This window comes from Stegodyphus dumicola, chromosome 4 (assembly GCF_044657685.1).
Source record: "Stegodyphus dumicola isolate Sdum_Otavi_A_Nest chromosome 4, ASM4465768v1".
NCBI classification, from domain to species: Eukaryota; Metazoa; Arthropoda; class Arachnida; order Araneae; family Eresidae; genus Stegodyphus; species Stegodyphus dumicola.
Window position 1 is genome coordinate 188,571,752 of NC_140771.1, and position 144,179 is coordinate 188,715,930.

General features: G+C 34.5%; 1 protein-coding gene and 1 long non-coding RNA gene across 3 annotated transcripts; both read left to right on the forward strand.

Annotated features, from left to right (window-relative positions):
* The first annotated feature begins 12,849 nt into the window (after positions 1 to 12,849).
* Positions 12,850 to 13,788, forward strand: LOC118203810 (ATP-dependent DNA helicase PIF1-like). Its single transcript, XM_035376103.2, has one exon. The coding sequence runs from the start codon at positions 12,850 to 12,852 to the stop codon at positions 13,786 to 13,788; it is 939 nt and encodes a 312-aa protein (XP_035231994.2).
* A 33,203-nt stretch (positions 13,789 to 46,991) lies between these two features.
* Positions 46,992 to 105,813, forward strand: LOC146997774 (uncharacterized). Of its 2 annotated transcripts, none has more exons than XR_015040531.1 (3): positions 46,992 to 47,788; positions 87,410 to 87,596; positions 103,371 to 105,813. It is a non-coding gene; the product is annotated as an uncharacterized LOC146997774 (long non-coding RNA). The 2 variants fall into 2 exon arrangements; XR_015040532.1 differs by lacking the exon at positions 46,992 to 47,788 and adding an exon at positions 57,942 to 58,313.
* The last annotated feature ends 38,366 nt before the right edge of the window (positions 105,814 to 144,179 follow it).

Consider the following 144,179-nt stretch of genomic DNA (forward strand, 5'->3'; position numbering starts at 1 on the left):
GAATTAGAAAAATTTTAAAAAAATTATTTATAATTAATTAATCACGGTTTTTTTGACTCACTGATATTATTATTTGTTTTCAAATAACGTTCGATTGTAACAATTGATTTCTTTATTCTAGCGTTAGTTTGCTGTTTTGACGATACATTAAATCGATTAATTACAATTCATTTCTTTTTTGTAGCTTTAGTTTGCTGTTTTCATGACACATTAATTTCTTTTTTTTTTAAACTTTTTGTTTCTTAATTAATATTATCGTGGTTTTTTGACTCACTGATCGTGTTGCTATTATTTATTTTCAAATAACGTTCGATTATAACAATTGATTTCTTTACTGTAGCGTTTTCTTCAGTTTTTGTAATCATTCTTCTGTTGGTTGCTTAACTTTTGCTTTTCAGATTTTAGAAGAAATATGCCGCAGCCACCTCGAAAAAAGAAATGTTTGGAAAATAAAAATCGACAAGAGAGCGATACCCTCGCCAGTTCTTGAAAGAGACGCAGACGGGACAAGACGGATATCCACTGTATCGTCGTAGAAGCCCTGCAGATGGAGGTTTTACAGCAAGCATCAATCTACGAGGATCAGAAGTTTCGGTGGACAATGCCTGGATTGTTCCTTACTGTCCACTACTATCCAAAATTTTTAACGCACATATCAACGTTGAGTACTGCAATTCTGTCAAGTTCATAAAGTATGTATGCAAGTATGTCAATAAAGGATCCGACATGGCTGTATTTGATGTCACCAGTGGAGCCAATGAACTGAATGAAATTCATCAATATGAGATGGGAAGATACATTAGCAGCAATGAAGCAGTGTGGAGAATACTCAACTTTCCAATCCACGAACGTCATCCCACAGTCGTTCATCTAAGCGTCCACCTTGAAAATGGCCAGAGAGTGTACTTCACTGAAGAAAATGCTGCTGAACGGGTCCAGGCACCCCAGGAAACAACGCTCACATCTTTCTTCAAGCTGTGCACCCAAGATAACTTTGCTCGCAATTTACTTTACAACCAAATTCCAAAGTACTACACATGGAACAGCAGGAACAAGAGTTGGAACCGCCGTAAACAAGGACAAATTGTTCCAGAAGAAACAGGAATCCGGTCTACTGATGCTCTTGGCCGTGTCTACACCGTCCATCCCAACAACTCCGAATGCTTCCACCTTCGCCTATTACTACATGAAGTTAGAGGCCCAACATCATTCACGGATTTGAGAACCGTTCAAGGAAGAGTCTGCAACACTTTCAAAGAGGCCTGCCAACTTCAAGGACTTCTGGAGAATGACGAACACTGGAACACGGCGTTAGAAGAAGCAGCTGCATCTCGATCACCCAAGATGATGCGTAATCTGTTTGCTGTAATGCTTCAAACGTGCTCCATGTCGGGCCCTGAACAGTTATGGATGAACCACAGGGAGAACCTGTCTGAAGACATACTGCATCAAGCAAGGATCCAGCAGCAGAATATGGACCTGGACTACAATGACGACATCTTTAACAGAGCCCTAATCTACATTGAGAACAAGATAATATCTCTAGGAGGATTGAACCTGAAAAGCTTTGGACTTCCCCAACCTAACAGAAACAGCGATTCTGCCATTTCCAGTGAAGTAATTAGAGAACGAAAGTATAACATGGATGTGCTCGCAGCTTATATACAGGAGAATGAGCCTAAATTGGTCCAAGATCAAAAAGAAGCCTTTGACAAGATTACTAGAGCAGTTTTTGATAGGCAAAGGGGTATATTCTTTTTGGATGCTCCAGGCGGAACCGGGAAGACGTTTCTTATCAACCTTATTTTGGCAAAGGTGCGGCACAGAAATGAGATTGCCCTGGCTGTCGCTTCATCCGGCATTGCTGCTACACTCTTGACAGGTGGTAGGACTGCTCACTCGGCGTTCAAGTTACCCTTAAATCTGACAAGCACAGAGACTCCAATGTGTAACATCCCAAGGAATTCAGGAAAGGCAAAGGTTCTACAGGATTGCAAGCTCATCGTTTGGGACGAGTGTATCATGTCCCACAAAGCCGCATTCGAAGCATTAGATGTCACCATGAAAGACCTCAGACGGAACAATGACAGAATGGGAGGCGTCGTAATGGTTTTGGCAGGCGATTTTCGACAGACGCTACCAGTTATTCCGCGTGGAACGAGGGCAGATGAAATGCAGGCCTGCATAAAATCTTCTTACATCTGGAATGGCATTCAAACACTTGGATTATCGACTAACATGCGAGTTCATCTCAACGGTGATCCCTCTGCCCAGCAGTTTGCAGATAATCTACTGAAACTAGGAAATGGAGCCCTTACTTCAGAAAATGAAGATGGATATGTAGCGATGCAAGGCATTGGAAGGATTGTGACTACTGAAGAAGAACTGAAAGAGTCTGTGTTTCCGAATGTGATTCACCACTTCACTGATCACGCATGGCTGTGCGAAAGAGCAATTCTTGCCCCAACAAACGAAGCCGTCAGTGTTATCAACAAGGAACTTTTACAGAACTTACCCGGAACTCTTCATATTTACAAATCTATAGACACGACATGCAATATTGACGAGGCTGTCAACTATACGACAGAGTTTCTCAACAAATTAGAGCCACCTGGAGTACCCTCCCACATATTGGACTTGAAGGTTGGAGCACCGATAATTCTCCTCAGGAATCTGGATCCGCCTGCACTTTGCAATGGAACAAGACTTTCTATCAAGAAACTGATGCCAAATATTATAGAAGCCACCATCATGACCGGACATGCTGCAGGCGAAGATGTGTTTATTTCAAGAATTCCTATAATCCCTTCCGATCTCCAGTTTCAGTTTAAGCGTCTAAAATTCCCTGTTCGTTTGAGTTTCGCGATGAGCATTAATAAGGCACAAGGACAATCTCTCAAAGTTGTAGGGATCGACCTCCGTAAGCCGTGTTTCTCCCATGGTCAACTGTACGTGGGTTGTTCAAGAGTTGGTAATGCCGATAATCTACACATCTTAGCTCCGAATGGAAGAACATTAAATATAGTTTATCCCGAGGCTCTCTAACGAAAAGGACAATCTAACGAAAATTATTGCCACTCTCCACTCTCCCAAACTAACTCTGACTATCATGCTTTAAATAGTGATGTTATTGTTTAGTGCTCTCTTGAGAGCATGAGCAATAATCCGAATGGTGCTGCCGTACCAACAGACATTAATCGGTCAGGGGCCCTTGCGACCCCAGCCCGAGCTCCACAAACATACACAAACACTCTCCTCTTCTAATTCATTGTCATATAAATTTAACTTACACTTAAATTAAAAATTTAATTGGTTCTTAACTCCAAATTTCCTGTAAGCAGGATGTTTTATTTCATCCATGTTTTCGTTACTTTTTATTTTTTCTGTACTGTACTCTCTATCTTTCCCTTTCAACTCTTTCCTATCTTTGATTTTGAATTTTTTATGTTTACTTTTCTTTATACTTCAGACCAATGATTATAACCACATGACTACGGTTTCCTAGCATGTGCTAATATGAGGTCTGTTCTCATTTAAACTAATTTTTTAACAGATGGCTCATGGTTAGGATATATTGTTCCTTTTTATCGACGGGGAATGTTGTGTGTGTGGGGGGGGGAAGAGAGAGAGACAGTCTACATGTCCTACACTACTATTCCTGCGCTATTCACTTATCTGCATTTTCTAAATACACGGGCAACGCCGGGCGGGTACAGCTAGTAAATATTAAACTTAACAATCACGTTCACTCATTAATTCTTTGTTTTCGCGTATTGTCTAAGGTTACTTCTGATTTCAAACTTATAAATGCGTTACTTGTTATTTTACGCGTCACTATTGTTTACGCGACTTTTACAATGAGCTGATGTATAACTAATAATTCTATCCAAAAACAAAATGTGCAACGGGATGTTAACAACCTATGAAGTTTGCTCTCGTAGATGAACTATTTGTGTATTTAGCCCCCAGAAACTAGCTACAAAATTAGCTGGCTGAATACAAATACGGTAGGCTACCGATTAACCGGTAGGAGAGATTAACCGTAATTTTTTCTAAAAGCGACATTTCATTTGTTACTGAATGATGAGCCACCCAGTTAGGATGGTGGTTAGCGACGCTGATTGCTGTAACGAAGGACCAGGGTTTGAATCCCGGAGAAGGCATGGATGTTTTTACCGCATGGAGGAACTCATCGTACGGTATAGGGTCTGCGGGACATGGGGGTACTCAAAATATGGAACGAGTAAAAAGTCCTCTTAAGAGATTAGTGGTAGTAGAAAACCTTCGGACCCGTCTCCCCCCAGGTTGCACCCATTTAGAATTGGGGGCCGAACTAAGCAAAGTCATACTGTCACATGTAGGGTGCCCAAGGCTCTTGTCGATAGACGCAATAACATCGCTCCTTGCCACCAGGAATTCCGCGGGCTTGGTCTGTTATCGGACAAGTGGGTTACTCAAAACAACAACAATGATGAAAGCTATTTTAAAGCACAGAAACAACGAAATATATAAAAAGGAAACACAGCATTGTTATATTATAGAGGGTTAGCCTTCAGAGGGGGGAATTTTCTAAGGTGAAGTAGTCCTTATTTATATTACTCAAGAACAGAACCACGAGAAGACAAATGCCAAGTCTAATCCCCGTAATTTGAATCAGGATTGAACTACCGACATTAATCTAGTCGTTTCCTATAGGCATATAAAAGACTAAATGAACTCTACCCAAAACATTTCTAAGCGAATCATGTGGATTTGAAGTCTAAGATATGTTCCAAACAATTTTGTAGATATCGTTGATTAATGCCATTTTTAACATCGTTTTACAGTTTCTAATGTTACATATTCTTCCATTTTTACAGCGTATTCTTTTTGCTTTAAAGACTGGTTTAATTTGTGTAACAAAAGGGATTTCATTCCCAAGGTTAAGTTCCTGTTATTGACAGTTTATGCAGTTTTTTTGCTGCTGCATGACTAACCGAGGATTTCTTTCTCAGTATTTTCCATAGCTTATCGATTCTATCATATTTACTGTATCATTTGAACTCGCTAAATTATGTGTTACGGTACGATGAACGGTTAGTGGAAAATATCAACGATAAACACCTACAGAAAATAGAATTCTAAGTAATACCACACATTCAAGGCGACTCCTGTCTGTAAGAATGCAAAATGAAGACACCGGCTAGGGCAGTCATTTGAGACCGAAATTTGCTGTATTAGTGATAATCGAACAGCGATAAATGGAGTAACAAATACATACAAAAAGTGAATGCGGATACTCACTTTTTGTCTGTATTTGTTACTGCTTTATTCGCTTTCGAAAACTCACACGCAATTAATAATCCCACCATATTTCCGAGCTTGAGATTCATAATGTAGAATTTAAAAAAAATCATTTTCAAATAATAAAATATTTTCACAGTTAAGAAAAAATAAATTAATGTCCAGTGTAGGCACAGTTACATTAATATTTCATGAAATATCTAAGAAAAATGTTTTATATTTTCCCAACTGTATAAATCAGTTCTACCCGCTTATTAATAAATAAAATTATTTCCCGGAAATTAGCTATTCCCTTGATGTAATTTTCACCTTCGACGACTTCTGTATATCATCTAATCCACTAAACCGAATCACCATTTGGAATCGACAGCAAGAGGAGGAGAAATGAGTCTTCCAACACGGAAACGATTTTCCATCAAGGAAAAACCTTGTATAACGACTGGCACCTGCACTCCTGCGACCGAGATAACGATGGAGGAAGAAAACTTCTGCGTCTACTCAGTGACACAGAGGTTCCGACGAAAAAGAGGTCCTCGTTGCCGCCCTAAGTATAATTAGGGAGGCAACGATCGTGTCATATCCAACCATTAACGATCTAAGTCTTTGCTCTTCGCCCTCTCTACCTAATGGCAGCAGTGTCCTATCACCACTCCGGCGTCTGATAAAATGGGCTAGGACGTGATTTTACTCTACTTCCAGAGATTTTTTCTTGTTTTCAACTTAGGTTATGCATGGATGCACGTACTGGTCAGGAAAGACAGGATAAGTAAAAGTGATGTAAGTCCAATTGCCTGAGAATTAATATTTTTATAGAAGTGAGAGAATTCATTTCGTAGCAAAACAGACGATATTTAATTATATTAACTATTTTCCTGCCAATATTCTAAACTGGAAATATTTATGAAAAATTTTTCAAAATTAATCAGCTTCCTGATTTTATTTAAGATCCTTATTTATTTCAATTATTCTTTGAACAAACCTGTTTCTGAAATAATTTGGTGGTTCAGAAATAAAATATTTATTTCCTAAATTGATATTTTTTGCCATTTCTGATTCTTTACAAATTACATGAGAAAAAATCCGTAAATGTATTCCATACACACATCGTAACAAGGAAACCACAGATACATATCAAAATATATTAGTTTCCAAAATTATCTATTCTCACTTATAATATAAAAAACTCGAAATACACTAAAACGGCGGGAAAATCTTACCTACTGGAACGGCGGTAAGGGATCATTTTAACCCTTCGATGAAAGTACTGAAATAACAACGGTAAAAAAATTTTAAATACCATACATTGGCACAAATATGTACTCTATATGTATTTAATAATTTTTATTTAATATCACATGATAATTTATTGACTTTTTAAAATACTGTAAATGCATCGAGTACATGGCGATCAATTGGATCATACTACAATTACTCCAACAACTCATTAATTTGATATAAGAATTGATTCCAAATAAATGGTTTCATAAATCAAAACTAATGTTAACTAAAATAAAACACAATTTATATAATAATATTTTTATGTACTTACTCGGAGGATGAATCACTCTCTAAATCCAGATATGATAAATGTTCTCTGATGTTTCAGTTATATCATTATATGTGTTGCTTGCTGAATGGAGTATGCAAAGCATTTCGTTTCAATTCTATTTAATGTTTAAAATATTAGAGATTATACATATGTATTAAGAATTAATGCAGTTGATACAAAAATAATTTTCAACAATTTTCCAGTGCATTTTCCGCACACAACATTGGAACAAGATGCACAATATTCTTGAGATTTGTTTCCATTGCATCTCTCTACTTGACGCTTTTTTCTCTTTATATCCATTTTCGTTTCATGTGTTTTTTCTGAAGACTCAGGAAGGCTCTTTGGGAGTTTTGAAGCCATATGTACCACTCTTAACTCCTCTCCTAATTTCGGTAGAAAATCTCGCCTGTTCATGGTGTCCTGTTACATTTTTATAAACTATCCAGGCGTTCAAAGTTGCGTGATCTAAAATATTGAAAAATATATGTACAGGCCATCGTCTAGAAGCCGATTTAACTGAATGTTTTCGGCACATCTGATCATGAATATCCACACCATACTTTGTTGCGTTGCAAAATGCTATTGAATTGGGCAAATTCTTGAGACTGTCTTCAGTTTTTACAGTAAAACGTAATGAGCTCAGTAAAAAGACGCTTTTGTTTCTTTTGCCTTGATAGATGGTAAGTGTGATATGATCATATTCCACTATTGTCGATGAATAAAGATTACTACGCATATTTTTCAAAGATATAGGAATTTCTTTTCTGTTCTTTTTCCCTGTGACGACCATAGTTGTATTTTTTGATTTTAACATTTCTGCTAATTTAATACTAGTAAAATATTTATCCGTGTTAATATTCCTCCCTTCATTTAGACATTTTCAGACAAACGTAATTGAGGATTTGCTGTTTCATCTTTTCCTAGATAAGGAAATGCATTCAAGAGGTATTTAGTATCAACGTCGACAGATAACCAAAATTTTATTCCAAATTTGTCAGGTTTATTAGACATACATTGTGTAAATCTTCACCTAGCTTTAGATGGGAAAAATTGTTCATCGACTGTAATATTTTGCCCTGGCCGGTAGCACGTTTTGCAGTTTTCAATAAATTTGTTCCACATTTCTGATGCAAGAGCAAATTTATCAGTCTGTAATCGAGTAGATCTTGTGGAAACGATTTTTATGGTGATCATCGAACCTTAAAAATCTTTTTATTTCTTTGAATCTATCTCTTGATATAGTTTCTTTGCAAAATGGTATTCCCCGCGCTTCGGACGACAAGGAATATAAATCTAAGCTCTTTGCTTCTATTACTCCTATTACAATATAGCGACAAAGGCATCTAACTCAGCCAGAGATAACTTCCAGTCTTAATTTCCAAGTTGCCAATAAGCTTCGGAGTCAATAAATTTCTTTATATGCAGCAAGATATTATCATCAATAAAAAGCTTGAATGCACTAGACACTTTTCCTCAGAAACACGACTCTTTACAAAAGATGTTGGTCCTGCTGGTTTTTTTTAGAACATTATAAGCAGGAACACTGCCTCAGATTGAATTTTTAGAATTTATTTCATTCGATATAGTGTTATCAGGAGCTGTAGAAACAGTTTTGTAAATACCCTGATCCGTTTTTGCCCGTTTTTTTCTACTGAGGTCTTCTTCGTCTACTTCGCTGTCCTCGAATTCACTAATAGTTGTGTCTGGAATTCATCTTCAGTTTCTATAGAAAAATTATCAATTTTACCTCTGTCAGACTAATTTTCAGATAGCTTCTGCAACATTTTGTAAACATTTCTTCATCCGTAAGGCCTCTTTTCCACATATTAGACATATTTTGCAAAAGCTGAAAAAAGTAGAAAAATATCAGACTATCAGAAAACGATAGGAAATATATTTTAGCATATGATTCTCTTAGCGTAAAGGAAAGGTGATAATGACCTTGACGGCAGAATTCATATGTACTGAAATACTGATTTGGGATTACCAAGAAAATATCTGTCCTAATTGTTATCCCCTGCAATAAGTAAGCTCAACTAACAAACGGGAAATACATCTGTAAAAAAAAACTATTTCTAAAAAGAAATGTAAGCATGAAAAAATTTCCTTGCAGTATTTCCTTCAAATGAATAGATAATTGCAAACAAAGGAACAACAAATTATGTAGACAATACAAAGTACTGAGACCAACCAGGTTTTTATTCCTCTGGGAGATAGTATGAATGCAATCGAAAAATTCTTACCAGTGAATGTTTTTCATTGGTTATTTGACAATGCCTCGAGCAGAAGCAGGGATAAAATTAAAGGGCTCAAAATGACCCCCGTCCGCCGTTCTAGGAATGCAGGCCAATATTTCAAAAACTAACAAACCTAGAATGCTGAAAATTGTTTTACAAATATTTGTTATCTATTTAGGAAAAGTCAAAAATTTCCAAACGATTTCTTCCAATAAAACAAAAGTAATCAACGGTCAAAAGTGTTCAGAAGTCAAAATGACCGCCGTTCTAGTGTTAAAAGACCTGTTCAATGGAAAGACCCTTTAGGGGGAAAAATCCCCATAAATATGAAAGCGTACTAAAGCTGTTTTGTGAAGAAAGTAGAGTTGAAATAAAACGCCGTAGTAAAATGTTGATAAAAATGAATATTTGACAAACGTAAACTTTTAAAAGTAATTTAGAATATGATCTTTTTAACTGGTCCAGACATATTACAAATCTGTAGCATACTGTCAATGCGATATTACTTAAATTCACAAGGCGAATATTTAACCCTTCTCCGAATATATTATTTTTAAGCCACGGAAGTCTCTAAAAGAATTTTTGTCATGCATTACTCCTTCTAAAAGAATTTTTGATTTTTCTTTATATGATTAAAATTAGGAGAGCTGGCCTATTTATGAATTGAAAAATTTTTGGTTTTCAAGAAATTATAGTATAGATTTCTTTGTGGGAGACGGTAATTACCGACAATCTATGGAAATAATATATTCACACGCATTGTTAAAATTCAGCTTTACACAGAAATATAAGACTTTATTTTGATACCTGCGGGCACTTAACAAATGTTCACTTGAACACTTGGAAAATGTATGTTTTCAAATATTCCTTCTTTCCTGCACCGATGTTATGTCCATATTCACAACCGCAGGTGAGTATGTATCATATTTTTGACATTCTTTGGGTGTAAATGTATTTATGCTAGCAATTTAAGTTCGAGTTGCCTAAACATGTAAAATGAATATTGCATCTTTTACCATGAGACAAATGTGCATATGAAAGCAAAATTTAGATATTTTTTTAAAGCTTTTAACCCTACCTATATACGGATTCAATATTTACGCATATTTTTATATTTTTAATTTTTTAATGCATTGGGCTGCTTATATTTGAATGTTCTGTTTTGTTTTTTGGACTCTGTCTGCTCAAAATAATAGCATTTTTAAAAAATTTGTTTAGGTTTGTGATGCTAAAATTCTGCAATTTTTTTCAATCCTTTCTTCAGCCTGTAGGGTTTCAACTGATAAAGATATAGATTACTTTAACTGTTTTTCTGAGATTAATTTAAGTTTCAAACTTGAATTTATGTCTTTGTTGGTTCAGAAAAAATCCGATTTACTAACTTATTTCAGTGCTTCAAAACTGTGATGACGATGCAACGAAAGATGTAAATTTATTATTTCGTTTTTGTTTTTTGACATTTGTTGTCCCCTGTTTCTTGCAGTTTCACATTTTTTGTAACCTATTTCTTGCATTACATATCTATAATAATAAAAGCAAGTGTAAGTCTGTCTGTCTGTCTGTCTGTCTGTCTGACCGAGCTCTCCAGCCAAATCTATGGCACGCAGGGACCTGGAATTTTTTATACGGAAGCACAAAGGGGCTGGCCACCAGACCTCGAAGCCCGATTTTCGATTTTTGAATTAGAAAAATTTAAAAAAATTATTTATAATTAATTAATCACGGTTTTTTTGACTCACTGATATTATTATTTGTTTTCAAATAACGTTCGATTGTAACAATTGATTTCTTTATTCTAGCGTTAGTTTGCTGTTTTGACGATACATTAAATCGATTAATTACAATTCATTTCTTTTTTGTAGCTTTAGTTTGCTGTTTTCATGACACATTAATTTCTTTTTTTTTTAAACTTTTTGTTTCTTAATTAATATTATCGTGGTGGTTTGACTCACTGATCGTGTTGCTATTATTTATTTTCAAATAACGTTCGATTATAACAATTGATTTCTTTATTGTAGCGTTTTCTTCAGTTTTTGTAATCATTCTTCTGTTGGTTGCTTAACTTTTGCTTTTCAGATTTTAGAAGAAATATGCCGCAGCCACCTCGAAAAAAGAAATGTTTGGAAAATAAAAATCGACAAGAGAGCGATACCCTCGCCAGTTCTTGAAAGAGACGCAGACGGGACAAGACGGATATCCACTGTATCGTCGTAGAAGCCCTGCAGATGGAGGTTTTACAGCAAGCATCAATCTACGAGGATCAGAAGTTTCGGTGGACAATGCCTGGATTGTTCCTTACTGTCCACTACTATCCAAAATTTTTAACGCACATATCAACGTTGAGTACTGCAATTCTGTCAAGTCCATAAAGTATGTATGCAAGTATGTCAATAAAGGATCCGACATGGCTGTATTTGATGTCACCAGTGGAGCCAATGAACTGAATGAAATTCATCAATATGAGATGGGAAGATACATTAGCAGCAATGAAGCAGTGTGGAGAATACTCAACTTTCCAATCCACGAACGTCATCCCACAGTCGTTCATCTAAGCGTCCACCTTGAAAATGGCCAGAGAGTGTACTTCACTGAAGAAAATGCTGCTGAACGGGTCCAGACACCCCAGGAAACAACGCTCAAATCTTTCTTCAAGCTGTGCACCCAAGATAACTTTGCTCGCAATTTACTTTACAACCAAATTCCAAAGTACTACACATGGAACAGCAGGAACAAGAGTTGGAACCGCCGTAAACAAGGACAAATTGTTCCAGAAGAAACAGGAATCCGGTCTACTGATGCTCTTGGCCGTGTCTACACCGTCCATCCCAACAACTCCGAATGCTTCCACCTTCGCCTATTACTACATGAAGTTAGAGGCCCAACATGATTCACGGATTTGAGAACCGTTCAAGGAAGAGTCTGCAACACTTTCAAAGAGGCCTGCCAACTTCAAGGACTTCTGGAGAATGACGAACACTGGAACACGGCGTTAGAAGAAGCAGCTGCATCTCGATCACCCAAGATGATGCGTAATCTGTTTGCTGTAATGCTTCAAACGTGCTCCATGTCGGGCCCTGAACAGTTATGGATGAACCACAGGGAGAACCTGTCTGAAGACATACTGCATCAAGCAAGGATCCAGCAGAAGAATATGGACCTGGACTACAATGACATCTTTAACAGAGCCCTAATCTACATTGAGAACAAGATAATATCTCTAGGAGGATTGAACCTGAAAAGCTTTGGACTTCTCCAACCTAACAGAAACAGCGATTCTGCCATTTCCAGTGAAGTAATTAGAGAACGAAGTTATAACATGGATGTGCTCGCAGCTTATATACAGGAGAATGAGCCTAAATTGGTCCAAGATCAAAAAGAAGCCTTTGACAAGATTACTAGAGCAGTTTTTGATAGGCAAAGGGGTATATTCTTTTTGGATGCTCCAGGCGGAACCGGGAAGACGTTTCTTATCAACCTTATTTTGGCAAAGGTGCGGCACAGAAATGAGATTGCCCTGGCTGTCGCTTCATCCGGCATTCCTGCTACACTCTTGACAGGTGGTAGGACTGCTCACTCGGCGTTCAAGTTACCCTTAAATCTGACAAGCACAGAGACTCCAACGTGTAACATCCCAAGGAATTCAGGAAAGGCAAAGGTTCTACAGGATTGCAAGCTCATCGTTTGGGACGAGTGTACCATGTCCCACAAAGCCGCATTCGAAGCATTAGATGTCACCATGAAAGACCTCAGAACAATGACAGAATGGGAGGCGTCGTAATGGTTTTGGCAGGCGATTTTCGACAGACGCTACCAGTTATTCCGCGTGGAACGAGGGCAGATGAAATGCAGGCCTGCATAAAATCTTCTTACATCTGGAATGGCATTCAAACACTTGGATTATCGACTAACATGCGAGTTCATCTCAACGGTGATCCCTCTGCCCAGCAGTTTGCAGATAATCTACTGAAACTAGGAAATGGAGCCCTTACTTCAGAAAATGAAGATGGATATGTAGCGATGCAAGGCATTGGAAGGATTGTGACTACTGAAGAAGAACTGAAAGAGGCTGTGTTTCCGAATGTGATTCACCACTTCACTGATCACGCATGGCTGTGCGAAAGAGCAATTCTTGCCCCAATAAACGAAGCCGTCAGTGTTATCAACAAGGAACTTTTACAGAACTTACCCGGAACTCTTCATATTTACAAATCTATAGACACGACATGCAATATTGACGAGGCTGTCAACTATACGACAGAGTTTCTCAACAAATTAGAGCCACCTGGAGTACCCTCCCACATATTGGACTTGAAGGTTGGAGCACCGATAATTCTCCTCAGGAATCTGGATCCGCCTGCACTTTGCAATGGAACAAGACTTTCTATCAAGAAACTGATGCCAAATATTATAGAAGCCACCATCATGACCGGACATGCTGCAGACGAAGATGTGTTAATTTCAAGAATTCCTATAATCCCTTCCGATCTCCAGTTTCAGTTTAAGCGTCTACAATTCCCTGTTCGTTTGAGTTTCGCGATGAGCATTAATAAGGCACAAGGACAATCTCTCAAAGTTGTAGGGCTCGACCTCCGTAAGCCGTGTTTCTCCCATGGTCAACTGTACGTGGGTTGTTCAAGAGTTGGTAATGCCGATAATCTACACATCTTAGCTCCGAATGGAAGAACATTAAATATAGTTTATCCCGAGGCTCTCTAACGGAAAGGACAATCTAACGAAAAATTATTGCCACTCTCCACTCTCCCAAACTAACTCTGACTATCATGCTTTTAATTCATTGTCATCTAAATTTAACTTACACTTAAATTAAAAATTTAATTGGTTCTTAACTCCAAATTTCCTGTAAGCAGGATGTTTTATTTCATCCATGTTTTCGTTACTTTTTATTTTTTCTGTACTGTACTCTCTATCTTTCCCTTTCAACTCTTTCCTATCTTTGATTTTGAATTTTTTATGTTTACTTTTCTTTATACTTCAGACCAATGATTATAACCACATGACTACGGTTTCCTAGCATGTGCTAATATGAGGTCTGCTCTCATTTAAACTAATTTTTTAACAGATGGCTCATGGTTAGGATATATTGTTCCTTTTTATCGACGGGGAATGTTGTGTGTGGGGGGGGGAAGAGAGAGAGACAGTCTACATGTCCTACACTACTATTCCTGCGCTATTCACTTATCTGCATTTTCTAAATGCACGGGCAACGCCGGGCGGGTACAGCTAGTATACTATATTACTTCCTTTTTTCCACTCTTTCTGCAATTCAATGTACAAAAATTAAAATTCAGCTTTATTGATATATATTGCTCATATCTACCAAACATAATTAAATACTATTTGATAAATTTTTGGACAACTTTGAAAGGATTGATTAATTTAAAAAAATTATTAGGCTTTACGCTGAAATGTATTTTCCCCTTGTTATAAAAGAGTAAAATTTCAAAAAAAATTAATTAAATTTGAAAAAAAAATTATGCTTTTCTTTCTTTGACTAAAAATAAATCTAAATTTTATTTTAAATATTTAAAATTTTTCTTTTGGTTTCAAAATTACACTTACGTACAAAATTTTAGCCTTTGGAGCGATTAATTTCTTGCCAAGGTTTTTTTAGTTTCGTTAATGAAGCCAAAATGGCAAACCTGTACCTACCATTATGTAACACCTGTAAAATTTAAACTAGAGTGTAATGAGAGTGATAGAAGTTAATGATTACTTTTTCTCTGTTATAAATAGGTTTTTCAACTATATCTTGGATTCAATTCATTGGATTATCTGTTTAAATATAAACATTTTGATTTAAGAAATTATTCCCTGAAATATTTTGTTTTCCTCTTTCGATTTAAATACTTTAAAAAAAAAAAATTCTTTTTCAAGATTTTCTAAATTTTATCAGGTTTTACACTAAATAATTTTATTTATTTCCCTTTGTGTTTTACAAGAGTAAAAATTTTACTTTAATTTTATTTACTACTAGCTGTACCCGCCCGGCGTTCCCCGTGCATTTAGAAAATGCAGATAAGTGAATAGCGCAGGAATAGTAGTGTAGGACATGTAGACTGTCTCTCTCTCTTCCCCCCACACACACACAACATTCCCCGTCGATAAAAAGGAACAATATATCCTAACCATTAGCCATCTGTTAAAAAATTAGTTTAAATGAGAACAGACCTCACATTAGCACATGCTAGGAAACCGTAGTCATGTGGTTATAATCATTGGTCTGAAGTATAAAGAAAAGTAAACATAAAAAATTCAAAATCAAAGATAGGAAAGAGTTGAAAGGGAAAGATAGAGAGTACAGTACAGAAAAAATAAAAAGTAACGAAAACATGGATGAAATAAAACATCCTGCTTACAGGAAATTTGGAGTTAAGAACCAATTAAATTTTTAATTTAAGTGTAAGTTAAATTTAGATGACAATGAATTAGAAGAGGAGACTCTTTGTGTATGTTTGTGGAGCTCGTGCTGGGGTCGCAAGGGCCCCTGACCGATTAATGTCTGTTGGTACGGCAGCACCATTCGGATTATTGCTCAAGCTCTCAAGAGAGCACTAAACAATAACATCACTATTTAAAGCATGATAGTCAGAGTTAGTTTGGGAGAGTGGAGAGTGGCAATAATTTTTCGTTAGATTGTCCTTTTCGTTAGAGAGTCTCGGGATAAACTATATTTAATGTTCTTCCATTCGGAGCTAAGATGTGTAGATTATCAGCATTACCAACTCTTGAACAACCCACGTACAGTTGACCATGGGAGAAACACGGCTTACGGAGGTCGATCCCTACAACTTTGAGAGATTGTCCTTGTGCCTTATTAATGCTCATCGCGAAACTCAAACGAACAGGGAATTGTAGACGCTTAAACTGAAACTGGAGATCGGAAGGGATTATAGGAATTCTTGAAATAAACACATCTTCGTCTGCAGCATGTCCGGTCATGATGGTGGCTTCTATAATATTTGGCATCAGTTTCTTGATAGAAAGTCTTGTTCCATTGCAAAGTGCAGGCGGATCCAGATTCCTGAGGAGAATTATCGGTGCTCCAACCTTCAAGTCCAATATGTGGGAGGGTACTCCAGGTGGCTCTAATTTGTTGAGAAACTCTGTCGTATAGTTGACAGCCTCTTCAATATTGCATGTCGTGTCTATAGATTTGTAAATATGAAGAGTTCCGGGTAAGTTCTGTAAAAGTTCCTTGTTGATAACACTGACGGCTTCGTTTGTTGGGGCAAGAATTGCTCTTTCGCACAGCCATGCGTGATCAGTGAAGTGGTGAATCACATTCGGAAACACAGCTTCTTTCAGTTCTTCTTCAGTAGTCACAATCCTTCCAATGCCTTGCATCGCTACATATCCATCTTCATTTTCTGAAGTAAGGGCTCCATTTCCTAGTTTCAGTAGATTATCTGCAAACTGCTGGGCAGAGGGATCACCGTTGAGATGAACTCGCATGTTAGTCGATAATCCAAGTGTTTGAATGCCATTCCAGATGTAAGAAGATTTTATGCAGGCCTGCATTTCATCTGCCCTCGTTCCACGCGGAATAACTGGTAGCGTCTGTCGAAAATCGCCTGCCAAAACCATTACGACGCCTCCCATTCTGTCATTGTTCCGTCTGAGGTCTTTCATGGTGACATCTAATGCTTCGAATGCGGCTTTGTGGGACATGGTACACTCGTCCCAAACGATGAGCTTGCAATCCTGTAGAACCTTTGCCTTTCCTGAATTCCTTGGGATGTTACACGTTGGAGTCTCTGTGCTTGTCAGATTTAAGGGTAACTTGAACGCCGAGTGAGCAGTCCTACCACCTGTCAAGAGTGTAGCAGCAATGCCGGATGAAGCGACAGCCAGGGCAATCTCATTTCTGTGCCGCATTTTTGCCAAAATAAGGTTGATAAGAAACGTCTTCCCGGTTCCGCCTGGAGCATCCAAAAAGAATATACCCCTTTGCCTATCAAAAACTGCTCTAGTAATCTTGTCAAAGGCTTCTTTTTGATCTTGGACCAATTTAGGCTCATTCTCCTGTATATAAGCTGCGAGCACATCCATGTTATAACTTCGTTCTCTAATTACTTCACTGGAAATGGCAGAACCGCTGTTTCTGTTAGGTTGGGGAAGTCCAAAGCTTTTCAGGTTCAATCCTCCTAGAGATATTATCTTGTTCTCAATGTAGATTAGGGCTCTGTTAAAGATGTCGTCATTGTAGTCCAGGTCCATATTCTGCTGCTGGATCCTTGCTTGATGCAGTATGTCTTCAAACAGGTTCTCCCTGTGGTTCATCCATAACTGTTCAGGGCCCGACATGGAGCACGTTTGAAGCATTACAGCAAACAGATTACGCATCATCTTGGGTGATCGAGATGCAGCTGCTTCTTCTAACGCCGTGTTCCAGTGTTCGTCATTCTCCAGAAGTCCTTGAAGTTGGCAGGCCTCTTTGAAAGTGTTGCAGACTCTTCCTTGAACGGTTCTCAAATCCGTGAATGATGTTGGGCCTCTAACTTCATGTAGTAATAGGCGAAGGTGGAAGCATTCGGAGTTGTTGGGATGGACGGTGTAGACACGGCCAAGAGCATCAGTAGACCGGATTCCTGTTTCTTCTGGAACAATTTGTCCTTGTTTACGGCGGTTCCAACTCTTGTTCCTGCTGTTCCATGTGTAGTACTTTGGAATTTGGTTGTAAAGTAAATTGCGAGCAAAGTTATCTTGGGTGCACAGCTTGAAGAAAGATGTGAGCGTTGTTTCCTGGGGTGCCTGGACCCGTTCAGCAGCATTTTGTTCAGTGAAGTACACTCTCTGGCCATTTTCAAGGTGGACGCTTAGATGAACGACTGTGGGATGACGTTCGTGGATTGGAAAGTTGAGTATTCTCCACACTGCTTCATTGCTGCTAATATATCTTCCCATCTCATATTGATGAATTTCATTCAGTTCATTGGCTCCACTGGTGACATCAAATACAGCCATGTCGGATCCTTTATTGACATACTTGCATACATACTTTATGGACTTGACAGAATTGCAGTACTCAACGTTGATATGTGCGTTAAAAATTTTGGATAGTAGTGGACAGTAAGGAACAATCCAGGCATTGTCCACCGAAACTTCTGATCCTCGTAGATTGATGCTTGCTGTAAAACCTCCATCTGCAGGGCTTCTACGACGATACAGTGGATATCCGTCTTGTCCCGTCTGCGTCTCTTTCAAGAACTGGCGAGGGTATCGCTCTCTTGTCGATTTTTATTTTCCAAACATTTCTTTTTTCGAGGTGGCTGCGGCATATTTCTTCTAAAATCTGAAAAGCAAAAGTTAAGCAACCAACAGAAGAATGATTACAAAAACTGAAGAAAACGCTACAATAAAGAAATCAATTGTTATAATCGAACGTTATTTGAAAATAAATAATAGCAACACGATCAGTGAGTCAAAAAACCACGATAATATTAATTAAGAAACAAAAAGTTTAAAAAAAAAAGAAATTAATGTGTCATGAAAACAGCAAACTAAAGCTACAAAAAAGAAATGAATTGTAATTAATCGATTTAATGTATCGTCAAAACAGCAAACTAACGCTAGAATAAAGAAATCAATTGTTACAATCAAACGTTATTTGAAAACAAATAATAATATCAGTGAGTCAAAAAAACCGTGATTAATTAATTATAAATAATTTTTTTTAAATTTTTCTAATTCAAAAATCGAAAATCGGGCTTCGAGGTCTGGTGGCCAGCCCCTTTGTGCTTCCGTATAAAAAATTCCAGGTCCCTGCGTGTCATAGATTTGGCTGGAGAGCTCGGTCAGACAGACAGACAGACAGACAGACAGACTTACACTTGCTTTTATTATTATAGATGCTTTCTTTTTCTTTGACTAAAAAATAAAATTAAAAGTTTCCTTGAAATATTTTATCGTTTTCCTTTTGGTTTCAAAATTACATTTACGTACAAGATTTTAGCCTTTTTAGCGATTAATTTGTTTTAGTTTCATCAAAGAAACCAAGACGGCAAAAATGTACGTGTCATTCTGTATCGCCTATCAGATTTAAACTAGAAAGTGAAGGGAGTTCTTAATTTCATTTGTATGTTGAAAATAGGTTTTTCAACTTCATCTTAATTCATTGGATTTTCTGTTTAAAGATTCACATTTAAATTTAAAAAAAATTCTTTTAAAGGGATAGAATTCTCCTTATTTAAGATTTTATAATGTTTATAATTAGAAATCTTTTCTTTGATTTGGGGAAGGGCCATAATTTTCGAATGAAATATTGTAATTATAAATTAAATGCATTGAAATGGTTCATCGGCTAATTCTGGATACAGAAAAGCAAGGATTTTTGTAGAAGAGAGATTTCAATTAATTTCAAGGTTCCTCCCCCCTGATGAAGTGACTTTGAGATTGATTGAATTCCTCTTCTGTTCTTGTTTATTTTTCTTTTAATTTCTTATTTTTTAAGAAGGGTTTATCTTGTTTGAAATGTTTTAGTTTTAAAATTCTTAATGTTATTATTGCATTTCTATGATTTTTTTTTAAATTTACTAATTATGAATTTCAATTTCTGGTCTTTGTGAAATATTAGTTCTAAATTTCTTACTTTATGTATTTCAGCAGCTTAATGCTGAAGCTTATTTTTCAGCAGCTTATTTTTCTGCAGCTTAATGCGGAAAAATAACTATGCATGTTTGTGTTTTGTTTTCAGAAGAATTATTTTGTAATTATATATATATATATACGTAAAAGATAAATTATAATTTAAATCAGGAATAGAACCTTAATACTTAATTTGGTATTTCAGCACTCTATTCTATAAATAGTAATCGTTTTCCCTTACTGCGTCGTTTCGAGACTAATCCATGTCATATGACTCGTATATAACTCTGATGATGTAGATGAAAATGAAACTGAAACAGGCAATAATGATGTTAGAACGGTATTGATTATACAATCAAATGCATCGAGAAACAAAACTAATTCATTCTGAATTAAGATTTCATCCTGTACACAACTGCACTTGCTTTCACACTTTAGCCTAGCTGGACTGCTCCTTGCTGCTCCCTCCTTAGTTCAAAGCTATAAAAAATGTAAGCATTTTGAAATAGGCGCAAGTAGGCTGACAAGTTGCTCTAACATATTTACTATATTAAAAATGAAGATCAGATCTGACTTGGCCGCCAAGTGTTCTTTTCAATATGGTTTTACGTTCTACGTAATCAAAATTCTTGCTGTTCATCAGGATTCAACATTCTATATTCTTTGCTATCAAGGCTTCTACATCATTATTTGTATGTCTGCTTCATTACGATGTTCAAATTCTTTTTCAAGAACTCTCTATATTCTGAATGTTGATACTCCAAATTCAGCACATTTGTAGATAATACATCAATATTATTTCAAGAACTTAACAAATTTATCACTTAGAGACTTCCAAATTCTTCCTAAGTCCATTTCTGTATTCCCTTTCCAAATTATATAATATTTTAATATAAATTTCTAAATTAAATTTCTATGTATATATACATATATATATATATATAACATGTTTCAGGAAAATTATAGTATGCTTTCAAATATTTAAGCCGCTTTAGCTATGTCTTAAATTCGATACTATTTTCAGTATATGTATTTAATTATCTCCCCGTGCTCTCTGACATGTGTTGTAAAGGAAAACACCAAACACGTGCGTGTCTATGTACAAGTGTTCAACACTACCGCCTGCAATCAAAACACTAACGTGTTAAAATTCAACATAACAAGACCTCAGAACACACCTTATATTCATCTCTGAACCCTGAGGTACTATTCTGAAAAGTGGCTAACTCTGAAGTGTAGCGTCAGAGAGCCTAACTACATTCATTCAACGTTTAACATATATTCACAATAATTTGCTCTTTTTACAGTCATACGAATAAGTTAAAATTTTTGGCATTACTCTAATATTTTCACTTTTAACATATCACAGTATTTCTTAACTTTTAAGATAACAGTTCACATTGTACATAAGGACATATTTACATGCCGTTAATTTTACGCATTTTAAAACATGCATTAGTAGTACATTGTTTGTTAACTTCTATTCTTTTCCAAGCAAGTGCCAATTCTTCTACATTGAAATACTACATTTCAAAAGTCTTTCAGATTAAAACTTCTTTCTTGCCAGAATCTTTTAAATAAAAATTTTATACAATAATTTTTACAATTTTCTTAAGGTACCTTTCTCAAAGATTATCAGTGCTTTTACAATATTCAAGTATTAACACATTCCTATTATACAATAATTTTAGTTTTACTCGCGAGTAATTGAAAAGCATAATACCAAAATAGGTAACAACTCATTTCTCGCCTTTATGGCGATAAAGGTAGGCCTCACATGAGGTAAAACTTCTTCAATTCTGCAGTAAGAATGAAAAATTAACTTAAAAGTTTCAAAGTAACATAAAGTTTTACTTATCTTTGTGATATTCAGACATCCTTTTTTTCTGCCCGGTCCTGGAAAGTGGCGAAGACTACAGTCTGTTTGATCTTCCGTCTTGTGCGGGATCGCCTTTCGGTTCCTTCCTCCGTGTGCTTCCTTTTTCTTCCAGTTCGGTCACCCTTGAAGATTTTCTTTTTAGCATCTGCTTGTGGTCTCGGCCGTTTGATGGCAGCTGGTCTTGGCGGAACCGGGACAACTGTGTCTCGTTGTTGTCTGGATCTCGTTGCTGGCTGTTCAAACTTTTGTTGCTTCCTTGCATCTGCGGCTGGTTTTTCTTCGTCCATTCGTCGATTTGACTCGTCCGTCTCAATTCCTTTCTGAGATATTTTGTAACCTAAGTATTTTAATTCAGGGGCTGCAAATTTGCACTTTTCGACATTAACTTTTAGACCGGCCTCATTTAATAATGAAAACACCTGTCTTAAATCCTGTACATGTTGGTCCAGATTATCACTAGTAATAATGATATCGTCTAAATAGATAAATGTGGTCTTTCCAAGAACAGGCCTTAGCACAATGTCCATACATCGCTGAAATGTTGCCGGTGCCCCTGAAAGGCCAAACGGCATACGCAAGAATGCATAAGTGCCAGACTTATTAAGTTATAAAAGCAGTCTTAGGCACATCTTCTGGCTTAACACCTATTTGAAAATAACCAGTCGTTAAGTCTAACTTAGTCATATATTTCGTAGAAGTTATGTTCTTTAAAATTTCTTCAATAATAGGTAACGGATATACCGGATATTTAGTCATGGAGTTTAATTTACGATAGTCAATTGCAAAACGCCACCTTTTCGGATGTGTTACTGGATAGTCATTATTTTTCTTACATAACACAACCGGGCTAGCATAACTACTTGAGATGGGCGTTATGATCTTTTTACGTAACATATCTCGAATGTGCCACTCTATAATTTTTGCTTTCTTTTTATCCTACCGATACGGCTTGTGGCGAACTGCCAGTGAATCTCCTGTGTCGATACTATGGTTAGTAACTTGAGTAAATCCGGGAATATCACTAAATAACGAAGCAAATTCACTTACCACTTGTCGAATTTTTTGTTGCTCTCCCGTAGGCAGGTGGTTGAGATTTAACGTGGGTGGTTCTCTTTTTTCTTCTAGAACTGGTTTCATGGTCAGCTTAAGGGACGCTTCGTTAAAATCCAGCGTTGCTTCTGCCCTTGAAAGAAAATCTATCCCTAAAATAACATGTGCTTGTAGATTTTTTACGATAAAAAACATGATCTTTACTTGCTCGTCCTTAATGCGAATATAAAGTGGTAGTTTACCTATGCATTTGCATCTTTCTCCCTGCGCAGCTAACAGTGTCGTATTATCCGAATTATATATTCTGTATCTACGGAAGTACTTCCTAAAAAATCTTCTGCCAAACAGGAACACTGCGAGCCTGTATCCATGAGTGCGGTGGCTGGGATATTGTTTACCAAAACTTCAATCTTTGGAAGAATCAAATTTTTCACAATAACTGTATTTAACTTGAAGGAAGAGGGGTTTTCTTGGCCTTCGGATTTCCGCACCCTCCCGTCAGCAGAAATCCGTTTTAGTTTAAATCTTCTTTCTTCCTTTCCATGCCTTCCTTCTTTTTCCACTGGCATTCATACTTTTTTTCTGGCTTACTATTGAACTGTCGACGTTCGCCGGTTGTGTTTGGATACTCAGGTTTCCTTGCCCACTGATTCGACTTGCTTCCGTAGCCGTGTTCTTGCCTTTGATGTGGTCTTGGCGCACCAAATTGGCTCCGTTGCTCATACTGGCGTCTTCTTTCAATGTCCGCCGTTCTTCTACTTTCAAACTGAATTGCTAGCTCAAATAACTTTTCCAGTGTAGTCGGATTCCTTAATTCAATAAAGTCTTGTACTTGGGGAAGTAACCTAGCCAAAATTATTTGGATTAAAATAATCTTAAAATAAAGGTGGAAAGATTTTCGATTCGTTGCTGGTATATGCTGAAGAATTCCGCTTCTAATTTTGCACGATTTCTTAACACAGGCTTTTAGTAAGGCAGTCTTGAAATTTTCGTAAGTATAGGTGGGACTTCCCGCTTGACCCAAGAGTTTTCTGCCTATACATTTGAACCAGTTAAGCGCTTGGCCCCTCAAAGCGCTGGTAGCTAAGGTGACTTTCTGGAACTCATGGACTGGATACAGCATGAAGTGGTCATCCAATTTTTCCAAAAAACTTGTTACCGGTGAGTTTCCATTAAATGTTGCTTCTAGTTTCATCGATGCGCGCATGGTCTGGACGATGTACCCAAATCCTTCCAGGGCGGCAGCTGGCATTTCTGGATTCTAAGCCGCTTCTGCAGGTACCACAGGTTCTTCTTGAAACTCGGCCATGGTTATTCTTTTTCGTCGGGCGCCATTATCAAGACTTGTGTTCCTCTTGACTTGCTTGGGAAACATGAACTGTCCTGACTCGGAACAGGGAGCTTACTCAAGCTATGTTCAATAAATTGTGAAGTAGACAATACACACAGGAAGGGTATACGAAACCCTTTTTTTTTCTATCTTTACAGGTATTTCCGGAACTTCGGAATACAGAGACCAATCACTTGTGGTCTGAACGTAAGAATATAAAAACTCTAACTAAAACTAACTTTGAATTAATATACAAGTGCCTAGCATTAAGGCCTTTATTTAACAAAGGTCCGTATGTAGTACGCCGAGCTGCTAAAACTACGATACGTTTGAAATTATCAAGAGGACTAAACCTCTGGCCTTGAAGGCAACCAGCAACCGAGTAAAACTACTATGGCAAGTGGCTTGCTTCCAATAACTCCTTCCTCTCTCTTGCTTGGCAAAAAGCCACAACTTAAGTACTTGGCGTTAGCAAGACAAATTTGCATAAATAAGTTAAAGCTTTTAATTCTGGCCGGAAGTAAAAAATAATAAGTTATAGTAAAGATTTAAAATAAAATAAACGTTAGTAAAACTTAGGATCCTTACACCTGTATCACCGTAATACGTATTGTAATTGAATAAATGTAATTGACCACTGTGTTAGCTGTAACCATAAACTTCAACAGTAACCAGTTGAAAACTATTTAAGGCCCAAAAGAGAGCATCTGCTCTCAGTTGCTTAGTTATTGCTGTTGCAAATTATAGTTCCACGTGAAATGAGATAAATCCGAGTTAGTTTTTTCTTTAGACGTGCTTTGCGTTGCATTGTGTTTAACGTTCTTAGTAGTTTGAAGTGTTATTGCTGACTATATTGTGTGATACCGTGAACACTTGTACGAATATAGAGTTCTGAAACATTTCTTTGATAAAAATAAATTTTTATTCACCTATTAACGGACTCGTGCATTCAGATTATTATGAACCCGTAAGCTCGCAGCAATACTTAACATTATTTTACTTTTATATTTGCCACTTATGTTATATATAGGTAATATATTCCTTATATATAACATAAGGATACGTTATAATATAATGTATATATAAGGAATTAAATGGACTAAAATATAAGAGATTAAAGTATATACCTGTTTGAATAACTGTTTTGTTATGTCTATTGTATGTACCTGTTTGCTTACATGCACTAGCTATATTCTGAGAAATTTCTCTATTGTCATTTACAAAATCGTCTGAAATAATTTTACATACGAGCACTTTAGTCCATTTCATTTCCGATATTTTATAGAATATTTGCTTAACATGTCATAAAATTACTATAGCAATATTTGAAGGTAAAGTGTCTTTTCTTGACAGGAAAGTTGAATAAAATTAAGTTTGTTTATATTCGTAGGAGGATTACGTCATTCAAAATTACTATAGCAATATTTGAAGTTAAAGTGTCTTTTCGTGACAGGAAAGTTGAAAAGAATTGAAGTTTGTTTATATTCGTAGGAGGATTACGTCATTCAAAATTACTATAGCAATATTTGAAGTTATAGTGTCTTTTCGTGACAGGAAAGTTGAAAAGAATTGAAGTTTGTTTATATTCATAGGAGGATTACGTCATTTAAAATTCGATTTTTCTACGTACCATTTTTTTGTATCACAATGCCAGAAAGAAATATACGTACATTTATTCAGATTTTTCATTATTTAATTTCTTCAAATATAATGAGGAAATCTAGCATTTGGTGGCAACAGCTTGAAAAGTGAAACGGACATTTATAGTGAACCAATGCAAAATCGCAAGACTAAAACAATAGTCTTTCAGGGATAAAGCACCTTTGGACTAGAAATAACTCATATTATAATTTATAAAACAATTCTATTAATGAGTTACCTGCATATTGGTTGCAAACAAATTATCCAAGCAATTTAATCTGAAAAATACTTATATTTTAACATAAAATAAATGACATTCGAAAAAACGAATATAAACACACTGTAAATAGCAACAGAATAAACGCCATTAGATATGAAGAAACTGATTTAAAATTTAATAATATTAAAGAACAATATTTAAAGAAGAACTCGAACTATACCTTTGAGTTCACTCTGACGGAATGAAAGGAATGAAGCAGCGGTTCTCAACCTTTTAACTAACGCGTACCACCTAAACAAAAATTTGAAACCGTTAGTACCACAACTACAAAGTACTACTATCACCACCTCACTTGAACAAAGCTCAGATCACATAAATTTACGAGTGTTAGAGAAAAAACTCATTCAGGATGTTGGGGTTTTAATTTTTGAATGTAATAGTTAAAGATATTTAGCTTCTTTTGAGTACCACCTATTTTGCTCTTGCTTACCACCGCTTGAGAACCGCTGGAATGAAGGTTTTGGAGATTCATGTTATCTCCTGTATAAGTGTTTGAAACACCGCAGATTCCTCTCAGTATGAAATCGCCCAAACTGCATATAAAATTTCCCAAACACCTTCTTTTCACTTTATGACTCTTTTTCCATAAATAAACACAGGACTTGAAAATCATAATATACTTCTTATATGCTTTCTCAAATAATTTCAGCAAATGAATATTTAATAAGCTCTGAAATATAACAGTAAATCACAGTTTAATAGAATCTGAAAGGAAAAGAATTTGACATACTTTCCGCTAGGTAGTTTTGCTAAAATATATACAAAACGCAGTATTACAGGAAAAGCAGGTTCCTCTTTCAAATACTAAAAAGAAGCTGAATTTATTTGTGGCTATGAATCTCCAAAACTACGGTTAAGTTCTGAGATGATAACGAATCTCCTTTAAACGGCGTTTGGCGTGATAATTATGTTTCCGTCACCCTTATCTTTCTGACTGAAAAATTAATGGATATGATTGTATTAATACATCAACTCTGAACTCCATTGTGATAAAATCATTTGAAAAAAGATTATAAACATATTCATAATACGATATTCCCCTTTAATGGGAATAAATTCTAAATTTACTGAATCTGCGTTTCCTGTAGCGACTCTTCCGCATGCGCATATTTCGGATATTTTTGTTTAAATACCAGTTACATTGTATGTTCATTGAGTGATTAACTGTAAAATCCGAGATTAGATATATATTACTTAAAATATTGCAAAACAGTCGTAAATAATTGAAGTTACCTACCTGCTTTTTGCAATTCTAAAAAAATGTATAAAAAATACAATCATATTTGGTACGAAAATTGGAGAAAAATTTTATTTTGTAAGTGCATTTATAAACCACATATTAATATTTGTTACCACCATGCGCCATTCTAATTTTAAAACGATTTAAATTCATTTATATTTCATTAAAAATTAAATTACGATGTTTTTATTTCTACTTCTTTGAGTTTCTCAAATAATGTTCCGTTTCATATTTTAAGCTTATCTTTCTATTTTATGTCTCAGGAATTACAAAAATTAACACTTCACATAGAGTATATGAATGTACAAATTAGCACTTGCATAAGTTGTAAGATTTTCGTAAGTCGCTGAAACATTAAAAGTAAAATAAAATTAAACTGAAAACAAAGAAAAAACCCAAAAGTATTCATATTTTAATGTCGCTTCAGAGTACTTGTTAAGGTTTTTATGTTTTTGCTAAGCATCGTAGGTTATGTTTGGTCTTGGAACCACTTCCTGATAACACATTAATTTTCTCTTTTTAATGTTATTATAAGAGTAGTTCAAATGAAACTGGTTTTGCTGTAATAGTTCCGCAATTTGAAGACAGACATGACTGCACATGTCCCTATAGAGGACGCAGAGTTCTGGGAGTGTATGTGATATCGTCAGATCCCGCGAGATGCGGGTGTGATACCGTCGGAACACGTTAAAAGGCATCTTTCGCATCATGGATGCTTCTAAACGGTGCCAACGCGCGGAACCTCAATTTTTTACAGCGGAAAATGTGAGTGCCTCTGAAATCTATCTTCGAATACAAAATCTGTATGGCATGGAATGTATGAAACCCAGATCGGTATTCCGATGGTGTTGGGATTTTCGTAGTGGAAGAAGCAATACTGACGACAGGCCATGGCCTGGGGGAAGCGCATGTGGTGATCCCCCAGGAAGCAGTTGCAGATGTGGACAGTCTTGTGAAAATGAATCGGTGAATCACCACTCGAGGAATAGCGGAAGAAATGCCTATAAGTATAGGAAGTGTGCACAAAACACTGCGTGAAAGGTTGCGATACCGCAAGGTTTGTGCGCAATGGATGCCAAAATATTTGACAGAGGAGCAGAAGATCATCGCATGTCTGCTTCCATGCAACACCTTATAAGGTACCATGAAATGGAGAACCAACTCCTGTCAAGGATCATTACTGTGATGAAACATGATTCCATAGGTTTGATCCAGGGTCTCGTTGCCAGCTGGGACACTTGTTTCAATCGACAAGGTGAATTTGTCCAGCCATCTCTTATGTCTGTATTACTTCTTTCTTTTGTGTGCTAGTTCATATTAATATCATTACACCATTTCTCAAACGGACTGCAGTACCACCTTATATTAAAGCATCGCTTTCTTCGCACTTACGCTACACATTAGTCAACAGGAAAATCACAAAATTCTTAAAAGCAATGCAGACATTATTTAATTCTAACCAATTATTTTTAGCTCGACTCTTCTTTCGCTCCTGATTTCAGTTTCCTGCCGGAATGTAAATTTTAACGACGTAGTATGCAATATCTAAGTGTGTTCAGAAGCAGTATTTAAGCTGCATTTTAAGAGTTTGTCAGAAGTAGTAGCGGAGTTAGGTCCGAGTTTATGTTGTGAGTCTAAAATAGCTCTCTAGTTGGTGTTGAGCACTGTTCAGATTTTATTGATATTCTAGGCTCGGCTTTGCTGTCTGCAGCCGATTTAGCGGTTTAGATAACTAAGAAGCCAGGCGTGTAGCTATCCTAATTTATTGTCAGTTTACATTTTTATTTTCTGCTTAATTTATCTTAGCCATAAGTGGTGGTGAATTGTGAGCACCGAGTATGTGCATCTTATTACGTTAGTTTATATATATATATATATATATAAACCTTCTTCTTTGGTATCTGTTCTTCAAAGACATAGCAAGAATTCGCTACGCAGGCTTCTACGTAGGGTCTATTGTGAATGCTCCCAAGCGGACTTAGACTCTACAGTAACATAACAGCATATGTGTAGAATTTCCGATACAGTATTAATGTTCGTATAGACGTTTTTATTTAATGTTAAATGGAAAACATCTCAGTTTGTAGTAGTTGTTGTTGCAGTTGCTTAGTTTGTTGTTGTTTAGAAAACTACTGTTGTTGATTGTAGCGAATTCGCGGATTAGCGTTCTTTAGCTGTTTTGAATGACGTTCTATTGGACATTTGAGTAGTTAAAAGATAACTACTGTGAGATATTGTAATACTGCATGATAATTTGAGAAAATTTAAGCATTTTTATTGTGATAATAATAAATTTTTGTTCATTTTTCATCGGACTTGTGCATTCATTTCATAACGAACCCGTACGCACGCAACAATTTTTAACGAACAATTTTTAACTAAACGATGTGTTTTGCAGGTATATCTCCCACGTCCTCATTTGACTAGAAGCATATGAATGAATTTCATGGGAGCACTCTTCCTGACATTAGTCGAATACAAATACAATGAATATCCTTAAGTTGTTTCCAGCAGTAGCAATATATTACTTTAAAACAGCCTACTTTGTTGCTTAAAACTGAAAGACATTTCTTCCATTTTACATTTTGCGGAATAGACGCAGTTTGGCGCAGTGGAAATGAAAATGTTTTATTTCGAACAATCTTGCAACTTCTCTCCTTCAAATCGCTTAGCTTGTTAATTAAAAAATTCATTAATTATGTACGAAATATGAAATAATTAAAAATATAAACTCAAATTTCGGGCTTTGGGGTGCCCATGTTTGGGTGGAGGACTGCGTGTATTAAGAATTTGATAGCTCTAGGTGTCTTCGTTTTTCCATAATGCGAAGAACATACGTACATACATATAGATTCTTCGTTATTTTATATAATTGTCTTAAATAACACATGGAGATTTTAAATAGCACATTGTGAACAATAGTTTGGAAAATGATTTACACGTAAGTCACACGAACAAAAAATGACTTTCGATGTTAACAGAATCTCGTGTCAAAAGGAGTTTCAAAAATGCTTATACCTTACAAAGTATAATTATTTTTTATGTATGAATTTTTGGAAATATTTAATACGTTAAAATATATGTGGCAACGGCTAACACATATTCGATAAACGCCTTAATGTCTGGTTAAGTTAGTGTGATTGATTATAGATTTAAATGATGAGACTTTTGTTCGAAGAAAAATATAATTAACATTGCTTTTTTGTAATGTGTGTGAATTTGAAGCTGTTTGAGTTTGTTGCGCAAAGCATTTGAGTACTGCTAAAATAATATTGTTCATTTAAGTAAAGAATATTTTATTGCTGTGAATAGTTGATTATCGTCATCTGTTATGAATTTGTGTACATGAAAATTCTATGAAGGAAGACATTTTTATTACATTAATGAAATCATAACAGATAGAAACTATGAATGATATTAAAACACCTGGTACCAGTGTTTATGTTTCCTCTTTATTAGCAGATAAATGCGTAACAAACACGCGTTTAACTTCCTAATTTATTTTCTGTAAGGAGATTGGAAACGGTTATTGATTTACTATTTCCGGCGAATCTCTTCAGCATTATCTGTTTAATTAAATTCCCTTAGAAAACTAAGAACTCAAGGCAACATTTCTCTCAATTTTCATCATATATATATATATATATACTGTTATTAACACGGTTGCAATTATTAATATTGTTGAGGAATTGCCTTGCTTTAATCTTCAGTTTGCTTTTAACTTTAGATGCTTTATGTTTACTTTACCTCAATTCTGCGGCTATAGTGCAGGACGGGTATAAAAAAAATTGTTTTACATTTTTTGCCTCTTATTATGTTTCTTTGTATATATATGTGTGTGTGTGTGGGTGGCTACTCATCTAGACATACTTAATAATTAAAACATTATCTGCTAAAATTCTATAAATTTGCAATTAAGAAAAAGAAATAATTTGACGATACAGCGCTATTTTGGCGGTAACGTTCAAAATGCCGGTGTTGAAAATTCGGAAAGTCCTCAAGTTGTTGATACATTTAACGTGAACGCGAAATTTATGAATGTAAAGATAAAAATCGAACGAAACGCATTTTGACTTCCAATGAACAGTAACGTAATGCGAAATTTTGAATAAAATTGACTGAAATTAGATCCTTAAAAATGTAAGACAGAATACAATAAACCCTGATATCATTTTACTGTATAAAGATGTTTCGTAGTTTGTCATTTTAGAGAGTGATACAAATATTATCACGATATAAACAAAGTTTTGCAAGGCAAACGTTGTGCGAAGTTTATATTGACTTAAAAAGGTTATAGAAGGAATCGAATTCTTAACCTCTGTCAGGAGCAATACAAAGTTACGAGTTAGGCTCAACGCATCTAATAGATTCCTATATGGCATTAATTAATTTAAACTGAAAAGCACATTTAAGCATAAATTTCAGAACGAAATTTTACTCGAACTCAATGCATATGTTTTAGAAATAAAATATAAAATTAAATTAAATAAAAACACAATCTCATATAACTAAAGGTTTGTCACGATATATCCCAAAAGAATTTAACAAATTAAATGTAAAATAAAATACCTAATAAATAAGTTTCATTAATAAAATTGTGCATTCAGTTATCGCCCAGACAGTAGAGTAGTTAGGGCAGCCTATTGCGGAATCGAAATGCCCCGGTCCGAATCTAGAAGAAGGCATCGATATTTGTAAATGTGTAGTGTTCGTGCAGCATGGAGCGCTCTAAATATGCGGTGAGCCGAAAGACCTTTCGAGAGATTGTTGGTAAGGGAAGAGGGGCGCTTTCCATCAAAATTGGTTGCATAATTGAGCGAAGTCGTACTGTCAATTGCATGGTGCTTGAGGCGTTTGTAAACGACAGGCACAATCTTGCACTCCTTGCTACGATGAAATTCGTTGGCTTGTTCTGCTATTACTGAAGACAAGTAATATAAGTCACAACAATATACCTACAATTTATTTCTTCGGTGACTGAAAAGAAAGCATTAAAGGGAAAAACAAGCACACACACACATACACATATTTCATATTTAAGGCGTAGATGACGGAATCCGGTGCTTTAATTTCTGGCCTCCGAAGAAACTTTATTGCGTAGCTGGAAGGATGAATGCATAAACCAAAAACTTTCAGAAATGGCCGTTTCGGAACATAAATTTATTGCAGGATAATTCGCATCAGATTATCTCTCTGTAGATAAGATATTTTTCAGTCATAGTAGAATACAGTAATTTCTATGTACACTGGTTTTAAAGTTCGGCGTCATCTTCTACAAGTAAGCACGAGCATGGATGAGGAACGTCTTGCCAGGAGAAAGGTGTAAGCAGAAAGGACATCGCGATTCAGAGAAAGAAGGGAGGGAGTCAAAAAGTTTCAGTTCCGAGTTAAAAAGTTTTAATTTACAGTTATCTGATTGGACAAGAGATATTTGCATTAAGCGTTACGTAGAATCACATGATTAATTTGAATGACGCAGTTTAGACCTACAGAGCTATTTTTAAGACAAAGAGACGAAGTCCCCAAATTAATAAAATTAGAAATTTTCTTTCCTATTTTTAATCTTATATATATATATATATATATATATATATATGTGTGTGTGTGTGTGTGTGTGTGTGTGTATGTATGTGTGTATGTGTGTAAGAGTTAAATAACACCTGCACTTACCAAAAAATCACTACCAGTACTAAGATTATTCCCAATAAATTTAAAGCACTCCATAAAAGACTAAAAATACAACCCCAGAATTATTACAACAGGTTTGCCAATCTCTATGCTTTACCTAAATTTCATAAGTCTCCAATAAAATTCAGGTTTATAGCCAACAGTACCAAACGTTATCTCAAAGAAATAGATTATCTCTTTGCACAAAAACTTCGTATGATACGTGACCTAATTAATAACTATGATTTTGAGGGTCTGCATTGCAACTGGGTGATCTCTAGTAATGAACTAGTTCTTAAAACTATGAATTCTCTTAAAATAGACCATATCCAATACTACGACTTTGAAAACCTCTATACTTCTCTACCACTTGAAGAAATTTTTACAAGTTTACTAGCTCTACCAGATTTATTTCCGCAAATTACTACCATTCTCAGCAACGAAAAATGGCAACTGTTCCTCTCCAGCGTGCTCTTCAATAATTTTATTCAATTTGACAATAGCATCTATAAACAAGTACAGGGAATCCCAATGGGCGGTAATTTTTCAAGCTCTGTCTGTGAATTATTCCTTTTTACAAAAGAATTGACCTATGTCCGTTCACTCAGTACAGAAGAACGTATATTTTACCAACACATCTATAGATATATTGATGATGTCATTGCATTTAAAAACTACAACAAAATAGAAGTAGCTAATATCTACCCTGCATGCTTAAAACTAAATAAAACAAATACAGAACAGCATATGTAGTCTACCTTGATTTACATATTATAGATTACAATTTTATTAAAGTTTACGACAAAAGAAGAGAATTTAATTTTTCCACACTTAAATTAACTAACTGGAATTCAAATATTTCCAAAAGAGTCAATACTTAACACAATTTATTCACAGCTACTCAGAATAAAAAGAATTTGCAATACTGCGAAACACTTACAAGAAGAAATACTATACTTCGTAACTATTTTGAAAAGTAACTTAATTCCTCATAAAATAATTAAAAATACCCTAAAAAAGCTGGCATTTAAAAATTTTTTGAATTAGATAATGATATTTTGTGCCTAAAGCCCGAAGGACGGTTTAAGATGGATGACTGATTCAGAAAATCTAATGTAAAAATGTACAGATAATTCTTGTTTTTTCATTCTCTCTCCTCCAAAATTTTGGCACTTTACTTTTAAATACTATTGTGTAAATAGTTTTAAATTTCTATATTGGCCAATTTTACTGCTTTTATTCAACAAATCGGGCCTTTTCGTTTTTCATAGTAGCTTGATCGCCCGCTAGCTTGAAGAATTACGACTTTTTTAACAAATGACTGTTTTTTCCTTTTACTTTTGCTTTTGTGGCCAAGTTTTGTAGTTTTAGCTGAATTAGCCATTTTCACTTTTCGTCCCAATTTTTTCTTCCAACTACATGTCAGACGCCATTTTGAGATCTTTTCACGTTTTTCCGAGTTTTCCGACCCCCTTCGATAATTGGAGACGAGTTGCAGCTAACGGACAATCTTTTCGTATTGGCTGATGCCCACAAAACATCGCTCCCCCCTACATACGTCACACGATTGAAGTACACAGAAGGGAATTACAAGTACTTTTCAACATAGTTTTAAGAGGGAGAGCTCTGCATCGCCACAGGTCAGTTTTTTGTTTCTTTTGTTACATCTTTTTCTTGGTCTTAGCAAGACCAACTTTGTTAGGTTTTCATCTTAATTTTCTTTTATTTTAATTACAGATTTCTAAAATTTATAAAATTATAAATCTTTAAGCTTGCAGGCCCAGCCCGTATGTTTTTGTATATTTAGGACTAATAGCAGACCGCTATTTTTTTTTGTTTTTATTTTTATTTTTATTTTTTATTTTAGTCTAGATTTAAGATGTATCGGAATAGTTTTTACATATTTTAACACCTTAATGTGTCATTTTGTGCGGACGCGTCGGGAAATTGGAACAGAGAATTGAGATTATTAAAATTTTCAAAGACACTTTGTCTAAATTAAAAAATTTTGTAGTGAAAAAGTTTCAATTGTCTGTTTCGGCGAAACGCGTAATGGGGTTAGCTTGATTTGACGTTCAAACAAATAAAATTTCCCTTGAAAAGCCAGTTTGGAAGTCGAGTTAGGCTAATTTACCATTTTCCGCTTACTTTTTTATCTGATTTTGTTTTTTAATGTTTTACATGTTAAATGGTTTGATTTTCATATGTATTAATTTTTTTAAAACGTGTTGAACTTTTTGGAGCAACAGCTCCTGGTAACTTTTAGGCGAGCTTACTACAATTTCTAATTTACTTATTTTGCAGCATATTGCGCAAGATGTTTTGTAGACCAAATTGGTCATTCAGTATTGTAATTACTACCTTGCTTTATATATATATATATATGTATGTATGTATGTATGTATTTGAGAAAAATCGCAAGTTCGGAAGATCTTCGGTGTTAAACAAATATTCCATGTGTGCATTGGCATGAAAATTAAACAAAAACATTAAGGGAAACATTTACTGAAAAGCTCGCACATGCGTTATTCGCACAGACAACCAGAAAATTCGAGTGTAGCCAGGGAATATCGCAGCTACTGAAAAACAAAATTCAAATGCCTTTTATGCTCATTAGCAGACCTTATAATAGACATTTAAGCATTTCATATAAGAAATACCTTTAGATACAATGCCAGTAAATTTCATTCAAAACAGTGAACTGATTCCCGTTGTGGAAGCTCTTAATGCTATCTTCATTAAATTGAATAAGGTATTCAAAATATACAATAACCTATTTCACGATATACAATTAAGCAATCAACCATTTCTATATGTGTATATATATACATATATAAATGGAGCTTTAATTACTTTGAAACAGAATAATGGGTAACTAAGTTACAGCTGGAGCACTTCTAAGGGAAATAATGTCAGTTCTGTATAATTACTGAGCATGTTCCATAAATGAAGTGTTACAGCGATTTATTTCAAATGCCTTACCTATTATTATTACGATGATAATAATATTGATTCTGATTATTCTGTCATCCATTGCGGGAATATATCTTAAAGAATTGGAGCCGAAATCCCAATGTTGCTAAATTAGACATAAATTAAATGCGATTAAATCTACACAGATATATAATCCAAGAAATGTCGAACTTTAAATTCTAAAAGCATCCTCGTTCAGTATTTCGAAGATGATTATCATATATGTTTTAATGTCCGGATGCAAAATTTGCGCGATGCTTAGTATTATGCAAGAAAAAGAATAATTGAATTGCACAGAATAAACGAAATAAAATCTGAAACGTTATTAGATGCCTTATGAATTATACAGTACGATTACAAATTTTATGTACAAAAATAAATTTCAGACCAGCATTAATTATTAAAAATGTACTTGAAATGTATTTTCTTTCTTTTTTCCTTTCTTTACGTTCTTTCTTTATTATCCCAAAGGAGCAATTTTCCCAGAAGGACTATTAATTTCGTTTTGGCATTTTGTATTGATTCGCTATAAACAGCGAATCACTTTTTAAATTGTTGCCATAGATATTAGAACACTGTATTATATTTAAAGATACTAAATAATAAAGAATATACATAAATGTATGTATGCTTCTCGCATTGTGATAAAACAACGGTACCTAGAGCCATCAAATTCTGAATAACATATGTCTTTACCCGAATATGGATGTCTGGAAGCCCAAATTTATAATTTCGAATTTGTTTGATTACGTATTTCGTATTTTGTAAAGCATTTATGAGTTTTTGATTAAGAATGACTTCCAAGAGAGCAATGGTAACACTATGCGAAAAAAAAAAAAAAAAAAAAAAAAGAAAAGAAAAGAAAAGCGTGTTTATCTCCAACAAACGAGACTGTGTATCGGAAATACTAAAGATATGCTGTTTTAATATAATTTGCAATATTGCTGTTGAACTGAATTTTATCGTATAAGTGCAAACATGATATTTAATCAATAAAGGTAACACACAGAAACGTTAAAAAAACGGCAATGGCAACACTGTACAGAAGAAATATTTTGATCTCCAGCGTGTGAGACTCTGTATTGGAAGTTCTAAAGATATGCTCAATTTAAAATTATTCTGCGATATTGCCCTTAAACTGAATTTTATGGTTTAAGTGCGAAGAACATTTAATAAATAAATGTAACACACAAAGTGTAAAAGAAACGCCTCCTTGGACGTAGTTTAAAATCTGAAAACTTTCAGATTTTTTTTTTTTTAAATTTGTATTTATTTATTGTTTTGATATACTAGTAAACACTTTAATTTTTTATATATACCACTCAAATCTACTTTGATTTACTATTCAACAGTTATTATAGACTTGATATCATTCCTAATATGCAGTTTATTTGTGAACGTTGTGCAGTTTGTTCAAGACTAGAATGTTCACAAGTCCATCTATATTTAATTTTGATACCTAGCGTTCGGACTTGAGTGTATTATAGTATATAATCCCTATTTCTATAGTTTAATCGAATCTACTTGTGAAATTTCATAGCTAATTCTAGAAATTTCACATTTGATCATTTATTATATAATATTTAAATTATTAGAATACTTAACAATTTTATTTCTATAAGTATCTGCTACCCGTTCAGTCTTTCATTTCAAGAGAAAATATTTCCGCATGTTCAGTATTGCAGATATTAAATTTAAACGACAAATCGTATATAATTTAGCTTTACGAAATAATATTGGTAATCCTGCTATAAAATTAACCTCACTACTGTATGTCATTTAACGAACTAACTGTTTAAGGTCCTATCATTTTATGGCTGTTTGTTATGTGTAAATATAAGGAATCCGTGGTTCCTTGACCAATTAAGCTTGTTTGTTTATTTTCTTAGTCGAATACAATAAATGCGAGAGATCGCAGTGTCCGTTTGCTTAAAGGAAGGACGTTGTGGAAGACTTTCTGAGGATAATCACGTAACGTAAGGACAAACCACAAAACAATGACAGAAGTAGCCCGTCCATTGGAATCTGGGATCTGGTCGGAAAGGTGTTCAACTATCTTATCCACTGAAACAGGTTCTGTGAAAAGATAAGGATATAAGCAATATTACAATGCGTAAATTTTCGAAATAAAAGAAATTATTTTTTAGGTTTAAATTTCACAGTTTTCTATGAAACTATATAACACACTATATAATTTATGAAATTATAGTTTTATACAAAACCTGCCCTTAAGTGCTACAGATCATATAAATCGCAGGTATTTTATTTTATTTAAGTCAGAGGAGTGTACAGGCTAACCTATGTGGGAAATAACTTCACTATCCCACTGATCAACGACATCCGCTCTAAGATGATGTGTAGTGGTATAACATTACCTTGTATCAAAGGAATTTTCAGCCCATAACACTCTAGGAATGATGCAAGCAAAAGATGAAAATCTCAGTATTACAGCGGTTACCAGCGGCTAAAATTCCTTGGAAACTGTGGATGTCGGTACGACCACCACAGTCTTCAACTTCATCACACTGTCTTCTCAATTGCTCGTCTTATCGCTCGCTCTAAACCAGTTCCTATCGATCAGGATGAAAGGATTATTGCATGTTCCCTGTTCGAAATATCTAGAATCGTTAATCAAACTCAACCTTTGTCCATAAACAGCATTATATCTCATTGTTGAGAATCACGGTAGAAACCGTAGAAACACCGTAGAAAATACCGTCTTTGATAATTAGGCATCAGTGGTAAGAAGCTACCGTACGAATCTGTTAAGTGAAAAATCAATCTTTATGCACTTTTCTTGGTCCCAGTAAAACGTGATATCGCGTACTCAATATTGCACTGTATGCGTGTTGGGATTTCATGTCCTTCAAGCTCTCAAACTTTCACCATGTTTTCTTGTGGGCGACCACTTCTAAAGGTTTGGTCAGTTGTTCTTCATATGTGGTCAATCTCATGATATGATTCTGTATGAGACATCGAATTCCTCGATCACAGGTGCTACACTTCAGTCGTCTTTCAACCTTTTAATTATTTCACCTCGTGTAATATTGCCAACGGGACCCGTTGACAAAATACAGATATTGCGTATAGAACTTTCTGTTGAACGTATACTACTCTCTAAAACTTATGTGCACTGTTCAATAGCTGAAATGCTGAGCGTTCGCTGTCCTTGTGTCGCTGTTATATTGACTTATGTATTTCATCTCTAAGTTTTATACTTTGTGTAACTATTATGTGGGTTTTTTAGTGACTTACTTCTGAAATTTATATTTGCTAGCTTTTCATAAGTGCAAAAAGAGTTTCGGGACTTTAGTTATACCAAGAAGCCTATACTGTATTTAGTTGCTGTGCTTCAGAAACCTGTAACCACAGATCTTGATTTTTAAGAAAGTTGCAGATAACATAGCTCATGAAATTTTCCAAGTTGAACTACGATTTAAAATACACCCACAGGTACTTTTCTATTAATGAGACGCTACTTAGCACCATAAATAAACGTTATCTTGAAATAAACTATATAGCGGCATCCCTGACGATATGGAAAGCTTAATAATAATGAATTTATAATATCAGTAATTTGTCATATAATAATATATGTACGTTTAATCTGTGCAGTGACAAAGCTATGCGCAATGCCGAAATTTTGCGATTGTTATTTTGTAGGCGAAACGTATCTTATATATATATGGGAAGAACAACAGTTCTCTCCATATACATAGCGGCCTGTTTTCACTTAAAAACGTGCAATTCTTTACGTTTTTAAATTAAGAACTTTGGCGAATTGCACAAATTCAGCATAGCAAAAATGGTGGTGCCAATGATATAATTGTAGTGTTGTTACTGGGAGAACCTCCATGCTGTATCGTCCGCATAGAAAACAAGTAAATAAAAGGTGTTTATATAACGGCAAAATTTGGGAAACTATCGTTATGAAAAACAAAGAAATTCTGAGTTCCAGTTTAAAGTCCTAGAGGATTCATGTATTAATTGTTTGGGGAGCTGACTTCTCATTCCTTTGATTCACATTAAACTGCTGATCCTGAATATATCCTTGGTTTACTATTAAAGTTTTTCGGTTATACAGAAATGAACGAATTGGTGGATAAGCTCCTTATCGTCTGACCCGATCGAAGGCTTTCGCTGCATCTAGCATCAGGAGAGCTGCATTTATGATGAATTATCGCACCGGGAAATTCCGCATTACTTTCGTGGTCGATAATTTTTTTTTCTGAAACCCTAATTTTCGTCCACTAGCAGATGTAGATTTTCGGGCTGAGTCCAGTCAGTATAAAATAATATTCTCAATCAATTTATCCAATCCTCAGAGTAACCCCTCTGGCATCTGTACCACCTTTTAGAAGAAGGGAAATCCTAGCTATTTTCTACAGCTGTAAAAAATACTTGTTGACAATGCAGTTGTCTATATCAAGTCAAGGTCCTCGTAAATGAATTTTCAAAAACTTTCCAGAAAGTCGCCATCTTACGAAGAACCGGTAAAACAGCGCCAAATGCTTATAAAAATTGACGCAACGGCCTTCTAAGAGGGTTTATACATATAATTATGCTTTTGATTGAGTTATCCTCGTAGCATATCAGAATTAGCAAACTATACACCGTTATTTGTGAAATAAACCGTCACAAATACAGGGCGTGGTTCCAAATTCGATTAAACAAAAATATAGGCTAAAATTATGACATAAAATGCAAATAAATAAATAAAAATAATGCAATACTTTATAATAATTCACTAAAGAACAAAGTTAGAACACGTGTTTTAAGAAATTTACAATAACAGTATTTATATATTCAATTTGTATTTGGTTATTAATTTATGAAGCATAATATTTTTATGTAATGAGTTTTGCACCGCTAGATGAAGCTGAAATTGTTTGAGATTCAAGTTTCATTTGTCATATCATTTCTAATCTTCACAAAGTATTTACTTAATAAAATGATGTCTCATTTCAAACTGCAATAAAAGCTTTCATAGTGTTACAATGCCTCTTTCTAAAAGATAAATTTTATCTTGCGTTAACACTCATTAATCACGCGTGCTTGACCAATATTATTTTATAAAAATAGAAAATGTGAACTTAGAGAAGCTTGGAACACGAAGTATTTGCTTGTGGGATTCTTCCAGCATGTGTGTCAGTCATGTGACTTAAACGGTAAAGAAAAACGCAAGTTCCAAAACCTTTCATCGCTGTTCCTTTCCCATCCCCTTTTTGTTTCCGTTCACGAAGCTTTATATTTTTAAGTGCCATTTGCTGTCGTTTATAGATATATAATAGGAACTGGCCTTCATTGTGTGTTATAAGAAAGTATGAAGACTGAATGTTGGCTCTGAAAACGATCACAAAAACTTTATCTCTCCACCGGAAAAAAATTCCTTTGTGAAAACTTTTACATTAACTATTGTTACCGTCTGTTTGGTACTGCTTTCCGTCAAAACATAACGGAAAATAAGACATTTCTGATAATTCCTTGAGATTCCAATATAGGTAGTTAATTGGGGCCTCGATTCCGAATAATTGGGGCCTCAATTCCAAATAATTGATGCCTCGATTGTTAGAACAGACGTTCTCGTGGAGAACTAAGGGACACTAAATTGAAACTAAATTGAAATAGAAAGGGAATTGAAATAGAAAGGGAAACAGCGGAAAGGAAAACAACGGAACATTCTATAAGCCAGTTCGTTTAGAAGCCGAGATCAGAAAAATCAGCAAATTAACTTTGACTATACTAGGTTACTATTATATCGGATTCTATAGTATGCTAGTTTAGACTGCTATTATATAATATGTTACTTTAAAATAAGCATTTAAAGGTCATTCCGTTATCCAAAACCCAGACTCATAAAAATGGAGTTGTAAGAAAGCTAAGGAAAAAAGGCCGAGTCCTCCTAATCTGCTGAAGTCCGTTAATGCTATCTGTGCAATGATGAGGATAACATGTTGCAATCGGAGATGAACGGAGCAAGCTACGACGTAGAAGTGTCTAATTTAAAGTAATAGACTTTAGTTCTGGTATATGATATTAAAATATCAGGAATGTTTTCGTTACTGAGCAGCACAGGCTAAACATTCTACAGAAAAAGTTCTTAACCAACGTTACTTATTAAATTAAATTTGATTTCATATATCTGATAACACTGTTCTGATTTTCAAAGAAAGTAAAATCAAAAAAAGTGTCTACGTTTCTAACTCTGCCATTTTATTACGTTCTTTGTTTATTGAAATAACTGATGTTAGAGATAGTATATTTCTTATACTTAAAAATTTAACCAAAATGAGTTAGAGATGAAAGTTTTTCCCCCATGTTAGATTTTTACAATAGGCTCATAAATATTTCAAGAGAAAATTGTTTAGCGCATATTGATCTTCGTGGCAAAGACCTGAAACTGCCACGTATTAAATTCAAAACTTGAGAACAGAAAACAAATTACCAGTTGCTTTGGTTCTTCTGAATAATATAAAAGGATAATGTAACATATGTGATACTGAGAAATGGACGTTTTTGCAAGTAATCTTTTATTCATATATATATACAGTGAGTACTCACTGCACTCACTACTTATAGAGGTTATTCTGTCACTGTATAAAACACAAATTTTCTACTTATTTAAAGCTTCGATAAGTTTGTGAACATAGCGAAGATAATTAGCTAACGGTCATTTTTTTATTATTTCAGAGGTTCTGATTAATTTTGGCAATAAAGCTTGTGTGTAATATCTTTATTGGATGTGAGGGGTCAGAGCGATAGTTTTAGATCGCATTGACACTAGGTATAAGTAGGAAAATCGTAAAACTAATTTGTAGGGAATCAAATTATAGTCGACGACCAACCAGATGAGTGGTTTTTCTAAGATTGGTCCCTTGCGAGGTAATTACATCACCAAAATGCTGGTAATCTATCTGATTATTTTATTAGACTTATTTCAAAACTGATATCGATTTAAGTATAAATTCCTGAAATATTATGCAAAATTCATAATAGAAACTCCCGTAGATTTCAGTAATTGCTTGGTAAAAAGATGCTAGATTAAAATACATTAAATGCAGGCTTATTCGTTCATTCTACAACATTTGTTTTTAAATTTTGAAAGCTGGTAAAAAAGAAGATTAACATTCATATTATTTAAACGAACTTTTTTTTGCTACTTATTAGATAAAATAGTTAAAACACTGCAACGGAACTAATTTGCCTCTTTTATATTGAATGATGGAAATTTCACTTTTTCTTTTGTTCTCAAAACAAACAAAAACATGGAACAGAGATATTCTAAAAGTCTCTTGTGTAAAACTTATTAAATCGCTGCGCTTTGTGTTATTTTTCAGTTAAAATAGTATTTTTGTATTTAAATTTTAAACCCCGTAATCGTGTTAATGTCTAAGAAAGAACAGTTTTTAAAACAATCCATTCAAATTACAGTCTTTTGAAAATTAAATTAAGTGATAATTTAGTTTTTATTAAATAAATAGTATGCAAAATGTAAAAAATGCTCAGTATAAAACTAACAAATAAATGAAAACATGCTAGTGAATTAAACAAATGTAATAATGACACAAACTGTTAAAATTAAACTAGATAATATTTCAAAAATAGTAACAGCAAAACAATGAGATTATGTATACGCTTTCTACATTTGAATAAATATTATCTACATATGCTATTGAAAGAGAAACACAGATCAATTCTTTATAAAAAAATCTCCGTTTCTCATATATATTTAACGTGATTAAATCTGTTTAAAAACTGAAAGAATCTTTCTGGCATATTCTTCCTCAATGGATATATTTTGCAAGTTATATTACAATTCATAAAGCTTTATTTTATGCGATACTGCTTCACAACATTTGGAAGTTTTTATTTTAAAAAAATTCTGTTCAATTTTATTACATAATTTTTACGTTCGTTTTGTTCTATTTTATACATTTATTTAATCTAATTTAATTTTAATTAATTTTTATGGATATAACTATGCGTGCACGAAATTACTTATTTTGAAAGATAAAAATTTAATGGTACCCTACTGGCCATTAAAATGTCTACACCGTGAAAGCGGCATGCAACAAACGTCAGATTTTCATTAAAGGCACTGCAGGCTGAGAGGAACATTCCAACGCATGCGCACAAAACAGGTATAAGTAACGCTATCCATATTTATCTTGTTTACACGATTTTCCATGCTTTTCCGAGGATACAAATGTTCTCTACGCTGATGATACAGCGATAGCCACCAAGTCTCTAATCCCAGAGTATGCCTTTTCAAGAATTCAGGCCAAAATACCTGCTATTGAGGGGTGGTGCAGTCGCTGGAAAACGTCCATTCAGCCAGAAAAGTCCAAGATTCTACTCATTCGAAATCGCAGACAGAGGAAACGGGTCAGAACTGAGATTAAACTTTTTGACAAAATCATCCCTACAGTTGATAAAGCTAATTACCTGGGAGTTACCCTTAACAAGAACTACAATTGGAAGGATCATATGCTTAGAGTGAGCGGAAAAGCACACGGGATCATTTTCAGGCTTTTCCCTCTCCTAAGGAATGAAAACCTTACTCTCAGACTGAAAAAGAGGATTTATGAAAATGTAATACGACCCATTCTCACGTATGCTTCCCCAGCCTGGGCAAACTACAAAGCAAACGAAATTAGCAAACTCCAAGTGCTTCAAAATAAGGTGCTAAGAATCATCACAAAAGCTCCTTACTATGTTCGGAATAAGACCCTCCACTCCGACTTGAAAATAGATACTATTCAGGACTACCTCAGCAGAATAAACAACAACTTTTTTAATAATATTATCGGTGTGAATCCCGCTAATTTCACGGACATTCTTATCTACGAAATCCTGGCTGAAGACAAAAACCTCCGCCCATTCGCCGCCCATCTCTTGAGTTCAGAATTCTATGTTCCAGTTTTCTGGTTTAAGCAGCATCAATCGGGGTCAGTTTCTGGGAGGGTGACCTCCCACGTGACTGGCTCCGACGAATAAACAGTTAGTATTCGGGCTATCCTACACAGGTCATCCGAAGTTTCTTTCTCCGGCCCCTGCTTGGCGGATTCCATCCAAGATGTAGCAGTACAGGAGCAAAGTGCTTCTTTTTCTCTTTCTCTCTCTCCAGCACACTTCTACCTCCACGAGAGAAAATTTCTTTCAGGTTTCTACTCTGTCAGGCCCCACATGGGATCACATTAAGAACTGGCAAGAGCAGGATTTAATTTCCTGCTGAAAGCCAGCATAACCGCCAAGTTCCAAAGTTATCTTATCAAATTCTACTGTATCATAAGTGTAACACTAGTATTTTCTCCCATTTCATCTTCTAACTTTAAGTATTTATCATGGTAATTCACTTTAAGAACACTGATAATTTCCACATCGATTAATTAAATTAAGTAATTGCTCAAATTTCAACAAACATTAAAATGACGACTCTTGCTTGAGTATTAAGATAATTATTGAAGTAAAACAAATAAAACAAAATCACTCACGGGGTGAAGTCCAATCTGCAACACTCACTTTACTCGGGAATACCTTCGTATACTGATTTAATAAGGTGATTTGACAGCTCCACAGATCGTCTAGCGTCCAAAGTTTACTCGAGCACCACATTATTCCTGCTGTCCTTTATTCACAAAATCATCGTTAATGGAGGCAGACAGTTCTTGCGAATTTTAAAGATGACTTGGTTGCAACACAATTGAAGCTGTCCTTACAATAAATAAATTCCAGAGCATGGAATGATGAAAAAAATCGACGCAGCTGGCACAGGCAGAATAAACAGCAATGCACACCTTAGAAGGGTCCTACACGAGTCTCTTTCATTCTGGAAGCCCCGAAACTCACCATAAGCGTAGAGCACCTTTGGAACAAAATCTAATTAGGAAGTCAAAGCCGGTAAAAAACAGGAATACCGCATCAGGATGTCAGGATCACCAAGAGAATCTGCCGAACAATTCTTGGGATAAGAGAAATCGAAATTCTTCTGCTGAGCTCTATGCCTTATGCCAACGCAAATTCTCGCCAGCTAAAAGCCGAGAGAAAAATCATACCCTCTGCCGGCTGTTCACGCGGCTCGCGAGAAGCAAGACCCGAAGGGTCAAGCCCCCACTTTTTCTCCTCTTACTCTTCTTGCAAATCAGAATCAGAATGAACTCTAACCTGGTGCAAGCACCCAGGAAAACTCGGTTTCTCCGCCTCTGTGAGTTCATAGGCTTTCAAAAAAATCATAAAATTAAATCTTACCAATCCCGGAATTTTAAGTTATCTAAATTGAGAAAATGACACACCCATGACGAATCAAACACCAGAAAATCTGACAATGCAATCCGAAAAACATCTGCACTCACATAACGTGAGAAAAAAAAATAGACCCTCCAACTAACAAGCGAAACTAGCTTTTACGAGTATCCAATTATTTAACTTAGTACACCTCCCACTGTCTTGAAGTAAGAAAACTGCCAAAGCGACAGAAAAAACGATTTCCGTTTCACACGCATTAGCTAAAAGGCGACAATACATACCCTACTACCTTCATTGTTGGAAAGGCCATAAACCAGACGTGTGTCCTCACAACCGTCTTTCGCCTTTGTTACAATTCCCACTCAAGAATAATGAGTTAAATAAAACCTTAAGAGCTTAAGAATACTTTTTTCCCAGATTAAAATACGCATGAATACAAATAAAATATTAAAATAATAATAATTTAAAACACATATTAATAATTTAAATTCGCTACATAACATATTTGACGTACCTTCAATTTCTCGAAATTGCTGGAAAGTAAAACAGAGTTACATTTACATAGAGCCGAATACTCTTACAGTTGTTGTGTTGATAATTACAATGAATCATTATGTGTTTTGAATTATGTGTTATGAACGAAATCAAGTCAATTAATTTTCTTAGTTTTATTTAGTTCTGGATTATTAATTTAGTGTTTTATTAAGTCAATATTCGGTTTTGAAAAGGCTTTAATTTTGGGGGGAAAACAGATGCTTCCATGAATATTATTTATGTTTCCTTATTTAAATTTATCCAAGATTTCTGTTCATTGTGAAAAGGACTCCAGAAAAGAGACGAATTTTGCTAACTCATTTTTTTCTTCGTAGGGCCGTTTTGTCCTTTAGAACATTCGAGAACAAATTTCTTTTGTGTAATTGACCTTTAAGACAAGATCTACGTAACGGAAAAGAGGTTTCCACTTAACCTTGGAGCCGCAGCAAGCTTCGAGAGAGTGAAGGTTGTATTTTTTGAGCTCCGCCGATTCAGTCTATAACTACGGAAATAATTATCCTGCAGTCTTAAAAGTAGTTGATTTAGATAACAGAAGCAGCAAGGATTACGGTGATACAAGATTTTCGGCTGTATGACAAATAGGTATTTAATTACGGAATTTTTCAAGATTTTACTAATTGTGTTAGCATTACAGTGCCATTTTCACCGTCCTGACCAGCTTTGTGGACCGCTACAAAACAACTGCAAGTCGGATCAGCTCATTTTTAATACCATTGAATAGCCCAGGTTTTTCACTTTAATTTGGAATAAGTTTAACGTCATTTGGTTAAGTAGTAATTTAAATATGAATTAATTACTGTTTTCAAATAGTGTATTTGAAGCAGCTTCAACGCTAGCGACCGTTAGAATACCGTTGGGTGATTCACCACCCAAAGGAATTCGCATCCGGCTGAAAAAGGAGGTAGTGGCCTAATTACCACCATCTGCCTAATTAGACTCCTAATTACTGGATCAACTTACTTCCAACAGCAAACGTCCTTTCTACTAATAAGAAGTAAAAGTTCCAAATTTCATAAAATTCGACCAATTAGAACCAAAGTTAATAATTTGCGGCATTAATTATTGGACTTACAAAAATTCAAGAAGTTAGTATGAAAAACTGAAGAAGATAAGCGTCTAATATATACACAGAAGATAAGCGTCCAAGTGCAGTGTGAGTTGTGTTTGTGCAAGTGCTATTCTGGTTCATTAGTGCTAATTGGATTACTGTTCCTGCTTTACAGATGAAAAACAGAGAAGATAGCAGCCAAGGTAGGACAGCCTGACATTATGATTAATTTATTAATCGCAGATTAACCAACAGGTTGGCTTCAGCCAATACTTGACACTATTTACTACTCAAAATAGGTGTCTAGTATCCTCAGGTTCTACACCGGAAACTCGATTAATTATAAAAGTGTCTACGTAAATATGTGTTAATTAATGATGTATTGTTATTCACATGCTGATTAATAACCGCTAAATTTTTCATAACTTCGCACAAATTGTGCGATTTTAATAATTCTCAAATTGCCTAGAAGGCTCCTGTTACCCATCCCATTAACTTGACTGTGTATTTAAGTATAGTGCTTAAATTGGTAATTGCGTTAATTACCGGTATAGTCTTATTGCACTCTTGTATTTTATAATTTTATAGGCTTCTGTATAGACAGCGGCACTTTAATTGTACTCTAGGTTCCTAGCACCTTTGAACAATGCTAATTGCAATTAATCTAATTACCATATTTTAAGTCTTTAATTATTCATTTAATTAAGTTATTTATAATTTGTATACATTTCACTGTTAATTTGATTAATGTCCTTTATACAACTTAAAAGGCTTCTTCAAATGTTTATTAGTAAGTGTAAATTAGTGTGCAAAGTAGTGCTAGTAGTGACTGTGTTCAATTCAGTGATCAGCGAATTGTGCAAAATAGTGTAACGCGAACTTTCCATTTTTTATTGTAACGAATTTCTAGTACCACTGAATAGACTCTTTACAATAACTGCCATCACGGTGCTCCCTTCAAATCATGCCACGTCCTGCGGCCCTTACAACTGACGGAGAATCATCTGACACACAAAGTACCTTAGACGCTTCTAAGAAATTGGCTTCAGATCTGCCTTACGTAGAAAAGATTTCCATTTTTTACGAAGACATCCGACAGGTAACGACCACTAAAAGAAACGCCAAATTCCTCTTACCAACTGAACTCCGTGCTCGCCTCCTAGACTCTCTGGCCGCATTACAAACGCTGGCCATAAAAGGACCAGACTTTATACCAAAAACTGCCAAAGTCGATACCGGAGTCAATACCTCAACCGTGCTTTGTTGCGAATTAGCACATTCTCAGCAACATCCGACTTCGGAACAGCATTCTCAACAGGCCTCAACACCACCACCAACTTCCACCCGACCGACATTTGCTGAGATCGTCAGGAAAACAAAGACACAAAGCCTTTTCATACGGCCGAAACCCGACATTACAGAAGCGGAACTAAGAACGCAGCTCAACGCCAAAGTACCCCTCACGAAGATTCAGGTTGGAATAGACAAGATTATCAGAAGTAACAAAGGCGGCATTGAAGTAATCTGTAACACCAGCGACGATGCCACAGCTCTCGAGCAGCACATCAAGCAAAAAGAAATCCCGGTGGAAATCAGTAGACCTCAGAAGCGCAAGCCAAGATGTGCAATTCACGACCTGCCAGAGTCTACAAAACCCGAGGAAGTGCTTGAGGAAATCAGCGTTGCTACAAACATGCCCAATAACACCTTCAAGCCCCTCCACCGTCTCAGAGAACGACGTAAAGGAAAAGTCAAGTGGGTATTCGAATGTGTGCCCACAAGCTTTAGTGCCATCATGCAGCAAAGGAAAATCTTCTTGGGATGGCAGGCCCACAAAGTCACAGAGTACTCTGGCATCAAGAGATGCTACAGATGTCAGCAGTACGGGCATACGCAGGCAGACTGCAAAAGCCAAAAGCAATACTGTTCATTCTGCGCTGGAGAACATGGGGTTTGGGAATGCAATGCACATCAACCGCAGTGCATTAACTGCGGGGACGCAAACTCACGCTATGGATCAAGACATAATTTTACCCACCCAGCCTACCACCCCGACTGTCCGCAGTACCAGCGAAGAGTGCAGACCATCAAAGACAGTACAGAGTACTAGAAGCCTGCCAGCGCCTTTAATGCGCTCAACATCAACCTCACGTCCCGACGAAAGTTTCCAAAAAATAAATGCGGCTAATATAGCACAGAGCCCAATTGCATTCCTACAGATAAATTTACAGAGGGCACAAGCAGCGACAAATAGAGCAGTAGCATTTGCCATCGAGCACAGTATCGACTTCATTCTAGCACAAGAACCGTACACACGAAATGGCCAAGCAGTGGGATTCCCACTTAAATGGACGATATATCAGCAGCAAGAGAAGACGCAACCGCCCCGCGCTATCCTAGTATGTTGTCAACCTAACTGGACTCCTCTGATTATTGAGCAGCAAAGAGACTTAAGTGCAGTCCTTCTTCAAGCCAGCAACTTCTCACTTCTTCTCATTTCGCAATATGCTTCCCCAGCTGAGGATTTAGAAACCACGATTGAACTAGCACAGTCAGTTCTCCAACGAACCAAGCTGTCAAACGTCATCATAGCTGGAGATTACAACGCTCATCATACCAACTGGGGCTACAGCAGTACCGACACCAGAGGAAGACAACTTGAGGATTTCATATCAACACATAATCTCATTCTCCATAATTCCATAGATTCTCCACCAACCTTTGACAGAATTTTTGCTGTTGGCTGGCCGGATTTGACCCTCTCTACGGTGCCGATAGCACAGCATGTGCAGGACTGGAAGGTAGAAGAAGCTGATAGCTTATTAGACCACAAATTTATCACCTTCAAACTCAATAGCCTACCACAAATAGAAATTATTAAACGTTATAACATGCCATCAAATAAGAAGCGACAGTTCTCTCGGAAAATTGATCAAAGATTAAGCAATCTAACCCCAGTCCTAAAAAATGCCAATACACAAAGTGATATGGAATCGCTAACCGACGACATCATGAAAATTCTTCATGACACCTGCGAAGAGCTCTTACCAACAAGATCCAAAACGAAATTAAACGCCACTAACTGGTGGAACACAGAGCTCACCATCCAACGGAAAAAATGCCGTGCGCTCAGACGCAGATTAAAGCACGAACGGCGCAATGAAATCCAGAGCACTACCCTACCTATCTTTCAAAGAGAGCGAGCATTATATAAACGGCTAATAATCAAGGCCAAGATTCATTCCTGGCAAAAATTTTGTACTGAAACGGAAGGAATTTACGGGCTGCACCACAAAATAACCACTAACAAGCTCTTTAAACCCGTGCGTCTTCAATTCATACCATCAGAGCAATCACTAATTACGGAAGAATCCACCAAAAATACGCTAGAAAATATCCTGGACCATGTCTTTAGTCAAGATGACAATTCTGACGACTCGGAATATCATAAATCTCTATGCAGTAACAAATCTACTCCGTCTACTGCAGACGATCCAGACTTCACCTTGCAGGAAGTTTTACAAGTCCTGAAACTCCTTCCCAATAACAAGGCACCGGGACCAGACGGGATAAGCTATCAAATCATCAAAACAGCAATAAGAGCATCTTTGCCACTTTTTATAGCCTTCTTTAATAAGCTGCTACAAATAGGTACGTTCCCAAAAGCATTCAAGGTCGGCCAGGTCGTATTATTCCTAAAAAAGGATCGCGATCCTTCAGATCCATCCTCGTACCGACCGATCTGCTTACTTTCGGCTCTCGGAAAAGTATATGAGAAGCTTCTAATGAATCGCTTACGACACCACTTAGAAAGAGGCCAGTATCTACACCCCAAGCAATATGGATTTCGAACAGGGTCATCAACACTACATGCACTCCACGATATACATTCAGCTATACACGATAATCGCAACCACGGCTATCATACTGCTCTAATCAGTATAGACCTGAAAAGTGCATTTGATATGCTGTGGTGGCCCTCAATTTTAGAAGCACTCAGAACAGTTCAATGTCCACGCAATATTTTCCTTACTTTGCGACATTACCTAACGGACCGTTGCCTTCTAATAGTGCACGACAGTGGGATTATCAAGCGTACCCAAACCAGAGGATGTCCACAGGGGTCCTGTGCAGGCCCCCATTTGTGGAACGCAACCTTCAACTCAGTCCTAAAATTCACACTGCCAACGCATTCCTCCATATTCGCATATGCAGACGATGTTGCTCTACTTGTCCGAGGACGTACTAGAGCAGAATTGGAGGCCAACTCAAACGAAGTTTGCAATCTATTCTACCAGCAATGCAACAGACAAAAACTCCAAGTAGCAGAGCACAAATGTCAAATTCTACTAATCGCAAAGAAGGGAGGATCACTGACTAGAAGACCGACAATCCGCATCTACAATCGTCGAATTAAAATTGTCCGTGTCCTGAGATACCTCGGTCTATACATAGATGAAAAACTGACATGGATGCCCCACATACTTAATTTAAGGAAGCGTACAGCAATCATAGCACAGCATTTCAGAATGCAACGCGGATTTCATTGGGGGATTAATTCTCCCATACAAAAAGGCCCTTCCTACTCTCAATTACAAGAGCCTTCAGGACAACATCTACTGATGCACTAAACATCTTGGCAGGAGTGCTACCACTTCATCTACGCATAGAAGAAGAAGCGGTGACACAACAGGTTCATCATTTAAGACTTTCACTTACTTATGATTACGTTACCTTCTCTCAAGAACAGTTTGAGAATAAGACCTCACAACTTCATATACACCCAGCAATCAAGGGTATTGGAATTTACCTCACGAAGAACCCAGCATATGTGGCACCATCCGGCTACATCTCCATCTACACAGATGGTTCTCGTATTGACGAAAAGGTAGGCAGCGCCTTTGTCGTGCTCAGTGAACAACAACAACCCCTTCACCAATGGCAGATGCAGCTCAGCACTGAAAACAGCGTTTTCCAGAGTGAAGCACTCGCCATTCACGAGGCCATACGCTATCTAACGAATAATAAAATCTCCAAAGCCTTAATACATATAGATAGCCTGTCTTCTATGCAAGCAATTGCCAATTCAGAACATACCTCCCCGCAAATAGCAGGCATTCAAAAAAGTCTACGTGAAAATGCTCACAATCATTACGTCATAAAATGGATTAAAGCGCGCACAGGTATTTATGGCAATGAACTTGCAGACGGCCTGGCAAAAGACGCCGCCACTGGGAACAACATTACTACAGTACAGATCCCATGGCCTACCTCATATCTAAAAAAGACCTTACGGCAAATTGTTTGCAATAAATGGCAGCAGGAGTGGACGAACAGCTTAACCGGCAGAAGAACTTTTTACTTCAAGCCAAAAGTAGATTTACAAAGACTTATCGCCAGTCCCCTCTTGGTACGTTACATATCCGGTCATGGCCCCTTCCCACAGTACTATCATCGACACGCTATCACCAGCACTGACGAATGCATCTGTGGCGAAGAGGGCACAGCAGACCATTACATCACTGCATGTCCCCTTACAGAGGACCACCATATTGCCATTCCTATAACGGATAGGCAGGCCTTCTGCAGGTTCCTCGTTAAGCATAAACCAACAATACGCCAAATCACTGCCGTCATGTCAAAGCTAATGACACTTGGCACACAATTGCGTCAAACTGCTTAATGTAACTTATGGTGTCAAGCAGCATAGTAACTACTACATAGGAATCACAAATTTATGCATGTACTATGCCTATTTTTCACATCAGACTATTTATATACAGACTGCAACCCAATCTGCAGATTACCTTTCCTTGTGCAATTAGTAATGTTACAATATTTCAACATAGTGACCTTTTCTGCATGTATATTACATGCAAATTAATATAACCTGCATTATATAATAATGTGTGTAGTATGTGAAATGTAGGTTTGTAATATGCACTATGTAAAACTTGGCACAGAATTGTAAGAAACTGCTTAATGTATCCTTCAGTAATTGTAAACTGTACTATTTAATGTGTGTAATATGTACCATGTTAATATTGTAGTAATATGTACCATGCTAATATTATTATATTATGTACCATGCTAATATACTAAGTAATTGTAAACTGTAAATGCGTGTAATATGTACCATGCTAATATTCTAAGTAATTGTAATCTGTAAATGTGTGTAATATGTACCATGTCTCAGTAATTGTGTGTAATATGTACCATGCTAACACTCTCAGCACTTAAACTTAAGCACTATGCAATCTCTCACTAAATGTTTAATGTACTATGAAATGTGTGTTATATGTACCATGCAAGTATCAATTAATATTATTAACTATTAATGAACTTCTTAGTAAATATAATCAGTTTTATGTAATGTATGTACTATCTATCATGCAAGTCTGTAAATAATAATGAATGCATAATGTTAACCTAAGTACCTAATTAAGTATGATTACGTAAATATGAATTCAACGGATGCAACGTACCTTAAACATAAGTTATATTCAATTTCCAGGTAAACGCAATATATAGTATGTAATGTGTAAAATATATACCATGCAATATGAATGTTTATGTATCATACAAGCCTGGATTTGCAAGTCTGAACGTATTAAGTACTTTAAAGACAAGTATTCATCAATCACTCAATAAATGTAAACTGTACTATAATAAGCAAGTAATATGCACCATGCAAGTATTAATTAATATCATAAACTATTAATTAATTTCTTAGTAAATGTAATCAATATTATGTAATGTGTATACTATGTACCATGCAAGTCTGTAAACAATAATGAATGCATAATTATGTTTAATTAATAATAAAATATTGAACCTTGCGGATGCAACGTACCTTAAACATAAGTAAAAACAATTTCTGAGTAAATGCAATATGTAGTATGTAACGTGTGAGAATATGTACCGTGCAATATGAATGTATATGCATCAAGCAAGTTTGAATAGGGTACAGAACATATAATAGTCATGCAAGTCAGAATATGGTAATAGGTAAATGCAATTCTGCAAGTCTGAACATAACGAAATTAAGTACTATTAAGTTTCTCAGTAATTGTAATCTGTACTATTTAATGTGTGCAACAGGTACCATGTTAATATTATTGTAATATGTAACATGCTAATTTTCTCAGCAATTGTATTTTTTTTTAATTGTAAATTGTAAATGTGTGTAATATGTACCATGCAAATATACCATGTCTCAGTAATTGTGTGTAATATGTACCATGTCAATATTCACAGTACTATTTAATGTGTATAATACGTACCATTCTAATTAATTAGCATGCACTATTTAATGTGTGTAATATGTACCAATGTGTGTAATATGTACTATGCAAACTGTAAATAATAATTAATGCGTAAAGCCAACCTATGTGCTAACCTAAGAACCCAACTATACATACTTATAGTAAGAATTGAATCAAACAGGTGTAAAGTACCTTAAACATAAATATTAAGTACCCTAAACAAAAGTATTAATCAATCTGTCAGTAAATGTAAACTGCACTATGAAATGTGTATGATATGTATGATATGTACCATGCAAGTATTAATTAATATTATTAGTTAGTAATTAAATTCTTAGAAATGTAATTTGTATTATGTAATGCGTGAACTATGTACAATGCAAGTTTTCTCAGTAAATATAAGCTGTACTATGTAATGTATATAATATGCACCATGCAAACCTGTAAACAATAATGAATGCGTAGTGTTAAACTATGTGTTAACCTAAATACCTAAGATGTAAAGTACCTTTAACATAAGTATTAATCAATCTCTCTGTGTGTAATATGTACCATGCAAGTCTGTAAATAATAATGAATGCATAGAGTTAACCTAAGTATCTAATCATATATAATTAACGTAAATATTGAACCTTACGGATGCAAAGAACCTTAAACTTAAGTCATATTCAATTTCCCAGTAAATGTAATGTGTAATATGTACCATGCAATATGAATGTAAATGCACCATGCAAGTATGAATGAGCAAGTCCGAATATGGTACGGCATGTGTAATAGACGTGCAAGTCCGAGTATGGCAATATGTACCAGCAAGTCTGAATGGGTAGCGATAACCTAAGTACCTAATTATGTCATTCTAGATAAGGGCGGGCGTGGTGCTCATACCAATTAACCGTAACGGTAGAGGGATGGTGCCCACGTCCTCCGTCACTCACTCACTCCACTTAACCTTCGATTTAAGTCATCTTGGTTGGCGATCTGGGTGTCCTGTTTTTGGCTAAGTGGGAGTTGGTTTTGGTGTTCGTGTATTTAATTATGGCAAAGCACACTATGGCTATCTGCCTAAGGGGAGGGATGCCTTCGTGGAGGACTTTCTAAGGGAAATTGGCTCGTATGCACGTTACACATAGGCAAAACCACGAAAACACCCATGCAGCCAGCCCGTTCGCGGGATTTGAACCTCGGACCGAATTACCAGTGTTCAGCGACTTTACCGCTCGGCCGCTTGTGGGCCTTGTTAAGTGGGACAAAAGTGCACATGTCTGTATTTCGGTCCTTCAGGCTAAGAAACGGGAATTTAGTCCCAAAAGGGGAGGCGATAAAGGAAGCCATTATGGGAGCCCGTGTTTGTGTAGAAAAGCGAAGGAAATTGGACTTTGATACATTCTTACTTACTCTTACGACTTGCTGACACTTTTTGATTGACTTGTGTTAGAGACTGTACTTAGTGTTATTGTGAATAAAGAGATGTAATTCGTCTTCTAGCAGTGCTTCCGGCGGGAAGCGGCAATTATGCTCCCCGGCCGCGTGTTTCGCTAAATTGCGAGAGAATGAACTGCTGAGCGAGTTCTTACATATCTAAAAAGTCTTTTGGTCTTCAAGGTGAGGTGAGAAGTTGGTTCTTAATTTTGCACGTTGTCCCTTCGCGAGTGGCGAAAGCGGGGAGCTGCAATTATGCACTCTACCGTGTTTCCAACATAAAATACGTTACCATCAGAAATGATGAAGAATTCTAAACATACCCAAATCTGTAGACAACTCGTTCCTTTTTACTTCATAGTGTGTTGGCCTATCACAAAGGGTTTAAGCTATCTATCGGTATTAAGTGAGATATTAGGCTCCGTTCCTGTTACATCCGTGGGCAGACCCTGAGTTGTCGTCGGCTGATTCCGTTGATCGATGTCTGGATTTTTCCACTGAGGTTGGAATGGTCTGGTATCAGCATAAATCTCTACGAACCAAGGACAGTTTTCTACAGCTTCCTAGCCATGAGAAGGTAGCCGTCAGTTGCATCCTGATAAGGTAGCAGACTTTCAGTGCCTTTTTCTCTGTGAATTTGTGATTTTTTTAATCTCGTCTTGACTCAAGGATTGTGTAGTTCCCCGGATTGAATTACGATATGGAAAGCCACGTGCATCTTAACTAACCTAGTTACGAGTCTCCAGTGGGGTTCGAAGTAATGGAAAATTTTTCTAACAGCTAAGTCTTTCTTTTATTTTTGTGTATCTCTCTGAGTACAGGAAGGACAATAGATTTGATCGGTATATGGTTAATAAATAAAATTAGTATGAACAATGATTAGAAAAATTCTACACCGGGCAAACTTTAATTTTTATATCTTTGAAATTTTTGCCTACTTTCTTTATCCTTGTAAGCTAAGTAAATTTAGGCTGAAGTTACTCAGAATTAATAATGAAAATTTTTATGGAATAATTATCCGTTCTGAGGTCAAATTAATGTTTTATGCAAAGAGTTGATGTACCTTTTTTTCCTTCTTCAGTTATCTTAATAGTTTCTGTTGAATTTATGACATAATTGTAATTTGGTACCAAAAACCTTAAATTTGTTCATATAAAAATGTAACGGATTAATTCATACGAAATAGTAATATAAAAATATTTATAATAGGAGGAATTATAAACAGTAAATAAACAGTACTTAAAAACCTGAAATTTATACTATGCTTTTATTTTGTGTACTGCATTTATCCTTTATCAGATCCTTAACTAGCACGGTCCAGAGTTTTAAAATCACAACGTAATTTCTTTAACACTTACCATCACTAAGTAGTTTGGCTTGTTAGCAATAGTATGGTTACTCTTGTATTAACTGTTTGGTTAACCTTTAATTAGTTAAGTGAATTTTATTCACAATTTCACCTGTCTGTTTCTGTATCCGTATTTTCCTTTAGATACCGTAGCAGAAACAGAACACAGTTACATAAGAATCGGATCAAAATGCAGCCAGATGATCGCCAAGTTTGGCTACTTTTGAGGATATATCGCGGAATTTGGCGATAAAATTTATCGCCGGACCCATTGCCCGCTTAACGATGTTTTGAGAGTTTGGCGAGATAGCTAGTTACATCAATGTTAAATGGACTTTTCTCTTTAACCCTGTTTATTCGGCAACGCCTGGTACTCTTGAGGCCTTTCATGTCACGTTATAAAATAATGCTGTAATTTATATATAATTTCATGAAAATTCTCTGCATACATATATGTAAAACTCCTAACAGTATACATGGAAGCTTGCACAACTGGTTTCTTGTTTGAAAACCAGATTTGAGTTTTGGTTGTTTGCGTAAGGGTGGTATTGTGATTCATGCAAGGAGGAGAGACTCTCACCAGCACGTGTCGGAACTCAACAGCAGCAGAATCGGGAAATTTTGAGACTGCGGTTTATGTGACATGGCTGCTAATGTTTATCAGGATCCCATGACAGTCAGGCAAATATGGAATCGGTGAGTTAAACTAACTCATAACTTAGTTAGACTCAGGACTAACGTCCATTAGGACAGTCATATTGCCTCTGGAGTTTGTGTAAACTACAGCTCCGACACTAATCATATCGTTGTCCCATTAAACTTTATGTCTGTAATGATTTATATTCTCCTATTTGCTATCCTTCTTGGTATAGCAATTATAATGGTCAGAGTGTACTTTTGTTTAATGGGATGGTTGTTTTAACTGTGGACTAGAGCATCAAGTGTGGCAACCTATAGGTATACTTCAGATCATGAATAGTTATACAATAACGTCAATAAAAATTAAGAAAAAGAATAAACATTGACCACCAAATTAATTTTTATTTCTACTTTTTTATATTTTTAATATATTTTATTTAATTATTTTTATTATATTTTATTTAATTATTTTTATTATATTTTATTTAATTATTTTTATTTATACTTATTTATTAATTTTAATTACTCCAAAGGGGTTTTGTCCCTGAAGGACTACTGTTTTCGTTTTGCATTGAATCACTATAAATCTATAAATGTCCGTTTCCCTTTTCAAACTTTTGCCACCAAATGTTAGAGTCCTGTATTATATTTGAAGAAATTAAATAATGAAATATCTGCATAAATGCATGTATATTTCTCGCATTGTGATAAAACAACGGTACATAGAGCCATCGAAATTTGAAAGACTTAATCCTCCTACGAATATGGGCATGTGGAAGCCCAAACTTTAAATTTTGAAACTGTTTTATTATCGATTTCATATTTTGTAAAACTTTAACGAATTTTTGATTAGCAAACTCAAGGTTTTCAAAGCGAGGAATGACAACGTTGTATAGAAAAAGCATTTTTATCTCCAGCGAGTTAGACTCTGTATCGGAAATTCTAAAGGATATGCTCATTTTAAAACTATTTTGCGATATTGCTGTTGAACTGAATTTTATGGTTTAAGTGCGAAGAACGTGATATGTAATAAACAAATGTAACACACAAAATGTTAAAAAAACGCCCGTTTGGATTTAAAATCTGAAACCTTTGAGATTTTTGTATTTATTTTTAATTATAATTCTTATTAATTTAAGTAATTTTTTTATTTATGCCATTTTTTTGTTAATAGGCCCAGACATTTAGCAGCAAACACAAACTTTGGCACTAAGCCTAAGAAGATAGTGGTTCCCTAACATTGCATAGGAAAAGAATAATTATATAACATATAATAAATATTATACTTAACATTACATATAATAAATATTATATGATTATATATATATATATATTAATAATACGAGCTACACCTAGGCTGAGCGCGATACCAAATTTATGAAATTCTGTGATGTTTTTAAGCGAATGGTGTTCTTCCCATTTAAGCAGATTTGTTTTCCCTTGAAAAACATCAGGGAATTGCGCTGATTCGGCGCAGTGCTCAGTTTTCGGCATTCCGGATATTAAGCATAATATATAGTATTGTCATTGCACGGCTTATCATACGCGATGTAAAGGATCTGTCAAATAATGCGCTTTGTCGTTTATTTGGCAGCTGTCCGTTAACAGAAAAGTACCATTTTCATTATTTATTTATTTTTTGATGATGATTTTATGAAACAATTACTATATTGCCAAATGATGAACAGTCTCAATAAATCGTGTGGTGTGGTGTGGTGCGGTGTATCGAGAATAGAATATTGGAAAGCCCACTAGGGCTATCTGCCTCAGGGGAGGGATGCCTTCGTGGAGGACTTTCTAAGGGAAACTGGCTCGTATACAAGTTGCACATGGCGAAAACCACGAAAACGCCAATGCAGCCAGCCCGTTAGCGGAATTCGAACCTCGGACCGAACTACCAGTGTTCAGCGATTTTACCGTTCGGCCGCTGGTGAGTCCTCTCCATAAATGAGTTGAAGAATTTGATTTCGAAAGTTTTCGTGTTTCTTTCCTGATTCCGTTTATTATATTTCTGATATCAAAAGATATTTTTGGTTGAAGTTGTTTAACTGCAGGCTCTGTTGATTAAAATAAGTTTATTCGTTCCTTACATCTGAAATGTTTTCCTTCTCTTTTTTATATTGGTTTAGGATCAGATAAAATACACATTCTCTTCGGAATTGTTTGCTAGAATTGCTACACTTTGATCAAGTAAGTTTGTTCGACAATATTTACGTTTCACGTCAAATAGCAGCATGTATAGCAATATTTAATTGAAGATCAGTGCTCTCTAAACTGCAGTATATAATTTTTCTCAAATTTTCATTTAATCACGAATACTTCCTTTCACTTCACCTTTTTTCTTACATTAGTATGATTAAATTATTATTTAACTGTAAAAACCTATAATTATTTTCAAACGTTACATGCCAATTTTCCTTTGATTTGATAATAAGGTATTCTTAAGTTTTCGCGCTGGAGTTCTTAAACGAACATGAAATTTTTAAAAGTAATTCACCATATTATAATTTCAATGACATTGTGTCCAATTCAAGAAGACTAAATTATAATCAACGAATGCATCGCGAAAAATACTCCTACAGATAAGAGCACTCAAATTCTTTCCACACACACGATTTCCAAGTGTTGGATTTAAAATTCAAGAATACGAATTTAAAATAGTCAACATTTCTCACCAAATCTTCAAAAAATTAAGTTGCTAAAGGTTGGCTTGGATAGTTCGATGTGGACTGATATCCCAGGGAAGGGGGTCAGATACATAGGATTTTCCATGTGTTTTCCTTGTGTTAAGTAGACGCGAAGTAGTTTCCTTTCGAAACTTCTTCACAAAGGCCTCTTCCTCGTTAAGCATTGCGTGTGTTACCATAATACTTATACAGGGCGCTTTTCAAATTCGGCCCACAAATTCAGAGAGGTGATAGTAGGCACCAAGAGGATGGATAATTGCCACAGAAACTTGGATTCACAAACTATGCTTAGTGGAAGAAAATCGCATAATTATTTATGAAGCGTGTCACACCGAATGTAACAAAACGGACCAACAATAAGTATAAAACGATTTATTTGATGTAAAGTAGGATTACACTGTATCACAGTTCAAAGTCAAAAATGAGACGATGAGACAGTTTCATAGAAATTGTTTGCAGTTGCGGCTTCATTGCACAGCCAATACCTACGGACGAAGGATTGCCGAAACCATTCAAACATACTCGGTATCCTGGCGATGTCTGCTGAGGCGAATACGTTACGTGCTGTCATATCCTCCAGTGTGCACAGATGCGTCTGATATACTACTAAATGCATGTGGCCCCACAAGGAGAAATCCAATGGATTGAGGTTCGGGTTGGGTAGAGGCTAAGCAACAGGTTTTCTGAGTCCAGCACACATATCAGGATATGTAGCATCGAGGTGTTTATGCACCGCAATCGCAAAATATGCTGATGCACTAACGCCTTCTCTCTTTAAGCAGGCTTCATCTGAGTATAGAGCAGGACGGGAAACTGAGAATCATTCTGTGTAGCACCAAGCATTCAGCATACAATCTCTACTTGAATTGAGTAGTCTATATCGCCTAGGAGTTGGATATTCTGCAGAATAGAAGTGGTGTATGTTGGATATTCTGCAGATATAGAAGGCCTGCATAATTTTTACACGCAGAAACTTCCACTCCATTTTACGACAAATACCAAGTTTAACAGCAACCGATCGTGTACTGGTCAACGGGAAACGGCAAACCATTCAAGCACCCGGTCTTCTGTTTCAAGGTTGCGCACATTGCGTTCTTGCTCCTCATTACGACTAATTATATGGAAAGATTGTGTCTCCCACTTCCGTCGATTCATGTCCGTGAACGTAGTGTGGTGCGGACAACGCCTACTCGAATATTCCTCCTGGCGCATCCTATGTGCTAGGCGTCCATTGTCACATGCTCGGTTGTAAATTAGATGCACATACGGATATTTATCGTTGGTGTTATCTGACATGCTGTTTCCGAATGAAATTTTAACACCCACGAATTCTGCAATGCCCACTAATGAATACTTTCTTGCTGTTTTTATTTTCCTCATACGCACTGGGAAGAAAAAAAGATTGCATCAAAAAGAAAAAAGAAAGAGAAAAGGGATATGAAAGATTTCTTTTTCACGACTAATCCTGGCATTTGTATGGCGCTCTCTTCGTGAGGCTCAGTGTCTTCTCGAAGTCTATTTTTTGCGATTTTGAGGCGCTTAGTTTGCGACCCTATGTTATATGACAATTTTTTATCCTCTTAATATCAACTTCCGCAAAGACACTATACATTTACGTTATCCCATCATTGTTTAGGATTCGATTCGAGGCAAACGGTAACGCAACCAAAAAAACTAACCACCATATCGAACAGGGCAGCTAAAAGTAAGAGTTTTCTTCTCACTCTGATGTTGTCTACAACTTGCTTGAGATTTCGCATTGGGTGGTCAGAAAAGTGGATTTAAGCCTTCCGAGGCCTTTACTTTCTCAGAAGTTTACTTCCAGTTACAAATATTTAAATACTTGTTATATATTATTTGTAATTAAATAAAATGCAAAGATTAAGAATCATGAGATAAAAATTCATCGACAAATTTAATTTCAAAATTTAGTATTTCATTTAGCAATTTCAGAATTATATGGCCAAATTTATCACTGTTCTTGAAAGGTCTATTAAAAATTCTAAAGGATAATCCGAAGATGATTTTTCTCGAGTTAATCTCCTTCAGTAAGTTTCCTGAGTGATATGTTCACGAGGAAATTTTTTTCATTTATAAACATCTCACATTTGGTAATAAGGCATTTTCATGAATGAAATTTTAAGTTTTATCATGCTAAAAATATATTAACAATAATTTAGTATTTTAATAATATATTAACAGTAATTTAGAAATATTAGTAAAATATATTCCTATGTTGTTTGGAAAAAAAATAGTCTTTAAACTAATCATTAGTTGGCTATGTGCTTGTAGAGACATTATGTTATTTCGAAGTAGGCGAAATGAAAAATCAGCAATGCCCTCGCCGATGCTCGAACCACGGACCTCTCGAATACACGCCGAGGGTGCTGATCACTACACCACGAAGGCATGCTAAGAAGGCAGGAGAAATATCTTATATGATAATTACTTGAAACCTTCCACTGTTTTCTGGAAAGTGAGCTCTATAAAATTCTAATAAAACTGCCTTTTTTGAGGGAGTGGGAAAAGAAATGCATTGATTAAAACTTATCACCATACCAATGCCCGTTGCTTTATCTATTCATTTTTTTCCTTAATTGTTATTTTATTTTTTAGTTACCTAGGTTTCTCTTTTCAACCCATGAATACTCTATCAAAACTGGGGCAGAACTGGGCAGAGTCATTGTCATCTGTTATGAGCCCAGATGCTAACTTGCTATCTTTGCTACGATAAAATTCGTAATCTTCATACGATGTTACCATAAGTCAACTGAGACAAGTCACAATAACAAGATAGTTTTACCAACGTATAATGGGAAAGCGTATCATTTACTTTTACAAGCTTTCATTTAAGTAGCCCCCCTAAGTCTAATAAGCTGTGCTTTCCTTTAACTAAATCAAGAAGTATTCCTTTGTAAACTGTAAGTTAGAAATTCTCATAGGTGTTTGAGCTAACTCCAAATTAATGCTGCTATCCTTTCTAGATTTGGAACTATTCAGTGATTTTATATAGAACATAGATTTACCATAGCTTTAGTTTCATACATTTTAAGTCAGGAGTCCTCCCCCCCCCCCACAGTATACATTTCAAGTGCTAGGATCAAGGTTTATTTTGAGTTTCAAAATTTCACACGAGGATTTACTTATTACTTAATCTTTCATTTCTTAACTTTTATTTAAAAGAAAATCTTTCTAGTTTTGCAAGTTTAATTTTAAGTTGATCCCTCTGTATACAACATCGAAGGCTTTGTCTTTTATTTGGCTCAGAAATTTCTCTGTCGTCTTAATTTTTGCAACCACCGAACGTAAGCAAACGCTTACAGTTATAAAAGTGAATTAAAGAAGAAAAATACATATATTTTTGTCTTTTTAAAATTAAAAATTAAGTTCATGAAAGTTATCAAAATATTTAATTTTTAAATTTGCTAACTTTTTTTTTGATAATTTAGGGGTCTCTCACCTCTTTCCTCTACCACAAAACCACTCAAGACATTTGGCTAGACTTTCTGTATTTTCCACCATGCTGCAAAGAGACTAATAAAATCCAGGCCTTCTCCAGGCACCCGGAAGCAAAAATACAGCAGACAGCAACACTAACAAATCCAACGGTTAGCATGACCAGTAAGACTATGAAAAAGCTTTTAAATGGGATATGGACTAAGATCAGTCTTCAAAACAAACTCAAACAAAACAAACATCAGTCTTAATCACTCATCCACTGTCAGGCTGCAATAGGATTTTTTTATTTAAATAAATAAGGAATAATTTTAAGACTAGTTTACTCTTCGAAAAAAACATAAATTACATACACAATTAGGGTATCTTTCTTTGGTTTTTTTAAATTAATTTTATTTTAAATATCTTTACTAAAGTTGCTGGATATTTGCAAATATTTAATCCAGTTTGAGAAGCTAAAATTGTTGCAGTTATCACTGATTATCGTCAAATATTATTGAAAATTCTTGAAATGACAATAAAAATAAAAATAAATTATTAAATTAAAAAAACGGTTTAAAATTATTTTGAATGACTTTAATTAATTAATTATAAATTTTCTCATTAATGACCATAATTATAGATTACAAATTTAGAATATGTATATAAATGCTCATGAAAATTTGAATTATAGTTCTCAATGTTTGTATCTAATGCTTAATTTAGATATGCCATATTAGCCCAATAATATAACGTAAGAGTTTCACATTTGTTATGTCTGGGAAGAAAAAACTAGGTTTTTAAGTTTAAGGGCCTTGTATAAATCAACAAGACATGCGAAGATGGTCTTCCAAAAAATACATAAAAACTTAATATTTAAATAGATAAATAACCTTCTTTAAATTAAAATTCAGCTTTTGCGTTAAATTATGTTATTTAACTATTCCTGCTAGACAACCAAAAATGAACAGTTTCAATGAAGTCAAAAAACAAGTTAAAGTTAATTTTAAAAATCATAAATTTCTGGACATTTTTAGACTTAAAAGTTAGTTCAAGCATTTTGTTAGTTGGAAAAGTTAAACTTGCTTAAACGTTAGTTGGAAGTCATGCATTTTACTCTCATTATGTATATGCTTTTTACATATTTTGATCAATAAACATTTATTTAGTTTTTAATGTTTTTTCGATTACTCAAATTATATACTTCTGTGTTAAATTATCAATGTGAAATTTCCTTGTTTTCCTTTAATGCCTATTTTCAAAAATGAAACTTACTCAGTAAACATCTTAACTCAGTAAACAAAATTACTGATATTTTTCGATGAGTTGATTGTTCAGTTTGACAGAAGAGGTTCATGTAAGTTGAGTTTGAAAAATCTATAAAATCACACCAAATCTAAGCATATTTGAAAATATAGCTTGAAATATACATTTCGCAACACAAAAATTAATTTAAAAGTAGACATCATCCTGAAATACCTTTAACATCTTGAAATATTTTCCTGATTTATCTAATAATATGTTTCTTAAGCTATCCAAGTTTCAATACTTATATTATAGTATTTTCCAGCAGAATCTGAAATGTTAGTAAACTATACATACATGGTATACATTTAGAATTTAATGTAATGTAATTGGATTCTTTGTAATGTGTCAAATGCAATTCTTTTATTATGGAACGCAATAAGGTTTAGAAATTACATTAGAAACGTACATCTTAATATAGGAGCAATGCTCTGTAACATTCCTGTTTAGTTACCAGGTGATATTTCCATGGAAGCAAAAGAATTCTAAATATCTCCTCGTGAAAGCATCTTCGTTTCATATGGTTATCTTATCTTGGAATGCCCATTTGAGATAATAAATTAATTTGATTTTTGCTTACTTTGTTTGGTTAAGTATAGATCGTAAATTTAAAGATTGATTTAAAATTAATCGGTTGTTTTGACATGCGAAATTTCGTAGAACCTCTGATAATGTTTGAGATACTACACGTTAGTTTATCCATTGAATTAAATTAATGCTTCTTATTCGTGAAATATTTCAGAATTATAAATTATTTAGCAATCGGAGTTTAATCTCTAGTTTGCAATTGCAATTGCTTCAAAATGAATGTTTACTGGGTTAATAATTGAATATTAACTGTTGAATCATTATTCTTAAATATTTGTGCTCACTGCAAGAGCTTCATTAAAGGTAATCTTCTACTAAATTGTTATATGCAGTGCCTCCCTTAAAATTATAAATTCAATTTAATATATAGCCATATGATAATTAAACACTGATAGTTTGAGCTAAAGATAATCATACATGTGCATTTTATTAAGAAAAGAGAATGTGTATTCGTTAACAAAACAACAATATTTTTTTTCAATCATATGAATCATCAAGGACTTGCTAGATATTTCAGTTAGAGTTGAATCGTATAAAATGCTCTTATATACTTAAAAACTTCGAAGAAACTGCATCATATTTTTACTAGTAATAAGAGAGCAATGTAAAAGAAATTGGAATCGTTTGCTTAACTATTTCTCACAAGTATGTAATCATAAAAGAAACATTTGAGTTTGAAATACTATATCGCATCGCCAATCTGTATAGCTGTGGAAATTATTTTGATTAATTGATAGATGGCTCTAGCGTTGCGTGTTAACACGACGCGACGTGCCTTCTGAATTTCCATAGACTCTCCACCGGCAGCTCGATAGATGGATGTGTGATGGTTCGCACACTATTTGATTAGGAACACTTCGGTTCCTATTTGATTTCGATTTTCGATTATGAAAGCATATAGATTTATTTGTCAACTGAACCACCATGTTTTGATTAATGATCTGTAAATATTGTACATATTAAAAGTTACATTTTAACGTGATTGATGTCGATTTATAGATCTTAGAATATTTTGAAACAGCTGGTGCATTAGGCCGTCAAGAATTGGATTTAGCACGTTGCAAGTGTGCGAAGTCGGCAAAAAAGGTAAGACTAAATTTTCTAATTTGTAGAGTAACAATGGCAGAAGAGTCTGTTGTTAAATTAAAATCGAAACGCAAAGTTATCAGGACCACCGTGTCCAAGATTCTAAAAAAATCGAATCGGAGTTGAATAAAGAAGAAATTTATACAAGTACATTAGAAGAAAATTTAGATCAATTAATCACGAAATCGAAAGCTCTGAATGAGTTAGATGCTCAGATAGAGCGTGACTTGAAATGAGAGGCGGAAGAGTTTGAAACAGAAATTCTATCTTGTATCGAATACGAAGAGAAAATTCAGTTATGGCAATTCAGAGGAAATAAAAAATTGAAAGAATTAAATAAAGTAACAAATTCGGATAATGAAAACTCTCTTAACGAAGCTAATTCTAAAATCGAAAGCAATAAATGTACGCGTCTGCCAAAGTTAACCATCGCTAAATTCTATGGAGATTACACCCAGTGGACAAGTTTTAGAACTCTTTCAAGGTAGCAATCCATGATAATGAATCTTTAACAAAGATCGAAAAATTCAATTATTTAAAATGGTACTTATGCGGCAATGCTGCAAACACGATAGAAGGTTTTTGCATTTCGGAACCATTACGATGAAGTTGTCGAAATACTTAAAAACAGGTTTGGCAGGAAAGAAATAATTATAAATTCACACATGCAAAAATTCCTGAATCTTACCCCAGTAACCAAATCCAGTGACACTTTAAAACTTCGCAATTTTTGTGACACTATAGAAACTCAAATACGCAGCTTGAAATCATTAGAAGTCACACTGGATAAATACAGTTATATGTTGATTCCAGCCATAATGAAAACTCTGCCGTCTGATATAACCTTAGAATTCAATCGTAAAACGGATTCGTTATCTTTTTTTAATGTTGACGAATTATTGCAATTTGTTCGTTTAGAATTGGAAAGTCGCGAGAGACGCCATCTTTTGCTCTCCACTCATAAATCAGAAATCACTTCCTGTGTTTATAAAGAGAAGGGAAGGAAGGGGAGTATCGTCCATTCCACTCAGCAGCTGCTGGCGCCGGTTAAAGAAAATAAACTACTAATTTCTCTCTGTTTTGTAATACATCCAAACATGTTACTGAAGACTGTGAATCACTGACAGTTGATGAGAAAAGAAATTTATTACGTAAACATGCCAGATGTTACCTTTGCCTGAAATCAAACCACCGCATAAAGCACTGTCGAAGCGATCTCGTCTGCTCCAAGTGCAAAGGTCGACATAACAGTTCAATATGCTTTCGCGCTGAGAAAGAACTAAATGAAAAAAATAAAAGTATAGAAGATTCGCATGTTCTTTCAGCATTCTCACGCAGCAAAATTAAAACTATTTCACTTCAAACGTGTTGCGTAACACTTCGAACGAATACGCAGTCGGTTTTAATTCGACCTCTACTGGATTCAGGTAGTATGCGTTCCTTCCTGAGCAAAGAAATCGCGGATAAATTGAAGCTTCCTGTTATTCGAACAGAGACTCTTTCGGTATTTACGTTTGGAAATAAAACACCCATTAGAAAAACATTTGACGTTGTTAAGATAAAATTACAGAACAAGGAAACACCGAATTTGAAAATCAAAGTTGAAGCTCTAGTGACTGAACAAATTTCAAGTTCTGATTTACCACCTCCTAATCTTGATAGACACATTTTAGGCAAACAGTTAGATGGTTTACAACTCGCAGACTCTTGGGATTGCAAAGAAAAAAATACTCTTTTGATAGGAGCTGATCATTATTATTATGTAGTAATTGGGAAACTTAAGCGTTTAAACAAACATTTAGTAGCTGCTGAAACGTTATTCGGTTGGTCTCTGCTAGGTTACACTAAAGGTACAACACACACGTCCACAGCCTTTAATATCATAGTTGAGGAAGATATAATATCTGATCAGATAAAGAAATTTTGGGAGCTTGGAAGTTTAGGTATAAAACCTGAAAGTGAATCATCCGACCCATTAGACAATACCATAATGGAAAAATTCGAATCCGAAATTTTATACAAAAATTCTCGTTACAAGGTTAGGCTGCCATGGAAGTCTGATAGAAAAATGAGTTACATGACAATAAAGCGATTACGCTGAAACGATTTGAGAAACTTGTAAAGCGATTTCAGAATAACCCTGAACTCTTTTATTCGTATCAAACAGTTCTACAAGATTATTTACAACAAAACATCATTGAACCAGTTCCAGACACTGTTGATAGTGAATCTCAAATCACATTTTATTTGCCTCACAGAGAAATCATTCGTAGTGATCGAACTACTAGTAAACTACGTATCGTATTCGACGCGTCTTCACATGGACCTGGTGAAATCTCGTTAAATGACTGCTTGCATATTGGTCCAAATTTGTATCCTGACATTCTTGAACTTCTGTTGGCCTTCAGGCTTCATCCTGTAGCATTTACAAGTGACATAAAGCAGGCGTTTCTTCAGATAGAAGTAAATGAGAAGGATAGAGATGTAACGCGTTTTCTGTTTACTAAAAACCCATTCGATGATCCACAAAATTTTATAACTCATCGGTTCACACGTGTGTTATTTGGCGTAAAGAGCAGTCCATTTTTACTGGCTGCAGCCACTAAACACCATTTGAAACAATATGAGAAAACCTACCCTGCCACTTGCGAATTTTTAAATGATCATATTTATGTAGATGACATCATTGGAGGACACCAAAACGTTGAACTTGCTCTCAATACCAGTTTAGGATGCGTTAACATTTTTAGAGATGCTAGTATGATTCTACATAAATGGCACACCAATTCTCAAGAACTGCGCGAATTATGGATTAAAGAAGGTATTGAATCCGAGGAATCTAGTCATGTTTCGGAAGCTAGAAATCCTCCATTGAAAGTGTTAGGAGTCGCTTGGGACAATCAAAGTGACATAATTTACTTTGATGTAAAAAATTTGAAAACATTTCTATCAAAACAAGTTAATACTAAACGTTTTGTCCTACAAGCAATAGGAGGAATTTTTGATCCTATTGGTCTATTATCACCGTTTGTACTTAGAGTCAAAATCATATTGCAGCAAATTTGGACATTTCCTTTAGATTGGGATGATGAACTACCAGAAAATTTATGTTTTGTATGGAAAACATGGTGCAAACAAGCTTCCAGTTTAGACGAAATCGGTATTCCACGATATTATGTTTCTGCAATCGGTAATAGTGATGTGGAAAGGATTGAACTGCACTGTTTTTCTGACGCTAGCAAAAAGGCGTATGGTACAGTAGCGTATCTGCGTATAATTTCTAGCAATGGACAAATATTTACGGTTTTTATTGCTTCAAAGACTAGAGTAGCGCCTTTAAAACCGCTCTCCTTACCTAGGTTCGAACTAATGGGAGCTCTTTTGTCAGCCAAATTAGGCACTAGCATCACTAAAGTTTTGAAGTTACAACTTTCTCGTTTTTTTTTTGGGGGGGGGGACTGATTCAAAAATCACACTTTTCTGGACAAAAGACTGTACAAAGAAATTTAAGCTTTTCGTTAAAAATCGTATTCAGGAAATACAAAATTTGACATCCCCAGAAAATTGGCATTATTGTCCCGGTAAATGTAATCCCGCTGATTTGGCTTCGAGAGGAGCTAAACTTCATGATTTGAAAAACAATCCTATCTGGTTTCAAGGACCAGAATGGCTTAGAATGTCGTCTGAATTGTGGCCTCGACAGAATGAAGAGAAACCTGTCATTGAGGAAGAATTAGAATACCGCAAGAATATTAATGGTATTTATGAATTTGTGTGCACAGCAGTTGAAGAAAGGATTATAGACATCTCAAAATCTTGTAATTTAAGAAAATTGTTGATAATAACTTGTTGGATAAAGAGATTCATTGGTAAAATTAGGAAAACAAACCATTTGACAGGTCCATTAACGACTGAAGAAATAGTGAATGCCGAAAATTATTGTATTCGATCTGAACAAGAACGTTTTTGTACCAAAGAAATTGAGTCTCTGAAGAAAGCGAATAAAGTCGAAAAGAAATCATCCTTATATCTTTTTAACCCATTTTTAGACCAGAACGGGATACTGAGAGCAGGGGGAAGATTAGAACATTCTAGTTTGTCGCATGATGAAAAACATCCGGCAATTCTTTCAAAAGACTCCTGGCTAACGAATTTGATAGTAGAAAGTGCACATGTTAAAATGATGCATGAGGAGAAGCAACGACTTTAGCTGAAATTCGAAGTCGCTTTTGGATCCCATAAGGACGTCAATTTGTCAAGAAAATAATAAACAAGTGTCTTATTTGCGAACGATATTCATTGAAGTCTGCTGACCAGACCACTTCTCAACTTCCAGAAGACAGAAGCAATGAGACACCATCATTCTACGTGTCTGGCATCGATTTTGCTGGGCCGATTTACTTAAAAAACATCGAAAAAAGTCAAAAAGCCTATGTAACATTATTTACATGCGCTATCACTAGAGCCAGACATCTGGAACTTGTACCGAATCTCTTTACAGATTCTTTCTTGATGGCATTCAAAAGATTCACATCTTGGAGAGGCAATTGTCGAGTAATTTATTCAGACAACGCGAAAACTTTTAAAAAGGGAAAAAGGGAACTCGAACATTTCTCTAAACTATTGTCGAATGAGAAATTCCAAGATTTTCTGTCGAATGAAAGAATCAGTTGGAAGTTTATAATAGAAAGAGGGGCTTGGTGGGGAGGCTTCTACGAGAGATTAGTAAAATCAGTAAAAGAGTGCTTAAGAAAAATTCTCGGTAAAGCTTTCCTAACATTTGAAGAATTGTCAACAGTTTTAGCAGAAGTGGAAGCTGTTTTGAAATCTCGTCCTTTGACATATGTGTACAATGACCACAAGAACCGTTGCCACTAAAGCCAGTCAATTTTTTGATTTTTGGAAACAAAGATTCTACATTACCTATCAACTTTAATTCCATTGTTAAAGATGGCTCTACCATGTCCTCTCTGACCAAAAGAAAGATTTATCAAGATTTATTGGTTAGGCAATTGTGGACTAAATGTAAAAAACAATATTTAATGGATCTACGGACAGCTCATCAATTAAAAACTCCTAACGTTTATGATGATCTAAAAGTTGATGATCTTGTTTTAATTGAAGGCAACAATAAGTGCAAACTTTTGTGGAACTGTGGCAGAGTGATAAACGATTTTCGTGGTCGTGACAACAAAGTTCGTTCTTGTGAACTAAAAACTGCTGATGGAACAATAATAAAACGACCAGTTCAATTATTATATCCTTTAGAACTTTAAAAACATTTTTTATTGTTTAAAAATATGAATAAGATTGAATATGTTTTTATGCAAATGTTTATTTTACTAGTTTAATTTCATATGCTTAGATTAAGAATAGTTTAGATTTACTGAAGTAGTGTTAAATTATATTTGATGATTAACATACCTTTTTTTAGAATTGAGTATAATGTTTATAGTTTGAATATATTTTCTATTCATTTAATATACTTATCAATTGTTTTATAATTATATGTTAAAATACTTATTGGTATAAATTTGATTGTTGTTAGATTGATGTGAACTCTTGACAGAGTTCAGGTGGGGAGTGTGTGGAAATTATTTTGATTAATTGATAGATGGCGCTAGCGTTGCGTGTTAATGCGACGCGACGTGCCTTCTGAATTTCCATAGACTCTCCACCGGCAGCTCGATAGATGGATGTGTGATGGTTCGCACACTATTTGATTAGGAACACTTCGGTTCCTATTTGATTTCGATTTTCGATTATGAAAGCATATATATTTATTTGTCAACTGAACCACCCTGTTTTGATAAATGATCTGTAAATATTGTACATATTAAAACTTACATTTTAATGTGATTGATGTCGATTTATAGATCTTAGAATATTTTGAAACAATAGCTCTCCATCCAAAATGCAGTAACATAAAGAAAGCAATCAATAGCATAAAATGTGCGTAGTTTAAAATACATAGGTACATGCAAAATGCAACACTAGAAGCACGATGCAAAGGAGTGATAGTGGATTGTTTTAAATACTACAATTATTTGTTCTCCCGTTGTTCCTTTACTTGCAAAATCTTAAATATGCTTCGTTGAAAGAAACGGAAGGAGTTCAAGAAAAAATTTAAGTTTGACAGGAGGAATTGTGCTCCGTTACAGCAGATAATCCTTCCAAGAAATCATTCTTAGGATGAAATGAAAATTTAGGATCGTTGGATACAAGAAGGATGTAAGCAATTGTGTCTTCTTCAGTATGTCATTAACGCCACAGAGGCATGTGCAACAAGATTAAAATCCTTAGCGCAAATTTCAGGATCAGCTATAAACAGCATGTATCAGATCGTACCATTCGACATTGGCTTTAGAAAATGGCGAATTCTGCATGCCATTCATTGATGCGAATACTGTTGCCTCGATGCCAAAAGCGTATGCAGTTACAATGGCGCGTTTAATGAAGCTTAAACAAAGGCCAGGAGCTGCAAGAGTAGGCTGAGAAGAAGAGATCTGAGGAGTGTGCCATACGAAAATTTGCGCAGCTCGACCGAAAATAGTTATACCTACTAGATGGAGAATTGCGTATGCTGATTAGGCTGTTTCGTCGATGCACTACAGAATTCGAATATTACATAAAATAACTCACTAACTGTAATACAGTGTACTTCATTATATTCAATACAGCCCATAATTGCATTCCAAATCATATATTATCCAAGTTATAAGTCATTGTTTATTAAAGTACGTATCCCAAGTAGCACAGCAACGTCATAACGACGTTGCAAATTGTCACAGATGTCGTTGCAAATTGTCACAGATGTCGTTGCAAAAACGTTGCAATATGTCGTCTTTAAGACGCTCAGATGTCCGCGAACATCCACTGTTTTGCAACCGTTGCAAAGACATCTTTAGTACGTCTTTGCAGATGAGGTTTTTGTCGCATAGTCGTCGTTATTGTGCTTTCGCAGGTGATATTTTGGTTGTGAAAGCATCGTATCACGACATCTTAACGACGTCTAAATGTTCGCAAAATTCCACTTTTTTTGCAAGAGTTGTGAAAATGTCGTTATTATGTCCTTGTGTTACATATTGATTTATGCAGAAAAAAAGCTTAATAATGAGTATATTTTTCTTCTTTTTTAAAATTTTGTATTCCTTGTATTTATCTAAAGTTTAAATATTTTATCATTTCCTGAAAACCAGAAGATAATACCTTTTTTTATCTTTAGACTAAATATGCATAATTAATAATAGCCTTCATTATTTTCAGTACTTTTAACTATATTTTTTAAGTAACAAATATTCTAAGTTAGGATTGTTTAAGATTTCAACATTTTTTTCCTTAAGTTAGAGTAATTATGAAAGTGGTTATTATAAACATATAACATTAATAGTAGATTTTAAGTAACTAAAATACAGTGAGACATAAATAAAATTAAAGATATATATGGGTAAGAAAAGAGCGTTTCTGATAACACAATTATCACATTTATTTCTGTTAAATCTCAGAGACATTGAAAATTGCCGCTGTCATGATAAATTAGGAAAGGGTTCTTAAGGTAACATAATCAGTATTTTACCTGAACTCAAATATAAATTCATTCGCGTTTCACAGTAAAAAATATAAACATTAACTTCTGTATCTCCAAGATATGCAAATGAAAGAGAGTATAAAGAAGTTAATAAATGTGATAAAAAATATTTCATACAAAAATATACTTAAATGTTATAAATTCCCATATTCATATCAAAATGAAATAATAACCTAACAACGTGTTTGAAAGTACAAATAGAAGTAGAAAGGTTACAGAACTGAAATTTCCAATTAATAAAAAAATATTTGTGTTTTCTAAATGGCAAGCAATGAAAAGTGCAATAATTATAAATTGCCGTATTTACTAGTAATGCTGATGTTTCTTAACAACATTTCTTTCGATCATATGTAAATGTATTTACCTATTTTTAGTTTCTATATTTTAGAATAGAGCTAGATTAAAATGATCATTTCAGGCACTTTTTATAATCACTAACTTTCCTTTTGATACTGTACAAAAATAATTTATATAATATAGTACACAATAGTAAGCTAAGTACGTTAAAGTAAGCTCTTCGTTAAATAGCATAGAATGAAACATTTTTTTTTCTATTTATTATGAATTTCTTTGTTATCACAAGCACATAAAATGTAAACGAAGAATATACTTAAATTATGAATATACTATACTTAAATGACTCAATATACTTACTTAAGTATAATGAATATGCTTAAATTTAATAAAGAACAAAACCTAATTTCCAACATTCACTTATTGAGATAATCTAATAGATATACATAACGGCAATATTTAAAGAACGCGAATTACACACTGTTTGGAAGAATAGGTACCAAACGACAATTAATAAAAATGTAATTTACAATCAATAAAAAAATATTTAGTGTTTTTCAATACTACACAATTAAGTATGGCATAATTATGGATTACAATATTTCATAGAAATGCTAATGTTTCCTTAACACTATTTTTTCGATTGCGCAAAGTCTGAGCCCCAACCTGTACCATGAACACAATAATCGATTAATATGAATGAATATGAATTAAAGTGCTATAGCGTACATCATTCATTAAAATGAATGATGTACGGTATAGCACTTAGAACGTTATAACCGAATCCGTGTATCCAAATAAAACGATAAACCGTGTATCCAAATATTGCACGACGTTATAACCGAATCCGTGTATCCAAATATTGCACCGCTGGAGCCACTGAAGATTAGTAAACCATAATATAATTTTAATCACTGGAAAGTCATAAAACATAAAACCAGAACACTATTTAACTGTACAGACGATGTTAGCACATTGCAAGCGGATATTTACAAACAAAATAAGCAGAAATTCGGCATTACCACGAAGTTTTCTCCTCAATTCAAAATAAACAGTCATCATTATATTTTTGTATGTCGTTCTCTTTCTGTGTTGAAGCTCTCCAGTATTTAATTCCGACGGTGAATTGCTATAAAAGCGCGAAGAAAAGATTCCTGAAAATAAGATGGAATTAAATTATCGCGTAGTTACTAACATGTTCCGTGACTAACTTTTTCGAATTTGGCATCTAGCCAAAGCGCGCAAACCTCGAGCTCAGCTGTTCGTTTATATAATCATCCAGTAAATAATATATATGGAATGTCGAACATATATATGGAATTCAGTGCAACGTTTCAGCGATTTATTCGATTGCATTAAACCTTTCGAGGGTTCTTCTCATACTTTAATGGAATCTTTTTTAAATAGACTAGAAGAATTATTTCAACTGAATAGAATTACGAACAATGTTCACAAAATACGAAATTTACAAATAATAATAATAATAATAATAATAATAATAATAATAATAATAATAATAATAATAATAATAATAATTATCGGGCTCGCGAAAACATTTGTAATGTCAATGTCGCCAAATCTTGAGTGTACCGTAATACTAGGACTAAACCAAGCATTTTTGAATGCACGGGAAAACGTAAAAACATAACAAACAGTTCATCAGAATTTTTATAAGTGATGAATTTCGTATTTTTGTTCACAGTTTCTCTAATTTTGATGTCAACATTTATTAGTAATTTATCAAAGCCATTAAGTTTTTCGTTTTCCATTAAAATTGTTAAATTCCTTTCTCCTTTTCCATTAATTTTTCCATTCTGCTTGTCCAGACCGTCGATGAGTTTTCCGTCATATATATTGGACAGACGTTAAAAATGCATGGATAGGCATCGTCTTTTGACATTGGACGTTTTCTCGGAATTCTTAAAATCGCCCTATTTTTATCCGTGTATACATCTTCGCGAAAATTGTACTTTTTGCTCTGTATGCGGTAAAATGTTTCATATTATGTCACCATATTAATTAAATTAAATTCGTCTTTACTTCAAAAATAATAAATAAAGTCATATTTAGCAGTGAAATAATTGCTAACATGTGATTTGCATTGATTTCGGAAATATAATTTTTTAAAGTATATAAAATGCATAACTACTTATAGAACATAAAATGCAACTTACTTTATAGATTAGTTTCATTTTTAAATATTTTGCTATAATATTTATAGAAAAATATTTTAAGTATTAATTATTTTTCAACATCTTAAACAATAATTCAGCACGTATTTTTAGTACTAATTAAATTTAATAATTCAAGTATATATATTAAATTTATATTTCAATTAATGAATCTACCTTAGATTAATATATTTAGATGAAATAAAGTAATGAAACATTGCAAAGTAAATCTTATGCGGACTTCAGATTCTTGAAAGGGCAGATTTAGTCTCTTTTCATTCTACAAGTAACGCTGGTGAACTATGAAAAAGATGCTAAAACGACCACGTCTAAAAGCGGTCATATCATGACGTTTCAACGACGTCGACAAATTGCCCTTGCTTCATCTGTGGCAAATCAATGGTTGAGTAATGGTTGTATCAGAGTTATGTATAGCTTTCAAGATGTTGTTCAGGTATTGCACTCGGTAGCGCAGTTGCACATCTCTTCGCAATATTTAGTAATTTCATCTAGTTTATTTTCCACGCTGTTCAATTATAGTTTTTTAAATTTTTTATTATTTTTTTATGTAAAGATATTGTATACTAACACATATCAGAAGTAGCGATCAACATTAGCATTCCTTTATTGACCAGCGGCTAAATCTTTTAAGATAGTTTAAATCAAAGTTCAGTGGAAGCTTTTGGGAACTAACGGTATTTTCTCTTATCTGCCACGCAGTAGCACAAGTAATATTATTCTTGGATTATGCATTGTCACAAAGCTCCACCACTCCCTTAAGATGACACTGAATTTTACTTCCGTTACCCACCTAATAGGCATTTTCAACACTTTCAACTCTAGAGACATTAGGTACATTTTTGGAAGCAATAGAATTAACAACGCCTTTGCCAGGAATCAAAAAATTTGCAACGCCTTTGCTGGGGATCGAATCGCGGACCTCTGGAATACGCGCCCAATGTGCAGACCACCCCACCACGAAGGCATGCAAAGAAGATAGGAGAAATACCTCACATACTCCCCTTTTTAAAGGGCGACTGGGGTTTTTAGGGGACTGAATCGCCAAATCATGGGTGAGGAGAATCATCATCCACAACACTTTAGTTCGGGCGCCACTGTAGCGACATTAGGTACATATTTGGAAGCAGCAGAATTGAAAAATTAGCAACGCCTTGGCCGGGAATTGATCCGCGGACTTCTAGAATACGCGCCCAGCGTGGAGACCACTCCACCACGAAGACATGCCAAGAAGGTGAGAGAAATACCTTATACAACAACCAACGCAGCATTTCTAAGAGTTTTGAGTCCGTTAATACATTCTATATTCAAGGCTTCTTGCGGCCAAGTTTAAGCAGGATGTTGAGTTATAGAGCGTGGCATACAGTTGTTCTATGTTTTGCACAGGGGCACACAGGTAACTTCTTTCGCTTTCCGGAAACGTCGTAAGCTCGATGACAAACGTGCACCCCACTAAGCTATGTCAAGTGAGCTTGAGCAGCATGTAGAAATAATATGAACTGCCATAATTCAAGCACTTATCCAAGTCTTCCTTCTTTCAAATGAAAAGCATTTTGCAGCAAGTATTCCCAGCCGTAATGACCACAAAAATATAGATTTCTTCGATTTTCGCAAGATATACGGGACTGTATTTTAATCAATTCACGCTTGAACCTTCCGATACTTGTCCACTAAATATGGTTTTGTTGTCTCTTGTCCTTCATGGGTTATATTGTGGACAGCCAGTACTATATTTTAAAGTATCAGTACAGAATGTATAGCTGTGGTGTGTACCGTCAGTGAATTAAGTTCTGAATCTTTTTAATAAGAATCCATACGATTGTATGGGAAAGTAATGACAGCAATAATTAAGTATTATGACATTAGTTATACTCGTAAAATTTAATTGTGTATATAAACTTCTTGTATCAAAATCTTTCTCGCCAAATCAAAATCCAATAAACACTTAGTCGTTCTTTAACTCTTAGAAAACAAAGTGAAAAAACAAGCGACGTTAAGAAGCAGATGCTTTACCAACTGTTACGGAGGAATAAACGAGAGCACTGAAAAAGAAAAAAAAAAATAAGATGAAAAAATAACATTATCCCATTTAGCAGTGGTGATGGATGAACGTCGTTTCGATTTGGAAGGTCCACGAACCTCCTGAAACTTTCGGACGAGAATTTCTAACCTATCGATCTTGTAGCATTTCCCAACTCTTTTATTACGACAGCCAGTTAATAGCTGGAGACAAAATTTGGTCTCAGATTTAAACTTTTTTCTTCCTCGGTTTTCCCTCTGAAGATGAAAACTGCTTGAATTCTGAAGATGCCAGCGAGACACATATCCATCAAAATCTGATAGTTTACATATTTTTACTTTCTTGTACGAAGTAAAGGAAGTATTGTAATCACGAAAAATACCGGTTACCTTATTTCAACGAAAATATGCAATTTAACGATGTTTTTGCATGGCATCTGTACATAAGGACAGAAAAAAAGGGCTCTTTTCCCCAAAAATATGTATAAAACTGATTTAAAATTGGTTCAGAAGAGTATGTATATATCTCGCAAAAACGAGTAACTCAAAAACGAGTAACCTCAAAACATTGAAATTTAGTATATAGGACTGCTATAACAGGTAGTTGCGCACCTCCCTTTTTGGTTGCTATCGGCCGCACCAAATATATATATAGTTCAACACAGCCACCAGAGGGCATCACGTGTGCGCCGACAGCGAGAGCGAGGTGAAGGATAGACAGATGTTGATTTCACGCAAAGGGGGTAACAAACGAAGTCTGCTAAAATAGCAAGCACGAGTAGGCGCTGTGTAGCTATTTTAATTACTTAGTCATGCAGAGTTGTATTTGTATCTAACAAGCCCGAGAACGCGCAACGGTACTGTTATTTGAATTCAAATCTGTAGCTATTCTATTATCAATTATTATTCATTAAATGTTTTGTGGTGTGGACGTGTGGAAGTGTTATTTTCTTAAGGATATCATCTTCAACTCCCCACCCACATATATGTAATGATTTTTAAAAGCGCAGATGAAATCAGTGGAACTCTCAACAGTTTACGATACTGCGTAGATGACCGAGAAGACCGTAGTGGCTTGAAGGTGGCAGAGTGGAAAGCATGATGACGCAATTTAGCACAACACATCTTGAAAAATCACAATCTTTATTTTTTTCCACTCATATCAAATCATCTTTTTTCAGACAAGATGTTTCCTAATTATATTTGAATACATAAATTGCAGTTTGAATTAGAACGTCATCTTAAGTAAATAAGCAGCAACAGCATGGTTTAAAAGCGTCTTGCCAGCAGGAGAGCTATGCGGAAAAAAGGGAAGGTTATAGTACTTTCATAGGAAGAAGGCTGGTAGTGGGAAAGTTTCAGTTCAGAGTTTTGGTTTAGAATTAATTTGATTGGACAAGAGGTATCTGCATTAAAACGTTACATAAGATAGAAAAGTCTAGAACTTGTGAGAAGAAATGAATTTAAGGGCAGATTACCAAATTTAGAATGTTAATTTTGAGGTCGTCAATTATTTTTTTGAAACTATCATATTTTGTTATATCTTACATATCCCCCCCCCTTCAAAAGAAACGTTGGGTGAGCAGGGTGGAAGAGCAAGCATTAGAGCAGCAAAATGTGAAAGATATAATTTTGAAAATACAAACATATTAACTTTTAAACAAAAAATTATTGTTATAAAATTTTGACCGATATTTTGAATCAATTTTGACATTTCACTGAATGGCATAAAATTTTGAATTCATTAATAATTTTAGACACTGTACTCTTTTAAAACAATTGCACATTTTAGTGTTTTGAGATAAGAATGTCCAATGAAATTTTGTAAAGTTCTTGATATTTCCACATGGTAAAAGTTCAAATTTTTTCGCAAACTAAATGTTCAAATAAAATTCTTTCAAATTTTTGTTGATGAAAATATTTCTATTATATTACAAATTAAGATGCCAAATTTCATATTATTTAATCATGTTTTTCAAGGAAGGCATTTTAAAATATAAAAATTTTGTAAAACATCATTCATAAACACAATTTCAAATTTTTCCCTATTATTAAGACATTTAAAATTTACTTATTCTTTACAAAACTTGAAGACTCCACAACTTTATCTAAATACTAGCATTTCCATCATATCGGTTTATCAGTTGAGCAAACTTGTGTTTAATATTCTTCACAAGTGACCAAAAGCTTTGCCAAATTAGCAGTTACTGTAGAAAAGGCTTCCGTTCTTTCTGTAGAGGCAACTGGCCTTTTTCGAACTGCTGTCATTCCATATGAATATTAAAAACACACTCCATTTTATGAAAAAATAAAAATACTTAGATTTAAAAAAAAATGTATTTTTTCATAGGTGACAGCCTTCAACGTTTATCATAAAAATATTAAAGAAATTCCTACAACTCAAAAATTTCAAACAATAATTTCATTCTTAACATACAGTAAAAAAAAAAAATCTAAATTCAAAGAAATGTAAACAATAGTACAAAAATCTTATTCACATTAGGAACCTTCCCTAAGTCAAACCCTCAAATTCTTTACCTAATTTTTATCAAATTCAATAATTTTTATTTTCCAATTCAGAAATGCAAAACTACATTTTAAATAAATGATAAAATTTTTAAATTATTAACTTTGATCTCAAAATGATTTAAGCAAAATATTACCATTAATAAATCATAAAACAACGCAGTTACTTATAAATGGAAAATTACTTATAATGCAAAGTCATTCAAAAACACAATTTACTCCATTTGAAACTTAATACCCACTTCACTATCATATTTGATGACGTATGATAATATAGCATTCTTAGAATATGAAGAATTTTCCGAATAAAGCACTGAACATGCAAGAGAGCACAAAATACTATTTAGCATTTCTTATTTCATTAATGAGGTTGATGACCTTCAAAGCACTTTGGATGTTTAATTTTGTTTTTACGCGATGATTGCAAATGAACAAACATTGTAAATATTCGAAGCGAGCGACAACCAGTAACGATATTTCACTACGTTGGAGGCACTGACCTTGATTCGAAATACTTTTCACTATTGAACACGCAGATACTCGATGATTTCAGAGCACTTTTAAAATATGCCGTTAAATCACACACCGGAAACGAATTTGATGATTCATTGGTAGTTTGAGGCAGAAGAGTTCGAAATCCATTCGGGAAAACTTGCACCAGGTTAATCCTACCGGCTTTATATAAATATGTGATGATTTCAAAAACATTACATATATATGTGTATGTATACATACACATATATATGTATAATACATATGTATGTATGTGTATATGTCTACACATTATATATATATATATATATATATATATATATATATATACATATGTAATGATATTTTTAAATCAATTGATTGAATTAAATTCTATTAATATTGCTTAATAATGTGTTGGCGATTCTCTACCTAAATTGCATCCCTGTTCCTAAATTTTGGCGAAATCCTTTCTTTAGTATAAAATATATTAACCTGTTGGCGCCCGCCAAATCGCCAAACTCATAAATCTGTCATATTACATAAAGTACTTAAGAACACTCCTGATGAGAAGATAGCGTCACCTCGTGATTTCAATTAATATCGCTGATTGGAGGAGCCTCGTGACGTACACATATGTATAACTTGGGCTTCTGCTCCAGGTGCGAGGAGAACGCTTACGAGATGGATGCTAAAATAAACCTACCACTTTATATTCCAAAATTTGTCTCATTCCTGTTGCCCCGGCTGCACAAAACAAATAATGTATGAGAAATTACATTTCAGAAAGCCGGTAGGATTCCACCTTCAAAGGGATTATCTAAAAAAGAAAATACCCCAAGGGATTATACGGATAAAATGTTACGCACTTTAGATGAATTTGCCGCTGTGCGACTTCTATGTTTCTACATTTTTCTGTAGGCGTTCTTGCTTCAAGAAAATCATCGTTCTGTTACCTGTATTCTGGTATACTGCAGATTATTTTACGTCCAGAGAAGCATCCTTCTGCCCCCTGTGATGTGTGATCTGTGTTTCCATCGTAAGTTCGTCGTTCATCAAATGTGCTTTTACCGTTGACCTACTTTTGAGGATGGAAATCTTTCCCTACGTCTACGCCGTTCTGTGTTGCTCTCGAGAGCTTTGTGCTTGTGTGGTGATTGATCGTGTTTTGCGAAAATCTAATCAAGAGTGCACAAAAATGTGTATTTTCGTGTCGATTTCATCACTCGTATTCTCGTCACAATAAGTCAAACAGTAAAACAAAAGCAATTAGTAAAAACAAAAGCAATTAGTAAAAAGATTGGCGATGCAAATGATATTATTACTATTGAATTATAATTACTGATTTAATAATAGTGTTTTTATTTTGAAAATTTTAAAAAGTATTATTTTGGTATAAATGTGTTTTAAATTTTGTATTGGTATTTAAAGGATGTATTTTGGTTTTAATATTGTTTTGGGAAAATTTAAAGAGTATTATTTTTGAATTAATTTTTTTTATGAAAGTATTATTAGTTTTATTTATAAAGTATTATTAGTTTTATTTATGAAAGTATTATTAAAAGAATAATGGCTAATGAAAACCTCTCTGATCCTGATGATTCATTAAGGGCAGCTAGCGCTGAACCTGAAACAAGTATAATTCCCTTTGACGCGCAGAATGATATGGATATAAATTCATGGCTTGAGTACTTTAACAAAACTCATTTCGATAAAGATGAAACGTGGAAGCTTAATAATGTAGCTCGATATCTAAAAGGTAATGCACTTAGCGTATATGTCAAAAACTGCCATAAAATTACTAAATATGATGGTAATTAAGAAAAAGAATTTTTATAAAATTGTAGTACCTAAATCTTTAAGATTAAAATTGTTGAATAAAACCCATGAAAATTTTGGTCACCCGGGAGTTCAAATTCAAACCTTTCGAATGTCTCTCTATTGACACTGTGGGAGGATTTAATTATTATAATTCTACAAAAAAATATTAACATATAGTTATTGACCATGCAACAAGATATGTCTGGGCTTTTCCCTCTAAAAGTGTAACTTCAGAAACCTATGCCAATTGTCTAAAACAAATATTTCAAATACAAGTCCCCGAAAAAATTCTGAGTGACAGGAATGCAGCCTTCACTTCCTCTAGATTAAAAAAATTTCTTAAAAAGCATAATGTTAAACAACTTTTAACTTCATCTCACCATCCCCAGACAAATGGTAAAGTAGAAAGAGTAAATCAATCAATAGTAAGTCGACTAAAATGTAAAGTAAATTCTTCTTCTAAAAAAGTACCATGGACTAAAGTGCTAGAGCAAGTTGTTATCGAATATAACAACTCCCCTCATACGGTAACTAAGTTCACCCCAGCATACTTACTATTTGGTAACCTCCCTTTTGAATCTCCAATTGATCAAAATAAATACCCTTCCTTAAATGAAGCAAGGGCTTTAGCAAAGAAAAGAACTATCGAATACCACCGAAAGAATAAAACTAAATATGACATCAGATTTGTAGAATCTAAATTTCAACCTGGAGATTTTGTCCTTTACGAGGAATTTGAATACCCAAATACTAGAAAATTGACTTCACCCTATTCAGGCACTTATCGGATTATGAATAAATTATCTGAAGTTAATTATGAAATCTACAGGGAAAATTTTCACACGGAAGAAACCAACTGAGATTGTACATGCGTCAAAATTAAGGTTCTATTATCCATCCGAGAACTTTAAATTACATCATGAATAAATCAAAATTTATAAATCAATAAACTATCCATAACCCTTCTTTTAGTTTTCATCCTGTTGTCCCCCTTAATAATTGATTTATCTCTCAGTGTCTGAAAAGTTTGTCTGCCCTTTTCTTTTACTGGGCTCCTTCAAACTTGAGTTTCAGGTTCAATGCACTTTCCGTGTGGGAAACACTCAATTGAGGCTATACTACAAGTAGAGTACTATACCCTCACATTTCCTTGAGCTCATGTTTTCCTGTGTTTGTGTTATAAATTGTAGCAACAGTTGAAAAAGTTAAATTTCAGTTGTTGAAATTTCTGAATTTCATTTTATGTTTCTGCAGCATCGTGTACAAAAAACTGGTATGGATGTTGGAAGTTAAATTTTTTGTTATCAAGAGAAAAATAGAGTGACAAAATATGTTAAAAACCTAGCCAAATGTGTATTTTCAACAAGAGTATAAGAGCTCTAGTATCGTGACATAAAAACTCAAATGTTTTCAGTGCCAATGCTAATCCATAATTCTAGCGTTAATTAAATGATCCGGAGATCTCCAAAGACCAGTAAAAGACTGAAGATGAGACTGAATGACAACTCTAATGATTGTATGGACTCATACACAAACTGTGAATGGCATGCCCTAAGATATAAACTTGCAAATTCAGTTATATTACTAGTTCCTATTACCGCGTAGCTAACCAGCAATATGTTATTAGTGCTTTATTTGTTCTGCACTTAGTTACTATATTATAATTTCATTAATCATTTATTATATTTTATACTGTATTAATAATTTCATTAATCATTTATTATATTTATATACCGTATTAATTATATTCAAATATTTTATGTCATATTTTATATAACATTTTGTGTGCCTTGAGGTAAATCCAATCAGTTTTCCTACTCACTTAATTTCCTAACAACTAAATTTTCTGCTCTCACTATCTGGACTGTCTTGGGTCGACGGCCGCGACTGCAAGCCTTTTCAGATGGGGGGGATAATCTGTAATGATATTTTTAAATCAATTGATTGAATTAAATTCTATTAATATTGCTTAATAATGTGTTGGCGATTCTCTACCTAAATTGCATCCCTGTTCCTAAATTTTGGCGAAATCCTTTCTTTAGTATAAAATATATTAACCTGTTGGCGCCCGCCAAATCGCCAAACTCATAAATCTGTCATATTACATAAAGTACTTAAGAACACTCCTGATGAGAAGATAGCGTCACCTCGTGATTTCAATTAATATCGCTGATTGGAGGAGCCTCGTGACGTACACCTATGTATAACTTGGGCTTCTGCTCCAGGTACGAGGAGAACGCTTACGAGATGGATGCTAAAATAAACCTACCACTTTATATTCCAAAATTTGTCTCATTCCTGTTGCCCCGGATGCACAAAACAAATAATGTATGAGAAATTACATTTCATATATATATATATATATATATATATACATCCACATACCCAATCTCTTACTAGGTTCAGTAAGCTCAGTTTTGTTTTAAAATTTGTTTATATATGTTGGCAAATGGTGCATTTTTTGCTTTAAATGTATTGAATTATGTTGCTCGTATTTTCCGGTTAAGGTTTTTATGCCTTTAGTCATTCTGCATGCAATTGTTGTAGAATTATCAACAATTTAAAATTTGTTTAAATGTGGCTAAGCCTAGTTCGTTTTACCATACCAGCCACAATCGTTTACGTTTGAAACTTTGGTCAATAGTGAATAAAGGTTTTCTGCACCTTCAGTGTCTTTTTTCCGAGTGAGACCATAAGGAAACTTTTAGTTTTGTGCACTTTTAGTTTTGTGCACTGCCTTCTTGCCTGCTGGCCGAATTGCTTCTTTTTACGCAGAAACTGTAATTTGAATCGTAAAAATTGTTTTTTAATTGTTTTAACTCTATTTGGTGTTTTATATTTTTCAAACTTTAATAAAGATATTTCAAGGTTTTATGTATTTTTGCCTCGCCGCGAAGTGAGAACTAAATTAATTGAATGAGAAATATATCGTTAATGAAATTCGAGGAAATAACTTTAAATGAAATGCACGAAAAATTTGTATAGTTTTATATTTCGTATAAGAAAGTCATGTGATGGACACATCAGATTTTTTAAAATCTAACTTACATGTAAATTGAATAAAGTACTAACAGACGGCAAGCTGACATATGAAATAATGAGACCTTATGTTAATGATGTCATTATTTCTTTATTTTTCAACAGTTTCTGGATTATCGGAAAAATTCTGAAAGAAGACGAAGCTGAGAGAAGTACATCGATATATGTATGGCATATGGTAGTGTGCAGCATTCGTTAAAGGAGAAAATGAAGGAAAAAGAAAATTCACTACTATTGAGTAGATTTGCAGATTCGAAAATTGGATCAGAGTAATGAAAAAGACTAAATTATGGTAAAATGTTTCATTAAGATGAAAATTTTCTGTATCTTTTATATAATTCATTGAAAAAAAATTATTTAACGAGAAAATAATTGAAAGCCCAATTGTGGACAAATTATTAGACCTCATCACCTTATTTCAATAATCGTTTTAAAATAAATATTTTTTCTTCTTATGTTTCCAAATTTATCAATGGAAAATAAGAGTAATTATTATCACTTATACTTTCCATGTATAACAATAGATTGCCACTGCTGGTAATTCTAATCTATCCGCTTTTCTGCTTTTTAAATGTTTTCATTGTTATAAAGTTCACTATAATAATAATAATAATGGGAGATAATTCTTGTCATCTTCTGAACCACTATTACGGAGAATTTTTAATTAGATTTAAGCTTAATATTAACTTCTAGTTTTCATATACAGTTTTAAGGGGTTCGAGGAAAAAGCCCGTTTAATCTTGAAATACTGTGGCTATTGAACTTTTGAAATCAGAAATACTTACTGAATATTGTTAATGCTAATAAAAATCTCTAAAACTTAATTCAGAAAGCTCTGTCCAAAAATGTGGATTATTCCAGATCTCCGAAAGGAAAAGTTGAGAGAAAAATGAATTTAAACCCAAAGATAGAAGGAAAATAGTTGAAAATATGTTTCACAATATATATATATATTTCAGCAGATATAAAAAAATTGGTTAGCGGCTAGTTGCCAAGCTGGTTATGCAACAGATTGGAGAGAAAAAAATAAATGTTTGGACTAAAACGCACTTTGGCTCTAACGTTGTGTAGTGAGTAATATATCACTCTTAAAGTGTTTCAGAATTTTTCTACTCCATCTTCATTTTCAGCACGATTCTTGAAATTTTGTTAGTTTTGTAAGGTACGACAAAACCACGGAAATTTTCCAAACTGGTTGGATGAAAACGGATTACTTCTCGCATGTTATTTTGTATTATAGTATGGTCCAACTGAGAATTTTCAATAAATCTTTTTTTTTTTTTTTTTTTTCCGAACACCCTTGTTCGGCATACTTTATAAAAGTTTAAGTCTTCTCTTATCTTAGTCTTTACTTCGTAGCCCTCAATTTGAACTTAGTTTCCAAAGTGGGCATGACTGACCTGTACAAAATTGTTGCTGTGATTACTCCATCTCGAACTCTAACCCCACATACTTCTCCGAAAATATGCTTAACAACATTAGCACACCTCTCAATCATTAGAACTAGAAATTGGTTGAAAGAAATGAAACGTATTCCTTCATACTTTCTTTCAAAACTTCTCCCGATGCGTTGGATGAGGTGGCTCTGTAAACTTCATAACACTGCCAGTTTGATGAGTTGAATGTAGTGCTGCTCATTGATGTTGATTGTTTGATCTTGAATTTGCATACTAGTAGAAATGGCTTCTTTGACCGTAACCTCACAACAAAAAATGCTTCAGACGCTGAACTTCCGATTGTGTTTCTGTTGGTCTACTAACATAGCTATCAGCAGATTCTCGGGTTTTGCAGCGTAACCATTTCGCTGAATGTAACCATCCACGATGAGCTTCAGATTATCATTGAGGTACCGACAGCATAAAATAAGTTAATGGAAGAATCCTTAACCCGGGAGGACGCGCGCTGTATTAAGTAACACGAGAACGCGCATGGGGTGTCAACACACCCCAAGCAATTAAATCACGTACAAATTAAACAGATTATTACAATGGAGTAAAAGAATGCATTCTATGTTAAATGCAATATTTATTATATAAAATAGCTTAAAATAATGCTAATTTTAAAATTAATAACAAATAGATAATTTTTTTCTGATGCCTAGAATCATTGATTGCTATGAGAAATGTTTGTTTCTTATTTGTGCGTGCAATTGTAATCCAAATTATGCAGAATTATTACATGAACAACGAGTTATATAATTAATATTGAAATCAATTAGACCCAAGAAGCATTAGATATTTTGTAATATATATATGAAGCATATATTTCGCAGTGCTCTTGATATAGTTTTTTTACTCTTCATACATATAGTTTTTGATTTTCTATCTTTTTCCCTTGAGCACATGTAACATCTCCTGCATTATATATTTTTTTCTTTTTTGTGGTTCATCGAATCATTTTCTGTAAGAAATTCGCCAATTCATAACTGGTATACCAATTGTCTGTGGTAAAGTTTCTTCCAGATTTGTATAATGGAGCTAGGATGCGTTTTGCTATTTCACTAGAACTGCTAACTTTCTTGTATGGCTCATCTGGCTGCTGACATGCGTAACTTTGCATGTTGAAAGCATAGAAGGTTCTAGAATCAACCATAGCATATATCATTATACTATATCTTGTTAGTTTTTTAGGTATATACTGCCGAATGGAGCATCGTCCTCGAAAAGGCTCTAGCTTTTCGTTCAAAGTCACGTATTCCCCTACATGATATAATTTCTGTCAATTCTTGACAAAATTTTCAAATAAATCTCTTATTGGAGATAATTTTTATCCTTTCCTATATAATAGTCAGTTTGATCACAAGGAATGTCTTCTGAAGAGTCGCACTCTTCTTCTGATTCAGACTTATGATCACTAAATATATCTTCATTATCTGAATCTTCTAATTCTTCTTCTACGAAACCTTCATCCGACGAAACCTCCTCTAATAATTTTTGAAGTCTTTTAATCTCTTTATCATATGTCAAATGAGAAAAAGATCGAACAGAGCGACTTGCACACGCCATGGCTCACACTAAAAAATAGTAACACGAAAGCGCGCGTGGGGTGTATGCACAGCCCAAACTATTATTTAAACAACAATAAATGCTCGGAATTTGCCGTTTCCCTTCTAGACGTATAGAACATGATCTTGGAGGTAGCTACTGATGCATTTTGGATTATAGATGGAGATCGCCAGCGAATTTTTTTGAGCGTGGGGTGCCGAAACACCCCACGCGCGTCTTCCCGGGTTAATGGTTTGAGTGCCTTTAATGTAAAATCACGTTAGAGTATATACTCTCATTGTGAAAGAATTCATGTCCTTCAAGGTTTCAGATAGATTAGTGCTGCTCGTGTAAACGTGAAGATTCTGTTTATTACATTATAACGTTGCGCGCCTCTAACTAGCACGCAACCAGAAGGTGACTGTGAAAGCTTGTATGAACCACAGAGTCTTATAAAGGGTTTAAGTCCCTTTTTATTCAACGTACTAATTTACAATTGCGTCCTCTTGACGCTTACAAACTTTGCCAACTAGGCAGTCAAAATAAAATAATAACCTGAAAAGAAAATAAAGACAAGATTCTAACTACGAGGCTCTCTAAAATAACTAACTCACCGCTTTTTACAAATACCGCAGCTAATTCAGCAGACTTGAAGCTCACTGGAACAATTGCAACTACTTCCCGCCAAGCACATAGGCCGCAACGCGGGGTTCTTCAATTCTCGCTAACTACCTCCGCGCTCGTGCAGTAAGAATATCACACACCGAACTTGTTTCCTCTCTATTTAAATCATACTACTTCCGCTGATAATTTGAATCCTTGCGCATTCTACTAAAATTTACATATTCTGGCATTGGCAGTTCCAGGGGAAAGTAAGGCTTGACAGGAAAGATAGTTTAAACTTAAAATAAATGTTAGTTAAAATAAATATAAACCCTACATTTGCCGCTGCCAGAATTTGGAAAACTTGGAAGCAGGTCCTACAAACGACCTGTTGTAAGTTTATCTAATTCTGAACTAACTGGCGAAAGCCTCGTTTACACAAAAAAAAATCTTATGTAACAATTAAAATTCTGTTAGTCGTTACAAAGCTTTCTTCTTACAGCAACTTTTTCTGGACTTCATCAATCAACCTTGGTCTTTCCTTCCAGCATCTGGAAGGAATAAGTATCAGTATCTTTCTACATACATTATAATTTACACTTTCTTGACACAATAAATTTTTGTTTTTAACGATTCGTTTTTCTTAGTTATTGCTTACTTCACATTCATTCAATTTTTCAAGCATTAATTTAACTTTACCCTGGCTCTCCACCATGTGTGGTGTCAAACGGGAATATTCGTGTTTGAGTCTTACAACACTTCCCCTAACCACCATGATTTGTTAGAATTCAACAACCAAATAGACACACCTTACTCGACATTCTACAACTCAATGAGCTACTTTAATAGTCTTAAAAATTCAAATGTAGGTGGAGAACCCTACAAAACACATTCATTCTAACTTCCCCCTCATTCATCTTTAAACATGCAGGCTTTCGCTCTAAAGCATGACTTTATCTACAATTTACTACTTAAATTTTGACTTCATTGCTTTTAAGCATTCACTTTTAGCATCTACAATTTTATGCTTCTAGACTAAATTCTACTTTTACATAACATGCAAATATTTACATACATTTACAAAAGTTTAATACATATGCTTTTTACAATTTACCATAAAATGAATAAGAGAAAATAAATTTTTACTTTACTTATTCTTCGCCAAGCTGGCGGCACTGGAACTAAAATTCTTATTAGTACAAGAATACGAAGTTATTTTTATCTCCGGCCAAATTTTGGCTTTAACATAACAGAATTAGTCTTTCGACCAACAGAAAATGCTTGTTTTTAGCTTTTACACTTAAAGAAAATAATACTTTTGCCTTAGCTAAATAAAGTAAAACAAAACTAAGTCTCAACCGAGACATATTGACTTTCGTCAAAACATAGAACTTCGTACTTATGCATAACATTTCGGAACAAAAGAGAAAAAAAAATTTATAGAAGGTTTTAACTTATCTTTGAGTTTTCGATGCTTGAAACTCCGTCATCCGTTTTTGGCAAAATTGATCCCAAGTTAGAGGTTTCATGGATGTTAATCTTCTCCTTACTGATCTCCGAGTGTCGTCCACGTTGCTTTTTCTTTTGCGTCCTCTACATGCTGGCCTCTTGACGGAGTAATCGTCTGGTTGTTGGCCTTTCCGTTTCTGCCTGGGACGGCTGGTCTTAACGTCCTCCGGTCTGGAGTCCTTCTTGAATTTCTTCTGTTCGTCGTATTTTTGTGCCTCCTGTTGGCGTTTCAGTTTCCGGAACGGCGGCCTTGCTGGCACCTGACACTGTGGCCGTGTTCGCGTTCTCCTTGATGTGTAATTTCCCCTGCCATCTTTTGTAGGTGGTGTTTTCGTCTTTACCACGGTTTCTTTACCCGGTTCATCTGTATTTTTGTTTTTCTTAAACGCCGGAGTTTGAAACTCATTTTTTCTTTTTGATACCGACGTCCGGGTTGTAGAAGTGCTAGGCCTCTCATCAGTTCTCCGTTTCTTGGGTGGTGGAATAGTTGTTGCAGTCTCTGGCCCTTCTATTTCGTTTAGACTTGAGTCCTGCAAGAAACTTTTAAGGATTTCAAAATCATTGGGATTATAGTATTTTTTCACCTGGTCGGGACTTGCTTTACAGACTTCCCCTCTCTCGTTTTTAAGATATAAGACTACTCCTTTGATTTCCTGAATTACATAGGGGCCTTCAAACTTTGGAGCTAGCTTTGCCATAAAATTGTCTGGGGCACTTGATAAAGAAAATTTCCGTTTCAATACTTTATCCCCAACTTTAAAATCTGCTTCACGGCGTTTTCTATCGTAATATAACTTTTGTCTATTTCTTGCCGTATCCGAACTTTTAAGCGCCTGATCAATTAGTTTTTGCACGTCCTTTTGTCTAAATTCCTGCTCTCTTTGTTGCACAAAGAATAATTTATCTAAAGACGTAATTAACTTTCTGCCTAAAAATAATTCTGCTGGAGTTTTTCCCGTAGTATCATGATGTGCCGTACTTAAAGCATAAGCTAATTCATTTATGTAGCCATCACAGCGCTTGTGATATGTGCTAACGTAACTGCGAATTATTTTTACAATGTTTTTATTAACTCTTTCTGCTATGTTAGCCTGTGGTCTATACGGAACCATTTTGATATGGCTTATATCACGTCCATTGCATATGTTTTCAAATATTTGACTAATGAATTGTTTTCCGTTATCGCTAATGACTTTTATCGGTGCACCGTATTTTAAAATGTATCTGTGTAAGAATGCATCTGCGACTGTTTTGGCTGACGCGCGTTTAAGTGGAACAATTTCTATCCATTTTGAAAAATGATCTACTATTACTAAATGAAAACGATTTTTATTTAACTCGCTCTGGGGGAAGGGACCAAGGAGATCTATGCCTAAAATTTCATTCGGAAATGTAGCGCGAATGCTATTTAAGTACCCGGCCGGGCTGTAATTAATATCATTTATTAACTGACATTGATTGCAGGACCTGACATACGCCGTTACTATTTTGTATAATTGCGGGAAATATACCGCCTCGCGTACCCTTTTTATAGTCTTTCTGACCCCGAGGTGGCCCGCTGTTTTTTTTTCGTGCAACTCCTTCAAAATGCTTGATCGAAGCGAGGCTGGGATGACTGGCTTATACTGAAGATTTTCGTTTGTTGTTTTCGTATAGAATAAGAAAATTATCTATTATTTCATAGTTTTTTGCTCTATTTCTTATCGCATCGATATCTGTATGCTCAAAGCTTTCGGGGTCTTTCAAATAAGCATAGATATTTCCAAATTCAGGATCAGCTTTCAGTTCAGTAATAACCGTATCTCTAGAATCTAAAATTTTTGAAGTCAACACAACGCATTTAAGTTCATTTCCTTCATCGTCCAGTTTTATACGAGAAAGTGCGTCAGCTACATTGTTTTCCTTACCCGGTTTATATTTTATTGTGATATTATATTCTTGGAGTTTTAAAGCCCATCTTATTAACCTGGGCGTTAGGTTTTTTCCCGAGTAAAGTCTACCAACCGCCGCATGATCCGAAAAGACTGTTACTGGCGATTTGCCGAAATAAACTCGAAATTTGTGTACAGCCATTAATACGGCTAATGTTTCTCTTTCTGAAGCTGTATAATTCCTTTGTGTTTGATTCAATGTTTTACTAAAAAATTCCAGCGGATGGTTATTTTGCATAAGAACCGCACCCACCGCATAGTCCGATGCATCTGCTGCAATTTCCAGGTTTTCGTCCCCCTCAGGGAATTTTAAAACAGGGGCATTAATAAGCGTTTCTTTTAATCTCTCAAAAGCCGTGTTAGCTTCCGCTGTCCACGTAAATTTACTCTTTTTTCTTTTGATTACTAAGAGTGGTTCAACAATATTAGCGAAATCTTTTATGAAAGATCGATAATAAGAACATAGTCCAAGGAAAGTCGAAAGTTTCTTGGCGGTGTTGGGCGGTGGGAAATTCTTAATAGCTTTTATTTTTGAATCTTGCGTTTCTATACCCTTTTGCGAAATTTTATAACCGAGATATTTAAGTTCTTTAGTTGCGAACTTGCATTTTGAGGCGTTAATTGTAAGACCGGCCTCTTTTAATAATTTAAAAACTTGTTCGAGGTCATTAACGTGTTGTTCCAACGTACTACTCGTTATAATTGTATCATCTAGATAAATTAAAGTTGATTTTCCTAGGACAGGCTTTAGAACAATGTCCATAGCTCTCTGGAATGTTGATGGGGCCCCACACAACCCAAAAGGCATGCGTAAAAATGCATAAGTGCCCGATTTTGTTATAAACGCGGTTTTATGTATATCTTCGGGTCTCATAGCTATTTGATAGTAGCCAGACGTTAAGTCCAAAGTAGACATATATCTCGTCGATTTGATCTGTCTAATGATCTCGTCTATAACCGGCAAAGGGTAAACTGGAAATTTAGTTATGCTATTTAGTTTTCTATAATCGATAGCAAACCTCCAAGCCCTTTTATCCGAAGGAGGAAACTCGTTCTTTTTCCTACATAGTACGACTGGACTCGCGTATTCACTATTTATGGGCGTTATTATTTTATTCTTTAACATCTCCTGAATATGTTCTTCGATGATTACGTCTTTTTGTTTGTCATAGCGGTAAGGTTTAGTCCTACAAGGTTTTTCGGCATTTAATTGAATCTTGTGAGTCACGATCTGACAGTTTCCCGGTTTCTCTGAAAACAAATGAGAAAAATTACTCACCACTTGCTGTATTGCTTTACTTTCCTGGTCATTCAAATGGCTAAGGTCCAATTCAGGTGTCTCCACCGGTTCCGCCACCCTCTGGTCCATCTCCAGCACCACGGAACTATCTTGAAAATTTAATTTGGCCCTCGCGTCCCTTAAAAAGTCCATACCTAAAATAAGAGAGTGTTGGAGGTGTTTCACCACAAAAATTAATACTTTGAGATTTTCCTCTTTTACCTGTATGTTTAATGATACTTTCCCGATGCAGTGACATGTTTTTCCTTGCGCCGCTATAATTTCCGTATTTCTGGTTTTAAAGAGTCTTATCCTATAAAAATTCTTTTTGAAGAACTTTTCACTCATGAAATTTCCTTCTGCTCCTGTATCGATGAGGGCTTCTACTGGTACATCGCCAACCAGGACTTGTATAATTGGTAGGTGTGAGTTTTTTACGATGACTGTATTTAGATGTCTATTTGAGGGTTTTTCTAAAACTTCCGGGGTCTGGACCCTCCCTTTCACAGGCCCCTCCAGTCGTTTAAAGCTTTCCTTTCAATCTGTGTCTTCTGGGTACGCGGATGCTTATTTTCAAATTTTCTTTTTGGGCCTTGCCCTTCAAGTTTCGATGCGTTAGCTTGATAGTTCTTTCCCCCATATGAGCGATTTCCATTTCTTGTTTCCTCCTTCCTTCTGGTACTTTGACAATATATTTCCCCTCTCGCTCTTTCCGCGATTCTGCGATTTTGAAACTTCACCGCCAATTCGAAAAGTTCCTGCAATGTGGTTGGGTTTCTAATTTCAAAGTAGTCTTGGACAGCGGGTAACAATCTTGGTAATATTATTTCAATAATCTCCGCATCGGGTTTCTTGCCCTACAGCATATCCGTTAGCTTGATTTTTCGTAAAATAAAGTCCGTCAATTGTGCTGTATCCCGTTGATAGAAACTATATAGCTCGGCTTCCAGCCGTGCGCGATCTTTCACTATGGGGAAGGCCTTTACTAACGATTTTTTGAAATTTTCAAATGTATACGTCGGGCTTCCAAATTCACCTAGAAGAAATTTGCCTATATTTTTCCACCATAGCGCGGCCTGTCCTCTTAGTGCTGATGTGGCGATGGCAACTTTTTGTCTTTCAGGCACAGGGTAGAGCTGAAAGTGGTTTTCTATACCTTCGAGAAATACCGCCACCGAATTTTTTCCGTCGAAATAGACGTTTGGCTTGATTGATGCTCTCAAAGTCTGGACCAGGTATCCAAATCCTTCTAACTGCGTTGTCATTTCTTGGTGTTGTCCAGCGGCTTCCATCCAATTTTCGGCCATTTCAGTTCGATAAGTGTTCGGGCGCCAATATAACGTTGCGCGCCTCTAACTAGCACGCAACCAAGAGGTGACTGTGAAAGCTTGTATGAACCACAGAGTCTTATAAAGGGTTTAAGTCCCTTTTTATTCAACGTACTAATATACAATTGCGTCCTCTTGACGCTTACAAACTTTGCCAACTAGGCAGTCAAAATAAAATAATAACCTGAAAAGAAAATAAAGACAAGATTCTAACTACGAGGCTCTCTAAAATAACTAACTCACCGCTTTTTACAAATACCGCAGCTAATTCAGCAGACTTGAAGCTCACTGGAACAATTGCAACTACTTCCCGCCAAGCACATAGGCCGCAACGCGGGGTTCTTCAATTCTCGCTAACTACCTCCGCGCTCGTGCAGTAAGAATATCACACACCGAACTTGTTTCCTCTCTATTTAAATCATACTACTTCCGCTGATAATTTGAATCCTTGCGCATTCTACTAAAATTTACATATTCTGGCATTGGCAGTTCCAGGGGAAAGTAAGGCTTGACAGGAAAGATAGTTTAAACTTAAAATAAATGTTAGTTAAAATAAATATAAACCCTACAACATAAATAAATTTCCCAGGACTTTGCTTCACCAAATTCGCTGGGGATTTACCTGAAGAAACAGCTCGACGTATACTCCACAAATAACTTTGATTTGGTTTGAGATTTATTACATCATTATCTTCCACGACTGGAGCAGTTCTCACAGTTGGTTGAAAATCAGCTACAGAGACGTGCTCACAGTTAACCAAGCTCTTGGGTGCTGGACCTTAAAATGCATGTAGACCGCTGCCGGAATGTCCAGATGATCCATCATCTGTCTTAACGTAGCTCTTAGATTAAGATGGCATATCATCCTCTTCAACGCTATTGCAAATGTTTCTCTAATAAATTCATGACACCTCTTGAGTTTCCTTTCTTCACTGTGCATCTGTCGTATACAACAGTTATCAGTTAGGATACATCAAAGTTTTCATCATTCATATAGCTTCCTTGACATTTCCTTCACTATCCAGAATTATTGTTCTGTAGCCGAATCCGGTGCTGCTCATTGATATTTTAGCATTTTAACATGTAACATTTTAACACATCTTCTCGTACGCGGAGAAAATTACAACTAAAGTGTCTTGGAATACGAGTAATAACATATTTGACTTCTTGTCAATATATTCTTGTCAAAGTCTTCAGTTGAAGATATATTTTACTGATTCTATTGACATGCTTTGCACAAAAAGACTATGATCAAACTGAGCTATTGATTAGGATGAGAGGGGCTAACGCCATCTTCTGACATAGCAAGAAACCATGTATGGCAACTTTTCACATATTGATGCAATCTACAGTGGACTTCCAGCTAGGTCCGTACAAAACGGCTCCAAGTTTATAGTAAAATTTAACCTGTATATATTTTAGGATGTGAAAATTAAAATGTAATGATTAATTTTTAAGTGAACAGTAATTTTTTTTAACACATGTAATATATTAAGTTAGAAGTAAAACAACAAAAACCAGCGTTATATTTTTAAATTTAACGCTGAATTTTGTTCTTTGACTTCTAAATTAATACTCGTTGGGCGTGTTATTGTATCTTAACATGCAATATATTGTACAGTTTTGCTTGTTTAAAAGGGGCATTTTTACGATACTTCGCATAATGCATTAGGCCTTACATCTGCTAGTCTACAGTGTTGTTGTTAAAAATAGTATACTGAAATATTTTTGGTATAATTTTGAAATTTAACATAAACATCGCAAATTTCAAGGTCTTGAGGGGACTGGAGATAAGTGGAGAAATTTAGTGATATATTATTGAATACAAAATTGTTGAGGCGTAGTTAGATTTCATCTGGCAATTTTCGAAATTTTCCTAGTTTTATCGCACCATAACAAAACTGCAAAAATTCATGTCTTTCGCGGGAGATTAAGTAGAAAACTTCTGAAAATTTCGTAAGTTCTGTATTAATTAATAAACAACTTTTGAGGGGTAGTGCATTTCAACTATAGAACTTTTACTTTCTTAACTTTACCGTGGTGTAGAACTACGCAATTCATATTGCTAAACTGATGGAGACAAACTAACGCACGGCTTATGAAACCTGTCGTTTGTGCTTGTGGTTAGATCTACGTTATATCAATACAAATTATTTTAAATTGTGCAAAATGCTTGAGTGTTGCTCTCATATGAAATTTCATCTTGTTGAATAAAAGTTGAAAACAAAATTATAATTGTGATTTTAATTGGAAGGTTAAACCGGAAAGCATGTCTTTAGCAAAGCGCAGAAGAAACACGTCAGAATAAGGATGTGCTTTTAAAAATAAATGAGAAAATACGTATTTTTATGGTGCTGTGCCCAGTAAAATTGTATGTTTTATTTGTAATAAGGAAATATCAGCTTCAAAAGAACACAACTTACGTAGCCGTTACTGAACAAATGATAACCAAACAAAAATTTGGAACTTTGGAATGGAAACTGAAGAAAGCAAAGGTGCACTTTTTAAAATCTGGCATACAAAAACAACAAAATGCTTCAACAAAAGCAAGTGAATTCAGTGAAGCAACAATTGATATTACGGAAACGGTAATTAAAGCAATAAACTTTATCCGTGGTTGAGCTATGAATCATGGAGAATATGTTTTACAGCTTGAGTAAATTGAAAGTAAGCAAGTACAGAGAAATATGTTATTATAACGAGGTCAGATTGTTTAATCGAGGAAGTATATTAAAATGATTTGGTTGATCTTTACATTATGGTAACTTAGCGTTTTTTTGGCGAAAATTTGGCGACCAACTCTCCTACAGCAACCCTCTATTTTTTTCTCCCCGCCGCCATTTTGTCTTCACGAAGTAAAGACATGTTTCTTTTCTTTTTATCTACTGAACACTTCTTCCAACAATCTACTAGCCGAATTACACTTATGCTAGAAATTTTATCAAACAAAACTGCTTAATCATGACAAATATTCACTGCAAAATTGGGAAAAAGTGCACAATACCATACTCCTTACGCGTTTTTCAAAATAACACATACACATAAACCATGTACACGGCGACTTATTTTTACTTAAAAAAACATCCCAGAATTGCACAAAAATGGCATTGCGCACACTCTTCACTATATCCATGTACACTGCTTTTTTCTCATAAATTAGAAAAATTTCACGAAAATACATGACAATTTTCTCAATCTTTAAACCCGGTAAAAAGAACATATATGAAATTACCTGATCGCGAAAAAGTATTTACCCTTTACAAATATGAACATTTCCACATATAAAATAAATAAAATATCCAAAACCTTTTACCTCTAAATCATCTATTACATTATACACGTCACCAACGAATTCATACCGCAAGCATTACAAATACTTAATATCAAATATTTAAATTATTTCCATGCACGTTTATTTCAACTTAAACGTATACCAAATTCCTACAAACATAAAATTCACAAAATAACTATCATTTCATTAAAATATAATTAAATTCAAAAACACTACTTAAAATATAAATGAGCACATACATTAAATTAATAAAAATTACCTTACAATCCTAATTACTTTAAACTAAATCATTGCTAATAACAATTTTCCCAATAATACAAAATTCCTTTCCACCTTACATTTAGAACAATGCATAAAAATAATATCCTCAAATAATTAAAAATACTAACTTACCTAATCTTCTTCAGAATCTTGATTACGTGTCCGATAAACTTTTCTTGAGTTACGGCCATGGGATCCAAAAATTCACGAACACTGTTTCACACAACACAGAATAAACCAAATACAAAATTTCTAGATTTGTTCCAGTTTTCCCCCCTTTTCCGATTCAAGAACCGTAATTCGTCCATTAATATCACATGACATATCCCATGATCTCTCATTTCCCTCACACAAAATAATGCGTAATCGGAACTGAGTACTGCTCACATTATTACCAAAGTCCCAGGTAGTAACCTTTATCGCCTCCAAAATGTCGCCAAACTACCAGTTACCGTATTGTAAAGATCAACCAATGATTTTTTGATATAATAAATAAAGTCAATATTTTTATGACACACACGAAAAAAAAAAAAAAAAATCAGCGAGCCACATTAGCAATACATGCAGCGGCAGCGCCAAACAGACGATACAAACTAAAAAACTCTAGAAAAACCGCCAATTGGCGAAACAGTAAACAATGAAAGTAAACCTGTATGGCAATCCTACGGGCTGACGGGGAGAGACGAGTTTTCTACGGTAGGCTAGTCTGTGTAACACTTGAGTCTTGTGCTTTCAACGTGATATGTAAACTTGGGCATCCGTGTCTGTGTTGGGACCGTGCTCTTTCTCAAGCCATTATAATGTATTTATGTTAATTTCCTTATTAAATTTCATTATTAATTGTATACGTTTATCTCAATTACATTGTTGTTTTTCTAGGTAATGTTATCAATACATTTGTAGGCACGTGATACTCGTGAATACCTCACTGGTGATCCTGTTTCTCACTTCTTCTATTTCAGATTCCTAATGGCTATATGTTTCAATATTTGTTATAAAGCTAGAAATATGCTTATTTTGATGAGAATGCCCTTTTTTATGAGTGATAAATGCTACGTCATATTTATTTCCTTTAATTTCCTTCTCATTTTATCGTACGGATTACACGTGGTTTATCACACTGTTAAGGAGGTTTTGCAGGTATGTGGTCGATTTTTTCCCTATCTGTGATTGGTTTTAATACGTTTTGTGATGTGTTTTGCTATAAAATTATAGTTTTAATTTAAACTTAATCATTCATTGTTTAAAACTGATCTTTGTGTAATATTTGTGCTCGCAATTTTGTTGAGATATTTTAAGACTTTATTCCCATATGATGCATAAGTCCTAAAGCATAGTGCAAATTATTTAGTTAACGATTTACAATACATTTATAATTCTTAACCATGCCAGGATCGGAAGGCCAAATCAACATAAAATCTAATGTGGCGGCTAAGATATACATATCTCAAACGTGGCGGTTAAAATCTCCCCTTTATGGAAAAATAATGTTAAACTTTGATTTATTCAAGCTGAAAGTAACTTTGCTCTAGCGATGATTAGTAACGATATTACGAAATATAACCACGTGATTTCTTCCATTCCTGAAACTCTTGCCGAGGTAACAACAACGACAACATTTTTTTAGGCTTCCCTGCCCCGTGAACTAAATCACACTACAGGACTACTCCCCCTTTGGGCACGTCATGGAGGTTCAACCTCCACTATTACCCTCCAGAGGAGCAGCGCATCACCTGGAATTCACCAGGCAGCACCGGTCGTCTAATGCTCCTACCAGTCGCATGTTCGAGCCCGTCGCAGTGGACCGTTACCCAGCAAACCTGGGGGAACCAAGCCCTCCGGCTACGGTTCCACACCGCTCAGGACATGCCAGTCCCCGAGGCCGGCCAATAAATGACCTTTCCCAGGGGCTTCAGAACAATCTAAGTAACCAAGTTCATAAATTTTGCCGAGGTATCAGATATTTTATTTAATCCATCCGAGACGGAAACATATACTGCCTTAAAAAGCGTATGATACCAGTCACTGAGTGGTGCCCCTCTCAATGCTCCTGATGGGTTTCCTCTCCGCTCTCAAAGAGGACATAGGAGCAACCACTTCTGAGCTTGAGTACGGCAAGACTATTCGTCTCCCAGGAGAATTTTTCGATCCGACACTTACGGACACGTCCCCCAAAACAGTTTTATGGAAGATATAAAATCTCACTTTGCCAGTTGCCGCCCGACCACGACTTCGAGCCACGGGCAGTGAACTAGTTTCATTCATCCACGACTTCACGAGTTCAACGCATGTGTTTGTTCGACGCGACGGATTTAGAAAGCTACTCCAAGATCCTTATGATGGACCATTTAAAGTGCTAGAAAAGCGAGATAAAACGTTCGATCTAGAAATAAAAGTGATTAAGCAAATGATCTCCATAGATAGACTGAAACCCGCTTTCATAAGTTGTTGCTCAAGTTGTTTCGCAGAGTGTGAAAGAACCTTCGAACATTTGTGCCACCCATTCTAAACGATTAATCTGACCCTCGCATCGGTATGTCACATTTCCTTGAAACTGCGGAGGGAGCGGCAGCGCCAAACAGGTGATACAAACTCAAAAACTCTAGAGAAAACAGCCAATTGTCGAAACAGTAAACCAAAAATAAACATGCATGGCAACCCTACAGGCTGACGGGGAGAGACGAGTTTCCTCTGGCAGGCTAGTCTGTGTCTACTTCAGTCTGAGGCCTTGTGCCTTCAACGCTATATGTATACTTCGGCATCCGTGTGTGTGTTGGGATCGTGCTCTTTCTTAAGCCTTTATAATGTATCTATGTCACTTATTAAATTTCATTATTAATTGTATATGCCTATCTCAATTACGATTTCTCTTTTTCTAGGTAATGTTTTCAATACTTTTGTAGGCACGTGTAATTGGAGCATACCTCACAGTAAAGCCTTCAAAGATAATAGCAACGAAACGCTTCACAAATTCAGAGTTCACCGTAGGGCACGCAAACTGAATATCGCAACCACACATCTGAAGCACTAGTGATTCATGAAAAAAGCAAAAAAAGTCTCAGAAAGCTTGTGCAAGACGTACTTTTCAAGAGATAAATATCCTCGGTGACGAATTTTTGGAATTAGAACAAACTTTTTTTTGGAGTAAGTTAATGTGCACATGAACATAACCTTTCTCTCAGAAAATGTGGTTACTTTTCATAATCTGTTTATTTTAAAAAATCTGTGAGTCATATATTATTTATTTATTTATTTATTATTATTATTATACTTATTTGTTTATTAGAGCATTCGTTTATATTTATTAGCCAGTTATTTTATTTAATTAGCTTTTATATCTTTTTCGCTTTCCGTTTTCCTAATATCTAATTCGCGAGTATTCAAATGAGGTAGAAAAGAGATAGTACTTAAAGGGGGGTTTTAGATGACAGAATCAGAGCGAGTTCTACCTGCTGAAGGCCACGTTGCTATTTAATTCTTTTCAGGTCAGTTTATCTGCGGCATTGCTTTAATCTAGCCATTAGGCTTTTTGGTCAATATTAGGTTTTTGAGCTAACTTTCACGTTTTATCTGTGTAACCATTTCGGATAACATACGATTTACTCAGTTAATTTCAATTCTTCTCTTTTGATTTATGACACAACTGTTGGTTGCTTTTGTAAGTACAAAAATGTTCCATCTCTTATCTTTTTCTCAATTAAATAAAAGGGTCTTTTATTCACTTCACAGTTTCTGTTGAAATTTTCAAAACATAGCTATAAATAGATAGAGTTCTCGTAGTTTATGATACCAAAGAGGTTGACACTCTATAAAGTTTTTGTTAAAGTACGTTATTTAGCCTTGAATTCAATACATTAGAATTATTTCAACTCTATGTAAAGTATAACATTTAATAATTTACTACTAGTGCAATTGAATTACCGAAATGTAAGTAATGGAAATTTATTAGAGATAGAAAAACAATGCATTTGAATTTTTTCTTTGCGTGATTATGATTTTGTTTATGTATGTTTTGATAAATATTTAGTAAATAGAATTTAGATTTAAGTTAAAATTTAGTTTGAAAATGTTTTTAAATATCTTCCTCTCTGGTACTTTCAGATCTTGCATGTTGCCGCATGCAATTTCAGTTTGAGACCACTGCTGTATTTCACAAGTGCGTCCATATTACATATACACTAGTAAAAGCAATGTTATCCTGAAGGTATACTTCTATTTGTATATCCTTCCTGTACTAGTTTAATACGACTAAACCGAGGAAGGCAGCATGCGTATATATATGTGAATACAGTATTTATAGAAATCTGTTGTGTAATACATGTTATTAAATGTATTAAATATTTATATTTTATGAATGCTGGTTGATGTAACTGGAAAGAATTTTTCCAAGAGAAATATAAATATAGTTCTTTACTGACCATCGATGCTTTATCAAATGGTTTTGACACGGCAACCCTTGCAAATGAGCTGACATCCTAATCTTTGGTGAATATTTTGAGCCATTGCTCTTTGCACATATAATAAGCCAAAGATTAAAGTGGGTTTCCAAGGTTATTCAATTTTCCAGTAGGCTTATACCTATGTGACTCGAAACGCGGAGAACAAATCCCTTCTGCACAGATTCAGCCGCAAAGGAGAGATCTTTCCAGGTTCATCTATTAAACAGAAAGCGGTGTTGTTAAGCCTAATCAGCTTAAGCTTAATGACGAAGGATTAACCTTTCCTCCAGGGTCTAAAGCGTCTTTCATTTCCCTAACCACTGGGAAATATCGGAGGGAAATATTTCTCATTGCTGTCATTTCATGGTTGAGAGAAACTTGTCGGTCTTCATAAAAGCTCTTTTGCGGCTGTATGGAAAATATATCCGAGTTTATTATTCCTCAGACTCACCCTAATTTCCCGCTTCAGTAATTTTAACTTATAAAAGCTTTGATTAGAGGACATAGAGCTTAATACCATTTAAGAATTTGATGAGAAAATAGCTTTAAGGTTGATTATTTTAAATTTATTACAGAGAATGGATGAGTACTATGAGCGTTTGATAAAGGATTTTATTTAATCGAGAAACTTTGATTATTTATGAATATACTTTAATGTAAAAGTAATTTTCCTGTTTTCCTGTTTCTGTTGAAAAATATGTTTTCGATATTATAATTGAGGAGCTAACGCTTCTTATTAAGTAAATTAAGTGTTTCTAAACCTGGTAATAATTATAATGAAAATTTAAATTATGTTATGTCACTTGCATGCATCAGAAATAATTTTTCAGAATATTGAGTATTTCAGGAAATGGAATGTATTATTATTTATAGAATAAAGAAATATTTTTCGTCTCAGGGTTTGTATTCCATAAGAACTGTAATAAAGTATTACATAAAGACTCTGTAAATTAAAGAGCCGTGAGATCAATTACGTTTCAGAACTTCCAATTTTATAATTTTTCCCAAATATTTATTTAAGTCTTTATTAAAACTATATCATTAACAAAATTGTTTTTATTCTTCAATAATTCTTAAAGCGAAAATTTAAAATAATGCTAAAATTAAGAATAGCAAATAAAAATGTAATGCATGAAGTTTTGTTCTGCAGTGCTCGAACGCTTTGTTCCTGCTTAAGTCGCTTACTATGATTTTCATTTTCATTTCTGTGAAGAGATGCCTTCATTTTCTTCCTCTATTCATATAACAAGAATGAAACCAGAAATTCAATTCGGTGAATACTAGATAAAAAAGGTAATTCATTTTTGGATGAAAAATAATAGCCAGAGACTTGCGGTCAAAGAATGCCACAATCGGCATTGTTGGCTATCTAGAAGAGCGTCCGCGAGCGTTAGATGAAATGGACTTTAAATAATCAGCTTACATAATTAACAGAAATCTTATTCTGCCATAAGATGAAACAGCTAAAGAAATTAAGTCTTGAATTAATGCAAAAAATGCTTTAATTTTACAAAACAATAAAAATTAGACTACAATTTGTTTTGTTATTTGTACTAAAGTTTAGGCATTACTTTTGGAAATGATTTCATCTTTTAAAGTCAAAATTACGAGAACGAAACACTTTAATTAATTTAGCCCTTCTTTAGAGATAGAGATGAATCCAGCTTCTTCTAGTTACGCGAGTCAAAAGTAATAAGATCTACCTTTAATTCAGTCTATTTATAACTTCACTTCGTTGACTTTTTAGAAGATTTCCATGTTCTTCTTCTTTTATAACACTATCATACAAAAATATTTTGGCATAGAAAGAATAAATACATAACTTATTTTAATAGCCACTTCAATTGAATTTTATTTTACTCTGTTATTTTAAGATTGAAGTTAAATTACCAAGGAACGAAAATGCATGTTAAAAAACCATTTGTGAATGATTAAAATTCTGCATGAAGTTGCCATACTATGCTGAATAAGTTCTGTAAACCATTTTTCAAGATGCAATATAACCTTGAGTTAAACAGCTTTAAGTGCCAAAAGCTGCGAAAACAAGCTTAAAATGATGCATTCGAGCAAATTTTTATAGCAATTGCTTAATCCCCAAAATCATTAAAGTTCATATTTTACCCCAGATAGGATCTGTCTTCATTTCTTTGAATCATGGAAGTATTTGTAAGTGCATATAAAGTAGTGTAAAACATTTAAGTAAATAACATTTCAATTCGTCTATTCATTGGTATAAGTTTTCTACTCATATATAATTTAGAAAAGCAGAATACCTTGCGATTTCCTTAGTGTTTAGAAAGGAATTTGGGAAAGTAGTTTAAAATTTTAAGTAAAATGCTGACTTCGCTCGAATTTTTATACTTTTTAAGGAAAATGCAATACTTCCTTTAAAATCCAACGTAAAGAATTCTTCTCCAATACTTATAATAATGAAGTCTCTAAAATTTATTATTTCATAGCAGGGCTGGGACGAAGGTGAGGCAGGGGAGGCATTTGCCTCAGGTGAACAAATGGAAGGGACGCCAAATTAGCTATTCGATCAAAAATTCAAAAATTTATTTTTAAAACTTTTAGTTTCGGAATACACTAGTGAATATTAAAGGAATTTTGTGTTAAAAACAATCCAGCTAAAAAATTAAAACTAATAGCAATAATTTATTCTCAAAAGACATGAGCTTTCACAGTAGTGGCATAATATTTTCTAACATAAAAATTTGTTAATGAAAGTAGCTTTAAGGAACTAATTATACTTTGTGTAACGAATTGTATAGACTAAACTTTCATGAAAAATATTATACTGCCGACAGTAGTTGTTCTTTGCTAGCTCTCGTTAGTTTGACTTAAAACTCTTCACTTTCCACTAGATGAACATGACGGCGAAATAACTGCTGAGTTTTGCAATTTCTTAAACGCCTTTTGGAATAACTGTTTGGGAACTCAAAAACGAGGTTTAAAATGTTGATTACTTTGTGGAAGATTTAAGAAAAATTATTCTGGCTAATTCTAATGTAATTAAATGGTTTTGATGAAACAAATATCTTTTAAAATATTTAGTTTTGTTCCATTGACTCTAACGGGATCGATATAAAAACATAGTTAAAAGTTATGCCTCTTGCTAAAAAGAATTTAAGAAATACTTGTTGCTGTGAATTAAAATTAATGATAAAAACCTGTCATAGTCGCGAAATTTAACACTGTAAATACTATTTAGTAATGAGTTAATTTATGAAGCGCAATAAAAGTAAAGATAAAATATGAAGCATCATTAAATATAATTTTAAAATTATGCTTTTATTGTCGAGATATCATGAGACTGTTAGGAAAATAAGTGTCTGACAGCCAAACTATTGGCATATTTAAATTAGATGGCAAATAAATTCCTGCTCAAGCTCCTATAAACTTTTCTTCGGGGGTGAATAGTTTAACTGAAGAAAGATTCTGTGAATATTAAAGACTTATTTCATTGATTAATCTATTATAATGATGCTCGCGACACTATATGCTTTAGAGCGATGCTTTCGTGGAGGATGTTCTGATAGAACTGTCTGGTATTCAAGGTACAGAAGACTAAATGCAGTCAATTCGATCTCTACAATAAACTGATTGAACAAGTTGCCTATGTTACCCCTCGGCCACCTCTGAACGCGAACGTTAATGGAAAGACCAGAAATGTAGAAATTAATACTTAGTAGTTGTTAAGAAGAATTTCCGTGATTAAATAAAATATATCCTTAAGTGCTTAAAATAAAAGTCGCAATTTTACTTAACATAATTATTTGTGAAACTACGTAAAAGGTTAAAAAAATGAAAGAACTAAAAATTCATTGCACATAAGGGAGATATAGCTAATCACAGACGGGGATCCGTTTCTTATCTATCTAATAAAGTACAAGATGAATTTATATTACTTTTAGGTAATCATGTACGATTTGAAATTAGTTCTAGGATTAAAAAAGCGAAATATTTTTCTTTGATATTTGATTGTGCACCAGATGTTTCGCATCATGAGCAACTGTGTCAGATTACTAGATACGTGTAACAGCATTTTGAAACAAATCAATTTTAAATTTTTATGTTTGTTACCTGCGTGGAATGTAATACTACAAGAAATCGAAAAAGTAAATTAATTCGCAGTCAAAAATTATAACTGTCTATAAAGCCGCACGCTTAATAGAGGGACTATGTCTTTCATTACAGGAAAAGAGAGAAAATATTTCTCAATGCATTTTTTAAAAATGTAAAACTTCAGCCTTAGAGATGAATACATGATCAAAATCTGTAGAGAAGCGAAAAGTTAATAAATCAAATTGGGAAGAATCAACTGATATAAATTGTAGTTTTCAGAAAAATATTTTTTCATAGAAATTAAAGAAATGTTCGACATTTTAATTTCGCATTTGGAATGGCGTTACTAAAAGTTAAATGAAATCTCTTCCAATTTTCAGTTTCTAACTGGTGAAAAATTAATGTCATTAAATGTAAGTAATTTAAAGGCAGCAGCTTAAATATCCGAATGATATGAATGAAGAAATTCAGCAAGAAATATCTAATTTTAAAAACAATGCTATTTCATTAATTCCAAATACAAAAACAGCTACAAGCTTAGAACTATTAAAAATAACTCACGATTATAATTTCAGTCCTATCCAAATTTGGAAGCAGCGTTAAGAATTATTTTTAAGTTGCCAGTTACTGCAGCTAGTGACGAAAGAAGCTTTAGCAAACATAAAATAATAAAGAACTAGAGATTTTCACCAGGCCAAAAAAAAAAAACTTTCAAACATGGCCATTTCTCTCTATAGAACATGAGTTAAGTATTCAAACAGGTTTTGACAAAATTATTGATGACTTTGCTTCTTTAAAAGCAAGAAAAATTAAATTATAAATATGTTTGACAAGTTTATGCCATAATTTTTTGAGTAAATGTTTTATTTATACTACTTAATATTACTTGCCATATTTCAAAAAGAATATTTTTAATGTTTTCCATTTTAAAATTGTTAATCATTATATATGTTTAACTTTGTAGAATATACAAAGTTATAGTTAAATATTACTGTATTAAAGTTATAGTTAAATATTACTGTATTGAGTTATTGTATTTATTTATTATCGTCCCCACAAATAGGTAAGTAAATACTCTTGCATTGTATGCAGGGGCGCAGATTTACCGCTTTGCCTCAGGTGAAAAATATGTAGGCACGGCTCTGTTTCATAGTATATTCTTATATCAAAGTTGGTAAACCCAGGTTCTTTAATTTTTTAACACAGCTTCTTAGCTTCCTGCTGATGTTAGTTTTCTTAAAATTTTGTAACATAGCTGAAACACTTGAAAAATAAATGGAAATTTCTCTATTTCCGAATTCTTTGACTATCTGTTTTATTCTTTCGTCTAGGGTGCAGCATTTTTTTAATCTTTTCTGAGAGGAAAATTCCTTTCCACTCTTAAAACAATCTTAATATGCAGCTTCTCCTTTTAAAGGCAGAATAAATTCAAATATATCAGTATTTCGTTTCCTGAAGCATATATTTATTTTGCTATTTCAGTTTTGTAAAATATTCCTTGTTTTATGAAGTTCATCAAAAGACTTTCACTTATCTCCAATAACATCATTTTCTAACCATTATTCGATCTTATGAAATTTATTAAAATTTCTATTTCTTCCTGTTGGGGAGCTCTTTTCATTATATTTAACAATTAGTCGTCTACTGCTTCTAAAGGAATGTGAGCCTGTGCGTAACATATTCGAATGTGAGCTTTTGTTTGTTGATGACATCTGTAGTGATTTTACGAAATATGAGTTTTGTGCTATACCCCCACAAGAATTGGTGCATTGATTGTAATAGATGTTGCAACCCTTCGTTTCAATAAAAAAATTCTAAAAAAAATACCAAATAATACAAAATGGATCCTAAACTATTTTGGGAACAACGTGGTATTTATTCTGTTGCTTAATAAAGAGACAAATAGTAAGTGTCTTTCTTTCAATATGATAATAACGCATTTAGAATTGGCATAATATGTGTTACATCATTAGAACTTTTACTATCTCTCTGTATATAACATATATACACATAACTATATACATATTGCAAAACCGAGCAAATTGCTACAGGCACCATTTGAAAGTTCTAGCAATATAAGCGCTCCCCATTTTCTTTCAAACCATCCGTAGCACTCTCATTTCAAATTAGAAAAACTCTATTTTTGCGACTATCATCAAATAATAATAAAAAAAATCTTCAAATTATTTTTTTAGAATACTAATATCTTATACGTTATCTAGCAATGAATATAATCCAATACCTTACGGAGATTTCTGCGCATGAATGAATTTATAAAATCAAAGTGCGGTACATTAGTAATGAAACTAAACCTTTATCTAAAGAGTATGGGTAACGTATTTTATGTACCTTTGAAATGTCTTTTAGTTCTTACCTGAATCATCAAAAACAACTCATTTTATAGTTCTGTACCTCAGGTTTTCCTTAAATTCTAGCGCATGCATGATTTTATAGTCTGTACTTATTTGTATCTGTCTGTACTCTACAATTTTTATACGCATGATTGAATCTAAAAGATCTTCCATAATAAATAGGGCCTTTTTGGTCTGTTTGGCTTTCAATAAACGTTATTTTTGTGTCATTTTTTTAAAGAGCTCCTAGCGTAACTAGTGCATCCATTGCTTCGAGTTAACAAAGAGAAATGGAAAAAAAGTTACCCCTAAAAACTGGTCATCAAGGAAATTCAAATGTAAAGATAGAATAATATAAACAACATGATTAATTTTGTATAAAGAACGGAGGTGGAGTTATATACTCACCGATTTTGATGTTTATAGGAGGGTTTGGAAAACGAAGACCAAGATGGAAAAGAAGGTTAAAGTCTATTTCTGATTCTTCGAGGCTATGAAACAATTTTAAAATACTGCACACATTTCTGATTGATATTTATTGTATTTTGTGCTTTGATACTCATACGATATTTAGACTTTGCAATACTGAAAAAAGAAGAGAAATTTCCAACATTAAATTCTAATTGATCAACAGCAAAAGCCAAAAAAACTGTTCTGAATGCGACTAAAGAGAATATTCCTAAAACTCATTAGGGCAAAAGGTATTTCCCTTCTAAAGAATCTATATCAATAGCTTTACTTTAAAAGCACCAAGGGTATATATATCTGCTATAAAAATAATTGAATAAAAATGTAATTCCTTTTCTTGAATCCAATTAGAATTTGTTATCACGCTAATTGCTTGATGACTAATAAAAACATCATATTTTGAAGCTACATATAACTAACAAAACTTCTCAGTCGTTTTCTAAAAAAAAGGAAATAAAATTCGTGAAAATATTAAAAATATGAGCATATTCTCAGTGTTCTGCTTACAAGAGTCATCTATTTGTATCTCATTTTCTGTCACATTTGTTAACAGATGAAGAAGACCATTACTATACAAAGCACCTTTAAAATTTGAAAGAAGAATTATTCTGTTCCTTCTTTTATTTAAATTATATATTTATGTTCTACAGAACTCTATGTAGCAAAACCAAAATACCACTCCCAGTTCGTTTGCTTTCAGAATACAAAACATGCGGGTACGTTAATGATTTCCTCTCAGAATTGAATACCTCAAAGAAACCTGTGATACACTAGAGGCCTTTTAAGTGGCCTCTGATGCATTTTATGCCTGGCTTGCTCAGAGCTTTCGTCGGAACTAATAATGATATGAAACGACGGAATTCTTAGGCGACATATTGAAGCGGGGATAAAAGAAAGAAGTTTGTCCGATGTTTAGTTATTTTTCCGTAATATATCTTTTTCTGTGTGTAAAGAGAGTGACTATATAAAAATATACGCAAATGCAGCTACATGTTATTATAAAGTTTGATTTATGTTGTTAAAAAAATCTTTTAAACTTTTCTCAGCTAATGCAAAAGCCAAAATGCAATGAGACATCCAAACGTAGTAATAACACATATCCGATTTAAAACGAATAAGTATCTCGCAAGGCAATTCCTCTAGTTAAAAAAATCTAATGAGAGACTTATGACAATGGAAAAAGAGAAAGGATTTTAAAACTTAAAATGGATAACGTTTATAAAGATAGATATCATCTCTCTTTCTCTCTCTCTCTCTATATATATACACGTGTATATATATATATATATATATATACACGTATATATATTGTAAGGATCTTAAGTTTTACTAACGTCTATTTTATTTTAAATCTTTACTATCACTTCTTATTTTCTACTTCCGGCCAGAATTATAAGCGTGAAGGTATTTATGCAAAGTTTGTCTGGCGAACGCCAAGTATTTAAGTTGTGGCCTTTTGCCAAGCGAGAGAGAGGAAGCAGTGAGTCAAAGCAGGCCGCTTACCTTAGAAGTTACGCAGTTGCTGTTTGCCTTCCAGGCCAGAGGTTTTAATCCTCTTGATAAATTTAAACGTATTGTATTGTTCACAGTCTCTGTACTACATACGCTTCCTGTTATTATAAGGCCAATCTTCCACGTTTATTATTCTAAAGTTAAATTAGAGTTTAGTTTTATTTTTATACTTTTACGTTAGACCCCAAGTAGCGGGTCAGTGTATTCCAAAGTACGGAAGTTATTGTATATAGAGAAAAATAAAGGGTTTTGTATACCCTTCGTGTGTATCCTGTCTACTTACCACAATTAGTGAACATAGCTTTAGTAAGCTCTCTGTTCCTAGTCAGGTCCTTGTATGTTCCCGAAGAAGGTTAGAAGGAACATTGAACCTGATAGTGGCGCCCAACGAAGAAGAATAACCATGGCCGAGTTTCAAGAAGAACCTGTGCTGCCTGCAGAAACGGCTCAGAATCCAGAAATGCCAGCTGCCGCCCTGGAAGGATTCGGTTACATCGTCCAGACCATGCGCGCTTCGATGAAACCAGAAGCAACGTTTAATGGAAACTCACCGGTAACCAGTTTTTTGGAAAAGTTGGATGACCATTTCATGCTCTACCCCGTGCACGAGTTTCAAAAAGTTACCTTAGCTACCAGCGCTTTGAGGGGCCAAGCGCTTAACTGGTTCAAATGTATAGGCAGAAGTCTCTTGGGTCAAGCAGGAAGTCCCACCTATACTTACGAAAATTTCAAGACTGCCCTACTAAAAGCCTTCCCTGTTGTAAGGGAACGTGCGAAATTAGAAACAGAAATTTTCAGTATATATCAACAAAGAATCGAAAACCTCTCGAGCTTTATTTTAAGAAAAATTCACGTTTTCAAACTCTTGTATGGAAACCGTCCGGATCCTGAAATAATTCAAGTGATTTTGCCGAGGTTACTGCCCCAAGTGCAAGACTTTATTGAATTAAGAAATCCGACTACACTGGAAAAGTTATTTGAGCTAGCAATCCAGTTTGAAAGTAGAAGAACGGCAGACGTCGAAAGAAGACGCCAATATCAACAGCGAAACCAATTTGGTACGCCAAGACTACAGCAAACTCAAGCACACGGCTACGGAGAAAAAGCGAATCAGTGGGCAAGGAAACCCGAGCATTCAAAAACAGCCGGCGAACGTCGACAGTTCAATAGCAATCCAGGAAAAAAGTCTCAAGGCCAGAGGAAAAAGAAGGAAAGCACGGAAATGAAAAATAATTTAAACTAAAACGGATTTCTGCTGACGAGAGGGTGCGGAAATCCGAAGGTCACGAAAACCCCTCTTCCTACAAGTTAAATACAGTAAAGGTGAAAAATCTGACTCTTCCGAAGATTGAAGTCTTGGTGAATGATATCCCAGCCACCGCACTCCTGGATACAGGCGCGCAGTGTTCCTGTGTGGCAGAAGACTTTTTTAGGAAGTATTTTTGCAAATACCGCATATATAATTCGGATAATACGACAGTGTTAGCGGCGCAAGGAGAAAAATATAAGTGCATAGGTAAAGTACCTTTGTATATCCGTATCAAGGACGAACAAGTAAAGGTGATGTTTTTTATAGTAAAGAATCTGCAAGCACATTTAATTTTAGGAATAGATTTTCTTTCAGAAGCACAAGCTACGCTGGATTTTAATGAAGCGTCCCTTAAGCTGACAATGAAACCAGTTCGTACAGAAAACGCTGAACCGCCGATGTTAAAACTTGACCACCTCTCTAATGACGAGCAAGGAAGAATCCGACAAGTGGTAAGTGAATTTGCTTCGTTATTTAGTGATATTCCAGGATTTACTCAGGTTACTAACCATAGTATTGACACCGGAGATGCAATGCCAGTTCGTCAAAAACCATACCGGTATGATAAGAATAAGGAAAAAATTATAGAATGGCATATTACCGATATGCTACGTAAAATGATCATAACGCCCATCTCAAGTAGTTATGCTAGTCCGGTGGTTTTATGTAAGAAAAATAATGACTATCCTTTGACGCATCCAAAAAGATGGAGATTCGCGATTGATTACCGTAAATTAAACTCCATAACTAAATATCCGGTATATCCGTTACCGATCCTAGAAGAAATTTTAAGGAACATAAAATCAACCAAATTTATGACGACTTTAGACTTAACGACTGGTTATTTTCAAATAGGGGTTAGGCCTGAGGACGTGCCTAAGACTGCTTTTATAACCAAGTCTGGCACTTATGCCTTTTTGCGTATGGCGTTTGGCCTCTCAGGGTCCCCGGCAACATTTCAGCGATGCATGGACATTGTGTTAAGACCTGTTCTTGGAAAGTCCATATTTATCTATTTAGACGATATCATTATTACTAGTGATAATCTCGACCAACATGTACAGGATTTAAGACAGGTGTTTTCTTTATTAAATGAGGCCGGTCTAAAAGTTAATGTCGAAAAGTGCAAATTTGCAGCCCCTGAATTAAAATATTTAGGTTACAAAATATCTCAAAAAGGGATCGAGACAGATGAATCAAAAATAATCGCTGTACAAAAGTATCCGACTCCAAACACGGCAAAGAAGCTCTCTTCTTTTCTAGGACTTTGTTCATATTATATGTCCTTTATAAAAGATTTTGCGGCTATCGCTGAGCCATTGTTAAAATTAAAAAGGAAAAAGGCAAGATTCTTGTGGACGGCCGAAGCCAATAGTGCTTTCGAAAAATTAAAACAAGCATTAACGCAAGCCCCTGTGTTGAAATTTCCTGAAAAGGATGAGAATTTAGAAATTTCAGCGGATGCTTCGGATTATGCGGTAGGAGCGGTACTTTCGCAAAATCAGCAGCCCGTGGCATTTTTTAGCCGAACTTTAAATCAAACACAAAGAAACTATTCCGCGACCGAGAGAGAGGCACTTGCAGTTCCGTTAGCAGTGCAAAAGTTCCGAGTCTATTTCGGAAAGGCGCCGATAACAGTGTACTCTGATCATGCGGCGGTAACTAGATTGTAATCAGGGAAAAATTTATCCCCAAGGTTAATAAGATGGGCACTCAAGCTGCAAGAATATAATCTGGTAATCAAACATACCCCCGGAAAGGAAAATATCGTAGCAGATGCCCTATCAAGAATTAAAATAGACGAACAAGGTAATACCGTAAAGGTGGCAATGCTTACAGCATGTACAATAAATTCCCGAGAAACTGTAATAACCGAACTGGGTAAGGATCCTGAGTTTGGAAGCATTTATGAGTATTTGAAGGATCCTGAAAATTTTAGCAACCAAGATATTGTGGCGATAAGAAATAGGGCGGCCCATTACGAACTAATAGATGGTCTATTATTTTATACAAAAACTACGAATACCAACAACGAATTTCGACCTGTTATCCCAGCTAGTCTTAGATTAAATATCCTGCAGGAGCTCCATGACAGCCCTTTAGCTTCTCATGCTGGTATTCGAAAAACTATCCAACGCGTACGCGAGGCAGTCTACTTTCCTGAACTGCAAAAGTTAACAAGGGCGTATGTCCAGTCCTGCCCAACATGTCAAGCAGTTAATTATATTAATTTCCGCCAGGCCGGGTTTCTAAATAGTATTAAATCCGAATTTCCAAATGAAATAATTGGCATCGATTTATTGGGCCCTTTCCCAAAAAGTCAGTTAAATAAAAGTCGCTATCTCCTTGTTATGGTTGATCATTTTAGTAAATGGACCGAAATTGTTCCCTTAAAACGAGCCTCCGCGAAATTAGTTACTGATTCTATTTTAAATAAATATATTTTAAAATACGGGGCGCCCCTAAAAGTTATATCGGATAATGGTCCTCAATTTGTAAGTAATATATTTGAAGACATGTTCCAAAAACTGGGCATACGTCATTTAAAAATGGTCCCGTATCGGCCGCAATCAAATATAGCGGAACGGGTCAATAGAAATATAGTGAAAATTATCCGTAGTTATGTTAAAAATTTTCATAAAAGCTGAGATAACTATGTCAATGAATTTGCTTTCGCCCTTAGGACCGCAAAACATGATACAACGGGCAAAACTTCTGCTGAGTTATTTCTAGGCAGAAAGATTATAACGCCGTTAGATAAATTATTTTATGTGCAACAAAGAGCCCCAGAATTTAAAATGGGTGATATAGAAAAACTAATTAAGGAAGCAAAGAAGAATACTGAAGTAGCACAAAGAAAACAGAAGCTCTATTATGATTTGAAACGACGGGGAGTAACTTATAAAGTAGGGGATGAAGTTTTAAAAATTAAGCATTCACTTTCTTCAGCACCAGAAGATAAAACTGCCAAATTTTTTCCACTATTTGAAGGACCATATGTTATAGAAAAAATAACTCACGCTTTAGTAGTGTTAAAAGCCAGAAATGGTGAAACCTGTTCCGCAAACATTGATCAAATCAAGCCCTACTTCGATCGTAATAAAATGCAAATATTTTCAGATCTTTTGCAGGATCCGGCACGGCAGACACCGCAGGCACAAGCTCCAGAGGTGGAAAAACGACAAGTACAAGGGCAAGACAATAAGAGACAGGAGCAAGTGAAAAGAAAATTGCCCCGCGGAAAAATTGAAGGTAACAAGAAAAAGGAGCCGTTCCACCGTCCAGAAAAGAGAGTTCACGAACACCCCCAGAATGAAGAAGGGAGAAGGACGACGTATGTGAAGAGAACCAGGAGAAATGACGGCAACTATAACCCGGCTCTAAAACGGAAGATCTACTCATCCGACAGGACTCTCCGCAGCAAATGCCGCCGAACTACGGAAGGGTCATCAACGGCGGAAGAAAAGTTACAAGGAAAATTTGAACGGCCAGCAACGAGGTCCAAGCAGGAACACGACAGAAGTTTCCCGGTTCCGCCAAGACCAGCTGCCAGCAAACGGCCAAGACCACAAGCAGAGGAGAAGAAGAAGGTATTCAAGGGTGACCGCACTGGTGAAAAAAGGAAGCTTCCAGAGGAAAGCACTGAAGGGCGAGCCCGTACAAGAAGGAGGATAAATCACACTACTATCTGCAATACCTTTAAAGACTGGGCCCAGAAAAGGATGTCCGAATATTACAAAGATAAGTAAAATTTTATGGTACTTTGCAAGCTTAAGTTAATCTTTCATTCTTACTGCAAGTGGCAGATTTCAAGAAGTTTTACCTCATGCGAGGTCTACCTTTATCGCCAAAAGGGCGAGAAATGAGTTGTTACCGATTTTGGTATTATGATTTTCAATTACTCGCGCGTAAAACTAAAGTTGATGTATAATAGCGTTGTGTAAAGACTTAAATATTGTAAAACGTTATTGTATAAATTTTATTTAAATCATTCTAGCAAGAAAGAAGTTTAGTCTGAAAGACTTTTTGAAATGTATTATTTCAATGTAGAAAGAATTGGCACTTGCTTTGAAAAGAATAGAAGTTAACAATGTACTACTAATGTATGTTTTCAAATGTGTAAAATTAACGGCATGTTGATATGTTCTTATATACAATGTGAACTGTTATTTTAAATGTTAAGAAATACCGTGATATGGTAAAAGTGAATGTTAAAATTTTTTTAGTCGTGTGACTGCAAAAAGACTAAATCATGGCGAATATGTGTTAAAGGTTGAATGATGTAGTTAGGCTCCCTGACGCTACACTTTAGAGTTAGCCACTTTTAGAATAGTACCTCAGGGTTTAGAGTTGAAATAAGAATGTTAAGAGAAGTATAATTGTATATGTTACTTGCCATTTCATTGTGTAACATTTCATTAAACTAGTTTTCCTTCCAGATCTCTGGAAGGAACCAGAATTGAATAAAAGCTCCTGTTTAGATGCAGTACAGATGAAAAAAATTTTGTATCCTGGGAGCTGCTATTGTAAAAAAAAAAACAAATTTCTTTCTTTTAAATTTCTAGTTTCTAGCGAAGTATGTTTGTAAAAGATTGGCCTCGCGTTAGATTCTAGAGCTGAAAGTTTTCAACAAGGTCGTTTTAGACCTCAGTTTCAAACTAATTAACTCTGGCGGGAAGTATGTAAGGATCTTAAGTTTTACTAACGTTTATTTTAAATCTTTACTATCACTTCTTATTTTCTACTTCCGGCCAGAATTATAAGCATGAAGGTATTTATGCAAAGTTTGTCTGGCGAACGCCATGTATTTAAGTTGTGGCCTTTTGCCAAGCGAGAGAGAGGAAGCAGTGAGTCAAAGCAGGCCGCTTACCTTAGAAGTTATGCAGTTGCTGTTTGCCTTCCAGGCCAGAGGTTTTAATCCTCTTGATAAATTTAAACGTATTGTAGTGTTCACAGTCTCTGTACTACATACGCTTCCTGTTATTATAAGGCCAATCTTCCACGTTTATTATTCTAAGGTTAAATTAGAGTTTAGTTTTATTTTTATACTTTTACGTTAGACCCCAAGTAGCGGGTCAGTGTATTCCGAAGTACGGAAGTTATTGTATATAGAGAAAAATAAAGGGTTTTGTATACCCTTCGTGTGTATCCTGTCTACTTACCACAATTAGTGAACATAGCTTTAGTAAGCTCTCTGTTCCGAGTCAGGTCCTTGTACGTTCCCGAAGAAGGTAAGAAGGAACATTGACCCTGATAATATATATATATATATATATACACACGTATTTATATGTAAAGTGATGAAGTTTGTCCTTGCAACAAAAATAAAAATAATGTGCAATGTCTTCGCTCCAGACTCGCAAGCGAAACAGACTTCTTACCTCCCGTTCGCCAGCCAAACGTGTTTTAAGTTACAAAATGACGGCATGTGCTAAAAGAAGGAGAAGCTACCTGATGTACTTCCTCAGTTAAAGAACGACGGGACTGGTGGGGATTTAATCGCGAAGTACTAGTGGTGAAAATTATTGTGCACCTCAGTTGAGTTCGGATTCACTGTAGAATTTTTCTGAAGCTGAAAAGCTTGAAGAATTAATGATTTCCTTCATCGGGGTTCGAGCTATCGACGTCCCGATGCCTGGCGGACACGCTTCCAGTTATACCACAAAGGCCGCAGTACTAGAATGAAAATGAATTTCATATGTGCGCTTAAAATCACACTCAAGGGACATTCAAACTTAATGATGCAATTAAACAAATAGGCCCAGATAAAATCTTGAAATAAGGAATGCGCTAATGGCTTCAGTAATTTAGTTATGGTATTATTTTCCAAACAGCAGTACTTTTGTACTTTAAGTAATAAATCGAAAAAAGAACAAAAACGATTAAAACAAATGTAGTCATAAATGGTTACTTTCGAAGCTAAAATTAAATTTAATGCTGCCTGTGACATTAGTGGCACGTTAATTTTTTTTTTTTTTTTTTTTTTTTTTTTTTTTTATCGTTTTGGTACCCACGCCTTTGGGTTTAGCACTGAGTGTTTGATTTTTCGAACAGGTTATTAATATTAAATTTTTGCGCAAATCTCTATCTCTCTCTGTATATATATATATATGTATATACATATTAATTTAGGAACCTTCTTTTCCTAAAAACATCACTTGCCATACTAAGATTCGTCTCAACTTATTAGAACTGTGTTCAAAAAAGAACCCACTCTGATGTTATGCCAAAATGGAGTTAATACAATCAACTCATTCACCCAGAAAAATAAAATATTTGTCTTTTTATACGGTTCCTCTGATAATACGTTTTATATGGGCAATACTGGTATCCTTTTTGTCCACCCTTCTGGTGAAAAAACTGAACTCAAATTTCCCACAGGCCAAATAGCCTCAAACTTCACCAGTGACTTCATTGCAATCAAGGAAGCTTTCTACGTCTTGAGCAATTTTGATACTTCAAGAAATGGACTATGGTATTCTCAGACTCAAAATCAGCACTCGAAGCCATCTGCCTTGGAGGAACAAGACAAATTCAAGAAATACATTTTCTGTTCAGTCGAATAAAAAAATCCTTCACCTTTCAGTGGATTCCTTCGCACGTTGGCATCGAGGGAAATGAGTGTGCCAGTGCCCTGGCAAAAGAAGCTCCAGACATGGATAGGCCTCTCATTGTTACCTTTGACAATGTAAACGCAGTTGCAAAATGCAAACGTTTTGCTAGACATTTTTGAAAGCGACTAATTCCGAATCTTGACTGCCCCAGAGGCCTTTCGTCTGCAGTGGCAAGACATCGTACAGACCATTTTAAAACTATGAAGATATCTCCAGGGGATGACTCAAGATCTTTAGCTCATATGCATAAATTGGCCACAAATTAACGAAAGATAAAATAACGCACTAGGCATATCTTTAACTCCCAGTCTATCATTGCTGCTCTTTACCAACTTGGCTCACTTCCACAGGATATCCTAAGTCCTCAGGCTCCAAACCTGGCAAGGCTTGTTGTGCAGACATTTGGCTACATTTAGCACATTTTACATGGACATTACAACAACAATAGTACACACACACACACATATATATATATATATATATATCTTATCTATATATATAATGCAAAAAAAAATAAATACATTTAAATTGCATCCCATACTCAGTTCGGAATATACTACATGCAAAAACGAGGAAAAAAACAAAAAAAAAAAAAAAAAAAAAAAAAAAAACAAGAAATGGGGAAGGGGCAAAACATACCCAAACCAAATATGAAAAAATGTTATTTATATCTTTCGTTGCATAATCTTCACGGATTTACTGCAACGGAAGAAGCAAAAACGTAAAATTAGTAAGTAACTTGTTTCTGAACTGACAGAGACACAAATAAATATTAAAAAATAATAACCTTAGAAAAACAAAGTAATCTGTGTACTTTTCAGTCCAACCAGACCGAATAATCAGTGCAAAAATTGTTCCATAAAAAAAAATAAAATAAAAAAGACAAGAACAAGAAAAAAAAAGACGATTGTGAAACAGTAGACAAATTTAAGAAAATAAAGTAGATCAAGTCCCAAAACTAAACTTGCAAAAATAATAAGCCAAAACTTTGTAGAGTCATTAGTCTTTTGTGGAGCAAGTGACTTGAAAAATGTGCAGCGGCCTCGCCGGGACTCAAACTTGGACCTCCTGGACGGAGGGAGAAAATACCTTATAATTTAAAACAGGAAAATCATGTGCAATTTTTTTTTAAAATTCAGATGTGAAAAATGAATTTTGAAAACGTACAGTCCGGTTTAAAAAGCAAAATTCATAAGCAAGGAAAAAAGCTTAAAAATTTTGGACCATGTCCAAAATTATTTAAAAAAGATGTAATCCGACATGCAAAAACGAAAGAGAAATGAAAATTTCATTTCGAAAATATAATACAATATAAAAATACCAAACAGAGGAGTAATGTCTTAAAATCTGTAAGAAAAAGCACAAAAGTTTTCATATGATAAAATATATTTATATACTTTTATTGAGTTTTATATTCTGTGACATTTGACAACTTTCGTTTTCTGCATTTAGGTTAGCATTAACTTATAACATTTTTTTTTAAATTCCTTCTGTAAAGGTGGCAATGCTTACAGCATGTACAATAAATTCCCGAGAAACTGTAATAACCGAACTGGGTAAGGATCCTGAGTTTGGAAGCATTTATGAGTATTTGAAGGATCCTGAAAATTTTAGCAACCAAGATATTGTGGCGATAAGAAATAGGGCGGCCCATTACGAACTAATAGATGGTCTATTATTTTATACAAAAACTACGAATTCCAACAACGAATTTCGACCTGTTATCCCAGCTAGTCTTAGATTAAATATCCTGCAGGAGCTCCATGACAGCCCTTTAGCTTCTCATGCTGGTATTCGAAAAACTATCCAACGCGTACGCGAGGCAGTCTACTTTCCTGAACTGCAAAAGTTAACAAGGGCGTATGTCCAGTCCTGCCCAACATGTCAAGCAGTTAATTATATTAATTTCCGCCAGGCCGGGTTTCTAAATAGTATTAAATCCGAATTTCCAAATGAAATAATTGGCATCGATTTATTGGGCCCTTTCCCAAAAAGTCAGTTAAATAAAAGTCGCTATCTCCTTGTTATGGTTGATCATTTTAGTAAATGGACCGAAATTGTTCCCTTAAAACGAGCCTCCGCGAAATTAGTTACTGATTCTATTTTAAATAAATATATTTTAAAATACGGGGCGCCCCTAAAAGTTATATCGGATAATGGTCCTCAATTTGTAAGTAATATATTTGAAGACATGTTCCAAAAACTGGATGAGTGTGCCAGTGCCCTGGCAAAAGAAGCTCCAGACATGGATAGGCCTCTCATTGTTACCTTTGACAATGTAAACGCAGTTGCAAAATGCAAACGTTTTGCTAGACAATTTTGAAAGCGACTAATTCCGAATCTTGACTGCCCCAGAGGCCTTTCGTCTGCAGTGGCAAGACATCGTACAGACCATTTTAAAACTATGAAGATATCTCCCGGGGATAACTCAAGATCTTTAGCTCATATGCATAAATTGGCCACAAATTAACGAAAGATAAAATAACGCACTAGGCATATCTTTAACTCCCAGTCTATCATTGCTGCTCTTTACCAACTTGGCTCACTTCCACAGGATATCCTAAGTCCTCAGGCTCCAAACCTGGCAAGGCTTGTTGTGCAGACATTTGGCTACATTTAGCACATTTTACATGGACATTACAACAACATTTGACAACTTTCGTTTTCTGCATTTAGGTTAGCATTAACTTATAACATTTTTTTTAAATTCCTTCTGCACATTCTCTAAGTTTGATCACAACTTTGCTGATTGTTTATTTGGCACAGCCCTTACTACATCACAATTTTAATTTTTTATTTAATTTTTTCTTCAAAATTTTTAATATTTTTTACTTTCCGAAATATTTTTCATGATGAAGTATCATAAAAAATATTATTAAATCTAATAATAGTTGTATACAGCTATGTACTATATATAGCTATATACTACATATAGTTTGTGTATATATGTACCTATATATACCAATCAAATATGCCAAAGTAATCTGTAGAACAGTAAAACCCAAGAACAACAGTCTTTAATCCAACACTTTGTATCAAAAAACATGCGTGCTCGGTTCACTCAAAATGAAAATTAGTATGATTATATTTTTAAGCTTGTTTGCTTATTTATAATTTTTCAATGGCTGGTGCTCACCATAAATAACAAAAAATAATTTTTCTTGTTTATGATTTAAATTTTAACCCGGTGTTTATGGTTTCAAAATGGACATATTTTTATGTTTTTATGCATTGGATTTTAAAGTTTTTTTTTAATTTTGTCTATGTTTTTGATGCTATAAGTTTGCAATATTTTAGACTGCATACTTTAATCTGATACAGCCATAATTTAGAGATTATTTGATGGTTTTACTGGTTTTGTATTAACTTCGTGTCTTTATTTGTTCAAAAGCAGGTTTATTTATTTATTTACTTCTTTCTTTTCATCAGGCCCCTGATGTTGATGGAGCGACAGAGGCCAATTTCTTAAACTTCTTATTTAATTTTGGCTGTCGGCATGTATTACCCTCTTTTCTTGCAGTTTACCATCATGCTTCTTGATTTTGGTTTTTTTCGTATGGGTTTTCTCGAACTGAATATGTGGTGAATATAAAACTTATTATTTATTTTATTTATTTTGCATCTTGCACTATATATATAAGTAACCTACTTATCTCTCTTCCTATATAAAGGTAAAGTATGTGTTTAGAAAAAAAATATCCGGCTTTATTTTAAACTAAACTGCCTTGTTTACATTAAGATGGGAAGCCTGCTACCATAGCCTTGAGTTCGAGTTAGAATCCCTGAAAAAGCTGAGTTAGGTTGAGTAAGAAATTAGAGGACTATCTGCCTGTGTACACGGATGGCTTCATGGAGGATTTTTAAATTAAACTGCCTCATATTCATATTGCACGAACTGGAAAATATGAAAACACACATGCCCCCAGTCGGTTCTCTGGGATTTGGATTCCTGTCTAACTATCAGTGTTCAGAAAATTTATCACATTGATGCGCAGAGTCCCGGGAAAAAAGTATAAGTGCATACGTGTGTTTGAGGCATAGAGTAATTTACAATACTGTCACACCAAAAGTCCTTTCGAGAGACTTGGTAGAAGAATGAGAGGCATAGGAGACTCACAGATCAACGAGCTATTGTTCATCAAAATTGGGGATTGAGCTTCCCCTTACAGGTGTAATTTGTTCACTCAGTGTGGTGAACTCTGGGCAAAGTTCTCACTGACAGGAATGGCTAAATGGCTGACGGTTTACGCCACTCACGCGGAATGAATGTATCAGTATATTGCAAGTTTCTGACAATTTAGAATACCAAGAACAGCTTTAAGAGATTGGCTACAAACAGTTATACTAATGAAGATACTATAAGGATTTTTTGCTATAAGAGAAACGTGAAAATATCATTCCTGTTTTGCCAGGATTGGAACAACAAATCTGTCATTTGCAAGGTGGCCTTGGTAATGAATTTCGAAAGCCGGCGTGGAGGAATGAAATAATTCCTGATAGTTGTTTAAGGAAAAATGAAATAAATGACTGTGTTGCTCTACATGTTTAAAAATTAAAATTCGTATACATTTCTAAAATGCGTAACTTAAATAAAATTGCTATACTCTTCAAGGCTGTTACTGGATCTTTCGCTCCAATTTTTTCGTTCGATTATTAAAAAACATTCAGTTCAAACTTATGATTATATTCTCTTTATGTATAATAAAAATTAAACGGTTGCAGTTTGTGTAAATTATGATCAAAATGAATTCTTGTAACTATATATTTTTGTAGCTAGATGAATGAGCTGAAGTTCATTTTTCACCTAATGTATTTTTTATCCAAATTTTTCGAAAAATGAATATAATTTTAGTTCGGTAGATCATCGAATTACTATTTAATTTTATTAAACCTCATAATTAAATATGATGAAAGGGAAATTAATAACTTTCTGTCACGCCTGCTTTACTATTAGCCTACCTAACTCTAGTCATTGTGCTGTGAATGACTTCGGAACATGTTATAGTTTACTGTAGGAATAACTCCATCACAAGAGTTATGCCTAGGTATTCGATAATTCTTTTCCTAATTGTATTATCTTACCGTTAAAAGTAAAAATAAATAAATAAAATTTCAGCTTAATCTCTACGGAACATGCATAAATAGATTGAAAATATTCCATCACTGGCTTAAACAATGAACCATTCGTGTGTGCAAGTCCGTCCGAGTATCAGTAACATTTTCCCCCCAAAAAATGATTTATCCTGATTGTAGGCATTAAAGTACCCTTCTGTTATTTCAACGCATATAGATTTTGACAGTGACTGTCTCCACGTGCACATTTTTTATTTTGTAATAGTTGTGCTTGATTATTCTTATTAAGTTTAATCAGTTATAATTAGTAAGATTTTCTAAATTCATTACTTTATACATTTTGGTTTTTCTACCGTACAGGTGAATTTTTTTTTTTTTTTTTTTTTATTTCAAAACTTTTTTTACTCTTGCGTAATAGATTTTAAGAACATACTCTATTTTTACTTTTTATATTTTATTTTATATTTTGTATTGAAATTTTAATTCATTTCATTTGTTTTTTCACATGTTAGATTACTTCTGTTTGACGAGTTTTTGGATTCTGCGCTTTAAAATTATATTTTTTTTATTTTTTAAGCTTTATTGCTTGTTGATGATTTAAGTTATTTTTTAATCCGGCCTCAGTATTTTCCAAAATATGCAAGTTTTTATTTTAAATATTGGATTACAAATTTGCGTATTTTTTGTTTATATATGCTTATTATTTTTTTAGGTTTTGTTTTTGGATTCTATCTACTCAAAATAATTGAAAACATTTGTTGCAGTCTTTTTCATTGCTTTTTCATTTTAGTCTGCTTTTTGAATTTATCTATGTTTTTGATGCTTTAATTTTGAAATTTTCGCAGTGTTAACTTCGGTATGTAGAAGTCGGACTTATAAAGACAGTTTAATTTTATGGTTTTTCTAAGATTATTTTTAAATTTTAATTTGTGTATTTTCGGGTTCCGAAATATGCTGCTGCACCAACGCTCTGATGGCAGTTTTTTATTTAATTTTTATTATAAATTTATTATTAATTTCTTATTTCATTTTTTCATATTTTGTCGTCCATGTCTTTTGCAGTTTGCCATTTTTATTATGTGAAATAACTTTATAATTAATTTTATCAAAAGCTTAATTTCTTTATTTTTAATTTGGGTTATTGTAATAGTAACATTTCTGGACTGCGCCATTTCTGGATTAATCTATTCCGGAAAGCTTGCGTAACACTCATGACGCAATTAATTGGGAATCTAGACTCTGAGAACTTGAACCTTTCTAACGTAAACCAAAATCTTTCTATTAACAAACTGCCATATTGGATCAATACGTACTTTCAACTTTAACTTCTGTACTGCTTGGACACAGTTTCGCTATGCGCTCTTCCCATCGCCCATAGTATCAAAATTTAAATGCTGTTGAATAGGCACAATTAGAGTGCCAAATGAATTCTGGTCACAAATGTGTATTTTAATAAAAATGGAATTTAATCAGGCTCGAAGTCTTCCTCATCAAAATGGGTCGAAGCTTTAAGCATTAATTATCTACGCCAGTTAACATTGCTACGCTTCTACGTCTCAATGTTTCTACATCAGTACTTCTAAAATTTGCTATCATTACAAACATAATGCAAAATAAAATTTTGATTGCATATTTTAATGCGATAATTTAATAATGTATGTATACATGAAATATGTTTATATGTACATACATGTATTATTTTTTTTATTTTCCTTTGCATTTGGATGTTATTTATTCTTTGGGAAAATAATAACAATTATGTTAAACAATTGTTAAATTTTTTAATGTGGCTTTTATTATAAACTCTCATTTCTAGAGATAGGAAATTTCATTTGAATAAATATATATCAGCTTTCTTTTAGTTTGTATCATTTCACAACTGTAATACGTTTGAGCAAAGATTATTTGTTTTAATTGATGGAAATACCCATTTATTTAGTAATTTATTCAAGATGTCTGAAATTGTAATTAAAATAGCAATTCATTTATGTCGTAAACGGGTAAATTCGAATTTCATATTTCGTATTTCCAGGTTCATAATTCCATATGTTGAAATTTCATAACATACATTATGGACATTTGAGTCTGCTTTCATTTTAGGTTTGAGAATTGGAGCTAGTTAAAATTTATCCCAAACTACATGTGGGGTAAAATTGCACAGGTGAATTTTAAGCCTATATCGGAAAGAATGTTTTTGTTTCAAAAGGTTTGTTTAAGGCATCGTAAATTGACATAAAATTTTTAAAGTCTCTTTATGGACTTAACTATTTTTCTAGATCAGAGATTTACAAGTACGCCTATTTAGGTTCCCTGCAAGCTATTCAACTACATTAAAGTCAAATTAGCTCGCCTAATTAATTTCTCGACTGACCCTCTTGGACTTCTGAATGAATTATGTTCCTGTCTTTACCTGCCAATATTCTGTTTGTTAATATAAAATAAATATTCAAGGTATTAACCACCCTCCCCTCATTCACACTAGTAAGGTATGTCGTTATCATCCCACAGAGGGAATTAAGGAACTCAGCAAATTAGAAAACAAGCTTCTTTTTCGCTGCAGTCACCATAGATATGTGGTATGGTTTTGAGCAGAGATGTTCCTGTACTGCCTATTCTAAAGTAACATGCTATAAAACATTCAGTAATTACAAGAGCATTAAACAGCTAAAGTTTCAATTTGGTATCAGCTTGAAGTACAATAATAATGCAACTAAAAAAACTTCCTTTTCTTGCGAAATAGACAGATGCGGAATGACTAAATTGATTTACAACTGAAAAGGCTACATTTAGATTCTAGCATATAATTTTGCAATTTCAACAATTTTAACGAAATTGTGAAAGCCTAGGAAAATCCACTATATGTAGCAATAGCGCCAACGTCGAGCAATACCAAAGGGACTTCACTGCAGCCAGCTGATGTTGCCGAACTTTTCTCTGAAATTAAGGTTCCTGCTTCTGCTTAAAACCCTTCTAATTTACATATTATTGTATAGTAGGCAAACGATAATGGTAATAAATGGGTATTTCCATCAATTAAAACAAATAATCTTTGCTCAAACGTATTACAGTTGTGAAATGATACAAACTAAAAGAAAGCTGATATATATTTATTCAAATGAAATTTCCTATCTCTAGAAATGAGAGTTTATAATAAAAGCCACATTAAAAAATTTAACAATTGTTTAACATAATTGTTATTATTTTCCCAAAGAATAAATAACATCCAAATGCAAAGGAAAATAAAAAAATAATACATGTATGTACATATAAACATATTTCATGTATACATACATTATTAAATTATCGCATTAAAATATGCAATCAAAATTTTATTTTGCATTATGTTTGTAATGATAGCAAATTTTAGAAGTACTGATGTAGAAACATTGAGACGTAGAAGCGTAGCAATGTTAACTGGCGTAGATAATTAATGCTTAAAGCTTCGACCCATTTTGATGAGGAAGACTTCGAGCCTGATTAAAGAACATAGATTAGAAGAACATAGATAAGAACATAGATTTTAACATTATAGTTAATTAAAACTGTCTATAAAAACCGTTAGTTAAAGAAAATTCTTACAGATTTTATTATAGGTCAGTTATGGTAGCTATAGCATCATTTTTCACATGAAATTATGAATGTAAAAAGCAATGAAAATATTTCGCCATCTCACCATTGTTCGTTACTTGCATAGCAAATTTAAAGGTACATAAAAAAGAACTATAGAGCTTAACTGAAAATCGGTAATTACTGTGCTTATATTCTATTTGAAATTGCTTTAATGGTTCTCATTCAAAATAATGTAAAAAAGCTGTTATTTTCTTAGTCTTCTGATATCTAAACACACGTGACTCTTATTTTGCCCAGTGGCATGAAAAGTCTGCAACTACACTTTTTAATTAATTATTTTACATAGCCAGCATAATTAAAATACGGTCAGGTATTTTATCAATTCTTTATCTGTAACTATTTAGCAATGGAAATAAATACTTTTGTGTTACGGAAGAATATTTTCCCCAAATATATTAGTGAGTACACAGCAGATGAGAAACTTACTTGAAATGTATTGCTAGTTTCTTCGTTGATTCTCCTTCCTGTACCCAAAGTTTTGCAAGAAAAAAAATAAATGGAACAAAGAAAGTAGAAATAAGAAAGTAGAAATACTTTTTCTAAATGAAAGAGAACAAATAAAATGCTACATACCATATAACATTTCTTCAGAATAAAGAGAAATTCACCCGAAAGGGATACACTGTGCTTGATCCCCTACTTCAATATCGCGTATATAAAGCGCTTCATCGCAACTGTCAGGAAGAATTTCTTCATCGTGTTTACTCACATCTAACGCCTTAGATTACTTGAATCCTGACAAGTTCTCTTCCTAATAGAGTTCGTATTGTCTTCACAAATCGTCAGTGAAGAAGAAATAGAAGTTTTGTTGGAGTTATGCTGATTTGTTGATGCTGCCCAGCAACCTGTCTGGAAAGGAATTGTCTGTCGTCTTCCAAATTCCAACATTTCTTCTGGACGCCAGATGCGTTTTCCGATATTACTTATGATAAAGAATGTTTTTGATACATGGCATAGTTAAGAATTCATACTTGAGTTTTGGTATTCTAGAAGCTGTTATCATAGTTTATCCAATATTCCAAGGAAATTATAATTCTTCGCTGTATGTGTCGCTAATTTTTTTAAAAAACGAGGGATTTTTAAATATACCGATAGCAACTAAAGGCTTATATTATAAGAAGCAACTAAAGCTTAGATCGATAGCAACTAAAGCTTATATTATATATATATATATATATTATAAGAAGTAACTGAAAATGATATTTTGCATTTATTTTGTTAGAATAAATAATTACTTAAAACTACGATGTATTTTAATTTATAGTGTCTTTCCTTATACTAAAATTGTGCGTATATATTATAATTTTCGTCGGTCACATTTTTCCGGTATAAGTTTTATCGTAATCCAGTAACTGATCAGGTAAACTAAAGAAACATTACTGAGACCAAAGGCAATAAGGCGGGTATTAAGAAGCAAAAGGAAAATTAATAACAACTTTTGGGGGAATTGAATGTTTAAACACTTCTCAAATACACATTTAAACATTTAGTATGCTGTGCAAATAATATGATACGCATATATGCAAGAATCGCATTAATTATTAACGGAATTTTCACACAAATTAGTTTTAAGTTGAACGTACTTTTATTTTATATTACAAGGAATAAGACTTTCAATTCAACTTTCAGACAGATAGTCTAAAATATGGCAACCCAACCATACTTTCCAAGGCATACACTGCGTTTCCTCATTTTTCTTTACACTGCCTTTATTTTCGAGTAGGACAAAAATTGACCGAGATATTTAATTACAAAATTTGAAATTTTTGACTTCATATTGAAGTTGCATAGACGACTGGGTTAAGAAATAAATTAGTTATTAATAAATAAACTCGAATTAGATTTTTCTCTCTTTTAATGCCATTCAGTATTACATTTTTGCGATTTATTACTGTCTTTAATTTGCAATTTTGTTTCATTTGATGTGCGGAAAAAAAGGTCATTTATTAGTCTAAAGATACGCTATTAATATTCTCATAAACCTTTGTACTTTGAATCCTAATCTGGTCGCCGAGTAAAAATATATTAAATTACAAACATTTTTTTATTAATAAAAATAATATTATAATTTGGCTTCATGCCAATACTGAAGCCTGCCAGAGCCTTGCAGAACACTAATTCTATAAAGTGAAGTGAATAAGATCTCCATTTTAGAAAAAGAAATATATTGTTAAATACTTTTCAGAACAATTTTCAATGTTTAATGTTTTATTTTTTACGACGAGTGCAAACGTTTCTTGAATATAAGCATAGGGACTACGAGAAAGAATAAAATATTATACGTATTTCATAATTTACTGAATTTTTCTTTGATTTATAATCATGAATAGTATAGTCTTCAACCAGCGGTTTAAAAAAATAAGTGTCTAGTTAAGGCTTTCGCAAGCACGGTGCGTTAAAGGGGGGAATTCGTGCACGTTTGTAGGTTCAGTGCGATAAATGATTTGAGAATTATTCATCATGAGTATTCCCAATCAGCACTTCCTAATGAGTAAATTTATGTATTTTCCGTCAGAGCCTAGAGATCGCATTCTAAAACTTTCTAATATATTACTGCACAGGATGGAAAACATTATCTTGAAAAGAGGGACTTGCATCTAATTACCTTCAAATCCGGCTGAGTTTTATTTAGAATCTATGCTATTTAATTTTTAATTTGACCTTATTGGCGACATTATTTGACCTTATTGGCGACCTTATTGGCGACTATTTAATTTTTAATTTGACCTTATTGGCGACATAATTCTTTACTGCGGAGTTCAGAACATGGCTTAGGTCACCAAACCACTAAAAAGCTGGTAAGAGATCTGTAATATCCATCATTTTTATAACAATTTCGCATTAGTGCTCTCCATTACAATCTCTTTTATGTATTTCTTTTGGATGTTTTAAATCAAAGTTGTTGCTGTTTAGGAAAACATATATATACATTTATACCTCTTATTCATTTCCTTACTCGTCTGCAGAGGGAAAATCTTTGAGAAGACTTCGAAGAAGGAGCTTAAAAATAGCTTAAAATCGTAAGACGTGGTGCTAAGTAGATTAATAGTTGTAGGATGTTAGGATGAATTTTTTGACTCCGGAATTCAAAACTTTATTAAATTGGCAGGTTCCTGAATTGAAGAGTCATCCTATATAAAAACAATATATCTCCTTACCTTATCTCACTGCGGAAGATAGTTTGGTCGATAGAGACTTTACCTCGTTTTCCCTTCCAGCTTTTTCCCTCGACTAGCCCCATCAGATTTTCACATGTTATGAAAAATTCACTTCGAGGTAGTCACTTCAACGAGGATGATGATATTACTAAGAGAAAACTTTAAGTGTTTTAAGACTCAGGATAAATCATTCTACAATATGACTTTAAACAAGCCTATACATTAGTGCAGTGCATTGATATATGTATTATGCAGAGAGACTGTACAAAGGAGCTCTAGATCTAACATGTCTTTAATTGTGAAGTTAAATCTTTTCCACGTTCTTTCATATATATTATATTCTTATTGAAACATTCTTTTTATTTTCGTCTAAATCTGTCATTACATCAACCGCTGATAAATAAAGGATCAGATGTCAGGGATTTAGAGCAGTCTCATTTACTCTTCTTAAATTTTACGCTGTTTCCCATATAGGTAGAAAACATTTATTTATTATTCCAGAGGTGAATAAAATTTTGAATTTAAGCTTTGAACTATGTCACTGACTACAGCAGCTTGCAACGCAATATGGGTTTTGGTTTTACCCTTAATTTGACCTTTGTTTGAATTCTACATTCATATGAGGTAAATAAGGAAAATGAGAAAATCGAGTGAATTGAGAATTACAAAAGGCGAAAAAGCAGAAAATATAAATAAAAAACATCCATTAATAATTTAAACTGTTTATCCAGCTCTCTGTCTCCAGGGAAGGTAAGGAGTTATGATAAAACATCAGCCATTTCCAATATAAATATTAACTTTTTCAAGCATGCTAACCATTATAAGCTTTAACGTTTGAAATATTGACTCTCTTAAAGCTTTTAAGTTCTCTTAAAACAACTATACAAATGCTCATCCGATATTTGAAATGCCAAGTTAAGAAAAGACAGCCGTTTAAAATTAGAGTAGGATATATATGGTAATATTTTTATTTTAAGCGAGGATTTATTTGGCTACCAGCGCCTGAAAATTCCTAGCTTGGGAGAGAAATTTGAACGAAAAATAAGGCAAGTTTCGAAGAGATTAAAACTGAACAGCTCCTAATCAGGTTTCCAACATTGACTAGCTTTTCATTTTTCAGCAAAAATTCGAAAACGATCATAATATAAGCCGCTTACGATTTTAAGCCAAGCACTTTTCCTGTTACTGAAAAGTTTGCTTTGCGTAGCGTGACTCTTTGCTTCTGTTCTATAATAAAAGTTAAATTTTAGAAAAAGAGAACAAACCAAAAACTAAACTCGAATAAGCCGATTTTCGAAGATTTAATGGCTATATTTGATAACCCAACATGATGAGAAACGAAAACGAAATTCTCCTTCAAAACAAAACAAACAAACAAAAAAAAAAAAAAAAAAGATAAAATCTCGATTCTCTTCATGATTATTTTCTCCCTTTCCTGATATTTAACTGTAAATGTCAAAAGTTGTCGTCGCATTTACTTTATTTCAACAAGGCAAAGATGATTTCAATTTATTTTAAATATAAATATAAACCACTATTAAACTTACGTAAGGCTCGTTATTTTCGAAAAAAAAAATTTTAATGTTTGTGACCACAGAAAGTAGAATATGACTATCAGATTTTAACGTGTCTTGAAGTGTACGTGACCGAAAGCAGCTTATAAAAATCCAGGCCATCATTTTGAGAAAAAATCAATTTCACATTATTCACAGTTGTCTCGTATGATAGCATGCTTGAATTATAAAAAACAAAAGTTGTCTTGGAATTTCATAACCTGACTGCATTTTAAAACATAAGAAGTTATTAATTTAGGCAATATATGTTTTTTTAAGTATAATGGAGTAGATATACGCCATCTAGAAATATGTAACTAGGAGGCATTAAGTCTTATTTTGACACTGACTTAGCTTATAAGGTATTTCTCTCTCGTTTTTAGCATGCCTTCGTAGTGTAGAGGTCAGCACGCTCGGCGAGTATTCGAGAGGTCCGTGGCTAGATTCCCGGTGAGGACATTGCTCATTTTTCATCACCCCTGCTTCCAAAAAAATCCTAAATTCAAAAAAAATCCTCTGCAGTAGCGTCTGAACTAAAATGTGGTGAATGATGACTCTTCACAACTAGGATTTGGCGATTGGGTGCTCTAAAACCCCAGTCGCCCTTTAAAAGGTGGAATATAAAAGGTATTTCTCCCGCCTTCGTAGTGTAGTAGTCAACACGGTTGGCGCGTATTCGAGAGATCCGTGGTTCGATTTCCGGCAAGAGCATTGCTCATTTTTCAACACTCCTGCTTCCAAAAAAATCCTAATGTCTCTACAACCTTATCATTCGAAAAATGCTTTCATTTTCGTGAGGCGTTTACATTAGATTCTTTCAAAGGAACAGAGGTATTCGGCCAAATTTACCGGAAGTAATTCATTTAAATTTAGCGTTCTTCTTCAGCTGAAGACATGAAAATGAGATACTTGTACCTCAGTCATAACATCAAGGAGAAATACGAGAGTATTATAGTTAATAGTAGACACAAAGCTTCTATCGCCAACTGTTAAACATTATCTGTCGCAGTTAAAAAGCAAATTCTTAAAAAAATGCTTGATGAACATTTAAGGTAATTTGCTGTTGTATACCAAAGACTAGCAGGCGTAGTCTATTCAAAGATGAATCAGGACCAGATGTCAGGGCTTTAGTAGAAGAGCCCTTGCCATCTGCAGTGGTAAAGAGAACCTAAAAATCTAAGAGAACGTGAAGAACATCATTTTATTGATTAAAATGTAAACATTTGAGTATTAAGAAAAGGCACAGAACCTTTGATCACTAGCTGGAACAGAACTTGACACAGAGCTCTATGAAATTACAGACGTTTGAATTGTAACGGAAATCGCTCGGCGCCCATGGCAGCTACCTAGTATGCTCATTTAGATCCTCCTCACTGCCCATTGGTTTACCGTGCGCAAAAATTTTCATGTGACAGCAGTAAAGTGTAATCCAGGGAGGAGAGGTTTGGTACTTATGTAGTCAAATGAATGAGACCATTACATCAGATCATCTTCTGTCCAAATGTTGAATTTAAGTCCTCAGGAATTCTTGAGCTGATATGGACTAGAACGCATCATATTGAAATCACATACCATAATGCATAGATTTCTAGAATTATCGGTCATTCAATAGCCCGAGTTCTCCAAATATATATTAAAGCACTGTCCGTCCAAAAGAACAAGACATAGTTTCATTAAGTTGTCTTCCCAAATGCCGAGCAAAATATTGACTGGAAATCGATGTTCTGCGGCCCATACTTATGTAGCAGGGGCTCTTCGACCTTACATGCGAGTTGTATTATGTATATATATATATATGCACTATATCAACGTACTCTGCTGAAGCATGTCTCGTCTGTGAAAAAGCGGAAGCTGTAATAACGTAAGCTGCAATAAACGTGGTTCGCTGCACACTTCATCCATGCAAAAGAAACCTTTTGTGAGCAATCATCAATTCACAGGGGCCGCATATCCTGCTCGTGTTATAGGTGCACTGGTTTTAAATTAGGATTTTTCATATTATCATGGTCTGGGGTAAATTGAAGTGTGTAATCATTACTGATATTCTGGCATGTGCAATATATTCTGCATGACGAATCCATCATTTGTAAAGCCTTCAATCCCACCACATCTGCGAGGTTTTGTTGAATGACGGTTCTCCTGCCCGAATGTTTTACTGGTTTTCTAGCTACTTTCTTTTCGCGTTTCGGTTACGTTGCCGAATAAGGTTTATTACTTGATCACGTTTTGCCTTTGAATAACCTACCTTTCAGAAGTTGTAGATCATTAGGTTATTTGGAAGCATGAAAGATGAGAAATGAGCAATGGCCTCGCTGGTACTCGAACCACGGATCTCTCGAATACGCGTCGAGCGTAGCACTACGAAGTATGCTAAGAAGGCAGGATAAATACCTTATAAATCCCCCTTTTAAAGGGTGACTTGGAATTAAGGGACCCAATCGCCAAATCCTGGGTGTTGAAAATCATTATCCCTTTAGTTCGAGCGCCACTGTAGAGACATTTGGATTTTTTTGCAACATTAGACTGAGAAAAATGAGCAACGCCTTCGTCGGGAATCGAAATCCTGGTGGCTAAATCCTGGTGATGGAGAACCATCATCCGCCCAATTTTTTAGTTCGGGCGCCATTATAGAATAATTAGGTTATTTCGAAGCAGGAGAGATGAATGATGAATCATGCCTTTGCCGTGACTCTATTCACGAGCCTCTCGAATACGCGCCGAGCATGCTGACCACTACACTACGAAGGCGTGCTAAGAAGGGGGGAGAAATGCTTTATAAAGTTTGTATTTTCGAATGCCAAGAGCGCACTGGCAAGAAATACGACAGATACCGGAGAAGATCATCTCTTGAGCTATGATTTTTGACCTGCGAATTTTTTAGCCGATAAAAAATATGAAACGAAGTTAAATTTATGTGAATCACAGTTTTTATAGCCAATCAATAAAAGAATTTGCGATAATTGTTGGAACCTTTCAACAGGTAAAATAAAAGGATCTTCTTCTTTTGCTAAGATAAAAAAAAACTTTTAATAATGGTCAAGTTACAACATGACAGTCTTCTGTTAACTGCAACCACTTTTAAATATATTAAAATAATTGTTTATAAAGTATAACCCACGTAAATAATACTTTAATTTTCTCTCTATATAAACATATTTCATGGCATATATCATATATAGGGATAGGTTTTGCGGAAGATGAAACCAATTCACTTTTTAGTCATGGTCAAAATACTGCAGAGAGATGCGGGTTGCACTCAAGTAAAATTCGCCATAGATGACAGCTTAAAGATGTTGCGTATGTGAAAAAAAATGGATTTGCAGACAAATGCGCCTATTCAACACATAATTAATTCCTTAGAATAGATCTTTGATTGACGCAACACTAGGGGTGCTAAACGCGCCTCATAATTTTATATACACAGCTTACATTTTAGATAGTAGAAAAAGAAGCTTAGCCAATGGAAGTGGTTTTTTCAAGGCATAAACAAACCGCAACGAGAGTGCGTATGAACTTATCAACTGTAATAGTATACACATATACATATATGCATAAAGATACAGCTTCCAATAAGTGATAATAAACAACGTATCAAAACAAAAACTATTAAAAAACCAAATGTAACATTTAGAAATATGAACTTGGAACAGAATATTACTTTTAACATTTTAGTTGGCGAATGAATTCTAATTCACAGCTTGACGTAATCCTTTGAAACTAATCGAGTGTATTGTGGCAGCTTGAAGTCTATTGATTACTTACTTGTTTATTTATTGTTGGAAATCTGAAAGGTTCTGTTTACCGCGATGCTGAAACACAACGTGATGAAGATCTACTCTAAAAGCTGCTGTGCGTGTGTGCATTCTGTATAGGCGTTTGCCTGCTTACATTTGTGGATACTTTTTTATGACCTGCAAAGCGGTATACTACTTTATTAATCTGCGGTGCTTTTCTTTGCTTGGTCCCTGTGACATATGTCCATTTTATAATCGTCTAGAAATTAAACTTATTATTTTTAATATTTTGTGCAACGCAAAGCATCAATAAACTAGCTAATTGAGAAGCCGTGTAAAAACCTCGAATCCAGTCGTACTTAAAACAAATTTTTAAGATATATAGCATTATTTCTAGCAAATCTAACACCTTAACATTAGATGAATTATTATTTTAATTAGATAATATTAATATCAGGTTACTTGTTTATAAGGTATTTCTCCCACTTCGCTAGCGTGCCTTCGTGGTGTAACAGCAGCACGCTGGAAGGTAATCCAGAGGTCCATAATTAAAATTATTATGAACTGCTATGTATGTATTATGTAACAGGCTCAATATATTATGAACTATGTAAGCATGTATATGTATGAACTATGCAAGCAAGTATTATGAAAGATATATGTATTATGAACTACTTGTATATAAGCATGTACTATGAACTATGTAACTATGTAAACATATATTATGAAATATGTAACTATGTAAGCATGTATACAGGACCAATGTATGCCCTTATAGGTCCCATGAGGTGTTGCCCCGAATAGTCGCGGAACCTGGACTAGACCCTAATAATCTTAGTAAGCCGCACGGGTGTCCAGATTCTGCTCTCAACTCAACTCAACTCTACATGTGTCGCCCGAATTAAAAAGGGTTGTGGATGATGATTCTCCGCACCCAGGATTTGGCGACTAGGTCTCCTAAAACTCTAGTCGCCCTTTAAAAAGGGGAGTATATAAGGTATTTCTCCCATTTCCCCAGCGTGCCTTCGTGGTGTAGTGGTTCTGCATGCTGGGCCGGTATTCCAGAGTTCCGTGGTTCAATACCCGGCGAAACGGTTGCTAATTTTTCATCTCTCTGGCTTCCAAAAAAATCCTAATGTCTCCACAAGTGGCGCCCGAACTAAAATTATTGTGGATGATGATTCTCCGCACCCAGGATTTGGTGACTAGGTCCCCTAAAATCCTAGTCGCCCTTTAAAAAGGGGAGTATATAAGGTATTTCTCCCACTTCCCTAGCGTGCCTTCGTGGTGTAACGGTAGCACGCTGGGCCGGTATTCCAGAGGTCCGTGGTTCGATTCCCGGCGAAGGCGGTTGCATATTTTTCATCTTTTCTGCTTCCAATTAACCTAATATCTCTACATGTTAAAAAAAAACATTTCGACTATTTTTCTGTATGCGAATAGGTATTCATTCTACGTGATATCTTCGTTTGAGTCTTACGTGCCTGATATAATTCCTTCTAAATAAACATAAAATCTGTTTCAAACGAAATAGATTTCGCAACATTTTAAATACAAAACAATCGATCTATTGTATCTGAATAAATATGAATGAGTATAATCCGACATTAATACAATCTTAGACAATGCATTTTCTTCCTCCTACTGCTCCTATTTTATAAATGTGCATAAATATTCATTTTTTATTTGTAGAATCTTCTTACAGTGTATAAATAATATTATTCTTTTACTCAAAATAACTTGTATTGACATGTAGTATACGGCATTTTTGACATTATAGTAAGTTTCTGTCCCTCCTCCTACCTATATCTATATCTATAGAAATATAGGAAAGGAAAACAACATAGCTTCACTCCATTCTACATTTTGGGCAGCAGCATTTTTAAATATGCAGAACAGGAAGATAGTTTGCGCTTTATTTTTTTATATCTTTATCATGAGTCTACACTTTTTACAAATATCATATTCCTTCTATAGAAATTGCATATAGACGGTGCATATTAGGAGTACTGAGATGAGTCATAGGAAATTTAAATTTGAGGAACTGTTCCGCTGTTTAAATTTGATGCACTCTTTATCACTGTTCCGCTTTCTACATGTTTTTGTCTTTTAACGTTACAGATGACTTTAAAAATTTATCTAACTTTTCCAAGCTTTCGTACATTTTAGCTTTTGAAATGCCTCGTAATTCCTCCGTAGTGCTCGTTTGAATTTCTGAAACGTTTTGTAGTGTTATTATTAATGATCAAAGTTTACTTAAAGTGAAAGGAAGGGAAGCATAATGTTAACATAAATTTAGGTATTTTGCATAGTGAAACTCGAAAGGCATACGAAACGAACGTGCGCCAAGATATATATATTGGCGAGAGAAAGTATAGTTCATGAACAATGCAGTATATTCTATTCTCACCTAGCTACTTGTACCTGGCCAAAGGTCTAATCCAGTAGTACTTTCTTCTCTTTCAGGTACGATGTCGAAGTATGTTCCTGTTTATTTTTCTTATTGCCTAAAATAGGTAAGCCTGGTGATTTAGGACTGATGATGATTCTCTGTAAGTTATTCGTTTCAATACTTCAGTGTTTTAATGTCCGTGAATATTATTACTTTTGTTATGCTTAAGTTAAGCAAAATTATCCTATTTTATTAAATAAAGATTTCGTAGTTAATCTTTTGACTTATGATTCTTTAATTCTGTACTTGAGGAAACGTACTCATTACGCCTTCAGTGCTAATGCACAACCAACACATAAGCATCAAGTTTGTCTCAGGTATGGGAAATTATTAACCCTCTCGCTTCGCATTTCTGCCAAATGTACAAGAATACGTAATATAGCATTTTAGGCGCGCTTTTCATAGCTCAAAGATGTCCGACAGGAAGCGTTTGGCAAGTGATATAACCTATATTCCTGACGATATTTCCGACGCTGATAGTAGACTCTGATTTATGACTCTAATTTCAAGTATGTTGAAGATAGCTATAGCGAAACTGATGAGAATTTCTCGGATTCCTCTGCAGATAGTGATGAATCTGAAAATTCAGTTTCTACTAAAAACGTTCGACAGTCGTGCAAAATTGATATATATGTATTGATTGATTGAAAAATTTGATATATATATATATATATAATATATATTATATATGTTTTACCTTGGTATTTTATAAAATAAATCATAATTTAACCCATATTAATTTTCAAAATTTTTCTTTTATATCATTATTCTTCAATTTCAGTATTCTGACAACCTTTTTCTATGATCTAATTTTATATTGAAAAAAACTCATTTACTAAAACGTTTTGTATATTCTAACTCTAAAATATATGTAGGTTAAAATATATAACAAAAAAGTCGCAATTTTTGAACATATTTTGATAAAAAAAAAGTACGGAATGAGAGGTTTAAACAATTAATTACAGGGATTTTCATTAAGCTGCTTGATGATTCATTGCATGAACAAACAGGTTAATAAAAGCCATATACCTGATTTAAATTCTATAATTGTAATTGCGAGTTTTATTTTTTAAATTCAATTTGCTATGCAATTTAGAGTAAATTTTTATTGTATGCTTTTGAGGAGCAGATTTGTCTGCGAAATATTCACAGTATTAAAGAAGATCACAAAATTATCTTTGATTGATACATCTACAGTTAAGAAGAGGTTTGTTTACTTTTGCAGGTAACTGTGTGCTTGTGTCCCAAATATAAGCAAAACACAATTTTTCTACCCCACTTAAGATTTGTTTAAAAACTGCGATTTTTTTTTACTTTTATTAAGTATGTTTGTTTTCCATAACATCAGATATCAGCTGCATCAAAATAAAGAAATAACTCCAACTGAACAGCAAACTGAGGATAACTCAGAAGGAAATTAACTGAAATGTTTACTTTTTTAAATTACTATTTCGGAACTTCATTGTAAAAACTGTAAAAATGCTATTCTTAGTATTCTGCAGAATTACTGTACGCTATAAATTATTCCTGCGAAGATGCAGGGTGATTATAATTAAAGTTGCGTTTTCAAAACGCTCTAACTTTTAAACTACAGGTCAGAATGACTTCATATTTTACCAGAACAATCCTGAGGTAATAGAAGTTTGTTTGGCTAAGGAAAAAACATTGTTCCAAAATTTTTCAATAGATGGCGCTGTCAGTTTACATTGCTGTCGTGGATGTATAGCCGAAAGGAAACAGTACACTCCAAGGGTTTACGACAATTTTATTTGCGAAAAGACAAGAATACGCATTTACAGAGAAAACAGCGAAAGTGACAAGAGAAGCTTCACGAAACAAATGTCTTAAGGAAGGTTAATGCATAATTTATTCGATATGCTCTCTTCCTTGTTCCGGAGCTAATTGGAAGCGTAAAACTACATGTTCCATAACAGATCGCAGGATATCTGTGCTGATGCTATGAATGTGGTACGTGATGCTTGCTGTCAAGTCGGCCAGATTCGGAATCCGCCCACGGTAAACAACATTTTTCAAATATTCCCAAAGCCAAAAGTCACTCGGGTTTAAGTCGGAACAGCGTGGCGGCCACGCTGTTAAAAACTGGCGGCTTATGATTCTATCATCTCCGAAATGAGCGATCATCAGCTGCTTCACATGAGTAGCAATGTTCGGAGTAGCGCCATCTTGCATGAATATAGTGCAATGCACACATTTACATTGTTGAAGTGCCGGAAAGACATGACTACGCAAAAGTGCTTTATACCGCTTGCCAGTAACTTTGCAGGTAACAAGACCCGCAGGTGTGATCTCCTCGAAGGACCGGACCGATGAGAAACGCTGCCGCACCATACGGTGAACTTTTCAGAGTGAAGTGGTAATGGCTATAGCGGGAACGGATTCTGGGCCGCCCATATCCTGCAATTTTGCGTATTTACAGAACCTTGAAAATGGAAATGAGCGTCGTCAGACAACAGAATGTCCACTTCCATCCGGGAAAGAAATTGTAGTGCAAACGATTCACGTGTTTCCAGGTCAGCAGTATTAAATGTATCTATCATTTTCCGAGGACAATATGTGGTCATTGGGTCAGATTTTATGCCTTTTAGTTTTTGGAACTTCGTGATAGCTGTTAACGCAGTCACCATATTGATAAGAAAGCTTCACGAGAAGAGCACGATCCTTCTTCGTCAGAGTCATGATTTGAAGTACTCAGGCAAAGTGTTATGTGTGTCGTTAGTTCTCTGCATTTTTATCTTAGCCATGTCAGCAGTACGCATATTACGTCTTAGTAATTTGCATAACAACAGCAATGTGAACCCTGACAGCGCCATCTAACGGCATATATTGAAACATTTTTTTTTTTTTTTCTTTCTCTAAATAGAATTCCATTGCCTCACGACTTTTCTGGTAAAATCTCAAGACATTTTGATAGGTAGTTTTAAAATAAGATCATTTTGAAATCGCAACTTTAATCAAAATAAGGGAATTATATTTTATTTATTAAGGGAACTAAAACCGTTCTGAACCATAACTTTGAAAATCTGGTATTTATAAACAGATAAGCATATAATTTAAATTTATGAGAATATGATATTTAGTTTCATAAAATTGACTAGATTTCAGTAATCTGTTCTTCAGTCAATTATTATTTAATGATAAAAGCTACGCAAATGCTAAAATCTTAAAAAAAAATTTGGAAGTCTTCCAGGTGTCAGACTGTAATCTGATGTTTCAGATTATAGCTCAGTACTTCAAAAGAAAGGTAACCATTAGTATGTCTATAGAGTATCACACTTTCTTTTAACACAAAAATTTCCCAGTATTATTTTC

What these genes read in the sequence shown, in the direction of transcription:
- LOC118203810 (XM_035376103.2), top strand. Translation starts at nt 12,850, where the DNA reads ATGGTTTTGGCAGGCGATTTTCGACAGACGCTACCAGTTATTCCGCGT.